The following is a 121896-nucleotide window of genomic DNA, read 5'->3' as shown; positions in this document are numbered from 1 at the left end:
AATCGCAGAGCGATTCTGACCTCTGCTCGGTTCCTGTGAGACCCCGCCTGGAGTACTGTGTCCAGCTCTGGGGTCCCCAGCGTAAGGACATGGACCTGTTGGAGCGGGTCCAGAGGAGGGCCACAAAGATGATCAGAGGCCTGGAGCACCTCTCCTACGAAGGTAGGCTGAGAGAGTTGGGGTTGTTCAGCCTGGAGAAGAGAAGGCTCTGGGAAGATGTTATAGCCCCTTCCAGTACCTAAAGGGGACCTATGGGAAAGCTGGAGAGGGACTCTTTATCAGGGAGTATAGCGGTGTATGTATATGTGTGTGTGTGTATATATATATCTATATCGGAAGGGTGACAGTTTTAAACTGAAAGAGGGGAGATCTAGATTAGATATTAGGAAGAAATTTTTCACTCTGAGGGTGGTGAAGCACTGGAACAGGTTGCCCAGAGCAGCTGTGGATGCCCCATCCCTGGAGGTGTTCAAGGCCAGGCTGGATGGGGCTTGGAGCAACCTGGGCTGGTGGGAGGTGTCCCTGCCTATGGCAGGGGGGTTGGAACTCGATGATCCCTTCCAACCTAAACCATTCTATGAATATGGCATTAAAAAATCATTGAGGAATGATCAAAGTTACGTATAGAGAAGGGGCAACTGTCTGGTGAGGAGAAGACAAGCCTCCTGGGTAAATCCTGCCGCCACCGTTGAGCCCCGTGTCCTGGCGTTTGACCCTGGTGCCCTTTGCTGTTTGCGATATCTCCAGCTTTTTTCCCCCAGGAATTTCGGCGAAGGAGCCCTGTGACCCTCCACCGCTCCGCTGGCGGCCACCGGGTGCGGCGGCACGTGGGGCGGGGCGGGGCTAGCGTCGGCCCCGCCCTCCCCCCCCGCGGTAGCCCCGCCCCGCCGTGCCGTGCCGGCTGTCTCCTGTCAGGCAGCCCGCCGTGTCTGCGCTGCAACCGCACCGCTCCGCTCCCCGGCTCCCGCCGCCGCCGCCATGTACCTCTGCAGGGCCGCCTCGCAGGCGCTGGCCTCTCGCCTGAGCCGGGCTCCCTCTGCTGCGAGCCGCCTTAAGCAGCGTGGTACGCGGGGGGCCGCCGCGGAGCCTGACCCGCGGCCGGGTAGAGGTCAAGGGGACACAGCGGGGCGGGGGGGGGGGGGGGGGAACGGGACGGACGCGGAGGGGGACGGGGACACGCGAAGGTCGCGCGGCGGCGGTTGGGGGGCGGGCGCGCGGCGCGGCCGTTGGCGCGGTCCGTTACAGCGTTCGGCCGCGGCGTGTGAGGGAGGGAGGGAGGGAGCGAGTCGGGTACGGCTGCTCGGTCATCCCCGCCGCCGCTGCCGCCTCCGGGAACCGGCGGCCTTCAGACCTCCGCCGTGCCCCGGCGGCTCCCCCCCTGCCCCCGCGGGGCGGCTCGCCCTTGGGAGAAGCGGTGGGGCCGTGGGGTGGCGGGCAGGTGTAACCACCCCCCCCCCACCCCCCACCCCCCCCCTTGCAGCGAGCGGGCCGCCCTTGTCTTCACGTCCACCCCCCCAGGATAAAAAATAATAAAAAGGGTTAACCCCCCCTCCCCGTTAGGGGCACAGTCGGAGCAGTGGTTTCCTCAGCGGTGTGTTAGCAGGCGGGGGGGCGGAGTGGGAATCAGCCTGGCGTGGTGCAGCCATGGCTTTTGGCGCATCAGGAATTGTGTAACCAGTAGCAAAAAAAAATAAAAATCTACCGGGCGTGTTGGATGGTTGCAGGCTCGCTGAGCGCTCTCCTGCCCATAACCCGAAGCCTTTGAGAAGAAGGCATTCGTGAGAAACTACTGCAGAACGCGTGTGTAAATGTAAGAAGATCCATTAGGATGCCTGACTGTGGAAGAGGAGTCTGAAAAGTGTGTCATGAGACAGATGATGCTAAACATAATCTGGCACACGATGGCAATATTTTGAGATTGAGACTATTTTTGCAGCTAGGGATTGCAATGCTCAGAGCCGCTTTATGTTTAATGAGCGCCCTTTCAATGAGGCGTTTCTCATCCGTGCTACTCATTTGGGATGAAGTCACGAAATTTAGCTGGACGCTTTGTTGACGAACAGAATTATTAGTGTTTTTCATGAGTCTCTTTTTGAGATGTACAGGGCTACAGCAAGCATCAAAACTAGAGAAACAGCGAACAAAAATAAATGGCTAACGCTGCTATTATAGTGAATATGTATTCAATCAGGGATAAAATTGTGTAATCCTGCCTGTCTGCCCTGTTGGCCAATACTTGAGGTTATGGGTTATGGGCATGTATCTAAATGTCGGCAGTCCATTTGAGAATGAAAGAACGTGAATTCAAAGGAAATGGCTTTTTGTTAAAGTGCTTTGCTATTAAACTGAAGAGGATTTGTTACCTCTGCTGATCGTGACTGCAGCAGGATGGAATAAGGACAGATGATTTCTTTTGTATACCTTAGGCAGGAACTTTTTTGTCGTCGTTTGTTGTTTTTTTTTCTTTTTTTCCCCCAACATTTCTTATGCAGTTCCTTAGTCTATATAGACTGCATCCAGTACTTGAAAGCTGATAGGCGGACAGCGTAGTTCAGAAAAAGTCTTACACTCTTAAGAGGAACTCAGCCATGTACCTCGTTCTGTTAGGCACTATGTCCTGTGTTACTCAGTAGTACTAAACATCGCTAAGCTGTACCTCTCTGTTTTGTTACAGTTTTTAAAATCATCCCTTCCCATACAAAGTTTAGATTCTGTCATTCTGTTTTATGATTGTATTTTAGCATCACTTTACATTAATTTCCGTAATGGTTTTTATAGCACCTCTTCGCCAGATGTCATCTGGGAGCGTTCCTGGCTCTTCTGGAGAGAACATGATTTACTATCTCCTTGCTGGTGTTGCTGCTTTTGGTGGTTTATTTTATGTAAGTGTTTGGGAATTGAGTTGTTTGTGCTTTCTGAGTTGGCATGGTGTAAGGTCTGTTCTGGGTTAAACTATATGGTCAAGACATAAACCGTCACTAGAATGTGGATGTTGTACCATATAATTAAATGCAGTCTAACTTAGAAATCAGTTTAAGAGAACTAGTGAAACAGAATGCCTATTGCTTGCCTGTTTTACTGTTAACTTTGATATCTAGTGCTGTTGTCATTCTTAGTGGAAAACATATTTAAAACTGTGTGAAATGAGTGTGTCCAAAGATGAAGTAAGGCACCTGCCTCTAACCTCTTGGCTTTTCTTGTCGACCACAAATATTAAGAATATATCAAAGTGGGCAAGACAGATATGAAGTAAGATGTCTCAAGCCACAAAGGGAAGATTAGGAACCTCGTTAATTGGGGCACAAAGAAAGATAAGAATATTAATTATTTAGAAAAAGCTTTTGTAAACATCTACTTCTGTCAAGCTTTTCGGTAATCGTTCTCTTCCCTGCATCTAAATATATGAGACTCTGTGCTTCACGTCCCTAAAGCCTCCATTTCATAGCTTCCTTCCATCCCCCCACCCCCCCCAGATTTGAGATAGTGACCAGAACATCCCTGAGAGGTACATGTTTCCCTCTCCCACAAAATAATCTTCTTGAATGGTAAGTACCTTCTACTTGTTCAAAATATTGAACTTGTGTGGTTGCATATCTGGAGGAATAACAAATTCTCTTGCTGTCACCTTTTTTACCTTTTTTTTAAATTGTCATTTAAAATACTGTGTTCAATTCCTGAAGCACTTCAAAAGCTGCATGGTATATTGTATTTGCTTTCTAACAATGGAGAAATATGAAACGTATAAATATGTTAGTATAGCAAAATAGTTGTTTGGGTTTTTTTAAACCTTGCTTAGCGTAATTTGATATGCTTTTTAAGATGAGATTAGAAACCCTTCTCTCCCTCTCCTGTCCGTTTGGTAACTTTGTAGGGACGTAGCAATAAGTTTAGGTATCATTTCCTTTCAGGCCTACAGAGTAGTCAGTTCATCCCGCAGCAACTATATTGAACATATGAATATTCTTCATGAGAGAGCTGAGGGGCGGAAAAACAAACCTTGGTCAAGCAAGGGTGAGTTGAGCTCTTGTCTCTTGTTTCCCGGGTACACAAGGATCTGGAACAGATTTCTAGATTGTCTAATCAGGCCTTAACCCTGTCCAAGTCCTTGTCTGAGCTCTGTGAGTGGGAGTAAAGACGAAGTTGGTTGTGCAGTGTTCTGTTACAAAGCTACTTTTGCACAAATTTGGTGAATGCACTTAATGTTTAGGCAGCGAATCTGGCCTGTGATCAACCTGCAGGGAGTCTCTTTGGATGCAAAGAGTTGATATGTGAACCATTAATTGTATATTGGGTATTTGCATTTGATTTACTGGAAGCTTAATGAAACTTGACTAAATGCATAATGCTGTCAAAATCAGTTTTGGGTGGTGTTTTGTTTTTTTTTTTTTTTTTTTTTTTGCTTGTTGGGGGGGAAGGAGATAATATCATTTTCTCAGTCAACAGTTTGGCTCTGGGCCACATGCCATCAGGGAACACAGTTCAATAGGAAAAAAACCTATGTTTTTAAAAAGTATTGTAAATTGGACTGATTTCTTGTCCTACAACTTTGTTTTTGTCCTTTGAATTCAGGATTAAATGAAAAGCAGACACCACCTAAATGTATGGCAAATCCTTACTTAGCTCTTCATGCTTAAATAATTAGACCATGTTAGTTCAAATACTTGTAATGGAATGTTGTCTCTGTCTACATCAATTAGTGTTATGGCAGCATTAATATAAAAGATAGAACTTTGGCAAGCATGGCCTTGCTAGGAAAAGCAATTAGAAAAAATGACTTCTTAAGGATCTTTATATGTTTATTTAGTTGTTATTTAAAAAATAAATAAATTAATGAAGCCGTAGCACTTGAAGCTGTTCACTTTTTCTGATGCTAACATCTAGAGAATTAATATATTTGCATGCACATGAAGAATAGATTTGATTAAAGTATGATGAGTTTACATTTTGTTTTCAATGTGAGACCATGCTTTGAATTGTCTGCCTTTAAAATTATTTCTTTTGAAGTTGTTAGTCTTGAAGTTCCACAACATGTCCTTTAGTTTTAGACTTTCAGAATTACAGATTTTAAGATTTTAAATGGCAAAACACCTTAATTTCCTTTCTCTTAAGCAGCTGGAAGCAATACAGTTTTTAAACTTAATTCTTTAAATGCTGAGAATTCAGCCACAATTTTAATGTGATCCTTCCTTGTCCCTAACATAAAAAAACTAACCAGGACCAGAGTAGGTATTTTTTCCTGGTGACATAGTTGTCTGCTGTTCAAGGAAGAAATAAGAGTTACGCTCGTTATGTTCTGACTAACATAATCAGAAGAACGTGGTAGATGTGAAAGCATTAAGCAAACCTTCCAAGTCACTCAAAATGATGTCAGTATATTCCCTCTTTTCTCTTAAGGTTCACTTCTGCAAGGTACTGAGTTTTAACCCTAGTCTACCAAAATGTTTGGGATATCCGCAGAGTCAGTGGTGCTGTTGACCCCACTGAAGGCTATACCTGTGTTGCCCGAGACTGGGGTAAGAGTACTCAGTGCCCTGTAGCTTAATGAATTCGGACTTCAGGTACTCTCCAGACCTCCCATAATCTGATCCCTTGCACTGATTAGTAACTTATATAAATGTCACAACCAATGGCAGATGATTACTGCCTCCCTTATTATTGATAGTAAGAAATCCAAAACATTTCTAAGGCCATACAGTGAACACAGTTAAAACTTGTTTCCTATATTATTTTCAATATTGGACTTCTGAATAAATGCTCAATCCAGACTTTTTAATTGGACTTCTGATTAGCTAATTCCAACTCATGATACAAAACTACTATTGAATCAGCTCTTCTTAAATTCCTTCTTCATTCCCAACTGTATCCTCCCAAAAAAGGTTTCTGTTCTTTTCCTATGGAATCCTCTATGTGCTTTCTCAAAAAAAATTAACGTCTCTCCTTCTCCCCTTTTTTTTCCTGTTCCCTATGTAGTCATATTTTTGTGTGTATCTTGTCACAGAGTGTTACCTTAGTATTGCTTTTCCCAGAAGTGCTGCTGTAGCTTCTTTCCCTGTGCATTCTTTAGATTTAGTTAGTTCTTACGCTTTTTCACAGTAAGCATTGCTGACAAGAGCAATTACAAATTCTGTTCTCAAAGTAAGCTAATATTTTTTAGGATCACATAAAATGAAGCTGATTAGCTTACTTATTTATAATCTATAAACCAATGCTGGTAACAATATGAAGTGGTGGATAGAAAAGCAGTATGCCAGACAACACATTCATGGCGTATTTGCTATGTGTCCTATGGTAAGAGAAGAACTTTCTAGCTGGAAGAACTTAATACCAGGGAGCAGCTGATCAGAGAGAGACTCTCCTGATCTGGAGGATTTTTGTGGCTCCTCATCCCGAGGAAAATTCTCCCCTTGTTCCCAAACGCAAAATGTCTATTATAAAGAACTGCATGTAGCAGACAAGGCTGTCAAAACAAGAGAAACAATCAAATGCTATTCTAGGCTTATTTGTTTATTAGAGCGTTGAAATTATATTTAATGGTATTTTAATTAATGATATCAGACATTTTAAAAAAATCTAATAGCAATTTTTCTGTAGCTCTTAACTGAAAGCTGCTCTCAAATTTAGGGAGGGATTTAAAAAAGCCTCTGACAGAAGCCTGACTCGAAGTAGTAGTAGGAAATCTGAGACATCATTTGAACTGTAAAATGATGTTTGCCTTGCAGAACCTTCTACTTGCTTATTTAGCAAATACTGAGTTTTGTCTTCCATTTGCATGTGTCTCCTTTAAACTTGTTCCTGATTTCCTTCTTTTTTAGCAATGAGTTTTCTTTTTAACTTGATGCAAGCTGATTCAATCTTTCTAATCTATACTCTGCTTTTACACTTTCCAGACTAAAATACAAGGGAAATCTCTTTCCAAACCCGAGGAAGTTAAATACAAACAAAGGACAGTCGTTCACCATTGCGTACCTTGCAGCCTACCTTGGGATGACTTTATGCCTTCTATTGTAAAACTCCATACTTGTGAGACTTTAAAAGAACTACCTGTGTTTGCAAGGCCAAACCATATTGAGCTTATTACTGAATCTGCTTTGTAGAAGGCAGTTCTGAGATGGAGAAGCTGGCTGTTCTGAATGAATGCACTCTATATTTGACTGTCCAATAAAGTGTACTGAATGCTGAGCTTGGCTGTTAGTCTGTTCTTTGTGTAATCAATTTAGTTTTTTTTGAAATACAGCATTCTCTTAAAGGGACATGATCAGGTTGCATAATACAAAGCTTTGATTTTTACTGAGCAATGAATAGAATTGTGTTTAAACCTGAACACAAAAAGATAGGCTTGCACTAGCATAAGAAAACAAAGAATTAAAATGTATCTGTTTCATTTTTAAACAGATAGAAAAGAATAAAATAAATTCTGACTATGTCTCTTTAAGGTCTTTCCTTTCCTTTCTGTTCTCACTTAGTTTACACTGTATTACAAACTTTATTTCCAGTTCCATTTTTTCACATGGTGAGTTGGTTCTGGTGATAAACTTGCAATGAACACTTGGTATATAACTTTCTTCTGTTAACTTCATCTTAGTGCATGTCTGCATGGTGATCGTGCATCTTTGCTTTGTGCTGTTAGCTTTTAATGACTCGGCTCAGCTGAGTTTGGAGTAATGCATGATTGGAAAACACTGGGTTTTTCAGATTCTAAAGAGTCTGACCCACAGCGGTGTAGACAAGTCTTTTAAGACAGCTGGCACCTGTAAAAGGAAAACGACCACTTATGATGGACCATATCTCCAGTGAAGTGAATGCTGACCACTCAAAATTAGCAAGTTATGTTCTTACTTATGTACACTTAGTTTCAGTAAGGGTCCCCTGTTTTATTCTCCCTCACAGACCTTAACTTTCTTACTTGAGTGCTATGGCTCTTGCTGTGGTCGCAGTGCATTCAGTATAGCTTTAAAGAAAGCAGGGTGAATAGGGATAGCAGGGTACCTGTGGCAGTGTAGAGCGAAGAGATGGCACAAAACTCGTCTGAAAACTAATCGCTTGTTGGGCTTGGCGGTGTTGTAGCTATTGCCAGCCAAGTTAGCCACCTTGAAAATAGCCCTGCGCGAACTGAATGCACATCTTGGCTCGCAGTGCTTCTAAGCTGTGAGCCTGATGGATAATAAAGCACGTAAGAGCTTCCAAGTATGGTAGAAAATGCTGTGGTAACTCCACTGCTGGGTGTGAACTGGACAAGAATCCTGCTCCCTGTGACACCCGTGAGTGCATTATCACCGGCCCTTTCAGCAGAGCGGGTTTGGAGCAACACTTGGAGGGGTCCTTTTTTAGCCTTCCCTGCACTCCCACCTCTTGCAGTCACTTGCTTTAAGCCACAGTTTCTTTTCTTATTACACTGAAGCAGTTATGAAACTCAGTAATTAAGAACATGGTTTCTTCATCTTGTAAACATCTTTTTTTTGGTGCCACATTAGACAATGTGGGGGTATCAATTATTGATTTCTTGACTTTGCTTGTAAATTCTAATCCCAAAGTTTAGCTTCCCATTCTAAATTTAAGTGAGGATGATGGTAAAAAGTAGCTGGTGGATTTGTGTTGCATGCATGCCCTTTACTCTCTTTATTGTATTAAATAAATCCTTAAAAGGTGATGAAGAAGAGACGGCTGAAGTCACTGAAGCAGAGACAGCCACGGAAGAGGCTGGTGCAGTAGCTGCTGCTGGACCTGCAGCACAGGATGAGAGTGCTGGGGTTTCCCCAGAAACTGGAGGGGAGACTGACTTACCGGCTCCAGACGCATCCCCTGCTGTGGAGGAAGCACAGCAGGAAGCTGCTGCTAATTTGGAAGTTACTACTAATTCAGAAGCTGCTGCAGTACAAGGTTAATTTATGAATGCGGTTTTTGCGTGTGTGTGTTGTGGGTTCTAAAACTGCCTCTTACTACAGAACATTAAGAAAAAACGTCAGTGTTGCTAATGGAGTTTGTCCTGCAGTGAAAACTAATTCAGGTGCTACCTTGGCATATCGTGAGCATAAAGTATTAAGTTTATTAAATCAGTGTCTCTAAAAGCGTGCTGCCTGTGGCACTAAAGGTCTAAAACCAGTAGAACAAAACTTTAAGATCTTATGTTAAGGTGAGCATGTAATATGATCGGTTAAACTGTTGTTTCAGTGACCTGATTCTTAAGGGTTTGTTAAGGAATCTAAACACTTTATTTCCGTGGCCATTCCTAAGATATTCACACTAAATAATTACAGCTGTTCTGTCAATGCAACTTCAACAGAATCCTGCATAGCAACCAAAATGTTGTCAGAATCTCAGTGTTAAGGATATACTAGGCTCAGAATTTCAAAATTGAATAAAACACCAAATTGGTATAAAACACTTAAATCAGTTAGTGGCTACATATTCAGTATTTTGAACTGTCAGGGTGTTTGAAATATCTTGGTTTACTGTATGGCTAAAAAAATCACGATAATACAAACGCAAACCTATCCATAAATTGCACAAAATATGGGATTATAATTTAACTTTATTTTTGTAGCTTCTTTTTTTTTTTTTTTAACTGCTAACCTGCAAGGATAGAGCAATGGCTTATCCTCGTATCTCTTGATTTGTTCAGCTATAGTTGGAAGGGACACACATAAAGCATTCACAATTTCTCAGTTGATAGGAAAGCAGCGAACATTTGCATCTGGTGTCTTCAGTTAAAAAAACAAACAAACAAAACAACAAAAAACTTGCCAGCCTATCATGAAAGAGAAACTTTAATTACTGTTTTGGAAGGGAAGGCTTCAGCCTGGCTGTAGGAAGTATAAAAACCACTGAAGCAGTTTTCAGCTTGACTTAAACAGGGAATCTTTACTGCACACCTATGTTTGACTTCCTCTGAGAAAACAAACATCTTCTTGAGAGGATATCTATAAAACACAGGTCAAACCAAGATTAAAAGTATTTTGACTGTTGGTCCGTGGGTGGTTATCACAGTACCTTGAAAAGTATTAGCAGATTCCAGAATTGTTTTTGTCTTTTTCCTTGGTGACTCCAGTGAGGAATGGATGCATCTTAATTGCCTTTTTAAGAAATGAACTTGAGAAATGGTGCAGCACTTCAAATGGCTGACTTTTGTGAAAGGTCGAGGTATGAATGGGATTTTAATTCATGTGTGAATAGCTCCTGTGCTTGTCTGCAAAACAATCCCTTACAAATAACATTTTAAAACAATACTTGGTCCAACCTGCTAAAGGTAATATATCTAATAAAAAGTGCAAGTAAGTATATTTGTAGTGACTATTACTGTTTACATATAAAAAAACAATTATAATGTAGTACTTAAAATACCTAGAGCCTTAAAAATTTCAAATTTTAAGGAATATTTAGACCATTTCATTTATCAAAGAAGTAGTTTGGTATACATTAAAGTTAGTGAATTCAAGCTGTTAAGAGATGTAAGATGTTTTAAAACGTCCTGTGGTGTTTACCTCTGTTGCTCTGCAGAGCGATTGCAAAATTTCATATGTATGACAATTACATACATATGTATACAGAGAAAGTGAATGTGTGTTTATACATGGATGTGCAAAAAACCCGAAACAAAACAAACAAAAAAACCCAACTTTAAAAAAAGGTACTTAATAGTTAATCAGAGGAGTTTTCAATTTTAGAAAGTTAATTACAGTTGGACCTGGCTGGAATTTTCTCCTTGCCTCAATTTAACCAAGTTACAACCCCACTGCTGGTATCTGGAATTCTGTGAAATACTGTTGCCAAAAAAAGTACTGTGCATGTAACTCTGTTCCCAAGGTTTTAGCTTCTTCTAAACTCTACTTTTCTGTACCTTTTCATTACTTGAGCTGTTGCGCTGTCACTCTTGGTTACTGCCTGATGCTGCTAAGTTTCCTGTTGTTCTCCTCCTACTGTACTCTGTGCCTGGGGACTGTAAATTATGATCAGTTAGTCTTTGGATAGAACAAATGCTGTAAAACGCACAGATTGGCAAGATGCTATTTGGATTAGGCAGTGTGGTTGCATCTGTGACTTTTAGGTTTTGGATTGCCGCTGTGCAGTTTTCTCCAACTGTAGTGCTGAGGCTTGAGGTTTTGGCTTTCTCACCAGGAATAGCAAAAGCAATGAGCCCAAAACCGTGCTTTCTTGGACTCCTGACTTCTGCAGCATAGGTTCTCTGCTAATTTTGTAAGTATTGAAAGATGCGGTCTCTTCTCTGTTATTTCAAACACCGTTTGAGTGAGTAACTAGATTTGGGGAGGATTAGCGTGTGAATGTGCCGGGGTTTTCCATGTTAAGCTTCAAATGGCATTACAATGCCAGTTGTCTGCAGCCTAGAGAAACAAATATAGGCTGCACTGGCCAGGAGTTACTGCGTTCTGGACGGGACTTTTGCTGACCCGATCGCGCAGCGATGCCAAGCAGACAAAAAACACCTGACATGATCAGTGTACGTTGTTTTTGCTTGGTAAGTCACCAAACTCGGGGTGCGTATTCAAATGCGCTGACACTGGGAGTATTTTGAAGATTGCTGAAAAGTCCTCAAAGTCATTTGCAATTGCTCATACTTATTCAGAGGCTTTCAGAATGACATCACTCAGTAGAACAAACGCATCCTTCTGGGCATTTGTTGGTGCGAGAGGGAGGAAGGAGGAAAAGCTGTGTGACCTGTGGCTCTTTACAACCTTAGCCGCTGGCGTAAGATGCAGCGCGGATAGGGCTGGGCAGACCTCATCCCTTGTGATTACACCATTTGCTTACACTTGGACCTCATGAAAATAACTACACTTCTTTCTTTTTTTCTCTTCTCAACCTCGCTTGTATAGATCAGAAGCATCAGGCCTGTTATCTGCCATTTTCATACGTATAATGTCATGGTGTGAAATGGGTCTCCAGGTGTGGATTGGTGTAACAGCAGCCAGATGGAATCAGGGAAAGTATTCATATCACCTGATGAAATCTGTGCTTAGTTACCAACTATAATAAAGGTTTTTCCATTCTGAATCTCCTCTTAGAGGATTTTTTTTCTCTTCATTGATTGTGTTAGACTAAGCTAGCGAAATTAGGCTCTAAAAAATTGAATTATGGGTATATTATCCTGCTGAGGAAGTATCCATATCTGTGGAACTTCTGTTGGGTATTTCTGCTTCACATTTATCACTTTCTTTATCTGTCCCTTGGGCTGCTGCGTTTATCTTTCATCCTTCTGATTGCCGTACGCCGGCCACTAGTGTCTTCTCTCTTCCTCCTGTTTTTCTTTCATAAAACTGAGCTTGTAGATGAGTCGTCGCAGCATAACTGGAAAATCTCTGTAGGAAGAACGTGAACAATATTTAGAAAAGATCTCTGAAAAAGTTGTCAGCATCTGAAGACACAAGTTGGTAAATGGAGACACTGTTTCAGTTTTGACATCCTAGCTGAAAAGAGAATTTTACAGCATCCACTGGGCTGGGGAGGAAGATTCCAGTAAAATGGAAAGCCCGCTAAAGGGGGAGAACTACATAAAATAACTGTTTTCCTATTTGTCTATTGTAAAACAAGGGGACAAGTAGCTTCTCAAAAAACGATTAAAGCTGGTAAGAGGACATAAAATGAATATGCCTAAATGATTGTCACGATAAAAGAGAAAATGGACCTACTGCTTTTTACTAATAAAATATTTATAGCTCATTGTCAAGACTTAAAAAGAATTCTAAAATAACTTTTTTGCCTAACTTTTATTAAAAAGTTTTTTTAGGACTCCTGAAGGCTTTCATACATCAAGTTATTAGTGCATTTTCATAAATGCTGTTTATGTTAACTTGCACTAATTTTCCTCAGGATCCATGCCAATCAGTGGCTAATGTTTAAAACAACTGACCAACCACAATGTGAATTGCTTCTCATTGCTACAAATTCTTGTTACAGAATATAAAATGATATACTTGAATTTATGTGAGGTATTATAAACTGTTCTAGATTTATGTGGTATGCACTGTTATGCTTTTATTCTGACCATTACAGGCATCTCTGAATCTTTTTTTAATCATCCATTGTAGAATAAGGTCTCTTGAAGTGAGCCTTCTGGTCATTAGTATGAACTAATGAGGCTTTTCTTAGGAACTAGTGACCTACATTAGGCACAAACAACCTGTGAAATGTTTGGTTGAATGAAGTTGTTTGTTGCTGTATATGGAGTGCAGGAAATTTTTTGGTTGTTTCTTAAAAATGTGCTTCATAACTCCATGGTTTAGGGTCTCAGCTGGACCTCGTGGATTGTTCTCTGGATTACTTATGGATGGCTTGCAAAAAATAAAAAGTTGTCATATTTTTATAGTGGCGGGCTTATTAGAAATCCCAGCCTTCCTTTGTTCGTCGGTTTCTCAAAGACCTTGGGCTCTGAGCCTCTGGTTCAGGTTGAAATTATGGAATAGCTGAAATGCCGAAGGGAGAATACTCCTGATGCCCGCGGGCTCTAGGGAGGCATTGCTGGGCAGGGAAGGCTGAGGCTGCCTCCATGCCCTGTCCAAACAACAGGGTGCTCGGGCCAGGGCGGTTCCGCAAACAATTTCTTGAGAGCCCGACACTAGTTCCTGTGCGTTCAAGGAACTGATCGGGCTGAAGAATAATCACTGCTTTTTTGAATAATTGTTAGTTCCCTGATTTAGTTTAGCACGTAGAGCTGAGAGGTTTATTTTTTCTGTCTGAAGCTCAAGTGCTGAATTCACAGTGTCGGAGAGAGGCATTGGTCTGTGGTTAACCATCCATTAGATTTTATTTTTTTTTTTTTTCCTTTTTAAGCCCAACGTTTAAGTGTGAAGTGGTTTTCCTTTCCGAAGAAATGGATAACTTACTCTAGCTGGTTATAATCTTAAGCGGTCACTGAATAAAATGCCAGTGAGCAGAGAGAGAGCATTACAAGTTCCTGAGTGATGTTTCTGGTGCTTGGGATGTTCCTGGTGGGTATCCACGAGCCCTCCGTGCCGAGCTCCCTGTGTATTCCTGGCCAATGAAACCTGAAGCACCTGCTCACTTTACAGAGACATATGCACAGTTTTGCCTACTTTGTCCCAAACGGCCTCGGTGATGATTATTTCCCTCTCTTCTTGTTGCTGATGTGGCAGATGGGGGAGTTGAGCCCCTGTAAGCAGAGGGAGGAGGTGCTGAACCCAAGTCAGCCGTACCTGGGGTGGCAGGTGGCTTCTGACGGAAGGAAGGAAGGAAGGGGACATTAGCTGCCACCACCACCTCGGGATTTAGAACAAAAGCCATCGTTGAATGAACTTCTCTTCCATTTTCCTTAAAGCTAATGATGGAAACAAAATATGTTAAGTTGGTCGTAAAAGTAATCACAGTTTCTTACTGCTACTGCTGTCTTCTGCACTGGATTAGGTCTGAGGGAGATGGGTACCCCCACCTCTTCTGCTCTATTTTGCAGTCTCTCTCAAATACATTCTTGAAGTACTTTTCAAACACGGCAGAATTTGACTTTTTAATAGTGAATTCTACTCCACAGTCAGTTTTCCATGAGTGGGTCTTTAAACCATGGAAAGGAATGGAAATTTTTTGCTCTGCCTATTTTAACGTTTCAGGGGATACCCTGAGACCCTCAGTGGACCTCACTGAGGAGAAGCTTTATGTAACCAAAAGCATCGCATTCCAGTGCGAGTAGTTGTCTGAAAGACTGTAAATGAAATACTGTTTCTGTATTCAAAATTAAATTTGACCTTTTTTTTTCCCCCTTTGGAACGAGTATATGATATTGGTTATGTTATAGGCAGATTGAAATATCAAAGCCTTGTTTTGTACTCCAGCTTTGTTTCGTGTGCTCCAGGCAGATTCCATTAGTATTATGCTGGCTAACTTGTATTATTTTAGCTTTATAAAGCCAAATTCTTCTGCAAATAATATTTTTTAAAGTAATTGAACCTGACGTTCTGCATTACAGATACCAGCCTCATTTTGGCTGCTTGAAAAAAATAATAATTCATGATATGAAGGATACTGCTTTAAGTGAAATGCTTCACTCCGAAAAGTGTATTTTAAAATATCTTTAAAAATTGCAGGAAACCAGTGCCTGTTCAGATTTTTTTTGTTGTTGTTGCTATTTATAACTGGAAATATCACTTAAAAAATGAATCAAAGGATTAGGATTAGAATAAAAATAAGATAGTTTAAAATATATTAGCAGGGAAATACACAACTGGGGAAAAAAATATAGTCTGTACTCCTGAGAAGGCTGTGGTTATCTGGTATGATTTTGTTACGAAAATTCCATCCTTAGGGGGTGGGAGGGAATACCCCTGTCTCCCCAAGCAAAGAAAAAAATTAATATAGCTTTAATTTTAAAATTTGGAACAGCTATCTTCTCCATATATATTGTAAATAAGGAAAAGATACTTACTATGCCACTTAAAAATACAAGGTAAAAGCTTAAACTCTGGTAAGATTTAAAAATATAGTCTACAAGTTAGTTTAATTATGCCTACGGGCTATTTTTAACATTCATCTATAAATTAGTATCAGCAGGTACTAAAAATAATAAAGTTTCAACACGAAAGCACTCTGAACAAGGAGAGCATTTGCAGCAGTGCTGAGCTGACTGGCCAAAGGTGGCAAAACTTTTGCTGTGGGAGTGAAATTCTGGATTCCAAGAGTGCCCTCACGCTTTTTAAAAAATTTGGACTTTTCCTTCTTTTAATGCTGCTCTATGGGAGACAGCTTCCTCTATTTTTACGTGTTAAGAGAAAGATATATTTCTTTCAGGAGGTAAAGTGCTTCACCTGAATGGGTGAAGAGGAAAGCAGTTCTTTCCTTTTTTAGGATAATTTCTTTCCATATGTAAAATAAGTTTTGTTTGTTTGTTTTCTGAACAATTTGTTGCAAACGAGCTGCTGCTTCAGTGGAAGTGGGAAGACCTAACCCTCGCATTAACACGGTTGATTTATTTTTGAAGGGCTGCTCTAAGCTTGAAAACAGCAGGTTAAATTAGCATTGGAGAAACGTGGGTGTTGGAACACAGGGAAGGTGTACCTTGCTCCCAGAGTAGTCCGAGCTTGCTTAGACAGAGCAGCAGAACTTCTCGCTTACTCCTCTTGGCAATGCTGACATGTCTGTAGAGGTGTAGAATAAGGAAATAAGTCAACTATTTGTTTCTCCTCCTTCTCCTGGATCTCATGCATCCTACCGCTTTCTTCAGGAATTGCGGTCAATGCAACCTGACGTATGAAATAATACATATGTGTTGGAGAATTGGTGGTTTGCTTTGTTAGCTTTCACATGTGGTATGCGGTGACAAACACAGCTTGGAAAAATCCAGATTAATGAACAGTGAACCCTAAAGCCTGACAACATACGCCCTGTAGGAATGCTATCGGAAACAGCACCTTCTACAGAAATTCTTGCAAGAACCATGTTCTTGGCAGATTTCAGATTCCGCTTATGGTCAGTGCCAACTCAGCTCGCTCCGTACTTCCCTTTCACCCGCCTGCTTCGAGATCATCCTATAGCGTGTCGTTTCCCAGGCAGCAGGACGTGACTGCCCGTGTGAGCCCGTTTAATTTCAGACTAGAGCTTTGCATCCCAGACAAAAATCCAGGCTGATTCTGCAGAACAACTCTCTCAGGAAAGTGGGAAAGCTTGTTGTAAATCCTTGAAAGCTTTGGGGTAAGAGGCCATGCAAGCGGTAAGGTCTGGGTTCTGAAAGTCAGTCCCCGTGCGTGAGGTTTTATGTTGGTTTTGTTGTTGTGGTTTTTTTTTTATTATTATTATTATTAGCAGGAGAAAGTAAATCTGTGTAGTTTTTTTTTCTTCATTATTTTTTATTATTAGCTGGAGCAAAGATGAGTCAGTCACACAGGGCATGCAGCTCCCTGCTTGTCATGGTTCTCTGTTCTGCTAGGGGAATGCTGAGATTGCTAAAATTCAGACAATTGAACTGACGATCATGAGGATGCAGAAGCACCCTGGATTTGTTTTCTGTTCTGCTGTGAATGCACAGAAATGTAGAGTCCTGCGCTCTCAGTGCTGCAACTTTAGCACTTGTAAGAGTAAACAATGTGTCTTTAAAGACTGCAGGAATAACTGCTTCATACAGGAAGCAGCTTTCTTTTTTCACTGAAATGATAGGGATAGTTTCCTAAAATTTATATTTCTAGGTGGAACTAGATGTTGGATATCGTGCTAATAAACTACTGGAGCTTCCTAATGCTGCTGCCTTATTTAAAAAACCCCCAACAACAACAACAACAAAAAAAAAACCAAAAAAAAAAACCCACCAACAAACCAAACACCACCAAAACCTAATTTCCTTTTGTCTGTAAAATCAATTTCCTTTTCTGTAGTTACTCAACTCAAACCAGATGTGTTTTCATAACATAAATGGTTTGGTATTGTGTCTGGTGCATGTGTAATGTGCTGCTGGTGCTTGCCCAGTCATGTTCTGTTCCTGCGTGTGCAATTTGGAAGGACGTATTTCTTCTCAAAACGGTTGTCTCGTAAAGCAGAGGAGCAGAAGACCGCTTGAGAGCACATACCGCTGTCCTGGGCAGAAGCAGGCGATATTTTTGTTAGAGTTGGGTGTTAAACGTAAGCAGTGGGCATTGCAAAGATGCTGAGTTCTGTACTGATGGTTGCGTAGTGGAAATATGTCTAACTCGCCTGAGGATGTTTTTCCTCAAAATCCTCGGTACGTTACAATCCCTTTGAATGCTTTCAAAACAGCTGTTGATGCAATATGCAAAGCCTAACCGCTTGCCTTTACAATTAGTAAAGGTGACTCGTTTGATTTCTCTGAGGCTTGAAGTTCTTTTATATTATCTTTTGTTGAAATCATAAGAAAATTAAGCTCCTAATTCAGATCTGTAAGTGTAATAGTACATACAAATGCCCAGCAAAACTGAAGAAAACTGTAGCCAATGATACTGGGACTTAGCTGCTTAGCCCGCGGGAAAGCTTAAAATTGACAAATGCCTGGTGAAGAAGCATAAGAAAAACAAATATCAGTTTTTCAGAAAACATAGCTAATGTTACACACAAAGGCTGAGATTTTGCCACCAGTGTAATACCTTGTATGAAACTGTGAAGTGTATAGCTACTGTACAGTGATAGATCCTGCTAAGATGAGTGGGACACTGTGCAGCAAACACTCAATGAAGCAGTAAAATTATGAAACTATTTAACTCCAGTGCTATTGATGAATGATGTGCGGGCTTTTTTCCCCCCTACAGCATCAAGAAAAAAAAAAAAGAAACCCAACCAACCCCACTTTTGTGCATATAGGAATAAACTTAACAAATCAAGAAAGTTCCCATTTTAGGCAGATTTTAAACTGTATGGGTCCGGGTGAATCGTCATTTGACTGAGACCAATTTGACTGGAGCGCTGCAAGTGGGCGTTTTGTTAAAGACGATAAGGAGCTGTTAGTAGTAATGTGTGGTATCGATAATAAAGCAGCTGGGCACTCAGCAGAAAACATAATACGAACAGCACTTAAATACCATGTGTCTTCATGGCAGAGAAGCAGTTGCACAAAGCAGATTATTTTGTTCAGTGAAAGCCTGTAGAAATTGTAAGAAAGCTGGCATAAATAGACAAAATCGGTCGTAGTCGTCGCTGCACAAGGAAATACGGGGACTTCAGAATTTCAAACTGATCGTCATTCAACAAACAACAGAGAACCAGTTAGGATGCTGTAACAGGCTGTTATACAACAACTATATTTTGAAAAAAAATAAAGAAGCTTAAATTTTGTAGTAGGAATTAGTTCAAATTTTTGAACTAACAAAAGTTAGAAGTTATTTCGGTTACATGTATTAATTGCTGTTAAAGTTTCACAACAGGCTTATTAACAACTTTGCAATAATTGAACAGGCAGAAAAGAAAGATCCTTCTTCCAAGGATTATGAATAATGAGTCATCGTTGTACCAGGCATAGATTAAAATCTCTTTTATGAAATCAGGTGTTACTGCAGGATTTTACATGGAACAACTGCGAGAGATTAAGCTGGACTGAAAAAAATGTGAGACGCATGCAGATTTAAAAAAAAAAAAAGGGGGGGGGGGGAGGATAGCACTGAGATTAAATTTAACATCCAGGAAAACAAAAAGGAGAAGTTCCTAAACTTTGTAATGCTTTGTGCTACCAGCTGATCAGCAGGAGAGGACGCGAGAGACTCGGGCAGTATTCCTGGTGTTCCCCACAGAGAAGGGGCCACGTGGCAGTCCCGGTTCTGAAAGAGACAGAGGACTCGGTCTCAGCTTGCCGGGTCATCATTCACCTGGTGCTGCCCTGGGATCGCAGCAATTCCCTCGGATAGAGGAAAAATTGTTGACTTTGTGAGTGGGATACAGGGCGTTTGTTCTGAGACCGAGCCATGTACGAACCACCAGAAAATACACCGAGATTTGTTTCGGTATGTCAGATTAATGCTCGAAATAGCCTTCATGGTTATAGATTGGTTCTTATTTTTGTGGTGGTCAAAGCACCAAGAGACACTTAGATAGCTTGCTGTAGTTGCAATAGGCCAAAGAAATGACACCAAAATGATCTTCTTGGGCAAGTCTGAATCTTTGCTGGAGATAATGCCTAAAGGCACGGATAGTGACCTGGTGAAGCTGCCACCTCTGGTGCCGCCTTCAGTGCGCTTGGACCCCCAGGTCCTGCTGGCTTTCTCTTCTCCAAGTGAGCTCTTCAGCTATGGAACCAGGAAGGTGGCTCCTACAGAACTCCAGCCACACGTGCTCAAGGAACGGGCGTGAAAGCCGCTCAGATTTCTAAAAAATGAAAGCACCGGCTGGAGTTTTCTGCAGACCGAGGACAATTACGCACACCTACAGACACAGGTTTTCAAAAATGCAACGCCTGTCACAACGAGGCCCTTTGTATTTTAGGGAGTGACAGCTACTCTGCAGAGACCTGGATGGACACGTCGGGAGGGATCCGTATTTTGTTGCAGTAGGCTGCCTTTCTGTTAGCCATAAAGAATACTTCAGACCAGAGAAAACATTCAGTACAAGTGGTATAATGTTTGTTTTCAAGGCAGGCATTCCTGTCGGTGACAAATAAACACAATTCCCATTCAAAGGAAACGAGGTTTCATTAAAAAGCAGGAAGGTCCACGTTGCTCCCTCTACTTGCTTGCTGCTCTACTCTTCTTGGTCCTTGGTGCAAAAGAAATTAAAACACTGAAACATCGCAAGAAATAAACAAAAATTAGCAAGATGGAATACTGTAAGCCAGAGAGCAAGCTTTTTGGTAATATAAAACGTAATATTAAACGTTTGATGTTACAAACTCAAAACCAGCAGCTTGTGACCATAGCAAATATATTAAATTACATCAAGCGATGCTAACTATAAAATATCTAATGTTCTGAATTTCAATTGTACTGTTTTAATTGCGTATCTGTTGCCTATAAAGACAAAGGTAGCAATCCCTAATTTTTTCTTCTGTTGCTTCTTCAAAATTGCCAGTATTCTGCAAAATAATGTGAAATAGATGATGTTCAGAATGTGCTGTATTGAAATAGCTGCAAGCTGATATTTGGGAAAAGGCATGGGATGCTAGCTCCACAGCATTCCTATTTATGGCTTTTATCGAACTTCTAATGAAGCTGTTTAGTTAGCTGTATTTAACATACATGTATCTTAGTATAGGACTCCATTTGTAACAATGAAGTCCCTGCAAACCTTATCCTGCCGAGCAGTTAAGGTGTGTGATGGTGGAGACCTCCAACAGAAAGGTTAGAAGAATATGGTAAGAGAGAATTTACTCAAGTAAAATTTAACATGTAACTGCTGGATAAGGTGTTCACTCTCACCGCAGAGCGTATCTGTATATATATATATATATATAACCTATTACAGACTTTTATTACAGATAGATTGCTTTATCCTGACGGAGCACTGCAAAACGGCTAGTTGGCGATCAAGCTGCACTGGAATGGCAGCCTGAACCTTCAGCCTGACGTTAGGATATTTCTACATTAAAACCACCCGTGACATCTTTGCAGGGTTAGGCGGAGTGCATGAGTAATGTCCTATGGGGTGGGTCCGACTAGGATTATTTCCATGGAAACTTTACCATTAGTGTCTTGCCCATCATTAATGGTTTGACAGAAATCAGAAAATAAAATGAGAGTATCTGCAAGAGAACGTACATGTTGGAGAATACTTAACTCTGTCTAAAGACATGAAAATAGCTCCTGTTCATAGTTTTCTGCTCCAGGGTTGGGAAGGGTCAGCCTTTCCCTGGAATTCCACTGGCAAACTTTTATTTGCGTGATAAAATGTAATAATCTGATAGATCCTGTTGCCTTTAGCTACTTCCAACACGTATGTTAGGCAGATACCTCATGCTTTGTGAGCCGCGGCTGCTCCCCTTCATTTGTGCCGGTGCATGAAAAGACAAGACAATTATCTCTCTAATTTGATTCATAGAGACTGTGAGTGAAGTCTTGGATGTTGCAGCTTCTTCTGCCCACGAGGAAAGCTTAGACAGCATCAAGGAAGGAGTAGCCTCAGCAGCTCAAGAGATATCTGACGCATCCTCGGGGAGCCAGGACGGTGATGCCGAGGAGTCGGGGCAAACTACGGAAGGTGCAGCTCAATGTCTCAAATGTTTTGTCTCTGAAAAGCTCTAAAGCACGGAACTAGCTGCAAGAGCACGCAGAACTCGAGTTGACGCAATGTGGCCGCTAGCGATGACTGTGTTTGGCATCATAGCGTTAAGCAGAGAAAATAGTTTTGAAATGATCCGCCACGCGGTAGAAATAGGTATCGCTAAGCTGGACGGCCGGGGGTGTTTTGAGCTCAGTGCCCTGCTAAGTGGCTAGATGTAAAGTTCATTAAGAACAAGAAATTCCCCCTTGTGCTTCGTATGATGTAACACGCTTTTTTAACGTCTGTCTTCATTTGAAAGACGGTATTGTCTTAAATTACGTCGCTGTGAAGAAAAATAGGGAGCGTGTGATATTTATAAACCTTACAGTGTTTCAGTGAACCTGTAAACAATCTTATAGTGCTATTGAAATTGAACGATATAATTGAACGCAAAGAAAAATGCGTGGTAAAATCATTACTGCGCAGATTTTCAAAGGAGTTTAGAAGTTTGGCCTCCAAACTCTTTTACAATTAGAATTAAAAAGCTAAAAGGAAAAATGTCTGTATACCTAATACGACTTTGTAAATTGTATCCCTTTACTCCAAGGGAGCCTTTGGACCAACGGAAACAACTTACTAGACTATTTGTCATTGAATAAGTTGGTTCCAATGTTTCTCAATGGTGTTTTGTCTCCGTTTTCAGTTTCTGTGGAGGAGAAGACACCTGAAGAAACTGCTAAGGAACCCTAAAGGTACACAGTACAATTGCAGCATGTGCTTTCCCGCTCTTCACCTTTCTTTTTTTTTTTTTTTTTTTTTTTCCTCAGTTGGTGGCAATTGCAGCATATGGTCAGTCTGCACGTGCGCTCTGATGGTGAATTTGTATTTCTGCTCCCAACAAGTATACTGCAAAAAAGAACTGAACTGAAGTATTTCTCATTGTTTGGGAACGTTGCTGGCATCTTTTAGAGGCTAGGGAACAAACCTTTTTTATATCAGTTGTCACCCTGGGTATTTATTTATGGCTTTATCTCAGTCCCATGCAAACCGCATAAATACTCAAGAGCTGTAACTTTCTTCTAGGCAAAAAGTGATCTTCGGACATTGATTTAAATTATATAGATACTGGACTTGTGGGTTATTGCCTTATACAAGCGAACTCTTCTCTTCTTATCCTCACTGTAAACACAGTGAAGTTGTAACCTTCTGGACCCTTTTTTTTTTTTTTTAAAGACTTTTTTTTTTTCCACAATTAGTCTCTACACATTTGTAGGTTGTGCTAATGAAAAATATTGAATAGAATATTCTTACTATTTTTCTAGTATCTTGCTCAGTTGGCTTTATTACTTTTAGAATAAAAAAATTTGTCCACGGTATTCTTACTTCTTTGCTACTCCCTGTGACTCTCTCTTCCAAAATGGACTGTAAGATGGTGACAGAAACCTGAGGGAATAAAAAGTTTGGCTGAAATATGAACGTGAATCTTGGTAGGAAAGATATCAACTAGAATAGAAACAACTGAAAGTTGAGCAAACAAACAGCCCAGGTCAGGAGTTCTCAAAATTATTTTTGCTGCTAGTTAACAATTCATACACTAATTCTTGGAGCACCGGTGCAAGAGAAGGAAATGGAGCAAAGTTAGTTATTTTTCATTGCATCTTTAAAACGTATGTTCTAAATACACTTATACAACCTTATCTTTATGTTCTGAGTCCTTTGCAAATGCATGTTTGTTTGTTCCATCATCCACTGCAATATAAAATAAGGTAATGCTTCCTATCTTCTTGTGATAAAAGGTAAATATCGTTCTTAAACTGCATGGTCTTTTTTCCATGTTGTTTTAGCATTCAAAACTAAGAAAAAAAATCAAAGCAAAGCCAACCCCACAATTATAAAATAATTAACAAAATGCTAGTGTTATGATAAGTTCCTCTACCAAATAGAATTTTTGTGTAATAATGGTGTAAGGGGAACAGATATTTAATGAATGTGAGTGAGATGTGCAGAAAAGTGGCAAATGTGTGCCTCCCAAAGCTGTTATTTTTGCTCAAAGTGAAAGCTAAGGGCACCTGAGGGTACCACATCAGAAAAAATGAGTTACCAGGAATTTCTCTCCGCTGTGGGACACACAAACGTAGTGATACAGAGAAAGCAATAGAGTTAAGAAACTTTTTTTCCGTGTAAACATCTTGCAACCCTAAAAATTGTTGCATTGTTATTCCAGATTTTGATTTAGACAACAAATACCCAATATAGCCAATTTAGGTAACGAAGGCAGAGACAGTAACCAAAAGGGGTGGGAGTGGAAGGGAAGGCAAGCTGTAGGAAGCACCTTTGATGGAAATAATTGAAAAGAGATGAAAAATAGATGAATCTGCTACCAGAATACAGGTCCACTGAATTCTGCTTAAAATGTTTGGGCTCTTTTTGACAAAACCCCCTCTTTTTTTGACACCCCCCTTACTTTTTACAAATATAGCTTCACAAGGTTACAAAAAAGGTCTCCCATTTGACCTTGTTGGGGGGGAAAAAGGTTTATAAAACATCATACTACTTAATGCTGGAAAATTGCTGGCTGACTTTTTCCAACTTACAAGTCAATAGCCACAATGCATTCCCAGTCAGGAAAGATTTTATTTTTTTTTTTTTAGTGTATGTTTTGATTGTAAGCACTTTAGGGTATGGACCTTAACTTTGAGTTTGCATTAAAACACATTATAGATTTTAAGGAATTCAAAGGAAAAAAAAATCAAAAGCATGTTGATGTGAGAATCAAGTATCCAGTTAACTTTTAAAAAAATACTAATTACTTGGTGAAGGGATAGGAGTAGTAGTAACGGATGAAGTCCTCAGATGAAGCCTTGAATTGATGCTGAGAGCACGCCTGAGTAAGAACATACTATCGTTCCCCTTTCTTTTCAAGGTACAGCAGTTTTACTGCGTGTGGCTGTTGGCCCCAAATTCACACAGCTATGAAGCTACTTATATCCGTAATCTCAGCAAACACAATTGGTTTACCTCGTGCTTAAAGTTAAGCAAGTAACTATTTGTAGAAGTAAGCTTAGTGGAATGTGTCCAGCACGCAGGGGAATTCATTTATACCTGAGCAACGTGGCTGAAGATGAGGGATTCCCTGAAATTGGGCTTTGTTGGTGGCAGCAGAGCAAGTTTTCACAAGCCATCAGAGAAGCGTGATTTACGCAGCAGTACTGTGTTGATATGCTGTAATTCACTTAACTGATAACCTGCGGTCAAGTTTACAGTGTGCTTTGAATGTTTGCAAGGAAAAAGACCTGATGAATCAAGGCTGTTGCTAAACGTCATTTATTGTTGCTTCCTCTAAACCAGATTCTTTTTTCTTTTTCCCAGTAAGCAGTGCTGAAGCCTTTGAAAAGTTTAATGGAAATATTTGTGGCAATCAACCAGCTGATTCCTGTGTGAAACCTCATACTCTTCCTTGGAGACCTAAAAGAAATTGTGCAGTTTGTCGTACCACACGCTGCTCATTAGGACCAGTATTCATTGCTCCAACAGACAGCCTAATACGATTTAAGTTGGTTAGAGAGACGCTTCTGTGATTAACATCTCTGCTTTAGAAAGTAGCATCCAGTAATAACTGTCAAAGCACCACCCAGCATGTAATAAATACACGTGCTAAGAGAAGCGGTAGACGTAACTGAAACCATGTCAAGTGAACTTGTTCTAGGTCTTTCTTGTCTCGTTATGTACATAGATTTCTTATTTTTGGTCCAAACTGTGCTGCATAATTATACCATTGTAACATTCCATGCTAAAATGTAAGTAAAAGGTTTTAACTAAGTTAAAAACTTATAAAAATTACCTGTTAGTATTTTTAAATTGGGTCACGGGGAAAATAACAACCTTGTTTGCTCCCAAGTTTGGATTTGCAATTGTAAGCATACGACATTTGGCTGATCTAATTTTCCCCCTGCGCAAACATTTTAGATGCTTCCCTTCCTTGCACAATAATATCCGGGAGTAAACCTTTTTAAGGCTCCTGCTTTGAGAACGAAACTCATTTGCAAGGAGTAGCAATAGGTACTATATAGCATGAAAATCAAAATAATGCCGGTTGAAGTTATCACTATTGATTGAAGTGGTGGCTCCTACCTTGAGGGCGCCGGACCCTGTTCCTACCAAACCTTATTCAGCTTGTTGTAGTCTTTCTATGTTGTTCTGCCTTAGCAATGACATGCAGCGGTGGGATAACAACCCGGAGCTTTGCGAGAACACTCTTGTACAAATCGCGAGCAATTTAGGCTATGGTAAAGCTCCTCTCCGAGCGCTCACAGATGGCCAGCAAAATCCCTGTGGAAGGCTATGCCACGGGTGTTCAAATGGACAAGGATTCTTAGGGACTAATATAGAACAGAATGGCTAAATTATCTTATCTTGTTAGTATTACCTTAATAATGAAAAAAAATCTATAATGAATAATGGGTTTGTATAACACCGTTCTCCTAACCGGCCATTGCACTATGTGCACGTGCATGGGTGTGCATCTACTACAAAATTTGTATTGAGACCCATTATAGCCATCACAGAATGGCGATAATTCTAAACCAGGGCCAAATAAGGTGTATTAGACACAATTTATATAGAAATTATGAATTACAAGGTGCATCTGACTGCTTTCTCTTCAAGCAGACCTTTGGGAAAATGTTGAAAGGGAAATGACAGCATTATGACATTCCTACCCGTGGCACAAAGCAACACATGCTCCTTCCCCCATCGTAAAGCAAATTATAACAGCATTCCAACAAAAATGCAGCCTATTGTCCCTGTATGTGCTTAGGAATAACTGGAATAATGCAGAGGCAACATCAGGCTCCTGAGCTTCAAGAAGCCGTACCACAGCCTTCTGCTTAAAGGGTAAGCCACTGTGATGAAGAGCAATTTTTGTAGACAAAGCTACTGGAATAAAAGTCTTAGACTGCTATTTCGTTGGATGAGAGTCTATCTTTATTTCTCTGGTAGATTAAACATCCTGTGATGGATGCATACTCTTAAATGTTCCATTTCGTCATTTGCACTAATGCCCAGGGAAAGAAACTGTTTCTAATTTCTGCAGCTGGCAGTAGGGTTTCTGAAATTGTAGGCTTTGCTGAATGTCCCTTTATCTCTGGAACTGCTGTGGTACATGGCAAAATGTATTAGCCCTTGGGAACAAATGCCTGAAGAATTGAAGCACAACCTATGATGTGCTTTCCAAAGCTTTAAATCTTTCTGATTTCAAAAAATGTAAGAGTACCAGGATAACCTGTGCGTATGCTTCATGTCAGAGATCCTTTTTTTTTTTAAATAAAAAAAGAAAAAAGAAAAAAAAGACACCACTCTTGAAAGCCAAAGGAACTAGGAATATGTTATAAACTCTAGCTGTGATGAGATGTAGCACAGCATGGTCTGCTTCAGCACTTGATTATCCTAGATTAACACCGGAGATACTTTGCAATTTGCAGATGGCTGTTCTTCAAAATAAATAGCCAATAACTGCATGCAGAATCCCTTGTTGCTTAATCAGAAATTCTTTGTCTTACTGGTTTAGGTGGTCTCTGGCCGCCATTGATCACTTTTATCAGTCATGTCAGTATGGAGTCTAATTACTACACAGATTGATATTTTTCTGTCCTTCACCTCCAGAAAAGTGAATTTTTGAGTTGCTACACAAAGGCTGTGATGAACCATAGAAAACAGTGACAGAGTTTTGGCTGATTAAGGAGAACGAGATCCCAGCAGCCACAATGCAAGGCGAAAGGAGATGGGGGGGGAGGGGGAGGAAAGGTTTGCTCTTGACAATACACTTCAAAGCTCAAAGTAAAACTTGAGATTCCTAAATTTGTCCAAACCGAAAATTGCTCCTCTGCACTCAGCGAGTATGTGTGAAAGCAGCTGGCAAAGCGTCTCACCGCCCGCTAGCACTAGTTCACGCGAAGGATGACAGCCAGCCTGGTGCTGCTGGCAGCGGTTTACTTAGCTGGAATGCTGGAGACAGATGAAGTCCAGTTAGCAGTCTCAGTTTTACTCTCTGCCTGTGTGCATGTCAATATAGATTTTCAATTTTATTTTCATTTGCTTCTTTAAAAAGTAGGAAAATTACTTAAAAAGATCACTCAAACTGCAAGTTGGTACTCAAAATTTGGAAAATCTGAGAGTGAAATACTTCAACCAAGATTTCTTGTGCCTGCGCAGCAAGCTTTGATGATGTAATGAAACACTATTTTTTAATCTTTTTTTTCTGGAAGAAAAACAACCCCAAACCCCCAAGAAACCCAAACCAAGCCAAGAACTGAGGCTGTGCTTTTTTTCTGCACCTGTTAGTCTCTCTCATTTCCTCTCCCTCACAAATTTTGAACCAACTAGCCAACCCCAACGTCTGTTTTACCAGAGAGGTGGGAAGGACACGAAGTTCCTGCCAGTTGAGTGATGACTGAGGAGATCAGTAGCTTATTTTGCGGTGTTTGCCAGCAGATGAGCAAATGTGCATGTATGACGTAGCGAAGTAGCACTTTGGTGGCAATAATCAGCTACTGCAGATGCTGTTTCCTCTCTGCTGGTGGTTGGGGGGTGAAAGACTGAGCCTGCAGCACTCCAGGAGGAGAGCTGAGAGCACAGGCATGTATGGGGTGGGGGGAGGCATGCGGAGACAGAAGACATTTTGTGTGAAAGGACGTAGGAGCTACTGTGTCACTTGGATAATCTGCCTATGGATTAGCTCGTTTCCACAGAGTGCTGCTCCCCTTGCCACACCGACAGTTCCGCTCTTAGGAAAGGTACTTCTTGGTTGTACGCTTTGCTGTTCCCCTGCTCGCCTGCTGCAGAAGACGGAAGGCGCGCAGGACGATGCAAATAAGGTCTATCCCAGAGTGACAGGCATCAAATGTCATCATGGGGAACTGGATTCCTCTGCATCCTGGTCTTTACCCCTCTGTTTGGGATGCTGCAGGAGATGTTGCCTCCTCCAACCTTATTGGGATGGGAAGAAGGGCTAAAACTGGAAGTTTCTGTGCCGGAGCTGTTCCTGCCATTTGCTTGAACCGCAGGTAATTAAGCAGGTTGTTGAAATGGCATGATTTGCTTAGTGGTTTAGTTGTCTGCAAACTTCCTCTTGACATGTTCCCAGACTCAAATGATGGCTTTAGCAAGCTCTGAAAGGCTGCTTGCCATTGATGTTCAACAGCTCCTGTATAACAAACAAATGGGAAGCTTCCCTGGAAGAGAAGACTCTTCTTCATGTGGTCTATTAATTATTCGTATCAGCTTCATGTGCAGATTCAGTGGCTCTTAACTACCTAAAAATTTTGCTTGTTTAGTGATAAATAGTTTTTGTTATTTTAAACCTCCATGATTCAATCATCTTTGAAAAGATATATGTGTGAGCTCTGCTTGTCCGTGCTTTCTCTCAGGAAGTTTGGCTGCCTGTACTTTGTCTTCTCAGCTCGGCATTGACTGCAGTATGCAAACCAATTAAATTAAAGGGGAAAATATAGAGAATAAGTGGAGAAGGAGAGACAGTAATATGTATCAACATCATATTCCCTCTTTTTCTTTCCCTCTTTGTAATCAAATTAAATTACTGAGGTCTGTAGCCATTCGTTGATCACCTTCCCGTAATGTGATTTTTTTTTTCCCTGTCTTCTTTCTTCCTGTATAAGGTTATTTTATTTCTCAGTAGTTACTGGGAAATGTTATTCTCTAGTGAGGGCTAATTGAGAATATTCAACCATTGGGCAACATGCACTCACATTATCAAGCAGAAGAGGGCAGTAAATCAAAAGCAGTATGATTTCTAAAACCTAGAACACAGAAAAGAGTCCCCCATCCCCAAAACTTGGACCTGAACAATACAGGAACAAATGAATAATTTGTGTAGGTTTGTTTTTTTTTTTTTTTTTCCACTGGAGAAAATTGGCCTGATTTCTTTTTTTAAGTTTAATTGTGGTTTGGAGCAAATCCAAATCATACAGATCCTTTTCATTCCACTGTTGTAGTAAGTGACTAATTTCCAATGCAAAGTATTTGGTGCCGAGGCTGTGATAATACGAGAGGAGCCAAACCTGGAGTAACTGTTGAAGGCTCGACAGTTCTTGCCAATGGGAACACAATGAGGCTGGACGTGAATGTCTTTGTTTCCATTTAAACGATTAATGAAATCAAAATCACTGCAGTCTTGCCCCTTTTCACTTATTACAAGTATCAGCAGTAGAAGGAGGTTACACAAAGTATTCAGTCCTGATTATAAACAAAGAGAGAAGGGCTTTGAAGTGTTTGAAGCTGTTACTTTATGAGAAAAACCGTAATGGCTTGATTTCCACCCCCTGCTCGTTTGATTTCAGCATGTCTCTTCTCAGAATCTTGTCTTCTATACCAGTTCTGAGATAATCCTCACTCGGGCACTGTCCACATGAAGACATTTACTAATTGCAGAGCTTGGATGTTCCTAAATGAAAAGTAGTATCCAGTGCTGAAATAATACGCTATGAAAGATAAATTTGTCTTTGAGGACAATTCTTTTTTTCCTTTTTCTTTAAAGCAAAACGTTTGAAAACAAGACTGGATAGTCTCTGTAAGAAATTTCTTCTCGCAAAACACCACAGTTTCCAAAGGGTTTTCCTGTATCAGAAGGGTTTAGTGTGAGCATTCTGTTTTCTGCTATGTCTAAATTAAGAAAATCAACATGCCACGTACATACCATGTATTTTTTGAGTCAAAATGAGGTAAAGTCCTCTTTCACACTTATTCTAACTTAGATTCTTTTTTTCTAGAATATTTCAACCGTTCTACTTTAAAATATAACTAACATACCGCAACAAACTGCTACAGACTTTCCTCCTTTATATCCGCGTAAGTCCTCCTTTCATAAAAACGACACAAATCTATTCAAGGGTAAAATCCTGCCCCTGACAGGCTTGTTTCAGCATTGCATCGCTCCCCTGCTCTGATCACGTAACTCCCACATAATTAGTGGCATTGCAACCTCTGCAATGCTGAGGATCAGAAGCTTCTTGTGCTTACCTGCTTTCCAAGCACAGTAGCATTGTAGTTTTAAGGAAAGGAGGGTGTGCGTTTGTTTTCTGGCTTGAGGTTTTATTTTATTTTCTTCTAACTTGTATGCCGTTAAGGGGAAATTATAAAGGAGACCGAACGAATTCAGAAAAGATTAGGATTAGACATGCAATTTAAAGGACTTTACTGTAAAATATAAGCTGCTTTAGCAGCCTACAGCATGAAAAAATCATGGGGTAGATAGGAAATTTAAGTAAGTTTGAGTCAAGCTGACACTAGCCATGTGTCTTCACAGCACAGAAACCTTGCATTTAGGGGCAAGAAGAAGTCTGGAACGTGGACTTAAAGCTGTCAGATCTGGAATTCATCACACCTTTATTTATCTGGTAATTATCCTTGGCAGTAGGAATATACAAATCATCTGATCCATAGACCTCCGTTTAGGCCCCATAACCCCACAACAATAACTCCAAAAGCTGGTGAGTCTTGCTTGTGCGTGCCAAGTTAATCTGATCCCCAGCCTGGGGTCCAGAAGGCGTATTCCCCCCTGCCCCACAGGCAGGAGTGGCTGCAGGAGATGGGCTGCCTGTCCCTGTAAAGTGTGAGTGCCGACGTGCTTTCTGAGGATCGATGGCCTGTTTGAGCAGCACCTTGCAGCGGCAGGGATTGAAAGCACTGGTGCCATCCTCCGCTACTTCTCTGTCGTATTTGTGTACCTTTTGTACAAAGTATTATAGGACTCCGGGAAACTTTTGTCGCTTTGTCATATATGAAATAGATATCCAGTGGCCCTTTCTGGACTCAGCATTTGCGGTATTGCTACCTGCAGTTGCCTGGGACTGGTACTAAAGATCTGTTCCAGTTATCAGTAGTGTGACAAAATAGACTTCTCCGTTTTGGATCTGTCCAACTCGGTCCACCCCATTGGCACGACAGATGAGGAACTGGTCTCCTGATTTCTGTGTCTGCTCTGCACTGGGGTACAGCGACTCAAGGATGTGATGCTGTCCAGACTACTCCTGCTTCTCACTATTCTGAGTGGTATTTTTCCACCGGCAGTAATCTTTGAGCTCTCAGCTTATAATGTATTTTTTTTTTTCCTATGAGGGCTTGGTAGGGTCTTAGAGGTCATCTTGTATAAAAGCAAGATCATTCAAATGTTTCAGAGTTGTGCTAGTGACATTGCTTTTGGGACAAATACATACAACAAAATATCCATCCCAAACAGCCCATCAGGAATTTCCTTCCTGCTGGCAGAGACAGCTTCAGTAATGTGTAAAGCAGCAGCCAGTAACATCCCTTCTAGCAGGCTGACAATGAACACCCTAGAATCCAACTGTTAGTTTTAGCAAGCATAGGGATTGGATTTTGGGTTTCATTTCTACAGACTATCTTTATTTTGGATAATTTTATGCTTAGAGCTTCCTTGAAAATACCGCATTTACAGATTTACAATTAAATGGTAACACGCTATGTATCCAAGACCAAGCAGAGCTTCCATTAGGATGCCTTTTAAGCACTTTTAACGTTTGTCCCACAGCTTCATATTTTCCATAGCTATATACAAAGCAAGCTCTAGTGTACCACTTGGTTTATCATGGATTTGTGGTCTATATGGAAGTTCCCCTGTCGTCTTTATCTCTGTAATCCCAGCTGTATCCTCTGTGGTCCATGTGATCCTCTTGCTGCTGCTCCATCAGGCCTTCCTCACATCTTCTAATCCCAATAGCACCACCAGTTTTCCACTGCATCTCCATATACCTCAAATGCCTTCTTTTTTAACCGGAGGAGAAAGCAAGTCAGGTAAGCAATAGCATCGCTGTAGCTGGTACGCAGCTATCTGCGTATCGATACATCAATCGGCTGCTGTGGGTCAGCATAAAAAATAGCTGCTTTCTGGTGGGGACACACACTGGTGTCAGTCTCACCTGCACCAATACTTTCATTCTTGAAACTTGTAGGAATTTATCTTTGAGATCTCTACCCTTTTATAAAATCAAGCTGAAATTGGCAAATAAAGTCAAAGGAATGATAGAGAGATGGATGGACGCACAGATAGCTAGTTTGCAATAAAGCTTGTTTCCTCAGGCTAAAATGTAGCTTAATTTAGTGATGTTGGAATACTGCACAGCAAAAATGGGATGCTTTTCTATGACTCTATAAGCACAATATGGAGTCTATTAAAAGTTCACGTAAAAAAGAAACAAAAAACCCAAACAAACATATTGCCATTTTTATTTTAGAAATTATTAATAGTTTTTACCATTACTCTGCCTCTAGAGTTTTCACAAAACAGTCTGTATGTTCTGCAAGTCTACCCTAGGAAGGAAAGACCCCTAATTACACCTGTAGAGTTACTGCTACTTCATTAAGAATGATTTACAGAATGGATTGACTGACAGAAGGGTCGTGGGACCCTCACTCCCTTATTTCTTCTGGGTCATTTCTTGGTCATTTCTTCTGGGTCATACTTCTGGGTCTGAATCAGTGTAACTTTCCCCTTTTATCTGAACAACCAAAGGCAGTAAGCTCAGCATATAGAATTAGATAGGCTACAGTCTTTTGAGGATCAACATTTAAAAAGCACTGTGGACCGCAGCTTTCTATATGCAAAAGGGGCAGAGAAGCATCTGTTGAACTGCTGACCCCATGTTATTGCACAGCAGTATCCCAGCAATAGCACTTTTGAATCGACTGCAGGTCTATCTCATGAGTGGGTGAAAAGGGCCACTTTTTTTTTTAATAGCTGCATCACTTATATAACTTAAAAAATAATTTAGCAGAACTGATTGACATCTCTTGATGGCCATGCTTTTTTCATTTTGAAGTTTAATATTTTTCAGCATAGCTTTCCAACTAGCTTAAGGTAAACTAAAAAGAGTTATTTCCTGAGAGAAATACAATTTTCCATACGAAGAGTTAATCTAGTTTCGTTAAAAAAAAAAAACAAACAACAAAACAAACAAAAAGAAGGAGCAGCAGAGAAAGAAATGAAGATGCCATTGTGATTATCTCGAACCAGTGCTGTTTTTCTCTGCAGAGAAGCACAGGTCTCTATGCTCAGAGAGCACTTGCCGCGACTCCCTCCCAGAGAGGTGCTGCTGAAAATGGCTGCACAGCTGAGCTCGTTAGAAGAAAAATTGAGAAGTGGGCACTGCATAAATAACTAGAGTACGGGATGCAGAAACATTTGTCCCATGGCATCCAATCAGAGTGGAGAAAAACTGAATAAACAGAGGACTGCAGGTGGCAGGAAAACAAACATCAGCATTACAGAAGGGACCACTTAAAGTCTATCCTTAGAGCAACCTTAAGTGGTGGCCATGTCACACAGTGACACCATGAAGGAGCTATGGAGATGTACAAAGCAGCTTTCATTTATGTGGCTTTTGTTCATCTGACAGTGGGCCAATGTTTTTAAAAAAGCTGTCCGCTCTTCTTCTCTGTGAAAAGGATCATGGCAAGAAGTTTTCTTCTTTTTCTGGATTTTACCTGGGACCCATGGAAAGAAGAAGAAAAAAAAAAAACTCAAAGAGTGAGCACATGAAGTCAGGACTAATTAAGCACTAAAGATGAAGCTGACAGCACTTAGGTTGCCAGGCTGCAAAAGAACTGGAACGGAGAGCTAAAACTCCCACCCAGATAGACTAATTTCCAGCCTAAAATGAGGCACTTTTTGCCATGAACCTTTAATCTTTTCCTCCAAATATCCTACCCTTTTCTTGACTTTTCTTTGTTAGAGGTAGTCTTCCTTTATTTTATATTGTCAACTGCTATCTCCGATCTAATCCCAAGGCCTGTAAAATGTGAACTTCCATCTTCCACTGTCTATGAGATTCTAACTTTACACCTTTGTTGATACAATTTGCATGTTTGTATGTTAGAACATTAAAATAATTACATTTTCTAATATGCAAACACTGAACACTATTCTATAATTTCTAGCAGCAACATGGATGTCAGCTATATTGTTAATAATTTTTTCCCATGTAGTTTAATACTTCCTTTTAAACAAAAAGATCTAAAAGCGATATCTCTCATCTTTTAAACATCAGACAGAAAACTGAAATTTCATTTTGCTTAATGTAAACTAGTAGCAAATTCTGTAATTAACGACATCCAAGTGTACACCTTATTAAATGTCTGTCAAGCTTCGTGTGTGGCAAGACCTCAAATTTGCTGTGATCTATGCTTTATTACAAAGTGACAGCCAAGTTTAAGTTTACACCTCAGTATTGGCCACCTACATAAGAGGCTGCTGGTAGCACCATCTATTATTAATATCGCCTGACATGGTTTTGGAAGGAAAGAACTCCGATGTTTCCATGCTTCAGGACACAGGCTCGATACTTTTAGAGCTACCTTTATTGTCAGGGAGGTGTTTGTGCCATCCCCGGGAAAAATAACCACCCATGCTATATATCCTGGAAAACTGCAGTTTGTATATAACCTGTAAAAACCAGTCTGATTCCAGGGCCTAAAGACACCTGAAATATATTTCCTTAGGAAAAGAAGCTGATACTGTGAAGAAAATGCTGAAAGAAATATCCAGTTCTAACACATAAGGAATGGGAGTCAGACCTGTAGAGCAGCGGGTGGTAATATGCCTAAGGCAGAAACTAAGGAGTGGAAATCAGACTTGGCGGAGAAGGAGATGAACAGGAGCACCAAGGGAGCTGTAGACAGGGACGGTCAGATGGAAACTGAGATGCAGCAGAGAAGTGCTTTTGCAGACTGATGAAGGTGAGAAGCATGTGCGTGTGGTTGTGTACTGTACGTATACTGCTGCTCAGCGGGTTCCTGTTAAAAAGGAGCACGTCAGACTTTTACAATGTACAAGCACAAGGGGGCCCAAATCAGTTTGAACAGAAAAAGTTCAGTCTAGAGTTCCTTTTGAGCAAGTGGCTTTGCAATGTTGAGTCTCCTTGGAAATGTGATTTTTTTTTTTTGTCTGTAATGAAAACATAATGCCTCCTATTCAGCTAAAACTCTTTTGCTTATTACCGTGAAATACAATGAAGGGTGTGTATAATGGTTACATGCTCAGTATTTGTAGAGGAGAATACCAATTATGCCGTAAACCTCTCAGACCACGCTAGCTCAAGAGTGTCTTGATATGTGCTTGGTTTGTGAGCATGCTCTGACAATGACACATCTCATATTGGCAAGGGAATAACAAACGTTGGATTACAAATTTGGCTCATTTCCAAAACTGTGTGCTCTAAAAGAGACAGCTGTCATTGAAGAAAACTTGAAACTGCCATTTCAGCATTGCCCCTACAAGTCACTGGCTGCAATCAGTTCTGTAGGCCTGAACTGTAGAATCATAGAATGGTTTGGGTTGGAAGGAGCCACAAAGATCATCGGGCAGGGACACCTCCCACTAGACCAGGTTGCTCCAAGCCCCATCCAGCCTGGCCTTGAACACCTCCAGGGATGGGGCATCCACAGCTTCTCTGGGCAACCTGTTCCAGTGCCTCACCGCCCTCAGAGTGAAAAATTTCTTCCCGAGATCTAATCTAAATCTACCCTCTTCCAGTTTAAAGCCGTTACCCCTCATCCGCAGCTGCTCAGAAGCGTGGACAGCTCATTCTCTTGCAAACCGAAAGCAACTGCAGAAAATAATTACCTCTCTGAGGCTGTATGCAAACGTTGGGAAGGGCTTTTAAAAGCAGGCAACTGTTAACCCCTTCCCGACGCAGGGCCGCGCCTGAGGGTCACCGAGACCCCCTTTGCCACAGGTTTTCCCCTCAGCCTCGCTCTCTGACTCCTCTACGCTGGGCACGAAGGCCCGATCCACCCCTCGGGAGCGGGACGAAAGGAAAGAAAGAAGGGATGACGAGAGGGAAGGAAGCCTCCCCGCCCCGCCGTCCGCTGCCTGAGGAGAGCCTCGCGCCCCGGCCCCGCCAACGGCTCCGGCGCAGCGCTGCGCAGGCGCGGGGCGGCCGCGCATGCCCCGCAGCGCCCCCGCGCGCCGGGCGGCGCGAGCATGTGCAGAGGAGGCGGCGGCAGCAGCAGCAGAGGCGGCGGCGGCGGTGGTGGTGGTGGCGGCGGCGGCCGTGGGGGGGGCCGGGCCGGGGCCGGGCAGGTTGCGCCGCTGCGCCCGCCCCTCCCGCTGCGGGGCGGCCCTGGCCCCGGCCCCGGCTCTGGCGCTGTCTCGGCCCGGGCGGCGCCCACCGTCTCCCGCTGCCGGCCCTTTCGGGCGACGGACGCGGCCTCCCGGCACGGTAAGGGCGCGGCGCCGGCTGCCTGCCACCGCGGCGGGCGGGACGGGCGCTGACAGGCGGCCCTGGGAGGGAGGGAGGGAGAGGAGAGAGGGGGCGAGCGGGCGGCCGCTGAGGGGGCCGCGGGACCGGCCCCTCCCGGGGACGGCCACCGAGGGGCGTCGGGCGGCCCCCGCGGTGTCGGGGCCGGGGTGTCGCCCCGGCGGCACCCTCCGCAGCCGCACTTTCGGTTTGGCGTGGGGCTGGGTTGCGGCGGAGCCGCCGTTGGGCCGCGGCCGCCCCTCTCCTCCCTCCGCGCTTTCCCCCGGCCCCGGGGGTGGCCGCCCCGCCGCCGCCGGCGGTGGTGGTGGTGGGGACGGCGGGCGGTTCCCGGCGGCTGTCAGTGTAAACACGGCCCCGGGGGTGGGGGGGAGGCGGTGGAGGCGGCCTGGCGGGCCCGGGCCCCGCTGCCCCTCCCGGGCCGGGGCAGAGCGGCGGGGGCAGCGCCTTGTTTACACAGGGCGTCGGGAGAACATGGCAGCCCGGGCGGGCTGGCCGGTGGCTGTCATGCGTAGCTCCGTCCCGCCGTGCGGGCGGTGGGGTAGCCCCGCCGGGCCTGGTAGTCGCCCTGCCCCGGTGTAGCCTGGCTAAACAGCTCGAGTCTGGCGTATTTTTAATTACGCCTTACCGCGCCCGTGAGATGTTTGGGTTAGCTCTGGTGTTCGTGTTTATCTGTTACCTTTTTGGGTGTGTTCTCTCATGTCTCTCTTTTTTTTAACCCCCCCCGCCACTTAAATAATTCAGTTCTTCACGCTGCGTGTTGTGCCCTCCCTTATGGCTAGTCACTGTCACGCTCCTTGTGACTTTTTTTTTTTTTTTTTTTATAATCGTTAAAACTTCTTTAGCAAAGCCAACTGTCAGTTTAAGAATATTCAGTTTGCGAGCAGAGTTCTCCATCCGCTGAGTTCATCTCTTGTAGTGCTTTGGAGGTCTCTGTCTTCCTTGTGCTCATAATTGTTCACCTTTGTTGCAATTTAATCATAAAGCTTTTTTTGGCGCTTTCTGATTAGTGTATATATGCATCAGACTTTGGTAGCTCCTGGTTAGTCAAGACAAATAAAATAGAATGAAGTTGAGCCCAGGGATATAGGAATATATATAGACAGAATCTTCAAGATTCATAAAAACAACACTAACAATAAAATTTCAAAGCAATTCAGATATTTCTATGCCCTAAAAAATGTAGAAATGGCGTTTTTGCATGCTATAGGTTTGAATTGAGGCAGAAATGCGAACACCGGTGATTTGGGGAAAGCTTGGAGAATGTAAGAGTTTTGGATCACTGTCTAGAAATGTCTGTTATATGGGTTTTTCAGCATACCCTAATAATTGTTTGAGAAGGGATGTCATGAAGCTGTCTATTATGCAGGAGAGTGACTGTTACCACCACAAAACTTAACTTTATTTCAAGGATCTTAAAGAAACACAAGTCTAAGAAAATGTGCTTAATGGGTCTGATCCAAAATCCTCTTCCTCCCTCTCCCCTCACTCCATCTCTGATAGTGGACAGGATCAGATGGTTTAGGAAAGGTTCTGGGAACAGGATTTTTTGTATGGTACCTTCAGTGACATAACTCTTTTAATCTCTCGGGTTTCAGCAATATCTGGTTCAGAAGGTCCCTAAACTTCAGACTGTGTGTGCATCTTTGTGTTTAATAGTCGTGTAAGCCATTCAGGGCCTTTACCTCCATAAAGCTGTCTAACTTAAATCTTATAATTTACTCTTTTGACCTCTAGAATATCCTATGAAAATGAATTGCATAGTTTGTGTGCACTTCTTTTCTGTCTGTGGTTTTAGTTTTTTTCTTTTAAGCCACATCCTCACCATTTAATTTCATCTGTCTCTGCTCTTTTATTATGTAAAACGATGAATAATTGCTCTCTACTCTGGCTTGTTGGGGAGTGGAAATGGATGTTAAGGACCAACAATTGACACGGTGGAAAGAGAAGTGCTGGTACAAAGTAAGGGTACGTGTATGAGACTTCTGTCAGAGGAAAGAGAAGGTTTCAGGGGATCTTTAAATAGAGAGCAGTGGGAAGAGAGCCTGCTAATAGGATGAAATACGGGAAGGTCCAGAAGCAGCCTGCTGAAGCCACAAAGCTTTTTGCAGAACGTTAATAGTTTTTAAGTGATTATAAGCTTATATGTTTTGGGGCTCATCAGCTTTAGCTATTGAGGTTTCAGAGCAAACTTTGGATGGTCAGATTATCAAATTAGATATGTATGGAAGGAGTTCCTCTAGTTTCTTACTGGATTTGGTACATCATTGATTTGATCCAGTGTGGTAATTTCTGTGCATTCAGAAATAAAATTATTGCCTTGTTGTATGGAGACTTCTGAAGTGTGATGTGGCCAGGACTACTTGCTTTGGTGGTTCCTCATTTGTATTTCGTTTTCAGTAACTTTTAGTGATTGGTGTAATTTATAAGGTACTATAAATTGCATGGATTGTCTGTTTTGTTCCCCTGATGTTGTGAATGCATAAATTTACTTTGTATCCTCTTTTTGAGGTCACCCCCTGATTCTTTAGCTACTTACAAGTTTAATTTTTTTCTTTGCTCTCAACTTATACAGTAACTTAATTTTTCAGTTTTTAGACTTGTTCTGAGTTTCAAAACACCCAGCATGTCTTCTACAAATGTCAGTGTGGATCAGTTAGGCAGAGCTGTAAAAAAATATCTGGGAAAATGTCTTTAAAAAGAACTTTCAGTCAACACAAAAAACTTTTTACAGTGTGCACTATGGTTTATATGTACTGGAGTGATAGTGACATGTACTGGTATGTTTGAGGTGCTGCCTATGAAAGACCACCTTTGTACCCTTGGAAGCCTTGTTAGAGTTAATGGGATTCTGCAATGATCTTGGCTGGTGTATTTCTGTACGTACAACTAATTTCACTTTCAAGCCCGTTTCCTTAACTTCTTTTTGACTAAACCAAAGGAAGGCCTTTTTGGAAAAAGTTGTGTGTGATGCTACTGCTGGCTGCAGTCCCGCTCTTGCGGTTGCATCTGTGTAGGTATCCACATAAATCTCTCCTCGGGATTTGGGATGCCAGCTGAATAAAAGGGGGACATTGTTCCAAGTACTCTTATGTTTCTTCTGAGTGCTGCGGGAGCAGCTGCCTCTGATCACTGCTGCCCAGTCTTCTGCATGTTTGTCTTGTTTTCGTGTGTGGGTATGAGTGTGTGCATCTTTTTCTCAAATTTATTTCAGTTTAAATAAAAGTGCATTATTAAACTATTTGCAGATTTGTATTTAGAGTTATATTTTGAAGCTAGTCCTAAATAACTTTGGTTTGAGTCTGGCCTGGTAGAGGTGACACTCTGCCATCCTTTCCACACTGTTTTTTCAATTATTATTTTTTATTCTGATCAACTGCATGTTTGCTTCACTGTTAACTTGATAGGTGGTTATGCACAGGGGATTGACTTAGTTTTTGTGGGACTGCTATGTGTTCATCACAGTTGTGATTTGCAGTGTTTTTAAGCTTCTGGTAGCTGCTGAAACATAAGAAGAGCGTTTGGATTTCCTGTAGGCAGACACTCAGATACATAATGTAAGCCATATAAATGTACTATTAAATATATGAGTAAACTGTTTGGTATTTTGCTGCCTTTATGACAAGTGTCCTGTAGCCTCTGAAGATGTACATGCTGTAATTGATCTTATTGACTAGTGAAAACTATCAAAAACTTTGAGTCTTTGTTGTGTCTTTTGTAGTGGTACAGTTAGAAACTTCTTGATGTTGAGGCAGAGAGTGTGGCTTCAAGATTCAGATTTTTGTATTTTTAGCTTTTTTTTTTGAGTGTGAGAGCACCTAGGCTTATTTTTGTTTTCCCGTGAGATATGTATAAAAATAACTGATGACGCAGTAAAAATGTTTTCCCTGCTGTAAGGGATATTCCAAATGTTCCAGAGCTAGTTTCTTTCTGCATTTTCTATGACCAGGAAGAACAGGAGTGGATGTCAGATTTGTGACAAAATGATTTGGTCATCTCTTTTGGAAATGTTAGATATTTTCTTTTTTTTTTTTTTTTCCCCCCTCTGATGTTCTTCAATATTTTGCTTTGTTGTAAGCACATGTCCAGAGAGGAATTAAATTTGTAGTGTGTGTTTTTTGTTGTTTGGTTGGTTGTTGTTTCCTTCCCCCCCAATCTTTCAAAAATGATATTGTTTTGTAATTCAAAACCAGTCATAGTTTGAATCAGCTTCTATGCTGGCTAATTGTATCACCAGAGATAACCTGTTTTCTTACAAACCAGAATCATCTCTTAAGAATCTGAGTCTAATTGTCTTTTGGCCTTTTTGTCTCAGTTAGCTTTGGGAAATGTGAATTTTGGAACTGATTTCTGAAAGTGGCTAGGCAGTCTTTTCCTTTCACAGAAGTCAAATTAGTTGTGACTTGCTATAGAGAGGATGGGAAAGAGATTAATTATTCTACTGAAAATCGAGGGATAGGTGGGAAGTGTTCCACAAGGACATACTGCTGAGGGAAAGGGAAGAGGGGAGATGCTTAGCTCGTTCGTTCAGAAAGGGGTGCTTCTGCAGGAATCTAACATACGCTTAGGTGTGTGGGGTGTGTTTGTGAGTTTGTTTTAACCTAGAACTTCTAAACCAGACTGAAGTGAAACTCTCCCACTTGCTGGCCAGTGGGCTTGCCTTTTTCCCCACCCAGTCAGGGTTTTGAAAAGGCTGCTGAATAGCAGGACTCTTAGTATGAAGTTCAAATACTGTTATATAAAGACTGGGTCTTTCATTTATTCCTTGCCTGGACTGTTCTGTGGCATCAGTCTGAAGATACTGTCCTTTTAACGAGTGCTAATGTTTAGCATCTCACTCTTTCTTCTGCGTATTTTCCTCTGTAAGGTTCTTACTATGAATTTCTGCTGCAACTGGAAAATGAGGATTATCATTTACGTTCCTGCATTGCCCTATGTTCACTTCTATAGGTAATTAGCAATTCATGTAGAGATAAATCAGCACAAAAGTAATCTAAACTTCTTGTTACCTAGGAGACAGAAATAGCAGGTTTTTGACATAAACTGATCTAGTACACAGTATTAAGTGTTTTCAGTTGTTACAATTTGGCAGCTGTTTGGCCACCTGTGTGGGATTATTGTACATATAATATGAATATACAGTACACATGGTCTAGTGCATGATTGTTTATTTGCATTAATATACTGCATGAGAACCAAATTAGCTTTGTGACATGCTTAAAGGTACTACAGAAAGTGCTGTATCTTCTTACATAGATACAAGTCTGAGTTGTTGGAGTAATGCCGATGTTTGAACTTGGTTGGAGGCTGTGCTTCCAAACTGAAATATAATTTCCATTCTTTGGACTTCTCTTTTGGGTTATGGTTGCTTGGCAGTATTTCTAGTGTGGATGTAGATGGAAAACCGTACAAGAGGAAAAAGTCCTTTTAAGGTAATAGTGATTCTTTTTTTTTTTTTTTCCTCCTGATTTATTATTTTAGTGTATTCATAAACAGGTGTTTTCCTACTTTACCTATTTCTGAATTTAAAGACTTTTGAGATAATGTGGTAATTGATAGGCAGGTAAGGATAGACTTTTTGTGCTGAAAGCCTGGAGGGTGACAGGTGTGTGTGGCTGCAAGGATGCTGGTTAAAGATTTTCCAGCTTCAGTCTTGTTTGGGGAGCAGAGGAGGTATTTGCTTTCTCTTTTATCAAGGAAAGTGTTGATAATCAAAAAGTGGTGCTAGCTTCACAAACGAAACAATGGAAAATAAAGTACTACCATGTTGGTTTTTCTGTGCTATTACAAATGAAATATTTTTGGGTATGCATCATGCTTTCTCATGTCTAGCTGACTGCATATGTAAACAAAGTGCCTAATTTTTTTGTTCTAAGTTGCATATTTTTTTTTCTTTTGAGACATATCTTGTGCTTATTCTGCTGCTACTATGACAGTGATTTAAGATAATCTCCTGTTCTTGAGTTTTGTTTTGTGAGAATTAATTGCCTAGAAAGCTGCTATCAGAATTTATTCTCCTTTTTGTGTGTATGTGTATGGGTGAAAACTAGGAATAACTTACTCTGTTGTCCCGTGTGTGTGTGTGTGTGTGTGTTGTTGTTTGGTGGGGTTTTGTTGCTGCTGTTGTTTTTTGGTGTGTTTTTGTAGTAACCTGCCATCCACTGTGTGGCTACTGACTTTGTGTGCTAAGTTGGTATCATAACATAAATGATGCCTTTCTGAGCATATTTTTATGGTGTGCTGAAGGATCCTTAATACCTTGTTAAATGAAACTTTTTAAACAGTTTTGGCATAATAATTTGTGTTGACTTTCTTGCTTAGTTGACATCCAGTCTGGGAGATCAGTAATTGTAGTTTTTACTAGCATGCCTAAGCTATTGTGCCTATAAAGATTTCCATGCCCATAGGAATCCCAGTTACTCTGCATGAATCTGAGCTAGCTTGTCCTTATATGTGCGAGATTAATTTAGTTTAAGCTGGCTGCCTGCTCTTGAAAAGCAGGCTTATTGAGTTTACCCATTGGAGTATTAATTATAATTTTTTTTCTTCTGTATGTGTTGGTAGATCCTGTTTTCTTGCAGACCTTGGTGATTGTGCTAGCTTTCTAAATGGATGGATTTTATTAAAAATGCTGGGCTAAATTCTGGCTTCTGTTATAAAGCATTGATCTCAGTGGAGTTACTTGCAACAGTAATTGATATCAGATTGGGTTCTTATGTCTCGCATGGAGTATGTGCTTTCTGTTGTACAGCTAAGAAGCCAAACTTCTTAGTTTGCATCTTGAAGTAGTAAACTGCTCCTCACATCACAAGGCTTATGAACACAGATTATTTGTCTCTTCCAAAGACAGGATATGAGTAATAATATTTATTCAGAATAAATAAATAGCAGTTGTTTAGAAACAAAGCACTGCTGTTAATCTAGTTTTGAAGAAATTCACGAAGGTGGAGGTTATATATATCTTTGTAACTTCAGTGAGTTCATGGTATACCTAAATTAAAGCATTATGATGTGGAACTACTTTTTTGGGGGTTCCTAAGAATTTTTTCGGGGGGGGGGGGGGGGGGGTAGAAGGAAGTGCTACAATACTTTTTATTTCAAAGAAAACTGTAGATTAGAAATTAGGTATGTATTTGTGAGGTGTGTATTATATATGCATTGCTTAAAAGAGGCAGTGTGTTTGAAAGCTTTGTCAAACTAGTTGTGAAACTGTAGCTTTATGAAATGACTATGAAACTAGTAGAACAAAGAAGCAAATGTAACAAAAAGTCTCCTAATTTAATAGGAAAACAGTAACTTTAGATAAGCTGCACTAACTCAAACGTATGTATGTCTCAAAAAAACTAGCTGATATTTGACCTCAGTGAGAAATTCATGGATTTGACTGATGGAAAAATATCTGAGGATATTATTTGTTTTTAGACTTGTGTGAAATTTAACCAATTGTGAAGAACTAAACTGAAAATCTATTACCTTAGTACTAGAAGTTAGTGTGACACTTGTGTTGCGTGGCAATGTTCAGTGTTAACTTTACCAAACTCAGCACGTTCGGATGCATCTGTTATGTTCACTGAAGACCTTGTTTGATGTAGAGATGTAGCATGCAATAGCTTTCAGAAATGTTGGAAGACTTTTGAATATAAACTCTGCGAATAACTTCCTTAAAATTATTTTGTGTTTCAGCCACCTCTGCCTAGCTGTTTAACAGAAGTGGATTGTGATTTAAGCCTTGGATAACCTCCGGTTGTCAGCATTACTGTCTTCAGGGTAGCACTCAAAGCGACTTCAGGGGATGCACCATGACGTCAGCGGTGATTGACACTGGAGGCCCTGGCCTGGAGTTCGACAGCAATGGAATAAAAAATAAAGAGGTTAGAAAAATAAAGAGCATTCATTTACTAACAAACTTTACACCTTTTATCTTAATTTGAAGAAAAACTAACTGTAAACTTCCTGCAAAAGCAAGTGAAAAGGGTTAGAGATTCTCGTGTGAGGATGAAGGGAACAGCCCATTTTTCAAATATCTTTTATTAGATTTTGTTATCAGAGAGAAGTGGAAGCATTAAGTCTTTAAGTCTGCAGTACAACTGTAGACTGGGTTTACAAAATTAAATTCTGTACTAGGCATCTCTTTAAAGAGCTCAAATGTGTCTTGAGGTGTAGAATGAGATGAGCAGAACAATACGAGGACCTTTTTCAGAGTTAGCCAAGGTGATGTATTTGCTCATTTTTTGCATTCTTATCAACAAATAATAAATATATTCTACTATACTGTAGCTCATAGTAAATTAAATCTGGCAGGGTTCCACTTCTGCAACACTTCAACAGATTAAATGTGCTGTTACAGACATTTTGAACCTTAAATAAGTAGAGATAGGCATATGGGCTTTGAAGTAGCCAGTTCTTTTGTGATAGCTTACGTACTTAATCCAAAACATGAGTGTTCATAAAATAGAGGTCAGATGTAGGTATGTTGCAGTACACACACAAAGCGTTGATTACATTTTGTGAAGCGGAGGGAGAAGAAACACTTCCCACAGCTGAATGTCTTAAGTAGAAAGCTTGCTCTTTTTCAATGTCTTAAAGCTGTCTGGTGCTTTAAATTTTAAGTGCTTAAAACCAGGAAGATATTTTTGAGATTCAGGCAGGTCCCTTTTGTGGGTGATAAGCTATCTTTTATTTTTTTAATCTCTTGCTTTAGAAGAAAATTTCCTTTAAAAATCTTTAAAATTATTGTCATTATTCCATAAAATATGTAAGAGCATAAGAGGAAAATATTGCTGTAGAGTTCAACAGTGCAGTATTGAGAGTGTGGTTTTTTGTTTTTGTTTTTGTTTTTTTTTCTTTCTGTAGGAAAATGAGCCAGTCTCTGAATTCCCAGCAGTGATTGTGGAGCCAGTTCCTAGTGCCAGACTAGAACAGGGTTATGCTGCTCAGGTGCTGGTTTATGATGATGAGACTTACCTGATGCAAGATGTAGCAGAGGAACAAGAAATTGAGACTGAAACTGTGGAAACAGGTAGACGACTTATAATATTTTTTTTTCCCCCCCCCTGTGAGATTTTCTTACTTTTAGAGGGTCCTGAGGAACATGACTTTTTATTTACCCACAGGATGGAGATCCTGACCTGGGTTCACACCTCTTCACGCTAAACTTAGTTTTACTTAGTTTTTTTTTTATTTTAGGTGACAGGATTGGCAAATAAAAATGTTCCCTGAGGTTCAGGGCACTGCATTCTAACACCGTGTACCCTCATAAGTGGGCAGATCTTCATTTATATATTTGTTACTTATTTATGCAGGGGGTTAACCAGACAACTAAACTTGGAGTTTCTAAAAATCAGCTGAGCCAGGAAGCTGGTTAGAATTTAGTTTCACAATGTGTCTGAGCCAGATAACTGCAGGGCAGCTGGCAATATGGACTGCGCAGCTCTATTTACCCTATCTTCCAAATCTTCCCCCATCCCATGAGCTCTATCCTCTGTCCCTTGCTTCTTGGTCCAAGAGCGGTTTTATTGCTGGTTTCGTGTCAGGAGAGTGTGTCTGGGGACAATGGAATTAGACCATCCTTTTCTGGGCAAAAAGCCTAATAGTTTGAAATTAATTCAGTTATAAGGTAAAGTAATGAGTTACGAATGAAGAAAGGAGTAGAGCTTTGACATTAAAACAGATGACCTCTTCAGCCATAAGCGTGTATTTTTCTGTACATCTCTGTCCAAAGAACACGATCAGGAGCTTTGAACTTTCTGATGGGGGACCAAAGGCTATTTAAACTTTCTGAAGAAACAAAAGTTAGGCTTCTATGGGAGCCTAATTACATCTGACTGCCAGGTTGCTGCTGTGCTGCAGTTCCTGTTGTCCCTCCTGCTTGCTTTCTTGTGCTACTTCTCATACTTGTTGAACCTTTTTTAGCCATTTCAGTATGCTAATTTTGCAAGAAAAAATAGCAGGGAAAGCCTCAGCTGTTCTCTATTTTTTGCTGCATTAACTTTCTGCTGAATTAGCACGTTGACATGGCTCAGCCAAGGGCCTGATGAGTGCTGGGGTGGGGAATACATAGAACTGCGACCAAAGGGAGGACAGATCCTCTCGGGCACTCCATACTGAACTGGTGAGACCACGTGACTAGAACATGGGTAGCGTACTTTCCTCTCCTTGGGCTGCCTAATTTAGAGTTGGAGTTTGAATTCACAATGTCAGGGAAGCAAAACAAAGCTGAGGGGCTCTTCTCTCAGCTGCTTAAGTGTGCAGCCTAGTAAATATATATGCATTCCCATCAGATTAGGTAGGTGTCAGTTCAAATTTCTCCCTAAACAGTGGATGCAATAGTTCATACATCTTTATGAACCTGGATGTTAATCTCCTGTAGCGCTGCATCAAAAATCACATATGATCAACTTCATAAGATGTGCGTGAACTAATGGTTCAGGTTTTGGGAGAATACTTGCAACTCCAGTTTACTCAAATGTGGTTTGAATTAAATATGCTAATTACAAGTTAAAGAAATTAATGTTAAAAAGGGATATATGTTGTTGTTGTTTTTTTTTATTTCTGACTACGGTAATAAAACTTCAGTCTTCAAAGCGATTGAGAAGTGAAGGTGTTCTTCCAAAGAAGCTGAGTTTTATAAATTAAACTTGTATTGGAAAACCTTTGAGAACTTATACTTTGAAGGCTTTTGCATTCAGAGGTGTTGTTTATAAAACATGAAATACGGTGTTTCTTGTAAGATTCTGATAGATTAACGGCTAACAGAACAGTTCTTTTAGGATAAAGAGCTACTGCAAATGAACTCTGTATGTTTTTCAAGTATCACTTTCAGCTTACAATAAGTTGGTGGAAGTGACAGTTAAAAACTTGTAGCTCTTCTGTAGGAATCTTTTTTTTATTTTATTTAAGTTACTGTTCAAAGAAAGAGATATGGCTGCTTCCAAGTCTTGATATTTCAAAGTACAGTCTTAAAATTTATAGGGCAGTTGATATGATAATTTGGTGAGGTTGTGACTGGAGATGTTAAGGGATGTGTCTTGACTGCAGATAACTTGGTGTTTTTTCGTGGTGTGGTGTGTTTTTTTTTTTTAATTTCACAATAACTTTGTTAATATGACTTTAAAAATTTAGTATAATAACATAAATATTTGAAGTGATTTTAATATTTTATTAAAACTTTGTTTTAATAGTTTTGATAAAAAATAAAGATTATGTGCTCTAAAAAGCCAATATACAGTAGTATAGAGGAGAAATTAAAATCTAATGAAGATTTAAAAAACTATTAATAAATATTATCGTTTGTGATTTCCAAAAGGTCTTTGGGGAGAGAGGTAATGTCCCCTTGCACACCCGTTCCTATACTCCAACTTCTCTTTATCATTTGTATAGTATATACACCATTAATCCAGTGCAGTTATCATGGTGTAATTATACATGACAGCGAGTAAAGGTTCTTTCATCAACATTAGATACAAGTTCTGTGCAAGAAGCGCTTGGTTTAGACAGTTCTGAGGGAGGCAGTCTTGTGGGACATGTATTTTGACTGACATGTTTTGGTACAGCCAAGAATCTTTCTGAATTCATTGCTCATACAGAGAGGTAAAATGAGTGGAGAGAGAGTATAAAGGCCCCAAGAAACATTAATTTTGGTAATGCACCATTATTAGCAATGAGTTGCAGGAAGGTGAATGTGAGCATGTTTGTTTGGTTGTTTTTTTTTATTTTTGTAGGGGAAGGGAAGAGATACTGGGCTGTCCGTAGGAAGCAATTTGATGTTGGAGAGGTGGTAAGAGGTGCCATAGTAAATGTTAATGAGAAAGCAGGCTAAGGCAGAAACAAGTAAACAAGGTATAATAATGTTTATTTAAAGAGCATTTTAAGATGCTGATTTTCTGAAGTGCATGCCTTTATTATGCTAATGATACTAATTTAGATAGGCACAACAGTTCGATTTCTGTGCATCTTGGAAGAAAAATCCATTGTTGCTAAATTAGTCTCAACTGATTCTACTTCATAAATGTCAGAATTAATTACTACCAAAAAAAAATCACGTTATTTGATAAATGTGTAGCAGTTGCACCAAGAATGAGTAGACCTTTTGTGTTTCTAGACTCTATAGACAGCATGTTAAATACTAAAAACTTGTCTTAAAGAAGTCTTGGCAATATTTGAAATTATACTTATCGACATAGCATAATACACACCCAGTTGCCAGTGTCTCTACTGTTGGCCATGGACCTGATCTTTTTTTTTCCCCTTCCTGTGGCAGTCCATTGGCAATTCCATTGACTACTGATTTATGCTTTACAATGTTACAACATACATATTCCAAGAGCCTGGAGCTACTTTGCAGTTAAGCTAAAGCTGCGTTAATTTAGTAAAATGTAGCATTATTCTTGCTTTCAGAGATAGGGATTAGTACCCTTTGTGATAAATCTAGTGGGGTAGCTGAAGTGGTAAAATTTACTAGAGAGATGATTTGTGCTGTGCATTAAATGGTTCTGTTTGTGGTTTGCTATTCTGTGATTAGGTTTGAGGCTGTGTGGACTGTGAGGGCTGTCATGCTGATCCAAGAGCAGAATTGGGACTTGTAATGTTTTGTATTAAAAGACTTCTCACATTTATGAAATCACAATTCAAATAAAATATACTATATAATAGCCATATCTATAAATACTGATGAATCTTTAGTTAATTCTAGTGGAGTATGGGGGGTTGTTTCTGTCAGACTCCTTCTAGCCTGTTTCCTGCTAATCTATTTTGATTCATTAATTGAGGATTATTATAATTAATCCTTTGACTATAAAATTAATCCATTAACTATAAAAGTAAAACTCAAAAGTTAACAAACAAGAAAAACTTAATGGTTCAAGTTGCCCTTTTTTTTTTTTTTTTTGTATGTGTGTGTCCTATTCCAGGAAAAAACTGTCTTTCTGCTTGGAATAGAAAAAAATCTTGACAAAGGAGTTTTCTAGGAAAAACAAAATGCGGGAATTTTGATCTTTTCAGGTGACCGTATGACACACTCAGTGGAAGTACTGAGTGCCTTTTGTAATGCTTGAAAGGGACAGTATAAGCTTTAGATTGACATGGTGTCTAAATTTCTTTTCCTATGTGTATGACCTCATTCTTAGGAGCGTACCTTTAGACTACTGGGGACTGAGTTACAGTCTTAAAATTTTGTTTACTGCAACTATGAAAATGTTCATGTCATAAACAGTACATCCTTCTTAACAATTTTTTTTAATAATATCCAAATTTTGTTGGCTTCCATTTCCTGAGTGGTTATTTGTCCTTAAAGTAATTAGCCCTTCAATTTTTGGATTTATTCAGCAAAACCTTTGTAGTTTACATAACAGCAGAAGCTGCTGTCTCTAAAGAAACAGTCAGTGTGAAATTAACAGTTGCTGTAGTTCTGTTTGTCACGACACAGAACCTATAATATGGATGTGTAGGTGTGTTAATGGGGTAAACTAATCTTTGGCTTTACTGTATGTGCAGTGCTGAAGTCATGATCTTATACATGGATGATGCCTAGTCTTTTAGTCAATTAAGGTATTAGGTGAGTATATAAGTAGGATAACTTGGCATTTTTAAAACAGCATTATCTGGAACATTGTAACTAAAACTGGTTAGTACTTTCTGAACTCTGTTCGGACTGATCTTATACCTGAACAGGTACTGCTTCTCTTCCGTTTTACCTTACAGGATGAATTTGCAAAGCCAGTGTTGTTTGTTGTTTACCAATTTTGTTGAACAGTAGGCAGCTATTAAGCAAATGTTGCTGCAAGTACAGTAAAGCTTGATCCCTTTGAGAGGTATACCAAAATCCTACTGCCTATACAGACCCTGATTTAATTGATTCAGTGAATCCAACTTCTCCTATCAATAGTATTTTTCTCCTTGTTTTTTTAAGTAATCATCGGAGCAGCAAGTACAGGTTTGAGATTTTTTTTTCTCACAACTTTAAGATTAAAGAGGAAAAAGTACTGCTTTCCAGAAGTTGATACATCATTCAACTTGTGAACTGCCACCACATATTTTTTAATTCGATGTTCCATCAAAAATCCTCCCTGTGGTGCAAGTTGAAAGTCTGTTTTAATTCTAAAAATGTTATTGCCACAGGGGGGTAGAAGATCTGCATGAAAAAATGGGGATCTGAAAATGAGCCCCTCCAGGATTACGATCTGATGGAAAAATACTGAGCTACAAAGACAACAATGATGATATATTTGTCTATAATCTCTTAATTTTTTTTTCTCCACCAGTAAGTTCAGTTGAAACTATCATGTAAATCAATAGCCATCCTTAAGGAGGGAGGAGGTTGAACAAACAGTGAGTTTAGGCTTAAATCCTCCCCTAATTTAAACAAATGTATGAATAAAATATGTACTTTAAGGCAAATCTTCTTTTACAAAGGAGATTTCAGGTTACTGTTTACACCGTTATCACTGTGGGAACCAGCTTTGTGTTACTCTGTGAAGTCTTTAGTTATTCGTGCTTCTTTCTGTCTCGATGTGTCTTCTGCCATTACGATTAAAACTGCTTCCTTCTGACTTCTTTTATGTGAATTTGAGCCTGTAATCTCTTTTGTTTATCTCAGATCTAAGTTTTCATCAGTTGTTAAATATCATATACTAAGAAGTCAGTATTAGATCTGGTTAGAATCTTACCTTTGATTATGGCATGTGTATGTAAGGGGTAAACAAAACAGTCTTATCATTCATTCTGTCCAGACATCATTTGATTAAACTGGCTCTTACAAAAAATGAGTTAACATGAACATCTGGTGTACGGGTTGGTAGTGCTGTCATATCCTATTGATGGAAGTTCGTTTCCTTACACTTACAGCTTGATGAGAATTTTCAAAGTGGAGAGCAGTTTGCCTTAGAAGACTGTGCTGACTATGAACAAGAGTTTGGACATTCTAACAACTTGATTAAACTCTGGGCTTAAGTTGGTACGGCCTTCATCAAAGAGCTAAGATGCAGCCCATTAGCTAGATAAAAGCAAGATAAAACTTTGCATGCAGTGCTTGCTGTGCTGCAAGAGTTAGATGTGTCTAACACATTCGTGGGTTAAGAATTTACCCTTTGAATGTGAGCTCATTTTATTTTTGACACCATGCTGCTGCTACGTCAGTGTGAGTTCTCACTCTGCCAAGAAATCCATTGCGTTTTTGCTAGTTAAATATTGATGATGGTGAAACAAAATGATCCCCCTCCCATTGCATGTGCTATTGTATAGCACTTGGAGCGGTTACGCCAAGGGCATATACAGCTGTTCTCCGTAATGTTCTTAATTCAGAAACAAAATTCAACTGCAGCTTAAGTTTTATGTCATTTTTGGTTTTTCCTTTTCTGAGAAATTAATGAAAAGGGCCGTGCAGCTGCTTTATGGATGATAATATTTTTACATAACAGTAACAGCCTGGTTGTGGTATCCAGTTCTTTCTAGATTTCAGGTTTCTGCCTTGCTGCATTCAGTGATCCATTCATACTGAAAGAACACTGCAAGACTAAGTATTTTGTAATAAAGCCTAATTTAACTACACATTTCGGGCATAATTTTTACTTCCTGAGGTTGATGCAAGGCTAATTGAATGGCTTGTTTGTGTGAGGCATTGCAGGTTGGACTTCATATGTACAGATGCACTCTCCTCTAAACTCTCAACTCTGGTTGCAGCTGGGAGTGAGAAATTGTAGGATGTTACTATGAAGACTCAGCCACAGCATTCTACTAATGTAAGCCAAAAAATTTTGTGGTTTGTATCTTGAAATTGGAATGCAATATGGCATGCCAAAACCATCATAGTATGAGCGCACAAGTGGTTAGTGGTCTTTATTGATCAAAAATATAGCGACTAACTTGAAAGTAGTAATTTTTAAAGGTGATCTGCACATTAAAAGGGAAATTGATCCTAGAATTTCTTGTCAGCTACACAGTACAGCCATATGTGTTTGGGTGGGACATTTAGTTGTTGTAATGATTCAGAGGGCTTATAGAATAGACATTTGTTGTTATCAGAGGAGTCTTAGGGAGTTGCGTAAATGCTAGGTCTTGAACAGAGAAATCGCTTGATGGTGGCACAGTTTCTCAAATACTGTCAATTTTGTAAAACGTTGTAATGTGCTATGCAAATACCTGATTTATTATTGACTGCTGGACTGCCCTGAAATGAAGGAATTTCATTATAAGGCAGGGAAGTGCATATATCAGTTGTTAGTTTTGTTTTGTTTTTGTTTGAGGTAGCCAAGTTTTCTAATTCCACATTCACAAGTAATGGTGCTGGAATGTAGACGCTTGCTATTTTGAATAACTCCTTTTCTGTTTGTCAAAGTATCAAATCCTGAGAATACATTTGTTTTTTTGTGTGCAATCACTAATTGCCATATGAACAGTGACACCAGGATCCTGAGTCCACTTAAAGGTGCAGATTGTGACAGTCTCGTGGCTTTGGTATTGTTAGACTTCATATGGTGTAGTCGAGAAGATAAGCTTGGCATGGTCACAGGCCCTCAGTATTTCCCTGGTTCCTCCAGGGACACTTTATGGTTATTTTGCTGTTACTTTTGCAATTTTCTACTGTGGAATCCACAGTGGATGGTAATGATTATGCTGATATGCTGATAAAGGAGACTGCTGCACCTTCTTGCATGTTTCTGCAATCTGTTTCTTTGTATTGTTACCCTTTGCAATGCAGTAATAATTATCAACAGTTTGATAGCCTGCTGTTGATGGCAGCAACCAGGTCTGTAATTATTAGATGTGAACTTCTTCAGCATCCTGGGCAAAGCTGACTTTTCTGTAACTATTTAAAATTCATAGGCAGTTTTGGCACTTGGGACAGGGGATGCCCAGACTTCTGAAGTTACGTGAAACTTTTTGGCTTAGTTGGCATTTCAGTATTGTTCTTCTGTTATAATTTATAGTTTCTTATGTAGGTTGCAAATACTACCCTCGAATAGATTACTGTCTACCCTTGACTACTTACTTAAATGTAGTCAAACAAACCACCTCTGTAAGAATAAGTCGCTGGTTTATGATAATTCTCTTCTCCCAGGGTGGCTTTGTCATACTAGAATACAACTGGAATCCTCTGTGGCTAAAAGTAATTAAATACGTGGGTTTTTAATTTCTGCTTCATCTACTGTCATTGAAGGAAAAAGGTACCATTGAAAGATTGTACTTTTAGCATTTCAAGTTACAAAGCTTGTGAAATAGTTGTCTAAGAGAAACCACAGTCTATTACCGGACAACATTTTCAACATATTTGCCAGAACTGTGGGAAAGGCAACTTTACATGGGAGAGTATTGGAGAGTAGACTGACAGTTCCTCTGTAGCCACTGAATGCTGTATTAGTTTTGAAGACGGTTCAAGAACATGCTTAAGATAATTGATGATCCTACTCCCATCTACTTCAGCAGCTCTGCTGAAACCTTCCAGTTTTTCATATTTTGAATTTCTACATCTGCTGTCTTGCATGCAATTAATCACATCCAGCTTCTGGATGTGACTGAGCAGTGAAGTAGTAGTGAAGCTTATTTCCCTTAATGTGAACAAAGTTGTCCATATCACTTAACAAGAAAGCACGAGTTGATAGATATTTTACTCCTGTGTTTGTACAAGTAGGGAGATGCAATTCACTTGGGTGTTCCTGTTGTCCAGGTTCCTTATATACCAAAGACTGTGACGGGCACAGGGATGGAGGTGCTGTCAGCTAAAAATGTGATTACTTGTTATTGTCTTGAAATTACTTAAGACTTACGTTTAGTACATTCCTGTGTGTCATAAGCATAGCTTTGAATGGTAGTTTTCCTGCATATTAGAACGTGTTGATTTTTTTTTTTATCCTGGCAGTTGGTAGATGTAACATGTGAGCGTGTAGGTCTACCTGGCTGTCTTGGCAGCTGAGCTTATGGTTTAAAAAATTACAATAAAGCTTAATCTCTGTACACTCCAACAGTTAAAAAAAAAAGGCTAATAAATATGTTTCTCTCTGACAAAGAATGATGCTGTTCATGGATTTGTTTCTATATATTTTTTCTAGTTTTTTCATGCCAGAGAAACGTAAGTTAATCTGCAATTTCATGTGGTCCTGTTATATTACAGTAAATATTTCTTGTCTCGTTGGGCCACCCACCACTCTGAGTAGATTTTGTATCCCTCTTTGTTAGCCTTCTGTCTAAAAAGGAGGCTTTAAAAGAGATTAAAAAGTTAAGTGCGTGTTTACTTTTTTCCACTATTGACTGTCGTTTTCCCCTGAAACAGTAAGATTTTATTGGCATGGCAAATCAATTAGTGTTCAGCATAAAATACTGGAAATCACATAGTTTAAACAGACGGAACTGTAAAACTTCTGGGGAAAATCACATTCCCCCTTGAAAACAGTGTTATGCTTTAATACTATACTCACATAAATAAGTTGGGCACAGGTCAAAATTATAACTTCATAGATTTATTGTAGTTGCTTACAGTATAATCTTGAAAGTGCGTAGGCTTGGCCTTTTTTCAGCTGGCTGGAATCCCGTGGGCATTCGGGGATACTCTCTCTGTGTGCGATCAGAGAGAGCGAAGAATCAGAATAATGTGTGCAGCTGTTCGAGTCCATTTGATGTGAATTGGCAAGCACTCTGCTAAGTCTGTGCTCGCAGTAGTAAATAAATGCCACTTAAAAAACGGCATTGATGTTTTATACTCTTTTTTTATTATTATTATTAATTTCGGACACATGGTCTTTGTCAAAAATTACACACGCAGATCACTTGAATGCGTTTATTCAAGGAGTCCACATATCTTAGGCAAAACTTCATTCTACCCGTAGGGGGTAGAGAGAACAACTTGGATATGAGTCAAACGCTTCAGTTTACGACTGGAAGTTGCAATCAGTAAACAATCCTCACTGAATTAATTGGCAAACAGTAAGGCAGCAAACTATGAATGCATCTTTTCCAAAGCATCTCACTGTGAACTCCTATTGACACAGGTCTGGATCTTCAGAGGTGTTTAGTGTCTCGGTGCACCTTTTGATCTGGATCTAATCTGACAAACTATTCTTAAGGTGTTCTATTGCAAAGAAGTGTGGGTGAATTTTGATTTTTAGCAACAGTAGGTACACAGGACAAAGTGATGTGAGTACACAGTTATTTCAGTACTTTGGGATGTAAGCTGAATCTATGGTGTTGCTGAACTACACTGCCACTAGAGGTTTCCTCTTCAATTTGAGGATGTTTTAGTGAAGTTTTACTGCACATTGAAGTGTGCGCCTACTTAAAATGCCTTTACTTGTCCTTGGGCTTGTCTCCATTAGAAAAATCTCTGCTGGAGAATACAGCAGAGTCCCCTAGTGGAAATCCGCTGACAGAAGGAATTCTTGTTCACGCTGCTATTCCACCTCTCTGAATAACATAAGCTGACAGGAGCACTCTGCTCTTGGCAGAGCTGTATCTGCATGAGAGCTTTTTGCCGTCACAGCTGGCTGGAGAGTGCCTTTTTTGTCCATGCCTCTGGCTGGAAAGAGCTGGGCTGGCAAAACTTGAGCACAGAGCTACCTTTAGATATCGTGGCTTGAATGGGAGAATGAGCGATCTCCCTTGCAGGTGCTGTTCATCATCCAGTGAGATGACAAACAAAGTGAAGTCTACAGAATGCCTGAATTTTTAGTTGTGTATATAAATATGGTCATTAAACTGTATTCCTAAAAAGCCTTGAGAGTCGTAGTAGGAGTATGATCTGTCAAAAGTTTGAGGTTCTGAAGTTACCAGTTGGAGGTGATTTGTGCTGGGTACTATTCTGTGATTTCTGTGCTGGGGAAGAACGCCTCTCAGTTCTTGCTTGTGATCTAGATCCTACGACTGCTCAAACTTGAGAGGGGGGGTGAGATTCCTTTTGGTCAGATGGATGCAGCTGGTGCCCTTCACCATGTTCTAACAGAGCTGTGAAGCTGTTGTGTACAGGAAAGTCTCTTTGGGCAGTCAGTGGTTGCTCGAGCCTCCTAATAATGGTTTAACAATATAGGCCTGGCCAGGTGTGTGTGGCGTTAACGAAGGACTTCCTATATATGACCTCCGTGCATAGCTCCGTGTAGGATGTGCTTTGCTTTAATTGGCGTAGCTGCTCTTTACACGCAGCTCTGGTGTGACCCTGGGAAGGAGCAGCACGGGGGGGCTCGGCCGGGAAGCTTGGAGAACACGTTCTTGTGACTGCTGCTTCTGTCCGGCCGCAGCGTGCCGGGGGCCTGGCGGGGAAGGCTGCGGTGTTAGTAGAGCAGGTGGCGCTTCAGGTGGGAGAGGACACAACCCTAAAAAAATGGTGGTGATGATGTTTTCTAAGTAAGAAAGCAACGCAACTTTCTCCCCCCCCCCCAAATCTGCTCGATTTGGTGAAGGATGGGGCCTCTGGCTAACTGGAAAAGGCATCTAAAGTCTAAAGTTCCCTTGGAGTGAGGGAGATGAGGGGCATCGCATTCCAGAAAGACTGAAGTTTTCTGGCAAAATACTGACTAGAGTAGGTAGCCCAGGAACTTGCCGAGGAGAAAACTTGTCCGTGTGTTCGTGGTGGCCTGGGTGAGGCCCATCGGGCGCATCCCCAGAGAAGCGCTGCCCCGGAAAGGAGCTTTATCGGTACGCGGGGTGCCGCGAGGAGGCGGCGGCGGTCGCCGCTCGGGTCTGTGCCGGGGCGGCGGGGACTCCTCGCCCCCCTTCCGCCCCGGGACGCGCCCCCGGTCGCCCCCCCGGGGCTATGCGAAGCGGCGGGGCGGGGAGACGCCGCCCGCGCCCCGGGGCTCCGGCGGCTTCCCCCGCCCGCGGGCGGCCCCGCGCTGCGGCGGCGGCGAGTGCCGGCGCGGCACTTCCTGTCTGAGGCCGGCGGCGGAAGGATCGCGTGCGCCGCGCCGCGCCGCTCCGCAGGAAGCGCTCCCGCCGCCGCTCCCGCCGCTGCCGCGCCGTGGCGGTGCCCGCCGCGCCGCGCCGCCCTGCCCTGCCCGCCGCCCCGCGGGAGCGCGCTTCTCCCGCCGGCGCCGCCGCCGGCCTCTGCCGGCGCGCTCCCGCCCGCCGGTCAATGTGAAGCCGTTCCGGCAGCGTAAACATGGCGACGTCCCTGCATGAGGGGCCCACGAACCAGCTCGACCTCCTCATCCGGGCCGGTAAGCGGCACCGCGCCGGCGGGGGCGGCGGGAGCGGGGAGGACGGGGTGTGCGTGTGTGTGTGTTGAAGGGGTGGTGGTGGTGGGGGGGAGCGGCGGCGCACGCCGCGCTCCGGCGGCGGGCGGGGAAGCAATGGAGGGCAATCAGGAAGTGATCACCTTGGTAGCCACCGGCTCGGCGTGCGGCCGGCGGCGGCGGCACCTGCCCCCCGGGCGGGCGGCCCCACTACCGCCGCCGCAGCGGAAGTTGTGGCGGGACGGGCGGAGGAGTTTTGCGGGATTTGCGCGGCCGGAGTGAGGAACCAGGAAGTGTGCGGAGATTGTTGTCCTCCCGCCTCCCCCGGCCCGGCCCGGCCCTCCCCTCCTCCCGCCGCCGCCACGCTGTCTGAGCAAGCAGGCCGAGCGCCGCGTACCGCACGCAGGGCCGCGGCCCGGTTCCCCCCCCCCCGGTGCCCTTTTAAACTCTGCGCTGGCGGCGGCGGCCCACGTGTGCGGGGCGGGGGGGGCGGGGGAGAAGCGGCGCGCGGAGGGGGGGGGGGGACACGACGGGGGGGACGGCGTCCCCTCCCCCACGCGCGGTGCGTAGCGGAAGCGGTGCGTTCTCCCCGGGGCCCCCCGAGCGGGAGGGGCGGTGCGGCGCGGCCGCCGCGCGCCAATGGGAGGCGCCGCCGTTGGCGGCCGGAGGGCGGCGGGGCGGGGCGGGGCGCGGCGGCCGCCAATGGGCGCGCGGCGGGCGGCGGAGTGGCGGCTCCCCGCGGCGCTGACGGGGCGCGCACGGAATTGGAGGGAAGCGGAGTGTAAACACGGAAGTGGGGGCGCCGCTGCCGCCGCCGGGCCGCACGTGGCTGCCCCTCCTGGCGGCGGGGGGAGGGGGACACACGACACACACACAGGGCTTCAGTCCCCGGCTGGAGCGTGATCCCGCCACCGACCCCGCCAGGAGGGGCCCGGGCCGCGCTGCCGGCGAAGGCGGGAAGGGTCCGGCGGAGCGGGGCTCTGCGGGCAGCCCGCGGCCAGAGAGGCGGGAGGAGGCGAGGCGCCGCAGTGCCGTTCGCTACCGCCGGGCCGTACAGGTGTCGCGCACCTCCCGGCCCCATCGGGTCCTGAAGCCCCGGTCGCTGCCGGGACGAGGGCCGTTTACCCGAGCACTGGCACCATGTTGGGGACGTGTCCAGAACCGGGCACAGTTTGGTCTCTTTTTTTTTTTTTTTTTTTTTTTTTTTTTTAAGTCTGCCGCTTGTAACGACGGGATGCTCCGGTGATCCCGGGATTTGCCTTTTAATGTCAGGCCCAGGGAAAACACAAGTGAGGTCACACCGCTCAAAAGCACAAATACCACGTCAGAGCTTCAGTTCTCCGCAGAAGTCATACCAGCTGTGGTTTTATTTTTGCCTTTACAACGTGGAGCTCAACTTTTTAAAGTAGTTATTGGAAGTCATACGCAGCGGTACGGTGTATAGCGTTATAGGTAGTGAATGGTGTGGTTAGTGCCTGGACACGAGCTAATGGAGAGTATTCCTTACTGCTGGGTTTGCGTTGATGCGGCGGTAGGTCTGTGCGAGCATGAAGGTGCACTAAAGGTAAACGCTCCGTCATTTAGCAATTTGTTAAGATACCTTTTGAAAAAGCAGGGCAAGTCAGCTAGTCTCTGCAATGGTTTATTTCATTTAATGTGGAAAAACACCCGGGGTGTTTTGGAGGGAGGGGAACAAACCCCAGAGACACCCTCTCACCCCCCCTTCCCCAACAAAGAACTCTTCTGCTGCAGAATGGAAAAAGCAGAGCGTGTCATAAGCATTTAGACGCTCTCCTGTGTAGGATGGAGAAGACAGTTTCCCTTTGCTGGTAGAACACAACTCCGATTTCTGCAGGGCTCGCTGCTGCAGGAGATTTCATTTAGCTGCTTTTTAAATTTTGGTTGTCGATGAATAGAGGACATTTAAATAGTTGATTATTGTGTCAACAGCTTCTTAAGTCAATGCAACTAGATTGCTTGTGAGCCAACCCTTAGATAAATAACAAATGACCTTTGTATTGCTCTTTCTGATGTCCTTAGCCCAGCCAACTTAATTATTTTTTTATTTTTTTATTTTGATATTTGCATTGTATTGAGGGACACAGATACCTACACGTCTAGTATTCCCATCGTTGTGCTATCAGGATACCATATCTGTTTACTTATTTATGTATGTAAATGGTATCACGTGGATTTAAGAGAGGAATCCTTTATCCTGAGGGATTATATTAATTATACCTTGCCTTTTCCTGTGGCTGCTGGCCTCAGTGTTGAGAAAACTTCAGTGTTTGGTAACTGTGGGAAGAAAGCTGGACCAAAATTGTTACTGCTTAAGGTTATCTTAATTGCTGGTTGTAAAAGCAACTCCTAAATGGCTTTACAAAGATATGTTTTGGCTTTGTAGCTAATATTTCTCTCGATATTGGGTTGATAACATATGGCTCACAGGGAAACAAGTGTTTGGAGACTATTGCTCTCATCTTCCTTATTGATCGCAGATACGCAGTGGGTTATGTATCATCCTTAAATTGTATGCAGCTGAAAGTCTTTTGAACGAACAATGCCAGGCTTAGGGAATTATTAAAAACCCAAGGAATTGCTCTTCAGTTTCTGAACAAATGTCTGCCATAAAACAAGCAGTAAACTGAAAATGCCTTCTTTTCCAGTCAAGTGTTGCATACCGAAAGATTTCTGGGTATTACCTGTACAGGCAATTCAACTGTTTTTAATTAAAATGCTGCTTAAGCACTGTTGCTACCTTCCACTGCTGTTTACTGTGGTCTTTTAAACGCTGAGATAAAACAAGCATGTGAATGCCAATAAACTTTAATGAGGTCTGTTAGCGTATGTGTAGTCACTCTTGACTGAGTTCCATGCTTGGAATTGTGAATTCTTCATTAAAGTATTGTTCTGGTTGCCTGATAGTATTAAAGGATAAGCTATTGTAAATCAGGTGCTACAGTTAAGTGTTGACCTTGTAAATGCAGACATTGATAGCTCTTCAGATAAAGAGAGGGGAGCTATATCGAAGTTTCAAAAAGTACCATTTTGAAAATTTCAGTCCTTTTTTCCCCCCCTCTCATCACTTGCTTTAATTAACTTTGTTACTCTTGTTTTATGTTAAAACTGGGGGCGTTGTTTCAAAATGGATATGTTGCCAGTATTCTCTTCTGTAAAGCTAAAGCACGGTCCTGTCAGACTTAATTACCAAGTTTGGTATTTTGTAACAGCTGTTGAGAGCCTTGAATAATCTACTGTACACCCTATTTGTTTAGAAAGTGGAGCTATAAGACATTAGGTCAACAGTGAAGATAGACATCGACTAGCGTAGTTAACTGTTTACATTTTAAAAATTGAAATTACTTTCTTTTCTAAGAGGACTTTTTTTTTCCTGAATGCAAACCAGAAGCTTTTTTTTAATGAAATGTTTTAAAATAAAGTGCTAAGTAATCAGATTCCTTCATAAAAGCGGTAAGATGAGATTTGGTTTAAAAGAATGAAAGATAAGTGGTGGTGTTAGCTCTGATGTGTTCATGATCGATAAATGGCAGTTCTCATGTTATTCAGTTACCAAAGTCTGGAAAACTTACTTCCATCTGTGTAAATCACTTTACTTCGTTTGGGCAAGTGATATTCTTCCTGAAATGAGTATATAGAAAATTTGTGAATCGGGCATTTTTAGAGAAAGGAGTCATATACGTTATTCTTTGGTTAGAAATTTTTCTGCCTGCTGTGATAACTGTGCTTGTGCATCACAACCTTGGCTTCAGTGAGAGAAGATTAAGGTTGCTGTGATGATGTATGTTTCTACGGCACAAGCGTTACGAGCCTGAAAGGTACGGCACAGTAAATAACCGCCAGCAATTTTCTGTGATGATGGCATTTGACTGAAGTTGGCTTTTTTTAATTGTGGAATCCTACTCCTTTGGGTTGCTTTTTTCCCCCCTCTGTCTTTATTGTGAGAAGTGCTGCCAAGTGTTGTGATACAAGCGTAGTTTAGTTGCCAACGCTTGATCTAGTCATCTGCAAGAAGAGCCGCCTGCTTTTCTCTTCTCCCATCCCCTCTCTGAGGGAACGTGTTCCCTCACTTCATCTTTCAGGATATCTTTTCTAGCTCTGTTTTTCATCACACCTTCAGACTGAGCATTCTGACTTGCTGTCTTCTGTTAGTTAGACGTTTTTTAGCATGGAAAAAAAAGACATTTTATGTAAAATTTGTATTGAGATACAAATTTGCACTTTTCTCTTCCAAATGTGTTGGTGCAATAATGTTTCCTGAGCACAGCTGAAAATTCCTAACGCTCACTGGGTAGACAGACGCTTCTGAGGCTAAAACCATGGACTGGCAAAAGGAGAACGTAGGTAGCTGAGAAGACTTCAGACTTGGTAGTAGCACTCATTTCAGTAAGTATTGTAATAGATGGCTTTTTGGCAATGTTAGGTTAGTTTGTTAACTGTCATGATAGACAGACAGCACGTGTGCCCCAGCTATAGCCAGAAGTGTTACTATTTTTTGCTTGATGCTTTTTAGGTGGCAATTTTAGTGGAGACCTGAGTAACTGATGTTGGAAAAACACTTGTGAAGTTTGTATTTTCAAATGTCGGAGGCTTTTGAGGAGTAGATAGTGCTATTTTTATTGGAAGTGGGAGGGTTACTTATGGCAAAGGTTGGGTGGCTCCTTTGCTCCTTGGCTCTGTTGTTGGGGTATTGCAGCCTTAGTCCCTAATGCTGGGGAATGCTGCATCTCCTTTCCCTGCTCTCTAGCCCCTCAGCAGCATGCCATAATACTGGAAAAGTACAAAGATGGCTTTCAGCTATCTTTTTTGCCTCATTCCTGCTCTCTGCTAAGTACATCATACTTGCAGTGTAGCATCAAAACTGTGCCCCATAGGAAATACTTTGGATACAAAAGTAGGAAAATTTTGTATGCTTTTAAGCATTTAGGAGTAAATTACTTGAATAAGTTAATTCAGTACGCTCTTACAATTGAAATTTGGCAACTGGTCTTTGAGTTTCTTCGGAGAAGTCCTTTATGTAGTGAACCTGATACCTGCACAGAAGCAAGCTAACTAGTTGTCCCGAAAATGGTAACCAGCAGAAACAGAAATAAAAATTGTGCGGCGCTCTGCTGCGGGGGAGGCGGAGGGGTTGGTGGAAAAGCTTTGCTGACCTGCTTTAAATCTTTTTTCATACTTCTGAATAATAGCGTGTTAAATCCTGATTTGGACTTTCTAATTTCAGTATCGGTGTAGAATAGATGCATTTATAATGACTAACTGAATATTGCTCCTGTATTCTGGTGATCAGTGGAAAGTTTTATCCAATAGATGAGGGGAAACTTAATCATCGATTTCTGTGCAACTGAAGCTTCTCTTTAGAAAGAAAAATGTTTAGGCAGACGGTTTTCTGCAGGGCCACTCAGTTTCAGCGCGGGTGTCCAGCCTCCGACTCAGGACACCCCCAGACTACTGCTTGGGAAAGAAACAGCACGTTGCCCAGGCGCGGGGAGCACCCGGGACCTGCAGCTGGGGAAGGGGCTCACGGTGCAAAACTCTCGCTGATTGCCACCGATTATCTAAGGGACAGAGGGTGCAATAGAGACCCTCTCCTTTAGCGTGATTTTCCTGTGCTCTTAGGTAGGCTTTTGTTGTTCCTGGCCTGGGGTGAAGCAGTGGTGGAATGTCAGCTTTATCAGGCGTCTACTATGCCAAAAGATAAAGGCCCCTAAATAGCGTCCCAGGAGAGGGCTGTGGTGGGAATCCCAGCAGTCAGCCAGCGGGTGGGCAGCTGGGCTGGTTCAGCGAGACGTTTCAGCCGCCCGGAATTTTGCATTTGTGCTTCTTCCAGATTTCGTTCACTTTCAGCTTCTGGTTTATATGTTTAGACTGCAGGATAGTAGCTTTTTCAAGTTTTTAATCCTTGCGTTTAAATATTTAAACTGCAATATGCTGCAAGGTTTTTTTTTTTTTCCCCCCGTGTGTGCCCGCATGAATCTGTTTGTAATCCAGTGTTTTCTTAAGTCAGAAGCAGCGCTAGCAGTATTTTCCCCTGCTTTTCACTAAACAAACCTCAAGTCGTTTCTTAGGAGTCTTACTATCCTGTTTTCAGTAACAGGATAGGTGCCTCGAAGTTCTCGTAGAGAATTATTACAGAATCCTCTTTAGTTCTCTGACGCTGGAGATAGGTGACCCTGCTTACGCTAAAGATAGATTTCCTGGGCTGCCGGCTGCCTCGCTGGAGCGGTTCAGCTTTGAGCAGATGGCCATAAATGGAAAGAGCAACTGGAGAGAGCCGGCGTACCTTAGAGAGAGCGTGCGTGATGTGCAACAGGTGTTTCTGCAGTCGCCGCTTTTAAAAACTTTTGCAAGGGTGAGGAATATAGAGTTGGCTGGGAATAGGGCTGTACTTTTGATCGATAAGTTGGGGTTTTTGTTAGTGTTGCTGCTGTGCTCAAGTTGCTGTCATCTGCGCTGTATCACACTTAAACGTGCTCTCTTGAAGTGACTTCAAATTATTTTTGATTAGTTACTTAGTTTTCATAAACTTTCAGAACTTTAAAAAAAGAGATGTTTTTACCTTCTTCCTTAGTTATTGCTTAAACCGCCCCCCCCCCCCCCCATAGTGTTTGTTACGCTTTGTGTTTTGTTTTTTAACAAGCAAGCCTGCTAAACCCAGCTCACAGGTATTTTTAATGTCAGAAAATGAAACTGGATATGTCTGTTTTGCAAACTAATCTTGTATTTGTGTGTGTATATGTATATTTATCCAAAGAGACTGAAAACCGGAAGAGAGGTCACCTTTAGGTTCTAATGGGGTAATAGTTGGAGATGGTCCTACTTCTCTGCTCTGCTGTTTCAGTTTGTAGCTATCTTCATTACAATCTGGTTTGTTCTGGTTAACTTGAAGGCAGAAGACAAATCCCAGAAGCCTGCTTCTGTAAACTCTTGAACGCCTCACAGAAATGAGGAGTTTGGTTGTGAAACAGGCATCTAACAAGAAATCTAATTTAAGAAGTGACAGTGTTGGTACTGCTTGTCTCATGTCTTCCTAAATATTTCTGTTGTTCAGGAAGGTATAAAAGGTGAGAAGACACCTGACAGTTTTGGGATTGTTATGTTTAAGATTGAGTAGTGCAGTTGTACAGTGATAACATGTGGACTTTTATAAGTAATCTGTTCTCATTAATTTTTTTTTTTTTGATCCTTCTACAGTGGAGGCATCGGTTCATGGAAGTAATGTGCACTGCACGGATAAGACAATTGAAGCTGCAGAGGCCTTGCTTCATATGGAGTCTCCTACCTGCCTGAGAGATGCCAGGAGTCCTGGTATGTCAGCCACAGTTTCTGCTCTGTGAGCCGTTTCTCCTTCCACTTGTTAGTAAAACAAGCAAATTAGGAAACCTGCTTCTGTGGAGAACTGTGTGCTGTTTAAAACAGTTGCTTGCTTATTTCAAAACTACTGGTTTGTTTGAGTTTCTGCGTGATTTCTCCACCCTGGAACAAGCGTACTTACAGATTAAATCGTTTATCTCAAAGGGGTTGTTGGGTAGAGATCCTTGAGTAGCTACGCATTTAAAATGAACTTTTCTGTCTGAACATCAGGAAATACTTTTCCACTGTGTAGGTGACTGAGCACTGGCACAGGTTGCCCAGAGAGGGTGTGGAGTAGTCTCCATCCTTGGAGATGTTCAAAAGCCGTCTGGACGCAGTTCTGGGCAAGCGGTTCTAGGTGGCCCCACTTGAGCAGGGGGTTGGACCAGATGACCTCCAGAGGTCACTTCTAACCTCAACCATTCTGTGGTTCTGTGAATTTGACATTTTAAATTGCTAAAATAACTCTTTATTTTAAGGGAAAAGTATGTTAATCTGTTTTTCTATTTTAGAAATAATATCTGAATACACAGTGTTGCAAAGTGTTACCAGTTTAAAAAAATTAAACTCGACGATTACTTTAACTTGGCGTTCATTTGTTCTGAAGTTACTTAATATGTGTTGGATGAGATGATGGTCAAACTGAAACCCAAAAGCTACAAAATAGGAAATGGAGGTTGGAATAAGCATCAAAGATTAAGCTCTGATTTGTTTTATTTAAAGTTGAGTTTAGTTCTAAAGAACATCAGTGTGATACTTGTCTTACGCCTAACAATACTGGCAAGCATGCATGTTTTTGGCAATTGCATTGATTTTCTAGGTGACAGGTTGTTGGAGCAGAATCTTGCTATGCTATTGCATATCCTTCGTTTAAAATAATTTCATGTAAGTTACGTTAAAATAGTAAGGTAGAAACTTCATCAGACACTCAGATAATCTTTTTTTTTTTTTTTTTTTCTTCCCTGATAGTGGAAGTTTTTGTCCCTCCTTGCGTGTCAACCCCAGAATTTATCCATGCGGCCATGAGACCTGACGTAATCACAGAAACTGTGGTGGAGGTATCAACGGAGGAATCTGAACCAATGGATGCATCTCCTGTTCCAACTTCCCCTGATATCCATGAACCAATGAAAAAGAAGAAAGGTATGTATGGCTCTTCATAGCAGCAGTCTCAAAATTTATTTCTGATGTGCACTGCAGCAGATGGTACACTTGATACTGGTGGAGATAGGTTAGGTGATCTGATTTCTCTGCTCATATAATCAGACTGATTGGAGTCTGAAATGTGAGTTCTTAGACAATTAGTCTGCAACAAGAAAAAAGAAAAAAAGTAGCAAGAGAATGGGCTTCGCCAAGACATAAAGGAAAATGATGTCTTCGTTGTGTTTTTTAAGCACAGTTTACGCAGGGGAGGAAAGGTAGAGGAGGATTCAAAGAGGTCTTGTAACTACTGGTAACTACTTGTAACTTGGGTAACTACTGGTGTCTGAAATATTTGAACATTTGGAGAGTGAGTAGACTCGGGGATCTTCTAATGAAACAGCAGGGTAAATACTAACTTACAAAATCATAAATCAGTTTACAAATCAGAACAAGGTCTTCCTTGTGAGAGAAGTATCTTATTTGTCTGATTGGTGTGTCTTGGAGGAGAAACTACTCAGAACAGTGTTTGAGTTCTAAGCATTCAGCTAGCAAATGAGAGGTTGGCGCCCGGTCATTACCGGGCAGATTGCATTACAGGGCTGTGCTCAGGAAGCTCTGAAATTTTGTGCTGGCTATTTTGTTAAATATTCTTTTCCTATTACAGAGCCCAAATCCCTGCTTTTAAGTGTGTAAGGTCATTCAGCTGTAGTTACAGAGCCATAACTTTGGTCTTCATAATTAATGCCTTTTGAAATTCAGTGTTTAATGAAGAACGTTGTTCATCAGCAAAAATTAACGCTCTCATGCCTGAGGTGGGAGAGTTAATCGTTGCTGCTTGCCTTTAACCGAAGGCAGAAGCGTGGACTTGTTGACAGCCTGCTGCCGTGAGGTATGATCCTCTTCCCTGCTGGGACCTGTTTACCTTAAGTAAAAAGGTCACCGAAGTGTGAAAGGATGAAGAAGCCGCAGGTTTTGCTGGGAGAGGATTTCCCTGGCTCGGGAAGGTAGGCAGCTCTGAGCCTGCCGCCTGCGGAGGAGTCCCCTCTTAAGCCTCCTGGCAGGGGCTGGCAGAGGGTAGGAGGAGGCGTGTGGGAGCCCTGCCAGCCCGCAGCGAGCCGGGGCAGGGCAAGCAGGCAGGTGGGGGCTGCGGCCCAGGTGGGCTTCCAGCACCGCTGTCCTGCATGGCGGAGGCTGCGGGTGCCGTTTTGTAGCCCTCTTGGTGCTCCGCCGTATGTGAATCCCGTGCGGCACCACTCGCACGCTGAGTGGAAGCTTTTACCTATGGCTTTTAACAGGCAGGTGCAAGGTGGAAATAAATGTTCGTGATTTCAGTAGTCAAATTTCTCAGGAAAATGGATGCTTTGATCAACAACCATGCTAGAATGCCAAAAACAAAGCAGAAGAAGAAATAATACATTTCAGAGTAAAACAGTCACTGGACTAAAAGAATGCAAATAAATTGTAGTTTACTTTATACATTTAGTGCATACCTCACCTGCCCATTAACTCTTCCGAAATTGAGTTAAATCTGCGTATGAAATAAGCAACCAAATGATGAATTGAACTGGATGTGTATTAGTAGTAATCTAAGAATTTAAATTTACCCATACCTGTAGCAAGGAAATTGCAGGGGGGAAAAAAAAAGCATGAATTGCTTCTTTCAGCAAAGCCAAACTTTAAAATACTTTTATTTTACATATGATTAATACTTTTCCCCCCCTCTGTTTTATGTGCAGCTGGCCGTAAACCGAAGACCCACCAATCGACTCTATCTGATGGGTCTCCAGATCTAGGTATAAAGAAGAAAGCTAGAGAAGGCAAAGGTATGTTTTTCCATTTATCGAGTGTTTGAAATGATGCAGTGTATATGTATTGTATCTGTCACAGGATATATACAGATCTTGAAAAGTTTGGTGGGTGAGTTTGTACTGACTTCACTAGAGTTTTAATTTTATTGGGTGTCTCCAAATTTATTTGTACAAGACCTAGCACAAGGATGTGTGGAACTGCTCTAGAAGTGCCCTGTAAGACGCTCTGCAGTTAATAGGCTTTTGGGTTTTTCATTTGCTTTTGCTTTGTGTTTCTTGACTTGTGCTGTCTTTTGTGTTGTGTGTTAACTTACTGCTAGACACGTAATTTTTTTAAGCTTGTTCTCAAGGAGAAGTAGCTTATGGGCGTTCGTAATGGTGATGGTCGAAAATACGTTTTGAGTAGTCAACCAGCAGGGAGACAGACCAGGGCATTTGCTCACAGGTTACCTTTGAGTGGGCGTACAGTGTATCAGCTCTTCCCCCGGTTATAGGTGAAAAATGTGGATCTCTTCCCCACTTACTGCACTGAAAGTTGTTTGGAGATGTTGCTATGGCTAGGAGAAACAAAGTTTAGGGACTTTTCGGTGGCAGCGTACTAGCTGAAAGTGTGTGCAGTGGTCAGCTCCACTATTATTTTGGGATTTGTTTGAAAGCAAGATCTCTGCTGTTTACATAATTCCTTATCTGTGTACAGCTCCTGAGTCGTCACATTTGTCAGTAGGGCAAGGAAGGACAGGACTGACGTCGTGCAGATGTTAGCTCATGAAAACCAGTGCAAACAGTAATTAAACTTCCCTGCAGTGGCCACTGTTGCTGTCTTCGGATTTGGGTGTAGCAGTGGACCTCAAGGAAGGTCACAGATCTTTGCATCTGCTGTACTTAAAAGCACATCTTGTTTAATTTCCTTTTTTTTTTTTTTTTTTTTTGAGTATTCTTAAAGCCTTCTTGGCTCTCTTTCTAATTCTGATTTCACTATTACAGCTTTCCATTATCTGAATGCTACTCGTAAAGTGTCCCAGTTTCTAGTTTGCGGTGCAAATAACTTTGAGAAAGGAGGCCTGTATTTTTGTCTCTTCTAGTTTTTGTCCATACTGGTGATTTCACTATATGACTGTTTGTTTTATGAAGTGCTTTGGTTTTTGGGTTGCGTTTTTTTTTTTTTTTCTGTGGACACTCATAATGATCTAGTTATGTCTCTTGTTGTCACAAGGTCTTTCATTCCATATTTTATGCTACAATTGGCATAAAATACATTTTTTTTTCCTTAATGTAGGCTAAGTTGATGTCCTGCAAAATATTTTGTTCCTGGATTTATTTTTTTGGTATTTATTTAAAAAAATTACTTCCAAATGTAGGCTATTTTCTATGTAGTGTGTTTTTGGAAAACCAGGAATTATTCCTAGAGCTCAGTACTGTCATCAGAGCTAAGTCATGGAGAAGGAGGACAGCAGGTTTTGCACATTGGGAAAGGGGATTGCTTGTTGTCCGTGTAGGTACGTTCCTGATACCTTCTGGTGCAAAGTGAAGCAGCTGCAACTCTGATTTTAATTGTGCCCTTCAGTTTATTATACAGGAGGATCTGGAGACTTCTTAATATTTTTTCTTACAGGGAGATTGTAGTATTTTTTTTGTCCTTAGAGAGTGAATTGGTAGTTTAGGCATGGTTTCTCTCTCCATATTTTGTTTCTCATTTGCATAAATACTCTTTTTAGCAGTTGGAGGGAGCAAAACTGTCTTTGAGCCCCTCCACTTAGGTGCTGGTACCAATGTGACAGTTCATTGATACGCACAATGCCTTGTATCGTTCACATACTTTCTGGCCATTAATCCTTCTATTTTGAGACGACAGCTAACATTCTTAAGTAGCTGGCAGCTGTAATAATTGGCTAGCCATAAAAATTTCTTCCATTGTGCGAAATGAGTAATGTGCTCTGGGCAATCCTGCTTTAGCAGGGGAGTTGGACTAGATGATCTCTAGAGGTCCCTTCCAACTCTGATAATTCTGTGATTCTGTGAAATCTACTCTGTATAGAAGTTAAGGTAGATAATAATCACGTCTAGCTCAGTGGCTGCTTACAGCCCTAGTTAGCGGGAGACCTTTCAGGAGCGGAGATGAGCCGCGTATGCTATTAAATAAGGCTTCTGTCTGCCGAGGGAGGTGTAGTCCATGTTCGTCTACCAGGCTGGACTTAACGGGTGCTTAAGAATGGCACAAATATAAACCCGCTCAGATAATACATTTTAGAGCCATGCCTTTCTCGTCCTCGGGAGTCTGTAAGCTTGGATTCATAGTGTGAGGAAAGTCTGGTTCTAAGGAGAAAGGGTCTTAAAAATGGTTCAAAATTTTATTAAACATTCCTAAAATAAGCCTTTTTTGTTAAACACATAGCAGCTGTAGTTGACGTAGCAGCGTACCAGAAGTATCGCTGGGTCTTACTGGCTGTAATAGATGGCTTCTGAGTAGTATAGGTATTGCGGAGTCCTCCTGTGGGAAAAAAGCTGTTATTTAGGTCAACATAGAGTATGAGGGAAAAGGAAAAACCTGCTGAGTCAGCAGCACCGTTCCCGCAGAAAAATTAAGCACTTAAAGGAATGATTTCTCTTGAAATTTCTGTTTACTTCCTAATACTGAAGTCCACTTTTATTTTTGTGAAGAATCTATTGCAGACCTACAGCATTTGGTGGTGGACCCAGAGATTCCATTTCTGAGGAGCTAAGGGGGAAAAAAAAAAAAAAAAAGATTAATTCCCTAAAATCCAGGATGATTTCAGGATTCCCGAGTTCTCTTGGTGACTCTTTACCCCTATAGGTCCTATTCAGATGTCTCGGAAATCTAGTGGAAGCTGGATTTTGGTAGCTCTTGAATCAGTACTTGCTGTTTATTGGAGTATGTGGTAAAATATATTTATTCTTGTCTATGAGGTGGTCTTCCAGAAGATGGAAATTATAATTTTTTTTTAACCCTTTGAGGTTTTTCAAAGGTAGCTAACTTCTTGTAGTCTGCAACAGTGGTCTTTAACCTGTGTTAGTGTATTTTATTTGTCTTCAGCATGGCATAACAAGTGCTATGCTGGGCCACTAAATCTCAGGAATCAATGACCTTTTTTCGCAAAATAAAAAATTATTTAATTTATTCTTATTTGGCCTATGTGACTCCCTGGAAGCATGATCAAATAAAGAATTGGGATTAACGGTCTGAGGTTATTATTCTTGTAGCTCTTTCTTAGTTTTACCTTCTCAGATAACTTGAGGAGTCTTCTCCAGCTGTACAAATTGGAGTGTGATCTGTTTTTTTTTCTTCTACTTCTCTTCCCCTTTTCCTGGATGCAAATGGTATAGTCAGAGTGCAGACAACCCCCATGTTATGTTTTATGCCATCCTGATAGTCGCTGTCATACACCCCCTCTTGGGGTTCCTCCAGTGGAAATGGTACACCTCTTGAATACGTGAGAAGTACATTAAATTTTTCTTCTCTAGACTGACTGCATTCTATAGCCCCCTAATTACAGAAAGGTACATGGGATGTTTGCCGTATGAATACTTGTAGGAAGAAATTGGACTGGATTTGGACGTAGCAAGACGTTGGTCACTGTGCAACATATATTTGGGAAGGGTCAGAATGTGGAGCTATCACCAGTCGGTGTGAGAACCCCAGGTCCTGGACAGGAGGTTATGTCAATTTACCACAGTTAAGATGGTTTGTGATTGAAGGTTGTATGCCTTTTAAAAATTACTTATGTATATCCTCCTGTCCTTCAGTCTCATAAAATGCACTGGCATTCCCATTCTCTCTTTAAGCAAATATAAGAAGAATATTCTCAGCTCTTGTCCTGCCTCTGCCAAACAGATGTAGGTTGTAGTGACTCGGAACACCCTCCCACACTTCTTTTCCAGAACTGAGAATGGGCGCTGGATTGAACAGGCTCCTGTGCTATATAGCAGACCACTTGGATTAGCTCCGTTTAGAAAGTAAATATTTATGGAAGCTTTACTAAACTTAACAGAATGAATGAATATGTGCAGACTACGTTACATACCATCCTCTGTGTCACGTTTGCTTGTAAGGCAGATCATTCAGAGTTACCTATATATGGAGAACTTTCTGTTACCTTTAAAAATGGGTTTCTAATATTTAAATGCTTTCTGATTGTAGGAAACACAACGTACTTATGGGAGTTTCTTCTGGACCTTCTCCAGGACAAGAATACTTGTCCTCGATATATTAAATGGACTCAGCGAGAGAAGGGAATCTTTAAACTTGTGGACTCGAAAGCTGTCTCCAAACTATGGGGAAAACACAAAAACAAACCTGACATGAACTATGAGACTATGGGGAGAGCTCTGAGGTAAAAACTCTTGTATCCTTAAGTTATCTACTGTAATTTTAAATCTGCTTTTTAACTTTGTCTATAGAAATATAACAGTTCTGAAATTTTAAAAGCTTTGCCCTCTCGCTGTCTTAGCTGTTTCAAAAGCAAGTCTTGTAGTTCCTATTGCTTTTTATGCAACCAGTTAATTTGCAATGTAATTCCCGAAGTATGTTTTTTTTTTTTTTGCCAGTGTGCTCTGCCAGCTTCTTTCCTTCTCATGCTATAGGTTTTATTACGGCTACTTCAGATTTTCTTGTTAGCATAGAATGAGGTTTTCTTTAAAATCTGTCACTGTGTTGGTTACTACTTAATTGTACTTTTCTTGCAGATATTACTATCAAAGAGGAATCCTTGCAAAAGTTGAGGGGCAGAGGCTTGTATATCAGTTTAAGGAGATGCCAAAAAATATAGTTGTCATAGATGATGACAAAAGTGAGTCCTGCAATGAAGATTTGTCAATGCCTACAGATGAGAAGTCATTGGAAAGAGTGTCTTTATCTGCAGAAAACCTTTTAAAAGCAGCAACCTCTGCACGCGGAGGAAAAAATTCCTCTCAGCTAAGCTGTACCAGAACAGAAAAAGCAGTCACCAGAGTTGTGAATATTGCCTCACCAGCGCATGATACATCGTCATCTCGTCCCTCAACTACCACTACTACCGTCCCAGCAACGACAGCTCCCAGGTTTGTGTTAATGTGGCTTGGGCTTGTCGTTTGCTAATGACGAGCAATTTTTTTTTTTGTTAGGAAGCTGTCTTTTAGGTTTTTGTTATATGTTTTAAATGTTGGAAATTGTTTCTGATTCGCAAGCAGCAGTGTAACATGATAGAATACTATGAAAGCCTCGTTTATGAGATCAGAGCCAACTGTCAATAGGCTTATTTTAAAATTATGTAGAGAGAGGGAGGGGAAAAAACACATATGAATGCTGCTAAGTTTTCAAAGTCCTGTTGCTAGAAGTGGAAAAGGTTGTGTTTGGTGTTGGTTGGTAGTTGTTTTGTTCTTTGGTGCTTTTTTTTTTTTTTTTTTTTTTTTTTTTAAAGAACCAGTTAAAAATCTGTAAATCCTAGATTTGTCTGTCCCTGTTGTCATCTCTAATGGTGTCCTGAGTTTTGGCTTAAACACACACATCTTTATTTTGCAGGACTGTACGTGTGGCAATGCAAGTGCCTGTTGTAATGACCTCTCTGGGACAGAAAATCTCAACGGTGGCGGTGCAGTCAGTAAACGCGGGGTCACCGTTGATAACCAACACAAGCCCAACAACAGCCCCAACTCCAAAGGTAGTAATCCAGACAATCCCTACTGTGATGCCAACCTCTGCTGAAAACGGAGAGAAAATCACAATGCAGCCTGCCAAAATCATTACAATCCCTGCCACGCAACTTACGCAGTGTCAGTTACAAACAAAAACGGGCCTGTCTGGGTCAGGAAGTATTAACATCGTGGGAACCCCGTTGGCTGTTAGAGCACTAACCCCGGTGTCTATAGCTCACGGGACACCAGTAATGAGACTATCGGTGCCTGCTCAGCAGGCGTCTGGCCAGACTCCTCCCAGGGTGATTAGCGCAGTTATAAAAAGTCCAGAAGTTAAATCAGACACAGCGGCTTTAAAACAGGATCGTGAAGTGAAAACACTGCAGCTGGTAAAAGAAGAGAAGCCGGCAGATGGAAGCAAGACTGTGACCCACGTAGTAGTAGTTAGCACGCCCTCAGCTATTGCCCTTCCTGTAACAATGAAAACAGAAGGAATCATAACGTGCGAGAAATGAAGAATAGGTTGCTTCCAGCATGGACTTCTGGACTGTTACGGTTTTGAATATATTGGCATAATTGGGGGAGGGAAGTGGATGTGATCACCAAGTCGAAAAGGAGAGTTTTGAAATGTCAATAAACATGCATATGTTGGAAGACTTACTGGAAAAAAAATTTATTTTCCCGTGTTTCAGTGGGAATTGAACCACATTGATACGCTGACAAAAACTGCCTCTTCCAGTTGGGAAACAGCTGAACCTATGGAGAAGGAAAGATAGAGGGACTGAACAGGGACCAAACAGTTCACTACTTTACCCGTTACCGAGTTACACTAAGGCCCGGAACACTACAGGAGAGTTGTGCGAGAGGTTTGTCTTGGTCTTTAGTTGTCAGAGGGAGAGGAAAGTCTCATTGTTACAAATGGCAAATTTGATGCATTTTGTATGCATACCAGCAATTACTACTGTGTGCCCACAGTACTCAACTGGTGCTATGTGAAAAACTCTGCTACTAGGTGTTGTAGAATGTGAAATAAAGGAGAAGATTAAGGAGCTTCTAAAAGAAGACAGAGACCTAGAGGGATTTTTGTATCATACAGCTTAAGCAGATTCAAAATGAAAGCCTTAGACTGATTTTCAGTTATCTTTCTTGAAATAAGCTAATGGCTTGTTTGTGTAAAGCTTTTTTTATTACAACAAATTTTTTAAAAATCTTGTACCTAGCACAGTATTGTTATAGAATTACATGTAACATATTTTGTATGGTAGTTAAAAGTCTGTCTGAATTTCTTAATTGTGGACAAACTAGCAGCAGGCTTTCTGCCTTCTGCTGTAACATGCCTGTGTCTCTCACTTAGCCTTGACATCCGTGCATACATTTCAGTTTCAGCTCTACTCTGTCACTTGAAAGGTCACGCCCAGCATGAGCTTCTGTCAGGTAGTTCTAAACCTGTAAATTTTTTTTTTTTTTAGTTGAAGTTAAGAGGGAAGTACCAGTGTTCAGAATGAACTATAATAGTTTGTATATTCAACATTTGAAGTATATTCTATTTTGTTGTACTCTTGTTTCAAAGTGTATTCAAGTAGGTTTTACTGAAATATAGAAACGAAATTTAACGGTGTTTGGTCTGCTTTTTATTTTTTTTTTTTGTTTTTCCCTTTCAACCTATTAACCTTTTTTTCTGCTTATTTGAAATCTTCCAGGCATTCAGCCTATAAGATACCTGATATAGTGTGGAAGTTTGGAACTCCTCACTACACCGGTACTCCGAATGGCTGCTCTCTCACACAGCGCACGGAAGTGTTTTTCATTGACGTTATCTGAGAAGCTTGCCGTAGGTGGTGAGGTAACTTCCGACAGGGGTCTAGTTCTCTTACGCTTTTTCAGGAGGGTGAGCGTAGGCAATGTTCTTGCGTTGTGGCTGATCGCATGAGTGCGTGTGGAATAAACTTGAGTAGCCCAAGAAGTTACTGTCTTCCAGCGGACGGGTGATAACTTTGTGTGCGCTCCCAATTGTTTAAATGCAAAGAAGACGGGGTTTGCCTAAATGACGCAGAGAATCAGTAACTTCTAGAGCTCTGTGAACTACCCAACTATTCCTTCCGCTGCACATTAATTTCCTAAGGCTGCACTGCAAAGTAAAGGTAGAAATAAGCAGACCTGGCTACTTCGGCGTACTCATCTGATGATCCGGTAGAGGCAAGCTGAAAGTCCCCGTAGGTAGAAACTCTGAAAAAAGAGAAATACCAAGTTATACTGCTGGTCCTTTTGGTGGTGTTGCCATTGACCTTTCCAACTGTTGATATTTTGGCTTCAGCACAAACACGTGACTTTAGGTAGATTTTTTTTTTTTTTTTTTTTTCCCCTGAATGAAGTATCTAAATAGATTTTCCGTTTAGAATTGCACTGAAGTTATGGGTATCATGATACATTACTTCAGGGTAAAGTTCAGGTGAGAACACACAGTGCCCAAATTACTCCATAGTTGCAATCCGTTTGCAAGAGTTTGGCTTAAAATAGATGCAGGGTAGCTTACCCTGTTTTCATGGGGACCACGCTGGCACTACAACACTTACTAGAGAAGCAGCACATCAGCTTGTGGGTGCCCAGTGGCACCCCCAGTTGCTAGTGAGATGCCCGGGAAAGTCTTCAGAGTGGGAACTTGGGTAATCTTGAAGTAATTTAGGTCTAAATGACCACCTAAGTACTTCATGCCTGGAGGAGCAATTTTAACTGAAATATGGAACTGAGGTCTTCAGTAATGATAAAGGAGACCAGAATTAAATCCTTACACTGGAGTTTGTTTTTTCCCCTTTAACTTTTAATACTGAAAAATGAGTTACCTCTAGAGCCCTAGCGGTAAACCCCATTCTTCCCTTAGACTGGTAAGAAATGCGGGAATAGCTCCATGCAGCCAGGCCAGTGTGTGGGGAACTTTGAAAGCGTTCTGAAAAAGGGATTATTTTTCATACTCCAAGCAAGGAAGCAGAGTTTCTTTAAGAACAAATGAGTGAACGAGCTGAAACAGGTAAAAGAAGCGTGGTGTAGAAGGCAGCAATCCCTTCCACCAGCAGTTAACCCAAAGAGCAAAGGTTCTTACAGATGAGCTGTGTTTCTGGCCTGGGGTAGAGGACAAAGACTCCTTCACAGGAGGAAATGTGGGAGAACGAAGAGGATTACGTTGCCAAGCAAGAGGTAGGACGGAAAGGGAAGTAGGGGGAAGCTGGGCAACGGGTTGATTAATTTGGTAGTGTGAGAGGCACTTAGGTTCTGGGTAAAGGGAAATGGAGCAGTGTGAAGAGAAGCAGGTAGAACAAATTGGAGCTAGAAGATGAGAGAAAAGTATTTTTAAACCCACATTTCTAAGTCTTTTCTGTAAGAAATCCTTTTCTAAGTGGCTGTTACTTGATCGTATATGAGAGAGAGGTGCTGTATCTCAGAGCATGAAATGTCTCTCTGGAGTATTTGTAGTGAAGACCTTTCCGACACCTAATTTAGATACACTGGAAGTCAAATGGGGACAAACTGTCTTCCTGGAAATAGATAAGGATCTCCAGCTGATGACCTCCTTGTCTTCAGTTAGAGCCAAGACTTCATCATGTAATGGCAAAAATGAAAGGAATGAAAGTGCACATCACTACTGGTGAGATAGGCAGCTCGCAGCCGTGCTCCGAGACGCTGCTGTTGCTGTCGGTGCTGCATCTTGCCACGGAACTGGCGATGGTGCTTTGGCTCTCTCCCCTGGCCACCCGGTGAGCGGCACACGCTACCGGCTGCCAGAGGACGTTTAACAGAGGTTCCTGAAGTGCTGTGAAAATCTCGGGCTGTATGAGGATGTGCCGTAACTGAAACGGAAAGGATGCTTAACCCGGCTTCAAACAGCGAAGACCCTTTTTGTTAAGCTTTCCGTGTATGCCTCTGTACTCCTCGTTTTGTTTTTAATTTAGCTGCTAGCTGGAAGTACAGGCAGGGGTTTTTTTTTGTCAGTCGGGTAGTGATTTCAGCCTATCTGCCTAAGCGCAGCTCTTCGGCATTGCTTTGTGTGCGCACGGTTCCTACGAGTTGTTCTGAGACCCGGTTGTTCTTCAGAGGTGGTGTGCAATCTAGGTAACGAGCCTTGCTTCTTACAAGAAGCAGCTTCTCCCTGAGGCTTTCTACAGCTAAGCGTCAGAGGGGCAAGATTCCCACCTGTAACCGAAGATCTCAGATCATTCTCGAGGTCTGTGCAAGTTTGCTCTTCAGCACGCTGCTTTATGCAGACGTAATTAACCCCGTGGGCAAGAAATGTTTTTACTGGTGGTGGTGGAGGACGTGACCTCAGGACGAGGGGGGCTTTGGTCAGGTTTGTAACATCTGAAACAGACAAAGGAACACAAAAATTTTTGCAATCCTGCCGAAAACCCTATTATTTTGTCCACGTGTGAAAGCGAGACTAGCTTTTACATCTGAAGCTGGTGGCTCAAGTAGAAGGGTCCAGGCTTAACTTATCCTTGGCAAGTAGTGTCTCTTCTAGATGTGTGGGTGGAATGAAACTAGTGCGAAGTGAACTTCACACAGAAGGCATAGAGACGTACACAGCCATGGTATCACTGGTTATACAGACATAAATACAAACATTTTATTTTTCAGATAACTTAAATACAAACATTTTATTTTTCAGATAACTACTATAGTAAGTTATAGGACAGGCAGGGTAATGCTGTGTAGTCCATGGGGGTGGGGGGGGAATTAACTGAGTTGCAACTGGGAATAAAGATCTGAATATCAGCATTTCTGGGTTGTGGCAAGAAAAGTTGAAAGGGGAATCCTATCGCGGAGACCACAGTTTTTGTTACTCTCTTGGACAAAGTCCATCTCGCTTAGCCAGGGGTTCTGTGCCTTGACGCGACTCAAGTGATCCGGGTAAAGCGTGCTGCAGGGAAGGCTGAGCTCTAGGGATCCTCTGCTAATTGATTTCATCAACTTCAGGGCTTTGGAGAATTATATCGGAGCCGATCAAGGATCGGTGAGCCAGGCGCAGTCAAGAGTTGGTGAGAAAGGGGAGAGGTGCCTGAAGCCTCAGTTCTTACTCACGGTGACAGGTGCAGCAGGGATCTCAGTTATGGGGGAAGATTGTCACAGCCAGAACAAGCTACATTCAATTTCTGCTCTGTAGAGAAAGTTCAAATAGCAGGTATTAAGCTCATTAAACGAAGAAGATCCAAGCTTCTGATCTGATTGTTCTCCAAGAGAGATAGTGTTTTAATAAGCTTGCAACAGCTTCCGCCTTTCAGCAAATTAAATAAGCGGGTCATTTCTTCCTTCAGCTAGCTTGAGGGTGAGGGAGAAGTGTCACTGCTAAAGCTCATGCAGCTTTTATTCGAGATTAGAGCAAGGGACCTGCTGAGACTTTTTTTTAGCCTTGGTGTGCTTATAAGGGAGACAGCCACAAGAAGAGCTTTGAAGACATTTTTACTGTAAGAGTCATACTGCTACATAAGAAAAAAAAAATATTAAAAACCTTCCTGCTTCTTCCTGTGAAAAATATTTAGTGTACTGATATTTATAGCAGGCAAAAGCATTTCAGTGCTGCAGGCCTGCCTCTGGCTGAATAAAACAAAGCAAGAGCAGTCTGTCGCTGAAGTTTTCCAAAAGTCTGTCTGCAAAATATATTTTATAACAAGTGCTGGAACAAAAGGGTGAGGCTGACTGGGAAGTTACCTTGCATAAAAGGTTGTCTACCTTTTATTAAAATACAGCAGAAAGGGTTCACCGTTGTGCTATAGCAGGGATGTGTGATTTTTCCGAGTGTGGTAATATTAAGAATTGCCTTGTGATGGGGGGAGTCCCCGGCCTTTTCACAGTTATTCCACCCTCCCCTCGCCTTCAAAATTACCCTTTAAGGACATGAAGCAGCGAACATCTGTCACGTGTCCGGGGTGAAATAAGAATCCCAGCCCTTTCCACTTCGGGAGAGCTCTGCAGTGATGGCAGTGTCGTACAGATCATGCTGTTTCTCCAACAATTTGGTTCCTTTTGTAGGCGAGTTAGCGCTGCAAGCCACGGTCTGACTAAAATGGCGTAAGAATCGTCCAGATGATACCAAATATCATTACTGTGAGAGTGATGGCGGGAGTTTTGTAGCTGCAATAGTTTAGCTCCTGCTGGTAAACAAAGCCTGCCGTGATGGGTGCGATGGCTCTGCGCCCTGGCAGCGGTCACACGGTACCGCATTGATGGACGCCCTCGGCTGTCCTTAGGAAAACGGAGCTGCTTATGCAAAAGTAAAATGGAAATTAAGGGCTTTTTGGTGGTGATGTGGAAGGGGTTTTTTTTTGTGTGTTTGTTTGGGATGTTTTTGTTTTTTAAATGCAGCTCTGAGAACAGTATTATCCTTGCTCTCACGTCACGGCTTTCTACCACAAGTGTAGTTTCTTCCGGAAAGGGTCTGAATGGAAAATCCGCCTTCTGGTGTGACTTTTTGTGGTAGACGAGCAAGGATTTGACTTATTAAAGGTACCATCTTACAGTCTGTGTTGTGGTGCTGCTTTTAGAAGTGCTTAGCTACAGATGACTAGATGCCTCCGTTAATGGGCAACTGTGTTATTTCTCCTCCTTGCAAAGACCATTTGAGGGGAGATCCTAAGAGGAGAGAAATTTTTGCTCTTTCTGAAAATTTCCGCTGAAGGAGGCCCTGCCTGGCAGTAGTCGATAGGTCGCATCCGCCTGGTACCAGTATTCACCAAGGCAGTCAGGTTCCTTGGCTGTAAAATCCTTTCCGCCTGGGGCATGTCAAATCCATACTTGCTAGAGGAGTCCTGCACCCCAGGCTGCTTACAGGGGCGTCAGCTCCTCTGCGTGGAAAAGCTCGTGGCCCTCATCCCGCGAGGGTCAGCGACACCTGCAGAGCGTGTCACAGCTGTGCAACACAGCACTTCATTCGCTTGCCGGAAAGGGAGGGTGTTTGTGCGGGAATTTGGGACTTCCAGTCGCCAGACTCTGTAATTTACTTACCAGCATCACAAGTACAATAATCTGTGGGCTGTGTAAAGCAAGTACCTGTGGCATTTCTTGCTCTACAAATGATGTTTTAAAAGAAAGTGACAAATAGAGGTGCCTGTTGTGAGGAACTGTCGGAAAGAGTAATATTTACGGGAATACGGAGTCTAGGCTTCATCTGTAGCTAGGGGAGGGAGCAGCTTAACATAGCTAAAGGTAACTCCCTCCCCTACAGGCTTGCTGGGGAATTGGGGCATTTCGGGTTTGAGAAAGAGCACTTGCGGTGAAAGCAAAGCAGCCGTGCCAACCTGCTGGTTAGGACTGCGGGGTCGGGGGAAAGAGCTCAGCGATGGGTAGCATCACCACTAACCCGGGGCTCGAACAGTCACTAGTTGAGACAGATCACCTGCTTACGATAGGGAAATGAAAAAGATGGCAGCAGAGACATTAAGTATTTTTTTTTTCCCCCAAAGACTTTTATTAATGAACACCTGGAACATTTAAGAGTTACTACAGGCCTTGCTTTACGTGGAAGTACTGCTTTATTTGCTCTGCCTCATCTTTCCCAACTCTCTAACTGTCAGCCCGACTCCCAGCTGTTGCCTCCCTTCCCTCCTCTCCCGGCATAGTGGGACGTTTCCAAGCCATACGTACGATACCTATGTCATACCCAGGAGCACCAGAGTTACCACACTAACACAGCTCCGCTGTGGTGTAGGTGCTCAGCCAGAGCTCCCCTGCGCCACGGAAAGAGCCTCCTGAACGCTGTTGCTGTAGGATTTCAAGTCGGATGCAGTATCACCAACTTCTCCCAATAAATAAATTTTATCTTCTAACAGGTTCCAGTGTAGCTTTAGATTCTGAAGATAAATAAAAGAAAGTCTTTCAACGTGAAGATTGGCCCTTTACTGAAACGGCAAGATTTGACAAGACTACAAATTGAAACCATTTAGAAAAGTAATACTCGAAGCAAGAGGAGGAAACGCTCCCTGGTAGGCATGTCCCCTGGAGGGAAGCAGAGAAGAGACAAAGATAACAGTCGCTGTGTACACCTACCTACAGGCTGTATGTGTGTAACAGACACATGCACATTCATCTGGAAAAGTGAGGATATTGCTAGATGATGTAGAATAGTTTGCCTCTATTTCCTCACCCGCTCTTACTGGAGGGGGACCTTCCTCACACCGCGCTATTATCCATTCACTTTTAATGACATCATCATCTCAAGTCATGTGAAAATGTAACATGAGCTTAGATTTGTTCAAGTCTGAACTGCGTTAAACTTCCTTCGTGTTGCAACAGAAAAAGATTTAAGAGAATCTCACCGAGTAGTCGAGCCTCCTTCCCTTTGGTACTTGCGCAAGCTTAACAGGAAATAAATAAAATCAGCATGCTCTCGGGGCAAGTTGTATTACAAACACACGTGTTTTGATTTAAATACTAAGGCCTCCGCGTTCATTAGAGGATTAAATCCTTGAACACGGGGGTTAGTGAAAGGATAAAGCTCATTTGCCTTCCGGTTCTCAAACCCCGGCACGGCCAGAACACCACGACGAGAACACTGGCTCCTTTCTTCCTCCCTCGGAGGCTCCGGAGAGATTAACAAGCGCCGAACGGGAAGTGTAACTCCAAACGAGTGCCCGTAATAATGTTTCGTCAAGAGTATTTCCTCACCCTTCAACAGCTCCCAGCTTCAAAAGTCTTCTCTAAAATAAAACAGTGGTGAGTTAAGACACTGCAATACCAGGTGGCGTTCCAACCCATTACAGCAGTCTGTCGGGGTCTTGATTAAAACTAAAGTCACACACCAGAGACAGGTGATCGGAAGGGTAATTGAATGATGGCAGCCTGTTGGGCCCAATTTGCTCTTCAGTCAGCAAGCCCAGGGCTGAGTTCACGTTCAAGGCGTGCTGGGAATACCAGATATAATCCAGCGTGTGCCGGCACTCTCCCGAGGGTCGGATCTTCCAGGTGGTGTACGGGGGCTCTGACTGCCCGTCGGGGCTCAGCAGCTTGTACGCGCTGTTTAGGTTGAGGCTGGAGTTGGAAAATTCTCTGTAGACCTCCTCAGTTGGCTCCGCGTTGAAGTCTCCGCAGATGATCAGAGGGATCTTCGCACCTTGGGTAATATTCTTCAAGTTCTGGAGAAGATCGCAGCCTTGCGCGGACCGAAACCTCTCCCAGCCAGTACGGGCTTTCAGGTGGGTGACGGCAATGCAGAACAGTCTTCCAGTTTCATTGCACTTCAGCGTCTGAGCTATGGCCACTTGGTTGGTCTTCAGCTTCATGGCGGTTAGCCGGATGTTAGCGCTGTTGATGAGCTCAAAGCGGTCTTTGAGGAAAAACAAGGCGCAGCCGTCCGGCCCGTTGTTCTGCTCTACATCGAGGCACGGGGACCACGGCTTCGGGAAGAACGTACACTGGTAGCCCAGTCGGCTGAGGAGTGGCTCAAAGGTGTCAAAGTAGTGGTCGACTTCTTGCAGGCACAAGATGTCAGGTTTGTACGCAAGGATTTCCTCCAGGATGAGGCACTTCCTCTCTTCCCATTTCAGAGCTTCCATGGGGCACTGGACAAAGTTGTCTTTGCCTTCTCCGAGAGCTGAAATTAACAGAGAGGGGGAGAGAAAAAAAAAAAAAAAAAAGAAGTTACCGATGACTAAAACAGGCTGTTTTCCTCCAGGTTTTGCGGAGGCCAGAGGGAAGGCTCTGTCACAGTGCAAGAAGGTTACAACGGGAAGCGGCATGAGGCTTCTGCAACGCTTCACGTGCAGGTGATGGGTCTCTCAGGAGGAGCTGCTGACTCTGAGGGTGCCAGGCTTGCCAATGGGGGCGAGAACCCCGTCGCAAAACACTGAAGTCTCTCCAAAAAAAACACTTCTCTCCAAAAAAAAGTAAGTTCCCTTTACAGATACGAGTTAGATGAAAGACTTTTCCCCCCCACCTCTTCCCAAAAGTCACTACACCGCGGCAAGCGCTTCCACATGTGGCTGCCACAGCTTAAGCCTAAGGAAAAAAAATGCACTGGGATGGCTGTGATTTAACTGCAGAATGTTAAGGCAGTCCCCACGTGGGGGATTTCCCACCCCGAAAGATTTTAAGATGAGGCTGTTGCGTAAGTCAATTTACAGCCTTAATTTTAGGGGTCAAAGAGAAAAATGATTTTGAAGAATTAAGAACTGCCTTAACGGATCTGAATCCCTGAATAGTTCACTCCTAAAGTAATCAGAAAGCTGTAGAGAAGTTTTACAAAAGAATAAAACTTATGTAAGGATGCGTCTTTTCTGGAGGTTAAAACCTATCTAAAAGTGATGGGACCCAGCTTTTTTAATATACTGTGTTCAGTTAAGACAGGCGTTCAGAGCTACCTTTGGCATCACAGTTGCAAGGAGAGATCTTCTGTCCTTTCCCACAGAACGGAAGGCAAACCACTATTTCAAGCGCTGAAAATTTCCCTGCCCAGGTCCTCGGTCAGCTGTGCCCCACGTAATCCGCCTCTCTCCCTTTTGCCTTGTCAATCCCAGGCATGCCTAATTACAGCTGATTTTAAAGGTTTTCATTGCTGTGTTTGCCCTTGAGGTCACACCTTGAGCTCAGAGGCAACTCCTACCTTGGGCAAGGATGTTCCACTGCATCACCCGAATGGGGCGGTGGTTACTGACGGCGTTTTTCTTCAGGTCCACGAAGTCCCTCTGAAACCGGGGCGGCCGTTTCTGCAAAACGATCTGACATTCCTCCAGCAATTCCTTGGGGTCTATAGGATCCAGCCGTGCCGAGTCCGGCTGCTCCAGGCAGTCCTGGTGCTGGGACACGGCACTGCTGCTCAGCGTCTTGGCGAGCGCGCTGTAGAGCCGACTGGTGCTGTTTCCCATGGAACACACTGGAAAGGGGGGAAAAAAAAAAAAAAAAGGTGTTAAGAGATGTCTGCCGTGACTCTTCCCAGCACTTAGGTGCCTTACGGACAGCCTTGTTACGGCGCCAGCAATTTTGTGGTCCGTGCAGGAGCCTGTTCCTGAATCTGAGATAAAATAAGAAGGATGCGGGGATAGGGTTTGTGCTGTCCACGCTCTCGTCGTGTTTTGCTCGTTATCAGGGGCTGCTAACCTCTGCAGCGCATCCGCTTAAAGGCATCGTGCAGGTGTCTGCTCAGGGAAGAAAGGAGTCTTTCATGCGGAATAGCGGGGCTAAGATTAACTTCTGCACGTGTTGTAGGAAACAACCTAGATCGAGTGTATTTTTCCCCCTCCTCACAGAGGAGAGAGCCCAGCAGGTAGACAGGTACTGCCTGATCCTTATTTCACACGCAGCCTTTGTCTCTAACGGAGACGGCGCTCCGCGCAGCCCGGTACCCTGTGCCCGTGTGGGATGCGGGGTGACTCATTCCCTCAGGTTAATATTTAATAGGAATCTCTGATCAGCGCTTCATTTGCCCCAAAAGCAGCGACGTTTTCATGAGCGCGGCGCAGCCAGATGCTTCTGCCGGCTTAGACCTTGGGGTGGGGAGTGGAGAAGGGGGTCTCTCCAGCCCCCCTTCTCCCCCCTATGCTGCTTCCCCTCACCCTCCTTCCCGCTGTGCCCCAGGTCACAGAACGGTCAGGGTTGGAAGGGACCTCTGGAGATCATCTAGTCCTGCAGCCCTTCCCAAGCCCCAGCGATGTCCTGCACCTTTGGCCATCTTCAACGCAGACAAGCAGCCGTCCCCGAGTTCTCCCCATTAACACCCACTAGCAGTTAGCTCTGTGTCTCCTGCAGGGAGGTCCCCACATCAGGTCACATCTGCCACGGGGTGGTGAGTGTGTGTGCGCATCCATCACGCTCTGTTCTGCTCTCGAGTGCCACCCTTGCCACCACAGCCGTGTGCGCACCGTGCCACGCTGGGCATGTTTCCCTTCAACCACGGGCAGGAGGAGCAGCGCTTGCACCACAGCGACTTGCACAAGAGGCAGCGCTGACAAGAGTTCCCTTGTTGCCTCAACTTTTTTGCCCTGAAGGCATTTTTGCAAAGGCAATTGGAAGAGGCTGAGAGGAGACCTCATCACTCTCTACAGCTATCTGAAAGGACACTGTAGAGAGGTTGGTGCTGGTCTCTTCTCACAGGTAATTAATGACAGAACAAGAGGGAATGGCTTCAAGCTCCAACAGGGTAGATTTAGACTGAACGTTAGGAAAGAATTTTTCACAGAAAGGGTGGTCAGGCATTGGAATAGACTGCCCAGGGAGGTGGTTGAGTCACCATCCCTGGATGTGTTTAAGAGATGTTTAGATGTGGTGTTGGGGGATATGGTGTAGGGAAGAACTTTGTAGAGTAGGGTAGATGGTTGGACTCGATGATCCCAAGGGTCTCTTCCAACCTAGACAATTCTATGATTCTAATCTTCCAGCAAAGGAACTTCAGCGTTGCATCCCTGTTGGCCCACGGCAGATGTTAAGTAAGACTTCTTTGTACCTTTGAGTCGCTTAAAAATGGAAGAGGCTCATCACCTCGCGGCAGATTTTGGGGCCTGACCTACATCTTCGTACCTACCAGTCATAAGAGCTGGTGACAGACATACAGGCTAAAGGGGAAGGCAGGAAGATGGAAGCCCTAACAGTTCAATAAACAGAAGGAGTAAAAAGAGAAAAGAAAGAGCCTGCAGCAGGAGCCTCATGTCCTTGTCTTTAGGAAAATGGGTACGTTTAAAGATATTAGAAAAATACTTGCTTTAACACGTTTTGTATGTGTACAGTGGAGTAGTGTCTCTGAACAGTTCTAAGAAAGTTGTAAATTGGGAATTTAAGTTGCACGTAGGACGCCTCTCCCCATCTCCATCTTTTTAGTTAACGTACTGCGAGTTCCTCAAAGGGAGACGTGAGCTTGGGCTCACAACTGTGAATGTCCTTCTCGGGAAACCGTGGTTTAAAGCCTTCCAGTTTCTGCAGTCTTTCTTAGTTTACAATTCCTGTCAAGAAGCCAAGTACCGCTGAAGTGGGAAGAGTGCCATTTAACAGCAAGGGAAGCGGGCCCGAACGTGAAATCCCAAAGCAGGATGCTGACGCAGCTGGGAGGTGGTGGGGACGCCGGAAGGAAAGCACGCTCTGTACTGGTTACAGAAGGCTCCAGCTCACACGGCACCAGAGCTGCCACGCAGCCATGCAGAAACCCCCCCCAAATCAATATCACTCTTAATGACAGCTCCGCAGGGAGCTCCTCGCCTATTTTTGGGGTAGGTACAACCCATAGTTAAGCTCTGCGACTGGAGGGAAGCACACGGTGTGTTCTGCTACCTCAGGGATGCCATCGGCAGCCACAAGCCCTACGCCCCGCACAGCTCTGCCCCAAAGGCACGTCCCTGCCCTCCCCTCTGGGCACAGCACCAGCCGGGTGGCGGGAAGCCCATGGGGAGGCAGTGCCTTCTGCACAGCTCCTGCCATGCCATGGATGAACACGGCTTACGCAAGGCTCACCAAAGGAGTAACGGTGAGTTATTCCGCTCCAAGAAGGCATCCAAGCAGCCCTGAGGAGAAGGACCTGTGGGTGCTGATTGATGAGAAGCTCAACATGAGCCAGCAGTGTGCAATCGCAGCCCAGAAGGCCAACTGTATCCTGGGCTGCATCAGAAGAAGCGTGGCCAGCAGGTTGAAGGAGGTGATTCTGCCCCTCTACTCTGCTCTGGTGAGACCCCACCTGGAGTACTGCATCCAGCTCTGGAGTCACCAACGCAGGAAGGACATGGACCTGTTGGAGCACATCCAGAGGAGGGCCACGAGGATGATCTGAGGGCTGGAGCACCTCTCCTACAAGGAGAGGCTGAGAGAGTTAGGGCTGTTCAGCCTGGCGAAGAGAAGGCTCCGGGGACATCTTATTGCAGCCTTCCAGTGCCTAAAGGGGGCCTACAGGAGAGCTGGGGAAGGACTTTTTACAAGGGCGTGTAGGGATAGGACGAGGGGGAATGGCTTTAAACTGGAAGAGGGCAGGTTTAGATTGAACATTAGGAAGAAGTTTTTCACTGTGAGGGTGGTGAGGCACTGGCACAGGTTGCCCAGAGAGGTTGTTGAGGCCCCATCCCTGGAGGTGTTCAAGGCCAGGCTGGACGTGGCCTTGGGCAACCTGGTCTAGTGGGAGGTGTCCCTGCCTATGGCAGGGGGGTTGGAATTCCATGATCTTCAAGGCCCCTTCCAACCTAAACCATTCTATGATCAGCAAGAGCCGAGGCTGCTCAGTGCTTGATCTGAACCAGAGGGAGGATGTCAAAAGGGACAGGGTAGCACCAGGGACAAGCTGGGTGCAATGCATCTGGAGGCAAGAGTCTACCCTAAAGCTCCAAGCAGCTTACATCTGTCACAGCAGGATGAGGTCTAAGTTCAATCCTGTACCTGCCAAGCTGCAAACAAAGCCAGAGTATTGTCTAAACGTCCTCATCCTTGGGGACATGGGCTATCCAGCTCTTAACGGGGACTCAGGCATAGCCTAACCTGCAGGGGATGTGCTACGGCCCAGTTCTGACAGCTTTTAAAGTCAGTAAGGTCTCAGAAGAAAAGGGCTTCCATCTTCTTTTGATATGGGGAAGGTTGGGTGAAAGAGGGCCTGGGCTGTAAATCAAATGCTTTGGGGCCTGTTGTAGGTGGCTTGGGAGCCCTTGGCTGAAGGGGAACTTCTGCGGGAAGACTCCAGCATGACAGATGAACTGCACAAACTTCTTTGTCCCCAAAGTTCTGAAACCATCCCAGCATGGACTGCATGACCAACACCCTCAACACTTGAAACTCTGAACACAAAATCCATTTTGTTATTTTTACAACGCTTAACGTGTCTGTGGCAGCGAGGTAAGTACGAGGTCACTGTTCCGAGATCCTTACAGTCCAAATTAAGTGACCTGTAACTTGCTGGGATAACGTCTGCCGCCGGCGCTGTGACACCACAGTGTTGGTGTACGCAGAGGAACAAGCGGACTCCTGAGCTTGCACTTTAGCAGGGGGTGGTGCGCACGGACGCAATTCTTTTGGTGTGATGTTGCAATAGGGAACGCCAGCTCAGCAATTACTATTCAAGGTACTTAAAACAATAATGATGATAAAAAAAAAAGCGCCTTCCTCTCAGCAAGGGTGGTGCCTCAGCACAATAAGGGTAGGGCAAAGATTTAAACTGTTCATTAGCACTCAGAAGAAGAGGGTGCAAAGTTCAAGTTTCCTCGCGTCATCCAACATTGGCACAGAGGAGATGAACTTGTAGGATCTCAGGCGACAAAACAGCCATGGACTTTATTTTATGGACTTTCCTTCAGAGACGAGGGCGGCAGCGTGTGGGCAGAGCTGGGTGGGGTGGGGTGCATCAGAGCCGGGGCATTTACCTTTTGGGTGAGGTGAAGAGCATCCCCGTTTCCCTTCTTTTCATCTCCTACCTCCTAGCGCTGCTTTTGGCCGAGAGCCTCCACCTCATTCACCGCAGGGATTTCACTGCCAGGTGAACAGCTTCAGCCCGCCCGCAGCCCGGGCTGTAGTTGCATCAGCCTCCACCGCCGAGGAGGCCAGCAGCAGCCGGAGACATCCTGCCTGCAACCCCGGTTCTAGGAGAAACTTGGCAGACGCCGTCCCCATGTGACAAATCCTAAGCTTAGAGGGTATCGTACTACACGCGTAGCCTTGTTCAGGCCAGCAATGGGAGTGCAGCCCTGGGCCATTCAAAGCCACAGTGGCTGCTGCTTGGAGTTCAAAAGTCCTGATTTTGGCGAGATTTAAGACCTAAAGCTGGTTTTATGCACCGGGAAGTCAGGACCCTCAAAGAGGGATCTGGAGAGCTCGTCACAGCGAGGGAGGTGCTGCCGAGTCAACAGGCAACACTGGAAAAACGCAGGAGCCTCAAATCCTGCCCCGAGTAACACACAGAATCAGGACTCGGCATAAGCTGTGGAAACCCTTTTCCTCATGAGCGCTCTGCTCATGAGCTCTCCTCTGCCAGCTCGTGGGCACAATACGCTCCTCTTCCCTGGAGCTCCGTGGAGCTTCGATCCTGCTGTTCATCCTGGCCTGGCTTCAACAGGAGAAGGAGAAGCAGAAGCACCCCTGCCCCAGCCAGGTTCGCAGACCCCTCCTGTAAGAGCACCAACGGCCACCCTTCACCCCAACCCCAGCTGAGGGCAGCGGGGAAAAGCGGATCTCCCGCACGCCAGGTGAGCGGCGCAGCCTCGGGTGTCGCGTGAAGGGTGTCACAACGGGTCACCTCTCCCACCAGCAGCAGCCTGGAGCAAAGGTGGCCGCTGCCCCAGCTTTCACCGGGACCCTCATCTCCGGGTGTGCACGTTTGGCCGCGGCCAGAGGCTGTCCGCGTCTCAACAGACGGGGCTTCAGGCTGGATCTGAACCCCCGAGGCCCGGCAGGGACGTCACCGCGCCGCTCCCCGGGGCGGCGGGGAGGGAGCCCGGTGCCTGCCAAGGCGTCGTCCTCACACGGACCCCGGGCAGAGCGTGCACCCAAGGACACGCCGGACCTTGAACGCTTTCCAAGTCTCATTTTAGGAACGAGGAACGGGGGGTGGGAGCGTAACCCTCGATCCCTAATGGTACAGGCCAGCAGGAACGCGATGCCTTTAGCATCACCGCGCCTTCGCCTGCCTGAGGGGCAGCGGGGCTTCTCCCACACGCTGCCTAAAGCGGGGGAAAAAAAAACACAAAAGAACCCCAAACCTCACTGTGAGTCACGTACATCCTACACGAAGCGCGACGCCGGCAGAGAAGGGGAAGCGACAGCCCTCAGCGCGCTCCCGACGACGGGACGGAGACGCTGACCCCCTTCGGGCACCGGGAGGGCTTCCCCGGGCGGGGGGGGGGGGGGGGGGGGGGGGCTATTGGGGTTCATTCCGAGCGGCCGGTGGGCTCTCACGCTTCCTGAGCCCAAACCAAGGGGTCAACCCAATCGTCGGGGTCGGGGAAGGCGGCACACGCTGACAGCGGGGGGGGGGTGGGGGTGACCGAGAACCCCGCTGCTGGGGGTCGGCCCACACGATCCCACACGAACCCCCCCCCCCCAGCCGGTACCTACCTGTGCGGGGCGGCGCCCCCGGTGCGAGCGGGCCGCCCGCCGCTGCAGCTGCCCGCGGGGCGGCGGGGCCGAGGGGCGGCGGAGGGGTGGCGCGGGGCCGCGGCGGGCGAACGGCGGCGGGAGGCGGAGGGGCGCAGCGGAGGGCGGGCAGCGCCGAGCAGAGGCAGCGCGCGGGGCTCTGGTACATGCTCCCGGCGGGGCGGGCGGGTGGAGCGGAGCGGAGCGCGACGGGACAAACAGCGGCTGCCGCGCCCCCCCCCCCCGCGGCGGCGCTTATAGAAGCGGCGGCGCCCGGCTCGGCCGGTACATCCGGCACCTACCACTTGCGCCGCGGGGGGGGGCGACGACACACGAACACGGCGGGGGCGCACCGAACCCTACCGCGGGGAGCGGCGGGGGGGGCGGGGGGGTGGGACTGCCGCCGCGCCACTCACGCTCTCCGCCTGGAGAAGCGGGGGGTGGTGGTGGTCATTCCTATCCCGCCCCCCCCCCACCTCCGCCGTGGAGTGGTCTCGCCCGGCGGAGGTTTTCCGCTGGTGACGTCGGAGAGGGGAGCGTCCTGTTCCCACGGACGTCACGGCGCGGGGGTTGGTGGCCCCTCGTGACCTTAGCAGCGGGGGTAGTACACAGTACACACGGGGAGCGGGGCTGCCCCACGCGTGGGGCTGTCGGCCGCCACGTAGGGCGGCAGCGCGGGCGCGCCGCGGCGCCACCCGCACCCCTCTGTCCGCGCCGTTCCCGCCGGCGTGGGTGTCTCCCGCGTGGGAGCCCGCGAGGCGCAGGGTGGGGCGGGGCGGGGTGGGGGGGGTGGGGTGACGGTGGGATGACCCCTTCTAAGGGGGGGTCTCGCCCCCAGAGGTGGGGGTGCTCGGGCTTTCCTTGCGAAAATGTGACGTTTTTGCGAAATGTCGCGTATGTCAGAGGGGCATCGCCGAGGGCGTCACCAGCCGAGAGAAAAGAAGACGTTATCCCACTCGGCTGACCCCTTTCCGGCCACTCGTGACTCGGTTTTGGTGTTCAGATTTGGTGCCCGCTGTGCCAAAAAGCCACGGATGGGCTGGAGAGGGTCCGGAGAAGGGCCACCAAGATGCTCTGGGACGCTTGGCCACGTGGGGAAAGGCTGAGGGAACTGGGGTTTGTTCAGCCGTGAGAAAAGAAGGCTTAGGGGGGACCTCATCACCACGTTCCCGTATTTAGAGGGCGGCTGCGGAGAAGGTGGAGACTAGTTTTTACTAGGAGTCGCACAGCAAGAGGCCAGGGGTGGCGGGTACAAGTTACTCCTAGGGAGACTCCGTTTGGACACAAGAGAAAAGTTTTTCACCGTGAGAACGATCAGCCATTGGAATAATCTCCCCAGGGAAGCGGTGGATTCCCCAATATTGGGCGTTTTTTAAGATTTGGCTGGACAGGGCGCTGGGCCACCTTGTCTAGACCAGGCTTTTGCCAAGAAAGGTTGGACCAGATGACCCTTGAGGTCCCTTCCAACCTGCTATATTTTATGATTCTAATGATTTTATCTGTCTGACAGGGTACGGAGGTCTCTCGTGGGAGGTGGGTGCCTTCCGTGGGAGGTGCTGCTGTGGCAGCTAAGCCAGGCGGGCAGCGCAGCGTTAGACACGGGTCCGCTTAACGCCTCCCCTGATCCCCCCTCTTTTCCCTCCCCAGGAGGAGTGGGAGTGGGGCGCAACAGCCGTTCCCGGCGTTTTGGTGTTTCAGTACTGCCGTCGCGGTGTTTTTTCCCAGCTCGCTGCCCGCTCGGCTCTGGGCGATTACATATGTGCTCCATAGGCGAGGGGCAACAGAGAGGAGTCATCTCAGCGCAGGAGACACGCAGACTGGGGCTCCACCGCCTAGCAGAAGTCAAATTTGGAGACGATCTTAACTTTCCTCTTTTTCTTTGCGCCGTCAGGCTGAATTACTTGCAGGCTGCCCGTACGGGTGATGTGCAACCTCGTTCAAAGCTGCCAGCGAAGGGGATTTCACCACCCCTCGGCGCTCCCGGAGAGCTGTGGCTGCTTCCACAGTTGGGCGCGCGTGCAGGTACGCCTCGGGGTGCGCGGGGAAGGGAGTTTTCACGTCTCTGGGGACTAAACTGACCTTCCAGGGCTGGAAGCGAATGCTGGGTGTCATCAGAAAGGTGGAACTCCTCTTTTCCAGTGTGTCCGTGCCCTGATGCGATGAGGGCTCTGACTTTCTAGGACAACGGAGGTGCTTGTCTTCCGTAAGCGTAACAGCCTACCCTGCTTTCCCCAGCGCTGGAAGGGGATTGCGTCTTGGCTTGGCTTGGGGGACATGTGAAGGGTGGTTGATCGCTGCCCTGGTTCTAGCAGCCTTTTAATCTACTGAAGACTGTTTGTCATGGGCCTCTTGGTCTGTCTTTTATTTTTTCCCTAGAAAAAAAGGAACTTCCTTCAGATCACATCTTCTAAATCTCTTTTTCTCATTGCTCTCTCCTGGAACATCTCCTTGCCCGCCCCAGCCCAGAAGCTTCCTGTGCGCAGCCCTCCTGACACTCAGCCTACCATGAATTTGCCCTTGTCTCTCCTGTGGCCGTGCCGTGGTACTCTCCATTCCGGTCACAGACCTTTTTGTTTGCCAGGTCCTTCCCTACGGCATCGCTGCTGGGGCTTCTCGGGGTTTTCCGTAGCGTGAGGGTCCCTGCAGTAACTCTGTCCTGCCCTTTTGAAGGCAGGTGCATCATTCGTCTTTCTTCCGTCACCTGGGGCTGCTCTTCTTGCCTGGATTTTGGAAGGTTCAGAGATGGCTTGGGAGAGTTTCTAGAGCTTTCTTTTCACCCATCTTCTACTTGCTTTGCTTTCCTGCTTCGGACTTGTTTGTGTCTCCCTCTTATTTCTAGAGCTGGCGTTGATGCCTCATACCATTTTGGTGCTTTGAACCCTCTCAGCTCTGACGGTTGTGAGCCGCCCTGATTTCATCCCTGAAGGCTTGTGCTAACCTATGATTCTCATCTGTGATTTTATCTCATCTGTAATTTTATCTATCTGTCTCTCTTCCTTCCTCGTGTCCTTTGTGGTTGTCAAAGCATAGATGGTGGCAGTCTCACAAGTCTCACGACCTCTGCTGACAGTGTTTCTCTCTCTACGCGGCTTTTCTATTAAAAAAGAGAGTAAGTTGGACCACGTATAGAGCTGCTGCAGTCTCAAAGGTGGGTCCTGGAGCTGAGTGCTTGAACTCACACCTGGCTGGGGGTTGGCTCAGCTGCTCCTCCCTAAGCCAAATGTTTGATACTCTAATGATTAAATCGTTTTAAATGAAGATAACTAAAGAATGAGAAAGACAATTAAACAGCGTTTTAAGGTAGGTAATTAGTACCCCGCTAACTTCTTCAAAGTTTTGTTTCCTGTGAAACGGAGCAGTCGTGCTGCCGGCCCTGGACGGGGATGTGCCGGCGCTGGGAGCAGAGGGGAGAGGCAGCCGGGGCGCCGCGGAGGCAGGGCTGGAGCTCCGCTCTCTCTGCTCTCGGACACGCTGACCGCTCCTCGCGGATCTCCCAGCTCCCACTCATATCCCCTCCGCTTTACATCCGCGTGGTAGAGACAGAGGTTTGATTATTGCCACGCGAAACTCCCAGGCCTGGGTCCTCCGTAACCAGACTCGGCGCCTGACTGGGCTTGTCTGCTCTCGAGTCTGGGCACCCTTAGCAGAAGGGCAAACTCATGACTAAGACTTTATTTCCACGCCCATTGTGTGTGATGATCTGTAACCAGCTCTTTTTTTTTTTTTTTTTTTTTGGTGTTTTTTCCCCCCCCCCCTCTTTCCGGAAGACCAGACAATTCTGGAAGGAAGGAGTGGTTGGTGATGCAAGTAATCCGTGAGCTCGCTTCACGGCCCCACCGTTTCTGGTGGGATTTGGCAAAGAAATACGTAACAGCAGAGGCTTTGGGGATAGGTAACCCAGGTTTTGTTGCGTTATCTGCTGCGACACCCCTGACAGGTTACAGCCGTGGTGACGGGGAAGCTGCTGGTGACTTTGTGGTCCTTGCTCAGGAGACGAGGCAGCTGAATCCATCTCTGAGCTCCGTGTCCTCAGCTCCTGTCAGGCGGTCGCTGGCGTTCAGGTGCATCTTGAGCCTGATGGCTCTTCATTCTGCTTCTCCTGCCCCATGGGGAAAGCCCTTTGCCCCCAGAGCTGGCTGCTTGTCCTCCATCCCACCGCTCCCCACCGCCTGCTCCAGCAGGTTCCAGGGAGCTGCTCACCGCCCAGAGGGCTCAGCGGTCGTTAAGTGACTAATAACTGGGAGGTATGATCTGTTTATTGTTCAGTTTCTTACCCTGATGACTCAAATAACTGGGTTTAGGCCAAACCACCTCCTCGTGATGTGCGAGGAGGAGGAAGGAGAGAAGGTTTCCTGCTCCCGGCTGCACTGAATGTGCTTTTCTCTGCTGTTTTGGGTGTTGGCTTTCCCGAGCCCTGTTGTGACCGAGTCAGCGTGACAGTAACAAAGGTGTTTTTGAAAAGAACAAAAAAGTTACTGGTGATGCATGAAGCTGCTTTCTACGCCTACCGCTTTGTCCCCGGGATTTGGGAAGAATGGTGATTTGGCTCCAAAACATGAACCGGTGTTTGCTTGGCGGCTCTTGGGATGATTCAAAAGTCCTAATAGCCTGCCATGGAAAATAAAATTCTTCTGAGAATACACAAAAGATGGAGTTAATTTTAGGTACGCGCTTTTCTTAGAGAAAAGAGAGAAGTTTCTTCGGGAAGCAATCTGGGCTATCCCATGCCCAGCTGGCTGATGTTTCCACTAACTGGGAACAGTGAGCAAGGAGGGAGATGGGGTCCAGGCCAGCGTCTGCATAGACTGCGAGAAATGCTTTTTTCCCATAATTTTTTGGCCTGTTCTTACCCTGGAGACGCTGATGCTTCAAACATCCCAGTTAGCGGACAGGCTGCTGATCCTTTTCCAAAGCCATGTAAATCCCAGGCCTGGTGGAATTACGTTACTTATTGAAAATATGCATACGACGAACGTTTTGCCGGCGTGTAGTAAAATCAGTGATTTCCACAAACTCCGCTTCCTTGGGATTAATAGTGAGCTGAGGATAATGGTCCTTCCACCTCCTTGGTCAGGCAGCTTCTCCCAACCGGTCATCCCTATGTCAGGAAAGCGCTTGCTCTGCTGCCCGAGCGCTGACGGCGTTTTCAGCTTGAAAAAGCGTGATCCAAGAGGAAACTGATTTTGGGGGGGGATGGACAGTAATCACCGAAATATCACAGTAGATGAACAGGGGAAAAAACCTGTGGCGGTTCACCTCAGCGTGGCGCAGGTGGCTGTGAGCACGGTGGTGTCTGACTTCGTGCTGCACACACGTCCCAGCACCTTCTTATTTCTCCCGCCAGTGAAGCTATCGCCTGGGGTGGTGGCTGCCGGTGGCTTTCCCATGGGATGCCTTGCACCCCCCCGGGGTGCCCCTTTGCTCCGCCACGTCCCCAGGAGACCTCCACCTCCCCACCGTCGCTCTGCTGTGGGGCATCCCCTCTCCCCTCCGTGCCTCACCTCGGTTCTGGGCACCTGGGAAGAAGCTGGGGACAAGGACTCGGTGGCAGACGTGGGGATCCTGGTGGGTTTGAGGGAGGCTGGCCCAAACCGGTGGAGCTTTGCCACTTTAACCCACTGTCTGTCTCGCTGAGAAACGAGTAGCAATAAATCTGGGCAGCAGATGGTAAAGTCTTCCAGGCGGCTAAGGAGGAGAGAGGGAACGATAGTGACACTTCTGACGTCTCGTTAGATAAACACGCACGCCACTTCATCTCAGATACGAACATACGCTGCAGTGGGGGTGATTAAATAGAGTACTTCGTATTTAGAAGGAGGTGTCTGCCTGTTGAATCAAAATTTCCAAGACTTCTGCAGGCGGCAGCCAGCCTTTGGCTCGACTTGCTGAGTAACCCTCTGAACCTACTTTCTGACACTTAATCATTTTCGGAATAATTCTTTATGCTCTGAAGACCTGCTACCGAGCTTCTTGGGGCAAAGCCATTTTAATTTCCTTTTCTAATGCTTGCGGCGTTGAAGGGAATTGGTGCGTGAATAGGTCTCCTTAGAGCCACTGCAGCCACTTGCGCTGCCATGGAGGAAGGGGAGGATGATTCGCTTCCATTTAGCACGTGGGGGAAAATATTTCCATTCAACCCTTAGTCTGTCTTCTGAGAGACAGAAACGGGCACACCGTCCATTTAGGACGTCAGTGTGACCATCAGCGTTTTGATGGTGGCTTCTGAACAGCTGTCAGACGGTGACGTGATTTTCAGAGGATTCTAGAAAGGTCAGGCTCTGCATGGCCAGGCAGGGCTGCCATGTCCCCTTGACCCGCTGGCAGGTACTGGAGCCCTTAGTGATGCAAGAGTGATTCACCCGCCTCTACTGAGAGCAGCATGGAAAGCCTGGCATTTGCACAGCATTGACCGATGCTTTTCCGGAGCACAAATCAGTGGAGGTGCTGACCCTGTGGAGCTCCTGGTGGTGATGGACTTCCTGGCACACAGGCGTTTGGCGGCAGGAGGAATGGGACTGGGGCTGCCTGTCAGCACCATTCATTGCAGCCGGTGCCGGCGCCATCCCTGCTGCCCACCAGAGGTGGTCTGCAAATGCTGGTCTTTGCCACGTGCTCCAAGGAGCAGAAGATTCAGCCTCCTTCCCAGAGACTGCTTAGGGGGTGAGGTCCTCTTAAGCCAAGATAAGGAGAGCCTTCTTGGCATGAGCATCATTTTTCCTTCCCCTTCAAGGTGCAAATAGATCTCTCTTGGGAGGAGTGTCACCTCAGATTGGTTTAGTGTCTTCCATTGCGTCGGAGGCAGCACAGTTTTTGGGGACAGGCTGCGTAGAGGACTTTCTGCCTACCCTCTCCTCCCTCATGTTCCCTGTCTCAGGGAGGTCTGGCTGGGATCCACTCTTCCTCCCCCTTTCAGCAGATTGCAAAACAATGTATATGATTCCTGCACCAAGAAAACAACCTCCAAGCAGGGGCTGAAATTCCAGCTTGCCGGGGCGATAAGCTTGAGCTGGGAGGAGAGGAGAAGAGAGAGGAGGGCCATGCCGGAGAGCTTTAGCTCTGGTTTTGTACAGTTTTGAGTTATTTTGTCATAAAACCTCACCCTGGCATTGCTAAGGGGTGGTGACGGAACTTCCCGTGCTCCCGCCCTTATGCGCTGGGCAGCTGTGGTCTGGGGTGGAGGATATCTGCCTGGCTTCCAAGGTGAACATCTCTGCCTACTGGCTGCAGGGTGGCCTGCAGCAAACCTGGGCGCTGGTTGTCTTAGCACATGTGTTGCTCGTGCAGATTGTGTTGCTCGTTAGTGGGCTTGAGAGGTGAAGTGTAATAGGGACCACCTGGGGACCTGACCACCTCCCCACCCGACCGCTGAAGCCCTTGAGATCATCCAGTGTCCTGTTCCCAGCAGGAACTGTTTTTCCAGTTGTAGGGGCGCAATACTTATACCCTGCCTCGTCTAAACAGCGATAAGTCAGAGTCCCAGAGCTTTCCTATCTGGATAACTGTATTTTGGAAGCTGCTCTGCAAGCTGCATATGGGATATTTATGTACTAAGCTACGTTGCTGCTCTCTGGGCTCCTCTTGGAAAAGCGAAGCGATGGCTTGCTGATGGAGAACGGTTGTCTTTGATGGGGAGATGTTGAGGATCCTTGGCTGGGCACCGCACTCCTCAGGTAATCTTCATCTTAGGAAATAAATGCGACTTCTGTTTTTCATGCTTTATTAGCCCTGGTTTCACGGTACCTTGGCGTCTGGGTAAACAAAGTCGCCAGTCATCACTTTCCAGCCGGTACATTTGTAATGGAAGAGGGGCTGGAGCGGTGGAGCCGGCAGCCGAGCCTGGGGTTGGACTTTCCCCCCCCTCCCCTCCTTCTCCGGGGGTGTGCTCGGTGGCGGTGCGCTGGTTGGGCTGCCCCGGAGGCAGGGCTGCCGGCAGCCAGCCCTGGGTGGCATCCAGCCCTGCTCCGTGTCACCGTCCCTGCCGGTTGCGCAAGCGTCTGTCCCCGTAACCGCTGTGACCCCCCCCCCACTCCCCCGATGGCTTTCGTAACCCTGTTGGCGGGGCTCTGGGGATGCTTTGCCCAGGTCCCCCCAGGTATCCTCAGCTTTGCTCAGCTTCGACCGGCCTTGGCAGGAGCCAGGGAGCCCAAAATTTAGGCTGGGAAGCTCTTGCTGCGCCTGGACACAGCAAATCGGAGGCTCTCTTTTTGGGGCATCTAATGGGATTTTGGGCTTTGTGCTCTTCCTGCAGCCGCACCGGGTACCGGCTGCGCGTAGCCGAGCCGGTCCCACTGCCCGGTGAGCTGGCAAAACCCGAGGTTTTTGCTAATCCCCAGCCCTGAAGGCAAGGGTTGGGAGCTGGCAGCTCCCCCAGCGGCTGGCTGGGCGTTCTCCTCTCGCCAGCTGTGTGCCAGAGGTGCTGCTCGGCCAAGGTAATGCAAACAAGTCATGGCAAATGCCAGCTGGGCTGTGCCCAGCGTGAATTTTGCACCCTGCGAAAGCGTTCTACGGGTTCGATAGCAGATTCCTCTGCGAATTGCCTACTTGGGATGCATCAAGCATAGATTTAATTATGAATAGCTTTTTGTCCTTCCAGGGCAGCTCTGGGAGGCACAGGAAGGTCCTCTTCCCTCTTGCAGGGACGCGCTGGAGTTTGGGTGAAGCTGCCGTTGTTTTCCTCGGAGAGCAGCTGGGCTTTCCGAAGTCCTTGCAGTCTAGTTTCTTTCTCTGCAAGAAATTCTAATTTTACCCCTGTATCCCAGGGATATTAGGGGATTGATGTGGGCTCTCGGGAATAGACTTTCAGTAGCTCTTAAATCCGGAAAGACAATTTGCGGAGAAAGGCGCGGTCGGACGCCGATCCCTGCGGCGTGAAAGCATCGCTCTGCCCGGCGCGGATGGCTTCAGGGGGAATCCTTGAATCCCTCCACTGCCGTACGTCAGTCTCCCGCAAATTCTCTTCAGCCTGCTTGTTTCGGTGCTTTGCCGCCCTGGGGTTTGGGGTGTCACCGCAGCTCTGACCTGGCTTTTCGGAGCGGATGCCACCTCCACCTCCTGCTCCCGGGGGTAAGGCACGGAGTGGGCAGCGTGGGACTCACGGAGCTGGCTGAAGCCAGAGAGGTGCTCCGAGGTGGCAAATAGTCTGAAATGATACTGGTTTTATTATCTTTTGACTACTTGTTGGTGAGTTGCCCGGGACCCTCCTGAGCTCCTGCTGAAGGTGTACGTTTACGTGGCATTTCATCCTCGGCTTCTCAGTGTGAAGTAGTGATGCACTTGGGGGCTGACAAGGAGAAAGCAATGAGAGAGTCATGCAATAGACCCAAGAATGTGATATTTAAAAAAAAAAAAAAAAAAAAAAAAAGATAAACAATGAGGCTCTTGGGGTGATTTCAGAATTTCTGTATGTTGGACAAACAAGGGACAGTTTTGAACAACTTGTCCTTTGCATGGGAGCGGAGACTGCCCCGTGAAAACCCTTTCGCCTCGAGAAAATGAGACCTTGTTCGAGGCTAAATCCATTTCCCCTCCACTGAGCCGGGTCCAGGACAGCAGCAAATTCCCCCCGGAGGTGGACACAAGCCCTGGGCACTGACGCTCATGGAGGGAGTAGGACCGGAGGGTGACTTGGAGGCAGCTCGGTGACCTGGTCCTCCGGTGGGGTGGCACAGAGCGAACCCGCAAACCGAAAAACGCACTTGGCAAGCGAAGCGAAGCCGGGGTGGTTGATCATTAGTGACTCCTGCGAGGCTTGAAGGCGTATCCTGGAGGGGAAAGGCCGGCTGTTCTGCCGTCCGTGACCAAACCGAGCATCCCTCCTGCGGTGCCATTGAAGATCCAAAGTCTAGCGAAGTAAAGGTCTGATGTTTTTTTTTTTTTTTCGTTCCAGCTGGGCGGTTTTGGGGGCACTGCCAGAGGGTGGCATCCTGGCCCGAGGTCAGGATTTAGCGCTCCTGGCGGCACTTGCTCTTCGTACAGTACAGGGCAGACATATACGGGAAGAAAAACCCACTCACCCCCCCCTACCCCCGACCGAAACCCTGTGGTGATAGGCGCAGCCGACTTCACATCGTCCCCAAACCTTCCGCAATTGCAATACCGACTTTTCTGGCAAACGTAGGAAACGACCGTTTGCTTGTGCTCATCAAACAGCGCGGTTGTACCCCTCTGAGTTGCAAGGGCCTCTCTCCTCTTGAAGAAAAGCCTTACCACCTATGCTAGCATCTTAATTTAAATGGCTGGGAGCGAACACGAAGGCCAGCTCCGTTTCTGGTTTCTGAGACAAGCGGGATAAACGAAATGCCGCCGCATCTCCGGGTGAGGTGTTAGGCAAAGGGCAGAGCTGGCCCCGCTTGCGGAAACTCGGGCAGGCTCTGCACATATTCCCTCGCCTGGAAAACAGTGGGGTTTGACTGAAAAATAAACATAGCCCGAGGCTGTTTTAAAGGGGGGGGGACCACAAGCTCGTTTTTTTTTTTTTTTTTTTTTCTGACGGCTTCAGGTGATGGGCTGAGTTTGGTATGCGGTTTGTGTAGCTTTCAGCATGTGAGCGCAAGCCCTGCGTCGCTTTAATTGCGAGGTGTGGGGGCCCGAGCTGGCCTGGGGAGCTCGGCACAGCTGGGCCCATTGCACAGCTGCACGTGTGGGCGTATGGCAAAGCAAGGGCTTTTCCAAAACGCCTCGGTTAATAAGCACTGTGCCTTTTCCAGCAAATCCTGTCCAAGTCCTTTCAGCGCCTTCCACTGAGATAGATGGCGAGCGCCGCAGCAGCTTATTTTTTATTTATTTATTTATTTATTTTAAAATAACATAACACGGTTTATAATAATCGAATACGAGATGACGATTTTGGGTGATGGCACTTTTTACTTGCGATGTCACTTATTCGGTGTCCGCAGCGTCCGTGCCGTGGGCGGCACGTCTTCGCTGTGGCGATGCCCTGCTGGGGCGACGTTGCCTCAGCTGCGGGGGCGCCGGGACCCTGGGGGTCTGCCTGACGGGCTGGGGGGGGGGGGGCTATTTGTTTTTCAAATAGCATTTGCTGTCATGCCTATTTTGTGCGGTTTTGGACTACTATCCAGCTGTCAGGTTGCTTTGAGGCCAGCGGCGTGCTGCCCCACCGCTCAGCTCCTCCTGAGTGCGCACTTCCACCTACTGTGGGTGTCCCGGGGTCACCCCGGAAAGCGGATGGGCTTCTCCTTGAATGGGAGAGAGATGTGCCAGCGGCACCTCCCGGCACCTGTGACCCCCCCCGGGGCTGTTTGCACAGACATCAGATATAGTGAGCTACCTCTTATCGATTCCCCTCACGATCGCAGTAGTATCTTTGGCTTTATTTCGCCCTGCCACAAGAGCAGCCATGCCTGTGCTCAGAAGCGCTGCCGTTCCCATCCCTTAAATTGTTTCTTTATCTTTTGACTTGCCCGTCCCTTCGTTTTTAGAGTTTCTCTCCTTGCCCTAATCCCTCCCCTTCTTGATGTCTTTCTTCCATGGCTGCAAGTTTATCCCCTTTCATTCCCCCAAATGATTATAGGATGCGTACGAGCAACTCCTCGTGTTGGTGACAAACCGGGCATCCGCTGCAGGGGAATTTCCCAACTTTTTTTTCTTTTCGGTGCCCAATCCCTTGGCCACTGTTTGAAGGCGGCGGGGCACACCGTCTGCGCCCCAACCCTCCCTCCCTCCGGCTTTGGGACCCTTCTCTCTCCCCTCCTGCACCTTTACTGCTGCGTGAAGGGGACCTACGGCCGAGATGGGATCCGTTTCTCATTTCCATCACTAACTCATCAAGAGCCGTTCTCCCTGTTCAGGCTAATTGTGATGCTGAGCGCTTGAACTCCCCCTCCCAGTCCCGCCGAGCATCGCTGCCCGTTACCCAGCTCGCGGTTCAACCGCTCTGCTTAGTCCCAAATATACCTGCCCCAGCTGCCAGAGAAATACTTCTTCCAACGCAAGAAGAGACGTGGGGCTCGTTAAGAGCTGATTGCACGCCAGGGTTCAGGGCGGGCGCTCGGGAAGACTCGAGCGGCTGTAGGGTGGAGACGGACATGGCTTTTTTAATAGCAGCAATGAGAAACGTTCAGGTTCTTATCGCTCCACAACAGCCAATCAAGTTATCCCAGGCTTCTTCCCTCCCCCCAAATTAACTTCAATAGCTGCAATCAGGGGGACAGAGGTTTCATTACGCTGCCTGGGGTGCGAAGGCCAGGGTTGCTACCGAGCATTTTGGCAACGCAGCAGCTGCCAAATATACCTGTCGCAGATAGAGTGATAAGGATGGGACCTACCGTCGCCTCCTTCCACGTTGGTGGGCTTCAGCCAGCACTTGGCAGCCCCTCTGGCAATCAGAAATGTCCTCTGAACTGAGCCTTGCTTTCAATTTTTATTTATTTTTTTATTATTATTTTTTCTGGGCAAGTGAAATGCAGTGGCTTGCGAGCACTTGTTATTTTTTTCTTTTCTTTTCTTTTTTTTTTTTTTTTTTTTTGTCGTTGCTAGGTGAATAAACGAGTTTCTGCTGGGTTGTAATTCAGCCTTGTTCGCAAGTGACCCTTGGCGATCTCCCTTCCAGCATTTCCAAATCCCCATTTCGGCTCTCGCAGGTGCAGCCCTGCGTCTGCACGAGTTCAGTTTTCCTTCACTAGATGTCACTGTCTATACAGAGAATTTCAGAAGCCGGCGGAACGGATGATTAAATTGGAGAGGGGGGAAAAAAAAAAAAAAAGCTATTTGGAGAGGGTGTGTAAGTGACTGAAAAACATATTTTCAATTACATCCAAAATAAGAAGGTTTTCCTCTTCTTTATCCCCCTACGGTTTGCAAGAGGCATTCAGTGCTGCTTGGGAAAATGAAATCTCTGAGAGCCCTTTCTGAGGAAGGCGCGGGAGGCCGGTGGCCATCTCGCCTTCGTCTGTCCTCGCCTTCCCAAAGTGCAGGTGGTAGGACTGAGCGCGCTGTAATCTTCTCTCTGAAATATTCCGAAAATAATAGTAAACAAGAAAAAGTCCACTGACTGCAATGAAGGAACGATTTTCATCTAGTTTCTGGAGTTTCTTTTGGGGAAAAAAAAAATACAAAAGGTTTCTTTCTGGGTTGTGGAGGGTTTTAATTAACCCTATAATTAAGCTGACAGGATGAATAGACTACAAAGAAATAAGATTGTGTGCGATGGGCAATTTTTGCTGGCTACGTTAGCCTCCTTGTTTGTGTTGTCTTAGCTGGAAAGAATAAACATTTCTTGTGTGGGCTTAATGCTATTCTTCCTCCTCCTTTTCCTCCAGGTTTTTACTCAATTCTAAGGATGCTGCAGCCAGCTAGTTATGGCACTAATAAATACTGCTTTAGGCAGAGCTGATAACAAGGCAAATCCAGCTTTTGCTACGTTTTATTTACATTCTGGTGTGGGTTTAGCATCACAGATGTCCTCAAAATGACAGAATTTGCTTCCTTAAAGATTTTAACTGGGAAGAGAGCGTTGAGAGCTGGGCTTTGCTACGCTGGGAATATTGCTTCTTTTCGGTTTGGCTGGCAATGGAGCACATAAACGCACTGCCGTGCCAGATCATGGAATCATAGAATGGTTTGGGTTGGAAGGGACCTTGAAGATTACCTGGTTCCAACCCCCCTGCCATGGCCAGGGACACCTCCCACTAGACCAGGTTGCTCAGAGCCCCGTCCAACCTGGCCTTGAACACCTCCAGGGATGGAGCAATCTGCCTTCATTTTACCCTGTGGCCTTCCCCCTGCCAAGGGATGGCATGCACACACCATTGTGCGTTACACTGATATCCTTATGGATAGGGTGAAAACCCAGGTGCCTTCTGGCATACAAGTATCTAAAGGGTGGGTTGAAGGAGGATGGAGCCAGGCTCTTTTCAATGGTTCCCAGTGACAGGACGAGGGGCAATGGGCACAAGTTAGAACACAGGAAGTTCCGTTCAAATACACGGAAACAGTTCTTTACGGTGAGGGTGACAGAGCACTGGCACAGGCTGCCCAGGGAGGTTGTGGAGTCCCCTTCCCTGGAGATTTTCAAGACCCGCCTGGATGCAGTCCTGAGTAATGTGCTCTGGGCAATCCTGCTCTAGCAGGGGAGTTGGGCTAGATGATCTCTAGAGGTCCCTTCCAACTCTGATAATTCTGTGATTCTGTGATTCTCTGGGGGTGACTCAACTTGCCCGGTGGGTGAGGGTGCTGCAGCGGTGACCTCCTGGGATGCAGGGTGACCTGCAAAAGGGAGAGATGCTTGTGAGAGAGGGGAGTGGGCTACTCAGACCCTCTTCTCAGGTCTCACCGGGATGTCACATCTCTCCTTGCCTGGCCTTGGACTGTTTCTGCCACCCTCCTGCTGTGCCGTGCATCAGCCCTGGGCTCAGAGCAGAGCAGAGAGCGTTTGCGGTGTGTTGCTCGTTATTTTCTTGTGACTTGGCTAATATACAGAGGAAGTAGGCGAGCTGGTCTCATCCAGCTCCCTTTGGTCTCCTGACACTTGAATACTGTGAAGTTTAGAAATAGTCAACGCTGCCACCCGGATGCAAACCTAACAAGTGGTACTGTCCGTTCAGCAAGGCCTTGGATGGGACTTGTGTGCAGGAATTACGTCCCCTTGCGTCCTCCTAGGACGAGAGGTAATGGGCACAAACTTGAACATAGGAAATTCCATCTTAACATGAGGAGGGACTTCTTTCCTTTGAGGGTGGCAGAGCACTGGCACAGGCCGCCCAGAGAGGTGGGGGAGTCTCCCACTCTGGAGACATTCCAAACCCACCTGGACACCATCTTGGGCAACCTGCTGTAGGTGACCCTGCTCTGGCGGGGGGGTTGGACTAGATGATCTCCAGAGGCCCCTTCCAACCCTGACCGTTCTGTGATTCTGTGCGTGCCTGGTATAACTGCTGGAGCAGGGGACAGGGACTGCATCCCTCAGTATGACACTCGCAAACCGAGCGACGAAGTGCGGCGGCTCCGTTATATTTTGTTATTTACTAGGATGCAAGCAAAATCCTTCATCTAGTCCCAACTTTGTGGCTGTTCCTGAGGTGCACGTAGGGACACAAAGCGCTCATATTGTGTTTTACTACGATTTGTCTCTGTTCTCGTATTAGCCACTTAGCAAAATTTTCCTATTCCGCTTTCATTAGCGTAGAAGAGCTGCAGGGGGACTTTCCGCGGCGGTGCAATGAGCCGTACGAGCTCTCAACTCGCCTCTTCTCTCCTTTTTAATCTGGGTAAGGGCACAACGGAGCCCCAGACAGCGGCTGTGGGCCGAAGGGATGTGCCCCACGTGAAGGGGGAACCGAAGGGTTTTATGCCTCGTCTTTCTGTAACGGGGTTCCCTCGCAGAGGGGGGAAAAAAAAAAGACCGAGGGGTGTACAAACCAGCAGGATGGCTCAAAATCGTCCCCACCGCGGTCCGTAGGGTTCTGTTAAACCGAAAGAGAAATGGAAAGAGCAGCTCCGTGTCGGATGAGTATCAGTTAATGCTTTTACGGAACGTGGCTGGAAAGGCCTGGAGTGAAAATAACGCGTCGGGAGGAAGCCAGCAGACACAACCGAGAAACGGCAATTGCTTTTTGCGAAACATTCAAAGGAAAGGGAACAATATTCATTTTATTTGGAATTTGTAATCAAAGGGAAAGCTGCCATTTTGATTGGAGATGGAAAATTGCCTGATTATCTTCACTTTTACTGTGCCTGCGTAGGGAAGCGCTTCTCTGCCACTGAAGCGAAGGAAAAATAGAAAAAGGAGAGGACCGAGAGGCGGAAGAAAAATACTGCTTTTGTTTCCACTTTATATTCCTCTACTGACAATAGCAAACAATACCGTTGCTTTTCAAAACTGTTCTCCCGCATGTGTGAGGCCTCCCCGGGGAACGACAGCGCGACACAGGCTTCGGCAGCCTCAAATCTGGACGATTCTCCTCACTTTTCCGCATCTTCTTTGGTTCTATTGGGCTCCAATCTGTTGGCTGTTTTTTCAGCCTCCTTACCTGGGAAAGGGGACAATTGATATTTATTTTGTAGAGGATGTGGGAAGGTTGAGGGTTTTCCTCTTTTTTTTGACATATCCAAAATCAAAAGCACCTCGGAGGTTCTCACTTGTTCGGCGTGGAGGAGGAGGAGGGATGAGAGGTGTGAGCATCAGGGGCGGTGGAAAACGTTCGCTCTGGGCGAGGATCTTTTCTCAGCTGGCTTCCGTAGATCTGTCTGGCAATCCAGTCAATGAAAAGCAAAATGAGGGGAAAACCCCAACCCCGCAGCTTTGACCACTTGTGGCTTGGAGCAGGAGGTGCCGGGGCCGTGCTGGGCAGGGAGCGCTCCGGATGATGGCTCGGGGGGCGGGCGGGGGGAAGGAGATAAAGACAAGCTGGATGTGTCCCAGGCTGTTCACTTGTCAATAGGCAGCCTTTTAAACTGCTCTTATTTTATTTTTCTGAATGCTGCAGCGTGCCCGGTTAGAGCTGGTTAGCACAAACCACTAGGTGTTTGAAACCAGAAGGGTTTGCTTTTGTCTCGGTGATGTCTGGAGGACTCGGGAAGCTTTTTAGGGCTTGCTGCCTTTCAGGAGCAAGGACAAGCCTTCCGCGGCTGTCTCCCCCCCTCGACCCCCCTCTAACAGCGAGTCACTGAATTTTTAGCGTGTCCTTCATGGAAATAGCTCCTTAATATCAGTTGAGCTTTTTGTAGATCTCTCCGTCTCTTGGTGTTTCTCTGTTCCCTTATCTTGTTTACGAAACTGTATTATGTGAGACAAAACTCATTTGTTGGCGAGGAAGGGACATTGTACTCAATGGGATATTTACCGTGTACCTGAGGTATAATCTATCCTCTGCAGTAATACACACTCCAAAATGAATGGGTATTTATTTATAATAATATAGCAGACAGTCCATAGGGAGGTGTCATCTTGTTTGTAATCAATCCCGGTGCGATGCTCTGGTTGCAGCACAATAACGCTTTGCATTAAGTGATGAATTGGTTTAGTCTTCTTATTCTGACTGTCATTTTTCTTCACTGAAGATGCATTGCCTCCATTACGCGACCCTTGTAGCTGAGCATCAAATACCCACGGGCGCTTAAAAGGGAGCGGGTGAGCTCATGCGTATTCTGCGTATTCCCGTGCGGAAAGGGAAGGGGGCAGCCCCCCGCACAGCCGCGCTCTTGATTATAGGGAGTAATGGGTTCCCAATAGGTGCCTGGGTGCAGCGCGAGCCGCGCTCGCGGTGAGGTAACCGATGATTTATTCTGCTGAAGTGGGTCATTATTGAACTAACATTGTGTTTCTGGATTGATTTCAACTCAGAACCTGATGACAGAGTGGATATTTTACTGCCGGAGAAATAGACCATCCATGATACCAAACAGGCTAGATATATTTTAAAAGAGACATTCTTGGTATGCTGGGGAGAACAACAACAACAACAACAAAACCTCTATTAAAAGATCTGAATTTGGGTGCTACGGAGATGCAATCGATATGCCTGTGTCGTAAATGGATGGCTGTTACCATCAAAGAGGAAAACCTGCCCCATTGCTCAGTAGCTCATGAGCAGGTTGCCAGAAAAATAATAACCTGCTTCATGAAAGATACTGTAGAAAATGTAGTCATATTTGAAGGCTGTCTTGGCTGGCGTTCGGATGTTTCGCAAGGCGATGCTGCCTGGAGAGGGAGGGCTGGGCTTTGTGTGCCAGCAGGGCTGTAGGATGGGGAGAGAAAGTGGGGCCGGCTGTTTTTTCCTTTGGTCCCATGTCCTTCCCTCCCACACTTGTCCAAAGCCCAGGGCACCCCCTGTGCTGTCACTGTCAGGTCATTTGCCCGGATCGCTCGTCCAGAGGTCCCATACCTCCAAGATGTCCTTTAATGCGTGGCGGGTTGGGCTGCCGGTGTGCACCTTGGCTCGTCCGGCACATAAATAGCTTTGAGGGCCGAGAGACTTTTTTTTAAAAAGTACCAGGAGGAGAAAACAGATCCGTGTTTTTAATCCTTTCTGCTCCCTTGTGATACACGAGAAAAGCTTGCAAATGTCCTTGTGTCTTTGTAAAATCAGAAATACCAGGGGGATGAAGTCTGCTCTCCACCATGTTTCCCTGGAGGCAACAGCAACGTCTCGGCTCCCGAAGGAGCGACCAGGGGGTGCAGAGACAGCTCTTCGTCCCTGCGAGTTAGGGAAGGGGTGAGGAAAATACTCAACACACCTGATACACGCTGTGTGTTCTTAGTAAGAACCACTCGCTTTTCAGTAGGAGTAGATAAAGTAAAAATCCTTCCCCTCCGCCACTTCTCCGTAAAGCCTGCTAAGAGGACTTTTTACTCGGGCATGTAGCGATAGGATGAGGGGGAATGGCTTTAAACTGGAAGAGGGCAGGTTCAGACTGAACATTAGGAAGAAGTTTTTCACTTTGAGGGTGGTGAGGCACTGGCACAGGTTGCCCAGAGAGGCTGTTGAGGCTCCATCCCTGGAGGTGTTCAAGACCAGGCTGGACGTGGCCTTGGGCAACCTGGTCTAGTGGGAGGTGTCCCTGCCTGTGGCAGGGGGGTTGGAACTCCATGATCTTCAAGGTCCTTTCCAACCTAAACCATTCTATGATTCTGTGAAGAAAAATGGGGTAGGTAAAAATACATTGAAACACAGGGGAGAGATTGGTGGGTTTGAAAGAGGCTCAAGAACATCCTTGGCACCCTTTTAGGCAGCGCGAAGAAACTCAACTGGAAAATTGCTTTTCCTTCCTAGGCCGCTTTTGCAGAGTGTTAAAGTTGGAAAACCCGCTTAACTCTCCCAAGCTGCCCTGTTTGACTGCTGCCCTCCCTCCCGCCGCCGCTCGTGGCATGCCTGGACCCCACCATGGGCACCCCGACCCACTGCGGTGGCACCCCTGTACCGGTGGAGGAGGCGGGCAACGGGGGCAGCCGCTTCTCCTGCTGTCCCCTCCCCGGCTGCAGAAATCCTTCGCTGAGCTAACACGGGAAAAGACCTCAAAATCAGTTATTCTTTTCAAGTGGGAGCTCCCACTGGGACCTGAGCTCGCAGCCAGCAGGGACGGGGATGAGCGGGCTGATGGTGCCAGTCAGCTGTAGAACTGCCTGGCAGACCTCAGGCTCAGGTGATGCTTCCCCGGGTTTGGGATGAAGTACAGTCGGGGTATCTGATGCGTGCGGGCACAGTGCCTGCCGTAGGCTTCCTCGCTGTCCTCAGGTTGCTCTGAGAAGTAGGCGCCCGTCGCCTCAGGGCTTTTGTGGCCCCTCCAAGCTCAGCAGCTGGGGCACTGGGCAGCCCAGACGTGGTGGCGCCGAGCTTGTGGAGGACTTGACCCCTTTGAGGGCTTGCCTGCTCCTTGGGCACGCCGCAGTGACGTGGTCAACCTGCTTTGCCTGTGGCTGGATTAACTGATGGGCTCTCGAGGGCGAAGAGGGATGGCGATGGCTGGAGTGGTGGGTACCCAGGCAGCGGTCTCTGCTGGCAGCACCATCCTGCCCTCTAGACAAAGGCACATTTTCCTCCTGCTCGTGATGAGCCCCGGAGAGAAGATAGAGTCCTTCGCAAGGCACTCGGGCTTTAGACAAGTGGAAAAACACCATAAAATCAATATGTAGGGAAATTGCAGATGCTCTGGGGCCAAGTGCTCAATGTAACGTCAAACCACCTGTCATGAGTGTCACCTTCCACTTCTACCGACACCGTTAAAGTCACTTTCCAAATTGTCAGCGTGGAGCATCCTCTAGGTACGGGCTGTAACTCATTCAATCTTTTCCGGAGCGCGTTCATTCAGCTTTCACTGTAGTGCCCTGTTCTATACAGCCACCTCGGATATAGGCTGTTAAATCCTCGCTCCCAGCCGCAGTATACCAGGCTCCGTTACATGCAGCCTTGACGTCAAGATCTTGCTACGGCATGCCAAATTCTTCTCTCCCAAATTCAGCCTTTTGAAGAGAGGGAGCTTTCCACTGCGTGGCCATCTCCAGTCTTCCCTCCTCTTTTCGGAAAGGGAAAACGAAAGCTCAGTGTGGATTTGCGAGGCTAATTATCTACTGCAGAGCATCTCCCGTAGCACCTGGGAAGCCGTGTGGCTCCTGGCTGACGTGTGCTGCTGGCTGAGGTCGCTTGGGTCCGATTTCCGCTTGGTTACTGGCCTGGGAAGCGGCACAGGAGAAATCACTCCTTGCCTCAAGTTTCCCATTTATAAATTGGAGTAAATACTGGCACTTCCTTTGCCTGGTACTGTGACGGTGCTATCATGAGAAAGACTGTATGAGACAAGTATTGTTTATTAATTTTCATTATAAATCCTTTTAGTTTTGAACTGAATTGTTGCCTTTATAATGAGGTTTTAAATTAGATCTGTGGGCACGTGTGAGCTCTTCTCTGGAGCTGTCTTTACTGAGTTAGATGTCTGGTGTAAACTAGCTGGCTGCGCTTACGTTACGGTCGGCGTAGGAAGCATCCCTTACCAAGGCAGGTGATAAATCCCAAATCAGCTGTGGTGGGTCCTGCCCTGACCTTCCGATGTGTAACAAAAGAACCAAGTTGTCTCGCATAGCTCTCTTCTCTTGTGAATCCTCTGCGCTTGCACGTGATGACGGCATTTCCAAACGAAGTCTCTTTCCGTGTGTAAACGTGATGCTTTGCAGGCGTCTACTGTATTTTATTTGGAAAATATTTGCAAGGCTTGTGGAGTTACCATTCCCAGCAGTTTACAATGTCACCCTTCTTTAAGGGAAAATCCTCTGCTGTAAGGTGAGGTAATAACATGGAGGACTTGAAAATGAGCCCTGCCCGAGTCCTAACCGGGTGGCTGGACAGCTTCTCACCTGGGTGAGAGAACTTGAGTTGCTTAGCTCCCTTCTGCCTCTTCTTTGCTCCCTTTTGATCTTGGAGCGGGTTTTAGTTCTGATGCCTGATTTTTCCTTTGCGTCTAGCTCTCTCGCTCTATTAAAACTTCTTAATACGATCACAATCTTGCTGCTTTTCTTTACCGGCCTCTTTGCTCAATACAGCTGCTTGCAAGCTTAACTTCACTCTGACATGTTTTCCAGCTCTGTCACTCAGCTGCCCTGCCTCCTCTGCTAGCAATTTCACAGAGTCAGCAAAATCACCCTAATTCACAACTTCTAATCAGTCATTCCTGTCCAAATCCACTCTGTGGCTACAGGAACAGTAGCAAGTCACTATTCTTGCTGCTTCTATTTTGAGAAAGAAAAAAGACGTGGAAGAGAAGGGGAGAGGAGATGCCACCTGCGTGCAGAACTAGAAGCTCAGGTCCTATCTTTTTGCTGCATGACATAAATTCCTATTAAAGTAAATGGGATTTATATCCCGCAGTGAAGAAAAAGACCTCAGGAGCTTTCGCTTGTCCTTCTGATTACCATAGCACTACGGAGGTCATTAAGGCCTCCGTTTCACTTCTAATCGAGCACCTTTGACTTTTCAGAGGTGCTGAGGACTTCTACCACCCGCTGACCTTACTAGGATCTAGAAGTATATGGCAGGTCCTGACGCACAGGTGTGAATATCTGAGTGTTTGTGTCTGTGTTTGCTCTCTCTCTCCCCAGACTCGCTCTCTATTAGCTCATTTGCCTACAAAATTGAGATAGCAGTAATTGCCCGCTGGTCAGGGGTGTTGTGAGGGTTAATGACCACGCTATGAAGTGCTTTGATGATCATGAGCCCCGTAAGACCTACTTGGTAGGTGTCCTGGTCTTCAAGTGAGGCTGAACTCATGGCTCTCCCTAAAACCGCCTTGCCTTGGGCTGAGCTCCGGCCGTGCCTCCCTGCTGGGCTGGGGGAGCCCGGTGTAGGTGCAAGGAGAGGGGTTGTGTGCACCCTTTTTGTGGGTCCTTCAGCCTGGGCTGAGTTTGTAGTGGTGGGACACGACCCTGTGGACACAGAGATACTCTCTTGCCTCCTCATCAGGAAAAATGCTATTGTGCTCGTGTATCCATAAAGATACACACACGAGGCATTTCTTTTCCTGCTGTAACTCTTGCCCTATGTGGGTTGATGTGGGGAACAGATGAGGTCTCCTTCTCTTCCCAGGCGTCTCCAAATGGCCACCGTGCGTACGCAATTTGACTGTATAGTGGACACATTGTGTTGGATGTGCTGTCCATGCAGCAGGCTTGCCTAGCACAAAACAATGCCTGTCGTATTTTTGTTTAGGAAACCCGAGATAGAGCCACTAGAGTCCTTGCACAGGCTGTGTCTGTACCCACCGAGGATCAAACCCCTCCACCCCTACCCAATCCCTGTCCTGTCAGAAGTTTGGGGTGGTGGTACAGTCATCTCCTTTGTCCCTCTGCGGTTGGATTGTCAGTTCAGGGTCAAAGAAATATGTACTTAGCAGCGGCAAAGAAGCTCCTTTCCACATGTCATAGCGGCGTGGGACGGCTAGAAGGCATCTTTTGATGTCTGAAGGCTAAAGCGTTTGTGAGATCTCTAAGCCCAAAAGTTTGGACTAATGCAAGGTGATCGAGGGCAGGTTTTAAAAAGGAATTAGGTGCTTGAAAGCCATTGCAATTCAATACCAGGAGCGCCGCCACCTTGCAGAGTTTTATTTGCAAACACCAGGTCTCCGGAACAGCTGAATATCAGCCGGATTGAAAGTAACCTGACCTAAAAGTGAACAAGCAGAATATATGAGAGACAAGCGTGTAAGTAATGGAGGCCAGCGCCGGAGAAGCAAGGATGTGATTGTGTTTCAAGTGGAAGCTAAACACCCGGCATTAGAGCCAAATGTAAGAGCGGAGGAAGGCGAGCGAGAGATGGAATAAATAATCTTTCAGGATGCTGTGGACAGTATGTACATGGGTACGTTGGTCGCAGGAGTCACCGGTTCTTATTCATAGCTATCAGCGCCGGAGAAAATGACTGCTCGCCGGACTGGCTTTTCCTACCGGGATTTTTCCCTTCTGAATGTTTGTTTTATGGTCTAGAGGCAGCCTTACCTGCAGAATAGGCAAGTCCTTCTCTGTGACACTTTGCTGGGCCATTCTGGGAATTGCTAATGGCCAAGCTGTATTTTGAACAGAGATTTATGATCACCTTCCCAGTCAATTAAAATTCGAGATATTGCTAAGGCAGAATTCAATTAAGGTTAATTGGAGCTTCTGAAAACTGCTTTTCCAAAGGGAAACAATGGTGGGATTGCAGATCCTAGAGGGTTTCTATCACTTTTAAATAACTTTCAGTTCTGTTCTTGCCTGACGCTGCTCTAATCTTCCCTCAAGCCCCACGCTCTCGCTATTATCAAGCAATTCAAATGTTGATTTTTTTTTTCTGTCATAATTTATCATTTTGACTTATTTGTTCTTTTTACGTCTTCTTCTAAAGGCGAGGAAAAAAGAAAAACACCAAACCCAAACCCTGCAGAAGCTTGGAAATGTTTTTGTATCAGTCCCAGTGGTCTGACATGAAAGATATATAGCCACTTCTAAGAATTTGACAACACTTCAGTAACAATTATCCAGACAGGTACAATAACAACTCCCTTTTCTTTTGCTGTTGAGAGGGATGATAAGGCTTTAATGAATTGTCAATAAAGATTTAAAAAGAATAAAATAAACAAAGAGTAGAGAAAACAGGTGCAAACGAAACGCCATTAAAATGCAACTCAGGTTTCCCATTCTACCCTAAATTTTATTTTCTTGGCATCAAGGACTATTGTGACAGTTCTTCGCACACTTGATTGAACTGGGAAAACACATGGGACTGTATCTTAGTCACAGAATGCAGAACATGTAGCGCTCAGCTCACAGAGCAATCTCGCGGAGGGATGAATAATCCTTTCAGCAGTTCATTTTGTCAGAATTTGCAACTCGTTGTTTACTGTGTGGGGACTAATAACAAAATGCCAACGAGGAATTAAAAAAGCGAAAGAAGGAGAGATATAGAGAGACAGAACAGCGACGGCTTGAGGGTCCCGCTCCTTCTCGCCCCCGTAGCGCGTGGTTGTCACTTGCCGACTGGAAGATTTTTTTTTTTTGTGTGTGTTAAGTTTTACTTTCTGCGGTTTCGGGAGTAGATTGACATTTCTCTCTGCACATGCCCTGTGTCTTGCTGTTTAAAGGAAACCAGAGCAACCCTCGACACAAGTGTTTTTTAGCGTTTCCCTCTCTTCGTGGGAGATAAAGGGAAGCAAAGCCACGGGCAATTATTGTGTAGAAGTTAAAGGGAAAAGTTTCTTTGATAAGAGATGATTGTGTAATTATACAGTCGCCAAAGGAGAGGAACATGTAGGTGGATGCACTCTCTGATGTGTGATTACTAATGAATTCTCTGTATTCCTTGTGGAAAAGAGCCACAACTGTAAAATTAAATAGTCAATGCTTCTTTGATGAAAGGGTTTGCAGCCACTGATGTCCTTTATCAGAATACAGTGAGCTTTGAAGGAACGGCAAGAATAGCAAGCCTCAGCTTCAAGTAAAGCAATCGGAGTGGAGGAACTCTACAGAAGTCTTTTTCTCTAGGAAATTTGTTTATAGCGTTTTCTAGTAACAGAATCCTTTTGCCTGGGAAAATGATGGGTGAGCTATTACCAGGAGGCACGCAGCTGCTGAAGTTACGGCCAGTGCCGTACAGCAGATGGGCAGAAGATACTAGATTCAGTGTCACATTTGGGCGCCTGAGTTAGCAAGGACTGACAGATATAGAGTCTTTAAAAGCATCCTCGCTTGGAAAGGTGAAAAGTGCCATATGACTACTTAGTGAAGCATGCATCCTACTTGACAGTCCAGGGAACGCTAGTGTGCATCTCTGTCTCTCCTTCCCTTCCCTTCCCTTCCTTCAGCTCTGCGCAGAAACTCATGCATTAACTTCAGAAAGAAAGCTTCTTTTCATGAAGCTTCCTTTTTTTTCCGGTCTTGCAATTCACACTGTAACTCCTAGGATAAGAATTTATTTGTTAAAGCGTAGCACTCACCAGGAAAAGAAACGTTTGTCTTTGGGATAAAATATAACAAAATCAGCTTTGACCTGGGACTTTGGATGTGGAGTCAGGCGGGATGATGACACGTGGCAATTAGATGCTGTCTGCTGCAACCAAGGGGAAGCGATGCTGTAAGCACTGAGTTATTCCCTGGAAAACAGAAAGAGGAAAATGGCATTAAGGCAGCGGGTACCCATCCCCGGGCTGCCCAGTGGCAGAGAATGTTTCGAGTGGTAGCCAGAGTGAGGGTGGCCAGGAGTCTGTGCGTGGCCCTCCTGCCCTGGTGGTGCGGTCAGGTGGACTTTCTCAGCCAGCGTCACTGATGGGATTAGTGCCGGCAGAGTTATGTAAATGGTTGTTTATAACATCCCTCGCACGTTCCTCAGCTGGAACCAGTGCGGAGAACTCTGAGATTCCCTGGAGGAGAAAAGTGGTGAGCAGCTGAATATTTTTATTTGCTAAAAAATAGCTGAGAAGACCTCTTAATACGGCGCTCCAGCCATAAAATCAGAAATTATTCTCTCCGCTCTTATCTTCTGAGGAAACAAATTCCGCTGCAAAGCTTTTCCTAGGCCGTCTTAAAGCAGTATTGTTAAATACATTAAAGGCCACTTATTTTGAATTCAGATACAGCCGAGAGACATGTTATGACTCTATAACTAAATGGAAGACCTAGTAAAAAAAAAAAAAAAAGTGTTTTTGCTCAGACTGAATACAGCTACTTCTGCCGAGGTAGCTTATTCTGAAGAAAGGATCCAACAGCTGAAAATACTCCATTGCTGTCCATTGGGACATTGTGAAGAAGATTTAAGAGGATCTAGGTGATCCCAGCATCCCTGGAAAAATAAGGACAGCGAGGTTATCTGGCTCAAGGCTGTCTGTAGCAGTCTCCTCAAACATTAAAAAGAGTGTAAAAGGCTATACAACAACCCTCATCGCTGATATTGTGAAATGAGAGGAAAAGGAATGTTGATATAATGCTTGAATAAATAAGTGGAATAGACGTATGACTACGTGGACATTTTTCCCTATAGATTCAATGTAGGGAATATGCAAAGCTGAAGGAAAAATGTTATACTGCAGTCCTTGAATGTTACCACTGCGGTCTTTGAAGAGGAAAGAGCACAGGCTGAAGCCTGAGATTAGCTACTGCAAGGGCTGGGATCAGGAATCTTAAACTCTTCCTCTTTCTCTGCCTTTTGTTTTTCAGACTGGAAATGCTTTTTCATGGGGGCTTGTACCAGAGAGGCTCAGCAACGCTTCTGTCATTACAGCCCGTTTGTCTTGGATCACTCAGGATGTATTCGTGTGTAGCTCAAATTCCTGCTAGGTACTGAAAATGCAGAGAGATTATTTTATTATCCCTTTACTGCATGGTATATTAAAGGTTTCAAGAAAATCCAGCCAATTGATCACAGAGCATGCTGTCCTTGAAAGGTATGCTACTCTTTCCAGTACATTTATCAACGAGGCAACTCAAGGCAATCCCATGTTGGCATCAGATTTCACATCCGCAGGTTCATAACCAGTGTTTATATCCACACGTATTTATGTTCATCTCAGCTCCCGTGCTGAGAATTCAGGATAAGTGTGTGGGTGTGCGCGCGCGTGCGCGTTTGTGTGTATGACGTTTCCATCCAGAAATGACTGAATTGTTATAGGTGGTTGAAGTAACAAACTTTGCGTTCCTTAGGCTGACCTGCTCCTTCCAAAAAAATAGGGCAACGCTGTCTTGAAAACGGAGAAAGTAATATCAGCATTACCAATGGGGTTCAGTTTTTGTTATACCGTGTGGCGTATCGTAAAGGTTCCATATTCTTCCTCATCCTAGGCCTTTATTTTTGTTTCCATGCTCTGATTTTTTTTCTTTAAAGAGGATGTAATATACTTTTTCTCTAGCTGCCTATGGCCATCAGTAAGGGAAGCACCCAGAAGAACCTGGGCAAACGCATGTGTGTAAGTTTGAAATTTAAACAAATTAACTTTTATTTGTGCAACTGAACTGTGGGCTTCCTTTTCTAATCATTTGGCCTGAAAAAATACGGGTATTTGGGGTTTTATTGGTAGTTATCTCTATAATATTACATGATATACTAACAAAAGTGGCTGCACCTTTCATCTGATAGACCTTAAGAATTCATCCGGTTACTGAACACAAATTGCCCTGAAAGTATTTTAATTGGGAAACAAAACATATTCCAGTGATAAGTACCAAGTGAAATTTCCATGTAAATTTGTTCAAACACAGCTTCTCTTGCAGAACTCTCTGTGAGGGCTGAGTTGTCAGAGAGGTGTAAATATGTAAAAGAGAGATTTTCTTAATTCGCCAGCACATTCAGTGATAATATAGGTCACCGATAACTTCTGGACTGAGAAAACGACCATAAAAGGTTGCAATGCGAATGGAAATTTGGGTTCTCTGCTGTGCTATGTCAAGGTGTTTGCTGTCCAAGAATAGCAGAAAGTCTGAAAAATGCTTTGAGATTCTTAGGAGATGCCATGGGTGTGCACCTTACAGAAACATCTTAATTACATACTAATGAACACCGCAGTAGCAGACATGGTTTTAAACTAAAAGAGGGTAAATTCAAATCAGATATAAGGAAGAAATTTTTTATGATAAGGGTGTTGAAACACTGGAACAGGTTGCCCAGAGAGGTGGTAGATGCCCCATCCCTGGAAACATTCAAGATCAGGTTGGACGGGGCTCTGAGCGACCTGATCTAGTTGATGGTGTCCCTGCTCATTGCAGGGGGGTTGGACTGGATGACCTTTAAAGGTGCCTTCCAACCCAAACTGTTCTATGATGCTATAATTCTATGATTCTGCTTAGGAGGTGCTGCTCCATGCAGGTAGGCAGTTGGTGTGTCCTGTGATTTTTGCAAGAGGCACAGCAATCTGCTGCCTATGGGGGTTTGTTCTCAGGGCAAATCCCTTTCATGTATAAATCTATACTTTGTGCTTTTTTTGAATCGTTGCAAAGCCAGGATTAATGCAAAGAGTGTATTGGAGAGCGAGTGTGAAGGTAGTTAATCACCTTGCGGCAGCTGTGGGTTGAGTGGTGTCCCCAGCTCTGCTTCTGAAGGACACTGGGGCAGCGTGGTAGAAAGGTGCTGTGAATGCAGGATGAGGCTCTCGCACTTCCTAAAGACCTGCTCAAAACCAGAGCTGTGCTAGCTTTCTCGAAAAATACCATTAGATGGCAGTAAAGGCTTTTGCAAAGGGCATTGCGGGAGGATTTCTTCAACTCAAATTGTTTGTCGCTTTGGGATCGTTGTAGGAGACCTTGATCATAAATCCCGCATGCAATAAGGGGTTCATAATGCATCCTACAGAGAACATGTTGTATTGTTCCCCGAGATATAAAGTTTCGTTGCCAATCGAAAAGGCCCTTTTCTTTCTTCTTTTCTATTTCTTTTTCTTTTAACATCTAGCATATTCCCGCTGTTTAATTTTCTTTGAAAGAAATGGGCGGGCTAAGCCTTTAACATGCACTGACCACGACACGTATGTGACGGTTGTAGGGAAAGGCAGGGTTGCACGAAGGAGTGAAAACGGATAAGCCGTGGTTTTGGCAAACTGCGTGTAGAGGGTTATTCCTTGCCCCAAAATGAACGTTACCCTCGTCAAAAATGTATTCGTGCTGATCCACTGAGACAAAGTGGCTAGAGGCAGAAAAGCATCTTGCAGAGATCTGCTTTGTTATGGGAAAATAGTTAAGGAGGAAATTGAAACTTGATTTTGCCTTCTTTTGTCATCATCAGTAGCTCTCAGGTAGGAATTTGGATGTAAAAAACAGGCGGGAAGAGAAACAGAAATTCTTTTCTGCCACGTGGTGACATTATATGCTCCCCTGATAATAATGCGCTATGGAAAGAATTACTGATGTTCATGAAGGTGAAGAAAAGCAGACTTATACCTGCCACACACCCACACTCCAGCCTGTTCTTATCACTGGTATTACTTTTAGCACATTCTTCTCAGCAACAGTAATGAAAAATAGGTGAAAAACCATTAGCGAGATTTCCTCCTTTCATCTTACGGGGGAATGGTGCTAAAGACAACGTTATACACGATTCGCTTGAAAACAGCCTTTTCTAAAAGCGTTGGTTATAATTTGGGATTCGGGAGCCGCAGCGCAGGAGGCAATTGTGGATTCTTTAAGCTGGTTCTGACATGCCGTTGATGAATTTGGTGAGGGAAGATATGCAAAGGCAGTCACCATTTGAATCATATGAATGTACAACCGGGATGACAGACAGCTGGGAAAGCCTTGGCTTGCACAACCGCCCAGGAGCGTTCCTTGTTACTAGCGTGCGCTGCCTTGGGTCTGAAATACAAAGACGGGGATCTCATCAGAACAGGCTGTTTCATGGTGTTCCTCGCACCTTCTGCTTTTAATCAGCCCAGAAACACCAAGTGGCTGACATCGGGGCCTCTGTTGGTGGCTATGCTCTAGTCCAATTCCAGCCAGCAACGCTTTTATGGGGGGGGTTGGGGGAAAATGGATTTCTGATGTGGAAGTGTTCTTCTCCCCTACACTGAGAGCTTTGGAGATACTCTGGGGCTTACTGGCCTGCTGTCTTATAGCACTGAGTGAAAGCTGAGTGTCTGCAGAAGGCTGCAGGAGTGACTATTGCTCCTCTAACGCATCGTTCTTGTGACGTTTCAGGTTCTGCCTGAGATGAGCTTCTGAGAAGCTGTGGTAAGAGCTTCTCAGTTGTGTCTGACCTTCGTGGGCATGCTCAGGCACAACGTGGCACGGGGTCGCAAGTGGCCGCAGGTGCAGATCCACAAGACAACTGTTTGACCATGGACGAAGGCCAAAGTTATCTTCCTGATGGCACTGACTTGGTAGAAGTGCTGCCTTTGACCGGAGCAGGGACATTGCTTTTCCCACTGGAAATTGGATGGTGACTTCAACATTATTAAGATTTTTACCCCATCTGGTATTGTAAGTTGTATTTTTTTTTTTTTTTTTTTTGGTCAGCTATAAACCAATTATATTCAAAACCTCACTACCTTGAGGGTTTTTTTTGCTGTGAATGTCCTCACTCAGATCGCTCTGAATTAGTGCAAACCTCGTGATTTCAGCGAGGCTGAAAGTATAACTGCATTGCCAAGATTTTGGAGTGTTTTGAAGGCTGGAGTTTATAAGTAGGAATGTTGAGGCTGGGATAATTTTGATTTTTATTTCCTTTTCTCCACTTTGTGGTAGTACTTGATTTTCCCTACCTCACAGTTGTGTAGGTATTCTGAGTTTCTCCAGGTTTCTGTAACCCTTGGCGGCTTCTTTTCTGTGAGTGAGTTGTGTGGATGAGAGATGTATAGAGCAAGACCCCCCCATCTTCTTTTTTTTAACCAAGAATTTACCAGGTCTTGTTCAAAGTACAGACATTTTAGGATTAAGTATTACTAGGAAAAGGTTCAAGGGAGATATATATGTGCGAGCAATTCTTATTTTATTGATTTACCCTTCCTGAATGTCTTCTGAAGACCCAATGCCATTTTTTAAGCTGACTTTGGCTAATGATGAGCTCTAGGGTAGGAATGTAGGTAGGTCTTATGGCCCAGAGAGGTCCTAGTTGTCTTGATTTTGAAATTTTGATATTTTGAAATTCTGTGTGTATCTTACTAAGGTTTCTGTATTGTAACAGCACAGGTTTGGAATCTAGGGCTAAGTCTTACCCTCAGTTGCTCCCAAAGAACGCTGTATCTTGAAGATATGGATATAACTTAATTTGCCTTTAGAATGGTAATCTTGGAAGCCTTAGTCTAGACTTCGTACTGTCATATTCACAGATCCTCTTTTCTTGCTTTCTTCTCCCATCCTGCCCCTTTTTAGCCTTTCTGGGATGCTAATGCAGGGCCAAGGTGGTGCCTGAAGGCCACCCTCTTTGTTACCTTGACCCAATGGCAGGTTCCCCTCAGAGCCTTTCCTGCAGGAATGTTTGTAGGTTTCCTTTGTCATCCTGGCCAAGTCCCTGGCCTGGGCCAGAGCAGCACCTC

The 121896-nt window shown here is 44.8% G+C and overlaps 3 protein-coding genes across 6 annotated transcripts; 2 read left to right on the top strand and 1 right to left on the bottom strand.

Annotated features, from left to right (window-relative positions):
• Positions 1-890: 890 nt before the first annotated feature.
• MGARP (mitochondria localized glutamic acid rich protein) lies at positions 891-26514 on the top strand. Its single transcript, XM_082482975.1, has 7 exons — positions 891-1063; positions 2779-2882; positions 3909-4011; positions 8644-8877; positions 21421-21579; positions 22286-22334; positions 24952-26514. Exons 1-6 carry the CDS (start codon positions 979-981, stop codon positions 22330-22332), a joined length of 732 nt encoding a protein of 243 aa, XP_082339101.1. The 5' UTR covers positions 891-978; the 3' UTR covers positions 22333-22334; positions 24952-26514.
• Positions 26515-36683: 10169 nt separating this feature from the next.
• On the top strand, positions 36684-74622 carry ELF2 (E74 like ETS transcription factor 2). 3 transcript variants are annotated; one of them, XM_082482636.1, is made up of 9 exons: positions 36684-36833; positions 44553-44740; positions 45723-45888; positions 65231-65344; positions 66359-66532; positions 68269-68355; positions 72497-72689; positions 73042-73395; positions 73856-74622. In XM_082482636.1, the coding sequence occupies exons 2-9, from the start codon at positions 44669-44671 to the stop codon at positions 74481-74483; spliced, it is 1788 nt and encodes a 595-aa protein (XP_082338762.1). In that variant the 5' UTR covers positions 36684-36833; positions 44553-44668; the 3' UTR covers positions 74484-74622. The 3 variants fall into 3 exon arrangements, with proteins under 3 accessions (XP_082338762.1, XP_082338763.1, XP_082338764.1); XM_082482637.1 differs by lacking the exons at positions 36684-36833; positions 44553-44740; positions 45723-45888 and adding an exon at positions 57940-58003; XM_082482638.1 differs by lacking the exons at positions 36684-36833; positions 44553-44740; positions 45723-45888 and adding an exon at positions 64276-64388.
• Positions 74623-81397: 6775 nt separating this feature from the next.
• NOCT (nocturnin) lies at positions 81398-91260 on the bottom strand. 2 transcript variants are annotated; one of them, XR_014269161.1, is made up of 4 exons: positions 90955-91260; positions 84551-84820; positions 82000-83542; positions 81398-81803 (listed from the first exon to the last, which is right to left on the bottom strand). XR_014269161.1 is itself a non-coding variant. In XM_082482855.1 (3 exons), exons 1-3 carry the CDS (start codon positions 91139-91141, stop codon positions 82707-82709), a joined length of 1293 nt encoding a protein of 430 aa, XP_082338981.1. In that variant the 5' UTR covers positions 91142-91260; the 3' UTR covers positions 81398-82706. The 2 variants fall into 2 exon arrangements, 1 of the variants encoding a protein (XP_082338981.1); XM_082482855.1 differs by having other exon boundaries at positions 81398-83542.
• Positions 91261-121896: the final 30636 nt, after the last annotated feature.

Source organism: Vanellus vanellus (assembly GCF_965231255.1).
Source record: "Vanellus vanellus genome assembly, chromosome: 4".
NCBI classification, from domain to species: domain Eukaryota; kingdom Metazoa; phylum Chordata; class Aves; order Charadriiformes; family Charadriidae; genus Vanellus; species Vanellus vanellus.
The sequence above is the reverse complement of the archived record's forward strand: the minus strand, read 5'-3'. Positions and strand labels throughout refer to the sequence as shown.

Coding starts and splice junctions, on each gene's coding strand:
- ELF2 (XM_082482636.1), top strand. CDS start 44,669: ATGACGTCAGCGGTGATTGACACTGGAGGCCCTGGCCTGGAGTTCGAC. Junction 44,741..45,722: donor ATGGAATAAAAAATAAAGAG/GTTAGAAAAATA, acceptor TTCTTTCTGTAG/GAAAATGAGCCAGTCTCTGA. Junction 68,356..72,496: donor GAAAGCTAGAGAAGGCAAAG/GTATGTTTTTCC, acceptor TTCTGATTGTAG/GAAACACAACGTACTTATGG.
- NOCT (XM_082482855.1), bottom strand. CDS start 91,141: ATGTACCAGAGCCCCGCGCGCTGCCTCTGCTCGGCGCTGCCCGCCCTC. Junction 84,821..90,954: donor GGGGGCGCCGCCCCGCACAG/GTAGGTACCGGC, acceptor CCCCCTTTCCAG/TGTGTTCCATGGGAAACAGC. Junction 83,543..84,550: donor GTGGAACATCCTTGCCCAAG/GTAGGAGTTGCC, acceptor TGTTAATTTCAG/CTCTCGGAGAAGGCAAAGAC.
- MGARP (XM_082482975.1), top strand. CDS start 979: ATGTACCTCTGCAGGGCCGCCTCGCAGGCGCTGGCCTCTCGCCTGAGC. Junction 1,064..2,778: donor GAGCCGCCTTAAGCAGCGTG/GTACGCGGGGGG, acceptor TGGTTTTTATAG/CACCTCTTCGCCAGATGTCA. Junction 2,883..3,908: donor CTTTTGGTGGTTTATTTTAT/GTAAGTGTTTGG, acceptor ATTTCCTTTCAG/GCCTACAGAGTAGTCAGTTC.